The sequence below is a fragment of the Mixophyes fleayi genome, assembly GCF_038048845.1.
Source record: "Mixophyes fleayi isolate aMixFle1 chromosome 4 unlocalized genomic scaffold, aMixFle1.hap1 SUPER_4_unloc_3, whole genome shotgun sequence".
Taxonomy (NCBI): Eukaryota; Metazoa; Chordata; class Amphibia; order Anura; family Limnodynastidae; genus Mixophyes; species Mixophyes fleayi.
The window spans coordinates 406,324-516,432 of NW_027445889.1; the positions used below are offsets into that span (position 1 = coordinate 406,324).

Sequence of the window (110,109 nt, forward strand, 5' to 3'; positions counted from 1 at the left end):
GGGTCCATCTTGGATGGTTGGTCACTTAGTAAAATCAGAATCCAGAGATAGTCCTTTCCCACCTTGTGTCTCATTATACCACATAGGTGTAGTATGATTGAATTCTGGTAAAATTTCCTAAATTATGGGGTGCCGTTCATTCTGTGTGACATTCAGACATTTTTGTATGTGTCTCACAGTGATTAAAGTGGTTTCCTCACGCTGGGAAGAAGGACAGGGAATATTGTCGTATTTCTTTTTCATAATTTTTTGATCTTTTCATTTGTTTTTTGTTTCATTTAAGTTTTACTCTTTTATTATTCTGTTGTAGACCTAGTATAGTTACAAGATCAAATTTACTATTGATGTATTGGTGTTAAGGAAGATCTGATCTCAACCTGAACACCCATAGTTGACACTACAGTCAACTAGCTATCTCCCATCACTATATGCGGAAGTGCACAGACACTTACACATTTTTAACATAGCACTCCCATTGAGTGACTAGGAGGGAAATAGCCATATGAATCAGTTCTTGCCCACTCATTGGAGCCTTTGGCTGTCAGTGCAACCTCTAAGTGGTCTCATAGCAATATGGCTGGCTTGACAACATAGAAAGACAGTGGTGAGGAAGTGTTGATTATGAGACTGACGTGCTACCTACTGTGCTAACGAGGCCGCTTCACTGTATGCACATAATGTTGAACAATGTTCTTCAATTCTATCTTCACTATTAACTAATTTATAAGAAGATGTTTTGTAATTCATAGTTATGTTTTGCTGCTGCTCTATGGTTAACTAATAAATTTAACCCCTTCCCACTACAGGATGTAACGGTAATGTCTTGTTGAATTTTAGGCAGGGAGTTACGGCAAGTCACAGATCCCTGTGTCATGACCAAGAACAATGATGAGTGGTTCCTGGCAGATAAATGGCTTCCGCACACCATTCAATAAAGAAGCTGGGATGCAATGGTCGCATCCCCTTTCTATGTCTCCCTGAAACCTCATTGACATCATCCCTTTGACTTGTTCCTGAAAGACATAGAGAGGTTAGGTGCCCGACAGGAGCTATTGCTAAGATATACAGGAGGCGTATGGAAATGATTGTTAAATCATATATGAAGGTGGATAGGTAGATGGTGTTGCAATGACATTAAAAGTTCCTGTTGATACAACTATTTACAAGATGTTATATCAATTTTACATCTCACATGTCCTATATAAGATGAGATCTAATGCTTGTTACTGCCTGGTTTCGAACTGGGGACCTTTTGCGTGTTAGGCGAATGTGATAACCACTACACTACAGAAACACCAGCTGTGAGCTTTGTTGACCTCTGCCACTGTAATAGAGAGGGATCCTTACTGACATTTAATGATCTGTATCTGGACTCAAATTGATAAAAGGATTTGATTATTTACACTGACTGTCTGAGGCTGTTATCCTACACACATCGAGGTATCCAGGGTCCCCATTTCCTAGTACTTCATTAGGGGTCCATCTTGGATGGTTGGTCACTTAGTAAAATCAGAATCCAGAGATAGTCCTTTCCCACCTTGTGTTTCATTATACCACATAGGTGTAGTATGATTGAATTCTGGTATAATTTCCTAAATTATGGGGTGCTGTTCATTCTGTGTGACATTCAGCCATTTTTGTATGTGTCTCACAGTGATTAAAGTGGTTTCCTCACGCTTAGGAGAAGGACAGGGAATATTGTTGTATTTCGTTTTCATAATTTTTTGATCTTTTCATTTAAGTTTTACTCTTTTATTATTCCATTGTAGACCTAGTATAGTTACAAGATCAAATTTACTATTGATGTATTGGTGTTAAGGAAGATCTGATCTCAACCTGAACACCCATAGTTGACACTACAGTCAACTAGCTATCTCCCATCACTTTATGCGGAAGTGCACAGACACTTACACATTTTGAACACAGCACTCCCATTGAGTGATTAGGAGGGAAATAGCCATATGAATCAGTTCTTGCCCACTCATTGGAGCCTTTGGCTGTCAGCGCAACCTCTAAGTTGTCTCATAGCAATATGGCTGGTTTGACAACATAGAAAGACAGTGGTGAGGAAGTGTTGATTATGAGACTGACGCACTACCTACTGTGCTATTGAGGCCGCTTCACTGTATGCACATAACGTTGAACAATGTTCTTCAATTCTATCTTCACTATTAACTAATTTATAAGAAGATGCTTTGTAATTCATAGTTATGTTTTGCTGCTGCTCTATGGTTAACTAATAAAATTAACCCCTTCCTACTACAGGATGTAACGGTAATGTCTTGTTCAATTTTAGGCAGGGAGTTACGGCAAGTCACAGATCCCTGTGTCATGACCAGTGGTTCCTGGCAGATAAATGGCTTCCGCACACCATTCAATAAAGAAGCTGGGATGCAATGGTCGCATCCCCTTTCTATGTCTCCCTGAAACCTCATTGACATCATCCCTGTGACTTGTTATATCAATTTTACAGTTCACATGTCCTATATAAAAGGAAATCTAACACGTGCTTCTGCCCGGTTTTGAACCGGGGACCTTTCGCGTGTTAGGCGAATGTGATAATCACTACACTACAGAAACACCAGCTGTGAACTTTGATGACCTCTGCCACTGTAATAGAGAGGGATCCTTACTGACATTTAATGATCTGTATCTGGACTCAAATTGATAAAAGGATTTGATTATTTACACTGGCTGTCTGAGGGTGTTATCCTACACACATTGAGGTATCCAGGGTCCCCATTTCCTAGTACTTTATTAGGGGTCCATCTTGGATGGTTGGTCACTTAGTAAAATCAGAATCCAGAGATAGTCCTTTCCCACCTTGTGTCTCATTATACCACATAGGTGTAGTATGATTGAATTCTGGTATAATTTCCTAAATTATGGGGTGCCGTTCATTCTGTGTGACATTCAGACATTTTTGTATGTGTCTCACAGTGATTAAAGTGGTTTCCTCACGCTGGGGAGAAGGACAGGGAATATTGTCGTATTTCGTTTTAATAATTTTTTGATCTTTTCATTTGTTTTTTGTTTCATTTAAGTTTTACTCTTTTATTATTCCGTTGTAGACCTAGTATAGTTACAAGATCAAATTTACTATTGATGTATTGGTGTTAAGGAAGATCTGATCTCAACCTGAACACCCATAGTTGACACTACAGTCAACTAGCTATCTCCCATCACTATATGCGGAAGTGCACAGACACTTACACATTTTGAACACAGCACTCCCATTGAGTGACTAGGAGGGAAATAGCCATATGAATCAGTTCTTGCCCACTCATTGGAGCCTTTGGCTGTCAGTGCAACCTCTAAGTCGTCTCATAGCAATATGGCTGGTTTGACAACATAGAAAGACAGTGGTGAGGAAGTGTTGATTATGAGAGTGACGCGCTACCTACTGTGCTAACGAGGCCGCTTCACTGTATGCACATAACGTTGAACAATGTTCTTCAATTCTATCTTCACTATTAACTAATTTATAAGAAGATGTTTTATAATTCATAGTTATGTTTTGCTGCTGCTCTATGGTTAACTAATAAAATTAACCCCTTCCCGCTACAGGATGTAACGGTAATGTCTTGTTCAATTTTAGGCAGGGAGTTACGGCAAGTCACAGATCCCTGTGTTATGACCAAGAACAATGATGAGTGGTTCCTGGCAGATAAATGGCTTCCGCACACCATTCAATAAAGAAGCTGGGATGCAATGGTCGCATCCCCTTTCTATGTCTCCCTGAAACCTCATTGACATAATCCCTGTGACTTGTTCCTGAAAGACATAGAGAGGTTAGGTGCCCGACAGGAGCTATTGCTAAGATATACAGGAGGCGTATGTAAATGATTGTTAAATCATATATGAAGGTGGATAGGTAGATGGTGTTGCAATGACATTAAAAGTTCCTGTTGATACAACTATTTACAAGATGTTATATCAATTTTACATCTCACATGTCCTATATAAAAGGAGATCTAACGCTTGTTTCTGCCTGGTTTCGAACTGGGGACCTTTCGCGTGTTATGTGAATGTGAGAACCACTACACTACAGAAACACCAGCTATGAGCTTTGTTGACCTTTGCACTGTATTAGAGAAGGATCCTTACTGACATTTAATGATCTGTATCTGGACTCAAATTGATAAAAGGATTTGATTATTTACACTGACTGTCTGAGGGTGTTATCCTACACACATCGAGGTATCCAGGGTCCCCATTTCCTAGTACTTCATTAGGGGTCCATCTTGGATGGTTGGTCACTTAGTAAAATCAGAATCCAGAGATAGTCCTTTCCCACCTTGTGTCTCATTATACTACATAGGTGTAGTATGATTTAATTCTGGTATAATTTTGTAAATTATGGGGTACCGTTCATTCTGTGTGACATTTACACATTTTTGTATGTGTCTCACAGTGATTAAAGTGGTTTCCTCACGCTAGGGAGAAGGACAGGAAATATTGTCGTATTTCGTTTTCATAATTTTTTGATCTTTTCATTTGTTTTTTGTTTCATTTAAGTTTTACTCTTTTATTATTCCGTTGTAGACCTAGTATAGTTACAAGATCAAATTTACTATTGATGTATTGGTGTTAAGGAAGATCTGATCTCAACCTGAACACCCATAGTTGACACTACAGTCAACTAGCTATTTCCCATCACTATATGCGGAAGTGCACAGACACTTACACATTTTGAACACAGCACTCCCATTGAGTGACTAGGAGGGAAATAGCCATATGAATGAGTTCTTGCCCACTCATTGGAGCCTTTGGCTGTCAGTGCAACCTCTAAGTCGTCTCATAGCAATATGGCTGGTTTGACAACATAGAAAGACAGTGGTGAGGAAGTGTTGATTATGAGATTGACGCGCTACCTACTGTGCTAACGAGGCCGCTTCACTGTGTGCACATAATGTTGAACAATGTTTTTCAATTCTATCTTCACTATTAACTAATTTATAAGAAGTTGTTTTGTAATTCATAGTTATGTTTTGCTGCTGCTCTATGGTTAACTAATAAAATTAACCGCTTCCCGCTACAGGATGTAACGGTAATGTCTTGTTCAATTTTAGGCAGGGAGTAACGGCAAGTCACAGATCCCTGTGTCATGACCAGTGGTTCCTGGCAGATAAATGGCTTCCGCACACCATTCAATAAAGAAGCTGGGATGCAATGGTCGCATCCCCTTTCTATGTCTCCCTGAAACCTCATTGACATCATCCCTGTGACTTGTTCCTGAAAGACATAGAGAGGTTAGGTGCCCGACAGGAGCTATTGCTAAGATATACAGGAGGCGTATGGAAATGATTGTTAAATCATATATGAAGGTGTATAGGTAGATGGTGTTGCAATGACATTAAAAGTTCCTGTTGATACAACTATTTACAAGATGTTATATCAATTTTACATCTCACATGTCCTATATAAAATGAGATCTAATGCTTGTTTCTGCCTGGTTTTGAACTGGGGACCTTTCATGTGTTAGGTGAATGTGAGAACCACTACACTACAGAAACACCAGCTATGAGCTTTATTGACCTTTGCCACTGTAATAGAGAGGGATCCTTACTGACATTTAATGATCTGTATCTGGACTCAAATTGATAAAAGGATTTGATTATTTACACTGACTGTCTGAGGGTGTTATCCTACACACATCGAGGTATCCAGGGTCCCCATTTACTAGTACTTCATTAGGGGTCCATCTTGGATGGTTGGTCACTTAGTAAAATCAGAATCCAGAGATAGTCCTTTCCCACCTTGTGTCTCATTATACTACATAGGTGTAGTATGATTTAATTCTGGTATAAATTTCTAAATTATGGGGTGCCGTTCATTCTATGGGACATTTAGACATTTTTGTATGTGTCTCACAGTGATTAAAGTGATTTCCTCACGCTGGGGAGAAGGACAGGAAATATTGTCGTATTTCGTTTTCATAATTTTTTGATCTTTTCATTTGTTTTTTGTTTCATTTAAGTTTTACTCTTTTATTATTACGTTGTAGACCTAGTATAGTTACAAGATCAAATTTACTATTGATGTATTGGTGTTAAGGAAGATCTGATCTCAACCTGAACACCCATAGTTGACACTACAGTCAACTAGCTATCTCCCATCACTATATGCGGAAGTGCACAGACACTTACACATTTAGAACACAGCACTCCCATTGAGTGACTAGGAGGGAAATAGCCATATGAATCAGTTCTTGCCCACTCATTGGAGCCTTTGGCTGTCAGTGCAACCTCTAAGTCGTCTCATAGCAATATGGCTGGTTTGACAACATAGAAAGACAGTGGTGAGGAAGTGTTGATTATGAGACTGACGCGCTACCTACTGTGCTAACGAGGCCGCTTCACTGTATGCACATAACGTTGAACAATGTTTTTCAATTCTATCTTCACTTTTAACTTATTTATAAGAAGATGTTTTGTTATTCATAGTTATGTTTTGCTGCTGCTCTATGGTTAACTAATAAAATTAACCCCTTCCCGCTACAGGATGTAACGGTAATGTCTTGTTCAATTTTAGGCAGGGAGTTACGGCAAGTCACAGATCCCTGTGTCATGACCAAGAACAATGATGAGTGGTTCCTGGCAGATAAATGGCTTCCGCACACCATTCAATAAAGAAGCTGGGATGCAATGGTCGCATCCCCTTTCTATGTCTCCCTGAAACCTCATTGACATCATCCCTGTGACTTGTTCCTGAAAGACATAGAGAGGTTAGGTGCCCGACAGGAGCTATTGCTAAGATATACAGGAGGCGTATGGAAATGATTGTTAAATCATATATGAAGGTGGATAGGTAGATGGTGTTGCAATGACATTAAAAGTTCCTGTTGATACAACTATTTACAAGATGTTATATCAATTTTACATCTCACATGTCCTATATAAAAGGAGATCTAACGGTTGTTTCTGCCTGGTTTTGAACCAGGGACCTTTTGCATGTTAGGCGAATGTGATAACCACTACACTACAGAAACACCAGCTGTGAGTTTTGGTGACCTCTGCCACTGTAATAGAGAGGGATCCTTACTGACATTTAATGATCTGTATCTGGACTCAAATTGATAAAAGGATTTGATTATTTACACTGACTGTCTGAGGGTGTTATCCTACACACATCGAAGTATCCAGGGTCCCCATTTCCTAGTACTTCATTAGGGGTCCATCTTGGATGGTTGGTCACTTAGTAAAATCAGAATCCAGAGATAGTCCTTTCCCACCTTGTGTCTCATTATACCACATAGGTGTAGTATGATTGAATTCTGGTATAATTTCCTAAATTATGGGGTGCCGTTCATTCTGTGTGTCATTCAGAAATTTTTGTATGTGTCTCACAGTGATTAAAGTGGTTTCCTCACGCTGGGGAGAAGGACAGGGAATATTGTCGTATTTCGTTTTCATAATTTTTTGATCTTTTCATTTGTTTTTTGTTTCATTTAAGTTTTACTCTTTTATTATTCCGTTGTAGACCTAGTATAGTTACAAGATCAAATTTACTATTGGTGTATTGGTGTTAAGGAAGATCTGATCTCAACCTGAACACCCATAGTTGACACTACAGTCAACTAGCTATCTCCCATCACTATATGCGGAAGTGCACAGACACTTACACATTTTGAACACAGCACTCCCATTGAGTGACTAGGAGGGAAATAGCCATATGAATCAGTTCTTGCCCACTCATTGGAGCCTTTGGCTGTCAGTGCAACCTCTAAGTCGTCTCATAGCAATATTGCTGGTTTGACAACATAGAAAGACAGTGGTGAGGAAGTGTTGATTATGAGACTGACGCGCTACCTACTGTGCTAACGAGGCCGCTTCACTGTATGCACATAACGTTGAACAATGTTCTTCAATTCTATCTTCACTATTAACTAATTTATAAGAAGATGTTTTGTAATTCATAGTTATGTTTTGCTGCTGCTCTATGGTTAACTAATAAAATTAACCCCTTCCCGCTACAGGATGTAACGGTAATGTCTTGTTCAATTTTAGGCAGGGAGTTACGGCAAGTCACAGATGCCTGTGTCATGACCAAGAACAATGATGAGTGGTTCCTGGCAGATAAATGGCTTCCGCACACCATTCAATAAAGAAGCTGGGATGCAATGGTCGCATCCCCTTTCTATGTCTCCCTGAAACCTCATTGACATCATCCCTGTGACTTGTTCCTGAAAAACATAGAGAGGTTAGGTGCCCGACAGGAGCTATTGCTAAGATATACAGGAGGCGTATGGAAATAATTGTTAAATCATATATGAAGGTGGATAGGTAGATGGTGTTGTAATGACATTAAAAGTTCCTGTTGATACAACTATTTACAAGATGTTATATCAATTTTACATCTCACATGTCCTATATAAAAGGAGATCTAATGCTTGTTTCTGCCCGGTTTTGAACCGGGCACCTTTCGCGTGTTAGGCGAATGTGATAACCACTACATTATAGAAACACCAGCTGTGAGCTTTGTTGACCTCTGCCACTGTAATAGAGAGGGATCCTTACTGACATTTAATGATCTGTATCTGGACTCAAATTGATAAAAGGATTTGATTATTTACACTGAATGTCTGAGGGTGTTATCCTACACACATCGAGGTATCCAGGGTCCCCATTTCCTAGTACTTCATTAGGGGTCCATCTTGGATGGTTGGTCACTTAGTAAAATCAGAATCCAGAGATAGTCCTTTCCCACCTTGTGTCTCATTATACCACATAGGTGTAGTACGATTGAATTCTGGTATAATTTCCTAAATTATGGGGTGCCGTTCATTCTGTGTGACATTCAAACATTTTTGTATGTGTCTCACAGTGATTAAAGTGGTTTCCTCACGCTGGGGAGAAGGACAGGGAATATTGTCGTATTTCGTTTTCATAATTTTTTGATCTTTTCATTTGTTTTTTGTTTCATTTAAGTTTTACTCTTTTATTATTCCGTTGTAGACCTAGTATAGTTACAAGATCAAATTTATTATTGATGTAATGGTGTTAAGGAAGATCTGATCTCAACCTGAACACCCATAGTTGACACTACAGTCAACTAGCTATCTCCCATCACTATATGCGGAAGTGCACAGACACTTACACATTTTGAACACAGCACTCCCATTGAGTGACTAGGAGGGAAATAGCCATATGAATCAGTTCTTGCCCACTCATTGGAGCCTTTGGCTGTCAGTGCAACCTCTAAGTCGTCTCATAGCAATATGGCTGGTTTGACAACATAGAAAGACAGTGTTGAGGAAGTGTTGATTATGAGACTGACGCGCTACCTACTGTGCTAACGAGGCCGCTTCACTGTATGCACATAACGTTGAACAATGTTCTTCAATTCTATCTTCACTATTAACTAATTTATAAGAAGATGTTTTCTAATTCATAGTTATGTTTTGCTGCTGCTCTATGGTTAACTAATAAAATTAACCCCTTCCCGCTACAGGATGTAACGGTAATGTCTTGTTCAATTTTAGGCAGGGAGTTACGGCAAGTCACAGATGCCTGTGTCATGACCAAGAACAATGATGAATGGTTCCTGGCAGAAAAATGGCTTCCGCACACCATTCAATAAAGAAGCTGGGATGCAATGGTCGCATCCCCTTTCTATGTCTCCCTGAAACCTCATTGACATCATCCCTGTGACTTGTTCCTGAAAGACATAGAGAGGTTAGGTGCCCGACAGGAGCTATTGCTAAGATATACAGGAGGCGTATGGAAATGATTGTTAAATCATATATGAAGGTGGATAGGTAGATGGTGTTGCAATGACATTAAAAGTTCCCATTGATACAACTATTTACAAGATGTTATATCAATTTTACATCTCACATGTCCTATATAAAAGGAGATCTAATGCTTGTTTCTGCCCGGTTTTGAACCGGGCACCTTTCGCGTGTTAGGCGAATGTGATAACCACTACATTACAGAAACACCAGCTGTGAGCTTTGTTGACCTCTGCCACTGTAATAGTGAGGGATCCTTACTGACATTTAATGATCTGTATCTGGACTCAAATTGATAAAAGGATTTGATTATTTACACTGACTGTCTGAGGGTGTTATCCTAGACACATCGAGGTATCCAGGGTCCCCATTTCCTGGTACTTCATTAGGGGTCCATCTTGGATGGTTGGTCACTTAGTAAAATCAGAATCCAGAGATAGTCCTTTCCCACCTTGTGTCTCATTATACCACATAGGTGTAGTATGATTGAATTCTGGTATAATTTCCTAAATTATGGTGTGCCGTTCATTCTGTGTGACATTCAGACATTTTTGTATGTGTCTCACAGTGATTAAAGTGGTTTCCTCACGCTGGGGAGAAGGACAGGGAATATTGTCGTATTTCGTTTTCATAATTTTTTGATCTTTTCATTTGTTTTTTGTTTCATTTAAGTTTTACTCTTTTATTATTCTGTTGTAGACCTAGTATAGTTACAAGATCAAATTTACTATTGATGTATTGGTGTTAAGGAAGATCTGATCTCAACCTGAACACCCATAGTTGACACTACAGTCAACTAGCTTTCTCCCATCACTATATGCGGAAGTGCACAGACACTTACACATTTTGAACACAGCACTCCCATTGAGTGACTAGGAGGGAAATAGCCATATGAATCAGTTCTTGCCCACTCATTGGAGCCTTTGGCTGTCAGTGCAACCTCTAAGTCGTCTCAAAGCAATATGGCTGGTTTGACAACATAGAAAGACAGTGTTGAGAAAGTGTTGATTATGAGACTGACGCGCTACCTACTGTGCTAACGAGGCCGCTTCACTGTATGCACATAATATTGAACAATGTTCTTCAATTCTATCTTCACTATTAACTAATTTATAAGAAGATGTTTTGTAATTCATAGTTATGTTTTGCTGCTGCTCTATGGTTAACTAATAAAATTAACCCCTTCCCGCTACAGGATGTAACGGTAATGTCTTGTTCAATTTTAGGCAGGGAGTTACGGCAAGTCACAGATGCCTGTGTCATGACCAAGAACAATGATGAATGGTTCCTGGCAGAAAAATGGCTTCCGCACACCATTCAATAAAGAAGCTGGGATGCAATGGTCGCATCCCCTTTCTATGTCTCCCTGAAACCTCATTGACATCATCCCTGTGACTTGTTCCTGAAAGACATAGAGAGGTTAGGTGCCCGACAGGAGCTATTGCTAAGATATACAGGAGGCGTATGGAAATGATTGTTAAATCATATATGAAGGTGGATAGGTAGATGGTGTTGCAATGACATTAAAAGTTCCCATTGATACAACTATTTACAAGATGTTATATCAATTTTACATCTCACATGTCCTATATAAAAGAAGATCTAATGCTTGTTTCTGCCCGGTTTTGAACCGGGCACCTTTCGCGTGTTAGGCGAATGTGATAACCACTACATTACAGAAACACCAGCTGTGAGCTTTGTTGACCTCTGCCACTGTAATAGTGAGGGATCCTTACTGACATTTAATGATCTGTATCTGGACTCAAATTGATAAAAGGATTTGATTATTTACACTGACTGTCTGAGGGTGTTATCCTACACACATCGAGGTATCCAGGGTCCCCATTTCCTGGTACTTCATTAGGGGTCCATCTTGGATGGTTGGTCACTTAGTAAAATCAGAATCCAGAGATAGTCCTTTCCCACCTTGTGTCTCATTATACCACATAGGTGTAGTATGATTGAATTCTGGTATAATTTCCTAAATTATGGTGTGCCGTTCATTCTGTGTGACATTCAGACATTTTTGTATGTGTCTCACAGTGATTAAAGTGGTTTCCTCACGCTGGGGAGAAGGACAGGGAATATTGTCGTATTTCGTTTTCATAATTTTTTGATCTTTTCATTTGTTTTTTGTTTCATTTAAGTTTTACTCTTTTATTATTCTGTTGTAGACCTAGTATAGTTACAAGATCAAATTTACTATTGATGTATTGGTGTTAAGGAAGATCTGATCTCAACCTGAACACCCATAGTTGACACTACAGTCAACTAGCTTTCTCCCATCACTATATGCGGAAGTGCACAGACACTTACACATTTTGAACACAGCACTCCCATTGAGTGACTAGGAGGGAAATAGCCATATGAATCAGTTCTTGCCCACTCATTGGAGCCTTTGGCTGTCAGTGCAACCTCTAAGTCGTCTCAAAGCAATATGGCTGGTTTGACAACATAGAAAGACAGTGTTGAGAAAGTGTTGATTATGAGACTGACGCGCTACCTACTGTGCTAACGAGGCCGCTTCACTGTATGCACATAATATTGAACAATGTTCTTCAATTCTATCTTCACTATTAACTAATTTATAAGAAGATGTTTTGTAATTCATAGTTATGTTTTGCTGCTGCTCTATGGTTAACTAATAAAATTAACCCCTTCCCGCTACAGGATGTAACGGTAATGTCTTGTTCAATTTTAGGCAGGGAGTTACGGCAAGTCACAGATACCTGTGTCATGACCAAGAACAATGATGAATGGTTCCTGGCAGAAAAATGGCTTCCGCACACCATTCAATAAAGAAGCTGGGATGCAATGGTCGCATCCCCTTTCTATGTCTCCCTGAAACGTCATTGACATCATCCCTGTGACTTGTTCCTGAAAGACATAGAGAGGTTAGGTGCCCGACAGGAGCTATTGCTAAGATATACAGGAGGCGTATGGAAATGATTGTTAAATCATATATGAAGGTGGATAGGTAGATGGTGTTGCAATGACATTAAAAGTTCCCATTGATACAACTATTTACAAGATGTTATATCAATTTTATATCTCACATGTCCTACATAAAATGAAATCTAATGCTTGTTTCTGCCCGGTTTTGAACCAGGGACCTTTCGCGTGTTAGGCGAATGTGATAACCACTACACTACAGAAACAACAGCTGTGAGCTTTGTTGACCTCTGCCACTGTAATAGAGAGGGATCCTTACTGACATTTAATTATCTGTATCTGGACTCAAATTGATAAAAGGATTTGATTATTTACACTGACTGTCTGAGGGTGTTATCCTACACACATCGAAGTATCCAGGGTCCCCATTTCCTAGTACCTCATTAGGGGTCGATCTTGGATGGTTGGTCACTTAGTAAAATCAGAATCCAGAGATAGTCCTTTCCCAACTTGTGTCTCATTATACCACATAGGTGTAGTATGATTGAATTCTGGTATAATTTCCTAAATTATGGGGTGCCGTTCATTCTGTGTGTCATTCAGAAATTTTTGTATGTGTCTCACAGTGATTAAAGTGGTTTCCTCACGCTGGGGAGAAGGACAGGGAATATTGTCGTATTTCGTTTTCATAATTTTTTGATCTTTTCATTTGTTTTTTGTTTCATTTAAGTTTTACTCTTTTATTATTCCGTTGTAGACCTAGTATAGTTACAAGATCAAATTTACTATTGGTGTATTGGTGTTAAGGAAGATCTGATCTCAACCTGAACACCCATAGTTGACACTACAGTCAACTAGCTATCTCCCATCACTATATGCGGAAGTGCACAGACACTTACACATTTTGAACTCAGCACTCCCACTAAATGACTAGGAGGGAAATAGCCATATGAATCAGTTCTTGCCCACTCATTGGAGCCTTTGGCTGTCAGTGCAACCTCTACGTCGTCACATAGCAATATGGCTGGTTTGACAACATAGAAAGACAGTGGTGAGGAAGTGTTGATTATGAGACTGACGCGCTACCTACTGTGCTAACGAGGCCGCTTCACTGTATGCACATAACGTTGAACAATGTTCTTCAATTCTATCTTCACTATTAACTAATTTATAAGAAGATGTTTTCTAATTCATAGTTATGTTTTGCTGCTGCTCTATGGTTAACTAATAAAATTAACCCCTTCCCGCTACAGGATGTAACGGTAATGTCTTGTTCAATTTTAGGCAGGGAGTTACGGCAAGTCACAGATGCCTGTGTCATGACCAAGAACAATGATGAATGGTTCCTGGCAGAAAAATGGCTTCCGCACACCATTCAATAAAGAAGCTGGGATGCAATGGTCGCATCCCCTTTCTATGTCTCCCTGAAACCTCATTGACATCATCCCTGTGACTTGTTCCTGAAAGACATAGAGAGGTTAGGTGCCCGACAGGAGCTATTGCTAAGATATACAGGAGGCGTATGGAAATGATTGTTAAATCATATATGAAGGTGGATAGGTAGATGGTGTTGCAATGACATTAAAAGTTCCCATTGATACAACTATTTACAAGATGTTATATCAATTTTACATCTCACATGTCCTATATAAAAGGAGATCTAATGCTTGTTTCTGCCCGGTTTTGAACCGGGCACCTTTCGCGTGTTAGGCGAATGTGATAACCACTACATTACAGAAACACCAGCTGTGAGCTTTGTTGACCTCTGCCACTGTAATAGTGAGGGATCCTTACTGACATTTAATGATCTGTATCTGGACTCAAATTGATAAAAGGATTTGATTATTTACACTGACTGTCTGAGGGTGTTATCCTACACACATCGAGGTATCCAGGGTCCCCATTTCCTGGTACTTCATTAGGGGTCCATCTTGGATGGTTGGTCACTTAGTAAAATCAGAATCCAGAGATAGTCCTTTCCCACCTTGTGTCTCATTATACCACATAGGTGTAGTATGATTGAATTCTGGTATAATTTCCTAAATTATGGTGTGCCGTTCATTCTGTGTGACATTCAGACATTTTTGTATGTGTCTCACAGTGATTAAAGTGGTTTCCTCACGCTGGGGAGAAGGGCAGGGAATATTGTCGTATTTCGTTTTCATAATTTTTTGATCTTTTCATTTGTTTTTTGTTTCATTTAAGTTTTACTCTTTTATTATTCTGTTGTAGACCTAGTATAGTTACAAGATCAAATTTACTATTGATGTATTGGTGTTAAGGAAGATCTGATCTCAACCTGAACACCCATAGTTGACACTACAGTCAACTAGCTTTCTCCCATCACTATATGCGGAAGTGCACAGACACTTACACATTTTGAACACAGCACTCCCATTGAGTGACTAGGAGGGAAATAGCCATATGAATCAGTTCTTGCCCACTCATTGGAGCCTTTGGCTGTCAGTGCAACCTCTAAGTCGTCTCAAAGCAATATGGCTGGTTTGACAACATAGAAAGACAGTGTTGAGAAAGTGTTGATTATGAGACTGACGCGCTACCTACTGTGCTAACGAGGCCGCTTCACTGTATGCACATAATATTGAACAATGTTCTTCAATTCTATCTTCACTATTAACTAATTTATAAGAAGATGTTTTGTAATTCATAGTTATGTTTTGCTGCTGCTCTATGGTTAACTAATAAAATTAACCCCTTCCCGCTACAGGATGTAACGGTAATGTCTTGTTCAATTTTAGGCAGGGAGTTACGGCAAGTCACAGATACCTGTGTCATGACCAAGAACAATGATGAATGGTTCCTGGCAGAAAAATGGCTTCCGCACACCATTCAATAAAGAAGCTGGGATGCAATGGTCGCATCCCCTTTCTATGTCTCCCTGAAACGTCATTGACATCATCCCTGTGACTTGTTCCTGAAAGACATAGAGAGGTTAGGTGCCCGACAGGAGCTATTGCTAAGATATACAGGAGGCGTATGGAAATGATTGTTAAATCATATATGAAGGTGGATAGGTAGATGGTGTTGCAATGACATTAAAAGTTCCCATTGATACAACTATTTACAAGATGTTATATCAATTTTATATCTCACATGTCCTATATAAAATGAAATCTAATGCTTGTTTCTGCCCGGTTTTGAACCAGGGACCTTTCGCGTGTTAGGCGAATGTGATAACCACTACACTACAGAAACAACAGCTGTGAGCTTTGTTGACCTCTGCCACTGTAATAGAGAGGGATCCTTACTGACATTTAATTATCTGTATCTGGACTCAAATTGATAAAAGGATTTGATTATTTACACTGACTGTCTGAGGGTGTTATCCTACACACATCGAAGTATCCAGGGTCCCCATTTCCTAGTACCTCATTAGGGGTCGATCTTGGATGGTTGGTCACTTAGTAAAATCAGAATCCAGAGATAGTCCTTTCCCAACTTGTGTCTCATTATACCACATAGGTGTAGTATGATTGAATTCTGGTATAATTTCCTAAATTATGGGGTGCCGTTCATTCTGTGTGACATTCAGACATTTTTCTATGTGTCTCACAGTGATTAAAGTGGTTTCCTCACGCTGGGGAGAAGGACAGGGAATACTGTCGTATTTCGTTTTCATAATTTTTTGATCTTTTCATTTGTTTTTTGTTTCATTTAAGTTTTACTCTTTTATTATTCCGTTGTAGACCTAGTATAGTTACAAGATCAAATTTACTATTGATGTATTGGTGTTAAGGAAGATCTGATCTCAACCTGAACACCCATAGTTGACACTACAGTCAACTAGCTATCTCCCATCACTATATGCGGAAGTGCACAGACACTTACACATTTTGAACACAGCACTCCCATTGAGTGACTATGAGGGAAATAGCCATATGAATCAGTTCTTGCCCACTCATTGGAGCCTTTGGCTGTCAGTGCAACCTCTAAGTCGTCTCATAGCAATATGGCTGGTTTGACAACATAGAAAGACAGTGGTGAGGAAGTGTTTATTATGAGACTGACGCGCTACCTACTGTGCTAACGAGGCCGCTTCACTGTATGCACATAACGTTGAACAATGTTCTTCAATTCTATCTTCACTATTAACTAATTTTTAAGAAGATGTTTTCTAATTCATATTTATGTTTTGCTGCTGCTCTATAGTTAACTAATAAAATTAACCCCTTCCCGCTACAGGATGTAACGGTAATGTCTTGTTCAATTTTAGGCAGGGAGTTACGGCAAGTCACAGATCCCTGTGTCATGTCCAAGAACAATGATAAGTGGTTCCTGGCAGATAAATGGCTTCCGCACACCATTCAATAAAGAAGCTGGGATGCAATGGTCGCATCCCCTTTCTATGTCTCCCTGAAACCTCATTGACATCATCCCTGTGACTTGTTCCTGAAAGACATAGAGAGGTTAGGTGCCCGACAGGAGCTATTGCTAAGATATACAGGAGGCGTATGGAAATGATTGTTAAATCATATATGAAGGTGGATAGGTAGATGGTGTTGTAATGACATTAAAAGTTCCTGTTGATACAACTATTTACAAGATGTTATATCAATTTTACATCTCACATGTCCTATATAAAAGGAGATCTAACACTTGTTTCTGCCTGGTTTTGAACCAGGGACCTTTCGCGTGTTACGCGAATGTGATAACCACTACACTACAGAAACACCAGCTGTGAGCTTTTGGTGACCTTTGCCACTGTAATAGAGAGGGATCCTTACTGACATTTAATGATCTGTATCTGGACTCAAATTGATAAAAGGATTTGATTATTTACACTGACTGTCTGAGGGTGTTATCCTACACACATCGAGGTATCCAGGGTCCCCATTTCCTGGTACTTCATTAGGGGTCCATCTTGGATGGTTGGTCACTTAGTAAAATCAGAATCCAGAGATAGTCCTTTCCCGCCTTGTGTCTCATTATACCACATAGGTGTAGTATGATTGAATTCTGGTATAATTTCCTAAATTATGGTGTGCCGTTCATTCTGTGTGACATTCAGACATTTTTGTATGTGTCTCACAGTGATTAAAGTGGTTTCCTCACGCTGGGGAGAAGGACAGGGAATATTGTCGTATTTCGTTTTCATAATTTTTTGATCTTTTCATTTGTTTTTTGTTTCATTTAAGTTTTACTCTTTTATTATTCCGTTGTAGACCTAGTATAGTTACAAGATCAAATTTACTATTGATGTATTGGTGTTAAGGAAGATCTGATCTCAACCTGAACACCCATAGTTGACACTACAGTCAACTAGCTTTCTCCCATCACTATATGCGGAAGTGCACAGACACTTACACATTTTGAACACAGCACTCCCATTGAGTGACTAGGAGGGAAATAGCCATATGAATCAGTTCTTGCCCACTCATTGGAGCCTTTGGCTGTCAGTGCAACCTCTACGTCGTCTCATAGCAATATGGCTAGTTTGACAACATAGAAAGAGAGTGGTGAGGAAGTGTTGATTATGAGACTGACGCGCTACCTACTGTGCTAACGAGGCCGCTTCACTGTATGCACATAACGTTGAACAATGTTCTTCAATTCTATCTTTACTATTAACTTATTTATAAGAAGATGTTTTGTAATTCATAGTTATGTTTTGCTGCTGCTCTATGGTTAACTAATAAAATTAACCCCTTCCCGCTACAGGATGTAACGGTAATGTCTTGTTCAATTTTAGGCAGGGAGTTACGGCAAGTCACCGATCCCTGTGTCATGACCAAGAACAATGATGAGTGGTTCCTGGCAGATAAATGGCTTCCGCACACCATTCAATAAAGAAGCTGGGATGCAATGGTCGCATCCCCTTTCTATGTCTCCCTGAAACCTTATTGAAATCATCCCTGTGACTTGTTCCTGAAAGACATAGAGAGGTTAGGTGCCCGACAGGAGCTATTGCTAAGATATACTGGAGGCGTATGGAAATGATTGTTAAATCATATATGAAGGTGGATAGGTAGATGGTGTTGTAATGACATTAAAAGTTCCTGTTGATACAACTATTTACAAGATGTTATATCAATTTTACATCTCACATGTCCTATATAAAAGGAGATCTAATGCTTGTTTCTGCCCGGTTTTGAACCGGGCACCTTTCGCGTGTTAGGTGAATGTGATAACCACTACATTACAGAAACACCAGCTGTGAGCTTTGTTGACCTCTGCCACTGTAATAGAGAGGGATCCTTACTGACATTTAATGATCTGTATCTGGACTCAAATTGATAAAAGGATTTGATTATTTACACTGACTGACTGTCTGAGGGTGTTATCCTACACACATTGAGGTATCCAGGGTCCCCTTTCCTAGTACTTCATTAGGGGTCCATCTTGGATGGTTGGTCACTTAGTAAAATCAGAATCCAGAGATAGTCCTTTCCCACCTTGTGTCTCATTATACTACATAGGTGTAGTATGATTGAATTCTGGTATAATTTCCTAAATTATGGGGTGCCGTTCATTCTGTGTGACATTCAGACATTTTTGTATGTGTCTCACAGTGATTGAAAGTGGTTTCCTCACGCTGGGGAGAAGGACAGGGAATATTGTCGTATTTCGTTTTCATAATTTTTTTATCTTTTCATTTGTTTTTTGTTTCATTTAAGTTTTACTCTTTTATTATTCCGTTGTAGACCTAGTATAGTTACAAGATCAAATTTACTATTGATGTATTGGTGTTAAGGAAGATCTGATCTCAACCTGAACATCCATAGTTGACACTACAGTCAACTAGCTATCTCCCATCACTATATGCGGAAGTGCACAGACACTTACACATTTTGAACACAGCACTCCCATTGAGTGACTAGGAGGGAAATAGCCATATGAATCAGTTCTTGCCCACCCATTGGAGCCTTTGGCTGTCACTGCAACCTCTAAGTCGTCTCATAGCAATATGGCTGGTTTGACAACATAGAAAGACAGTGGTGAGGAAGTGTTGATTATGATACTGACGCGTTACCTACTGTGCTAACGAGGCCGCTTCACTGTATGCACATAATGTTAAACAATGTTATTCAATTCTATCTTCACTATTAACTAATTTTTAAGAAGATGTTTTGTAATTCATATTTATGTTTTGCTGCTGCTCTATGGTTAACTAATAAAATTAACCCCTTCCCGCTAAAGGATGTAACAGTAATGTCTTGTTCAATTTTAGGCAGGGAGTTACGGCAAGTCACAGATCCCTGTGTCATGACCAAGAACAATGATGAGTGGTTCCTGGCAGATAAATGGCTTCCGCACACCATTCAATAAAGAAGCTGGGATACAATGGTCGCATCCCCTTAATATGTCTCCCTGAAACCTCATTGACATCATCCCTGTGACTTGTTCCTGAAAGACATAGAGAGGTTAGGTGCCCGACAGGAGCTATTGCTAAGATATACAGGAGGCGTATGGAAATGATTGTTAAATCATATATGAAGGTGGAAAGGTAGATGATGTTGCAATGACATTAAAAGTTCCTGTTGATACAACTATTTACAAGATGTTATATCAATTTTACATCTCACATGTCCTATATAAAAGGAGATCTAATGCTTGTTTCTGCCCGGTTTCGAAACGGGGACCTTTCGCGTGTTAGGCGAATGTGATAACCACTACACTAAAGAAACACCAGCTGTGAGCTTTGTTGACCTCTGCCACTGTAATAGAGAGGGATCCTTACTGACATTTAATGATCTGTATCTGGACTCAAATTGATAAAAGGATTTGATTATTTACACTGACTGTCTGAGGGTGTTATCCTACACACATCGAGGTATCCAGGGTCCCCATTTCCTAGTACTTCATTAGGGGTCCATCTTGGATGGTTGGTAACTTAGTAAAATCAAAATCCAGAGATAGTCCTTACCCATCTTGTGTCTCATTATACCACATAGGTATAGTATGATTGAATTCTGGTATAATTTCCTAAATTATGGGGTGCCGTTCATTCTGTGTGACATTCAGACATTTTTGTATTTGTCTCACAGTGATTAAAGTGGTTTCCTCACGCTGGGGAGAAGGACAGGGAATATTGTTGTATTTCGTTTCCATAATTTTTTGATCTTTTCATTTGTTTTTTGTTTCATTTAAGTTTTACTCTTTTATTATTCCGTTGTAGACCTAGTATAGTTACAAGATCAAATTTACTATTGATGTATTGGTGTTAAGGAAGATCTGATCTCAACCTGATCACCCATAGTTGAAACTACAGTCAACTAGCTATCTCCCATCACTATATGCGGAAGTGCACAGACACTTACACATTTTGAACACAGCACTCCCATTGAGTGACTAGGAGGGAAATAGCCATATAAATCAGTTCTTGCCCACTCATTGGAGCCTTTGGCTGTCAGTGCAACCTCTAAGTCGTCTCATAGCAATATGGCTGGTTTGACAACATAGAAAGACAGTGGTGAGGAAGTGTTGATTATGAGACTGACGCGCTACCTACTGTGCTAACGAGGCCGCTTCACTGTATGCACATAACGTTGAACAATGTTCTTCAATTCTATCTTCACTATTAACTCATTTATAAGAAGATGTTTTGTAATTCATAGTTATGTTTTGCTGCTGCTCTATGGTTAACTAATAAAATTAACCCCTTCCTGCTACAGAATGTAACGGTAATGTCTTGTTCAATTTTAGGCAGGGAGTTACGGCAAGTCACAGATCCCTGTGTCATGACCAAGAACAATGATGAGTGGTTCCTGGCAGATAAATTGCTTCCGCACACCATTCAATAAAGAAGCTGGGATGCAATGGTCGCATCCCCTTTCTATGTCTCCCTGAAACCTCATTGACATCATCCCTGTGACTTGTTCCTGAAAGACATAGAGAGGTTAGGTGCCTGACAGGAGCTATTGCTAAGATATACAGGAGGCGTATGGAAATGATTGTTAAATCATATATGAAGGTGGATAGGTAGATGGTGTTGCAATGACATTAAAAGTTCCTGTTGATACAACTATTTACAAGATGTTATATCAATTTTACATCTCACATGTCCTATATAAAAGGAGATCAAACACTTGTTTCTGCCCGGTTTCGAACCGGGGACCTTTCGCGTGTTAGGCGAATGTGATAACCAATACACTACAGAAACACCAGCTGTGAGCTTAGTTGACCTCTGCCACTGTAATAGAGAGGGATCCTTACTGACATTTAATGATCTGTATCTGGACTCAAATTGATAAAAGGATTTGATTATTTACACTGACTGTCTGAGGGTGTTATCCTACACACATCGAGGTATCCAGGGTCCCCATTTCCTAGTACTTCATTAGGGGTCCATCTTGGATGGTTGGTAACTTAGTAAAATCAAAATCCAGAGATAGTTCTTACCCATCTTGTGTCTCATTATACCACATAGGTATAGTATGATTGAATTCTGGTATAATTTCCTAAATTATGGGGTGCCGTTCATTCCGTGTGACATTCAGACATTTTTGTATTTGTCTCACAGTGATTAAAGTGGTTTCCTCACGCTGGGGAGAAGGACAGGGAATATTGTTGTATTTCGTTTCCATAATTTTTTGATCTTTTCATTTGTTTTTTGTTTCATTTAAGTTTTACTCTTTTATTATTCCGTTGTAGACCTAGTATAGTTACAAGATCAAATTTACTATTGATGTATTGGTGTTAAGGAAGATCTGATCTCAACCTCATCACCCATAGTTGAAACTACAGTCAACTAGCTATCTCCCATCACTATATGCGGAAGTGCACAGACACTTACACATTTTGAACACAGCACTCCCATTGAGTGACTAGGAGGGAAATAGCCATATAAATCAGTTCTTGCCCACTCATTGGAGCCTTTGGCTGTCAGTGCAACCTCTAAGTCGTCTCATAGCAATATGGCTGGTTTGACAACATAGAAAGACAGTGGTGAGGAAGTGTTGATTATGAGACTGACGCGCTACCTACTGTGCTAACGAGGCCGCTTCACTGTATGCACATAACGTTGAACAATGTTCTTCAATTCTATCTTCACTATTAACTCATTTATAAGAAGATGTTTTGTAATTCATAGTTATGTTTTGCTGCTGCTCTATGGTTAACTAATAAAATTAACCCCTTCCTGCTACAGAATGTAACGGTAATGTCTTGTTCAATTTTAGGCAGGGAGTTACGGCAAGACACAGATCCCTGTGTCATGACCAAGAACAATGATGAGTGGTTCCTGGCAGATAAATGGCTTCCGCACACCATTCAATAAAGAAGCTGGGATGCAATGGTCGCATCCCCTTTCTATGTCTCCCTGAAACCTCATTGACATCATCCCTGTGACTTGTTCCTGAAAGACATAGAGAGGTTAGGTGCCTGACAGGAGCTATTGCTAAGATATACAGGAGGCGTATGGAAATGATTGTTAAATCATATATGAAGGTGGATAGGTAGATGGTGTTGCAATGACATTAAAAGTTCCTGTTGATACAACTATTTACAAGATGTTATATCAATTTTACATCTCACATGTCCTATATAAAAGGAGATCAAACACTTGTTTCTGCCCGGTTTCGAACCGGGGACCTTTCGTGTGTTAGGCGAATGTGATAACCAATACACTACAGAAACACCAGCTGTGAGCTTAGTTGACCTCTGCCACTGTAATAGAGAGGGATCCTTACTGACATTTAATGATCTGTATCTGGACTCAAATTGATAAAAGGATTTGATTATTTACACTGACTGTCTGAGGGTGTTATCCTACACACATCGAGGTATCCAGGGTCCCCATTTCCTAGTACTTCATTAGGGGTCCATCTTGGATGGTTGGTAACTTAGTAAAATCAAAATCCAGAGATAGTTCTTACCCATCTTGTGTCTCATTATACCACATAGGTATAGTATGATTGAATTCTGGTATAATTTCCTAAATTATGGGGTGCCGTTCATTCCGTGTGACATTCAGACATTTTTGTATTTGTCTCACAGTGATTAAAGTGGTTTCCTCACGCTGGGGAGAAGGACAGGGAATATTGTTGTATTTCGTTTCCATAATTTTTTGATCTTTTCATTTGTTTTTTGTTTCATTTAAGTTTTACTCTTTTATTATTCCGTTGTAGACCTAGTATAGTTACAAGATCAAATTTACTATTGATGTATTGGTGTTAAGGAAGATCTGATCTCAACCTCATCACTCATAGTTGAAACTACAGTCAACTAGCTATCTCCCATCACTATATGCGGAAGTGCACAGACACTTACACATTTTGAACACAGCACTCCCATTGAGTGACTAGGAGGGAAATAGCCATATAAATCAGTTCTTGCCCACTCATTGGAGCCTTTGGCTGTCAGTGCAACCTCTAAGTCGTCTCATAGCAATATGGCTGGTTTGACAACATAGAAAGACAGTGGTGAGGAAGTGTTGATTATGAGACTGACGCGCTACCTACTGTGCTAACGAGGCCGCTTCACTGTATGCACATAACGTTGAACAATGTTCTTCAATTCTATCTTCACTATTAACTCATTTATAAGAAGATGTTTTGTAATTCATAGTTATGTTTTGCTGCTGCTCTATGGTTAACTAATAAAATTAACCCCTTCCTGCTACAGAATGTAACGGTAATGTCTTGTTCAATTTTAGGCAGGGAGTTACGGCAAGTCACAGATCCCTGTGTCATGACCAAGAACAATGATGAGTGGTTCCTGGCAGATAAATGGCTTCCGCACACCATTCAATAAAGAAGCTGGGATGCAATGGTCGCATCCCCTTTCTATGTCTCCCTGAAACCTCATTGACATCATCCCTGTGACTTGTTCCTGAAAGACATAGAGAGGTTAGGTGCCTGACAGGAGCTATTGCTAAGATATACAGGAGGCGTATGGAAATGATTGTTAAATCATATATGAAGGTGGATAGGTAGATGGTGTTGCAATGACATTAAAAGTTCCTGTTGATACAACTATTTACAAGATGTTATATCAATTTTACATCTCACATGTCCTATATAAAAGGAGTTTAAACACTTGTTTCTGCCCGGTTTCGAACCGGGGACCTTTCGCGTGTTAGGTGAATGTGATAACCAATACACTACAGAAACACCAGCTGTGAGCTTAGTTGACCTCTGCCACTGTAATAGAGAGGGATCCTTACTGACATTTAATGATCTGTATCTGGACTCAAATTGATAAAAGGATTTGATTATTTACACTGACTGACTGTCTGAGGGTGTTATCCTACACACATCGAGGTATCCAGGGTCTCCATTTCCTAGTACTTCATTAGGGGTCCATCTTGGATGGTTGGTCACTTAGTAAAATCAGAATCCAGAGATAGTCCTTTCCCACCTTGTGTCTCATTATACCACATAGGTGTAGTATGATTGAATTCTGGTATAATTTCCTTAATTATGGGGTGCCGTTCATTCTGTGTGACATTCAGACATTTTTGTATGTGTCTCACAGTGATTAAAGTGGTTTCCTCACGCTGGGGAGAAGGACAGGGAATATTGTCGTATTTCAGTTTCATAATTTTTTGATCTTTTCATTTGTTTTTTGTTTCCTTTAAGTTTTACTCTTTTATTATTCCGCTGTAGACCTAGTATAGTTACAAGATCAAATTTACTATTGATGTATAGGTGTTAAGGAAGATCTGATCTCAACCTGAACACCCATAGTTGACACTACAGTCAACTAGCTATCTCCCATCACTATATGCGGAAGTGCACAGACACTTACACATTTTGAACACAGCACTCCCATTGAGTGACTAGGAGGGAAATAGCCATATGAATCAGTTCTTGCCCACTCATTGGAGCCTTTGGCTGTCACTGCAACCTCTAAGTCGTCTCATAGCAATATGGCTGGTTTGACAACATAGAAAGACAGTGGTGAGGAAGTGTTGATTATGAGACTGACGCGCTACCTACTGTGCTAACGAGGCCGCTTCACTGTATGCTCATACCGTTGAACAATGTTCTTCAATTCTATCTTCACTATTAACTTATTTATAAGAAGATGTTTTGTAATTCATAGTTATGTTTTGCTGCTGCTCTATGGTTAACTAATAAAATTAACCCCTTCCCACTACAGGATGTAACGGTAATGTCTTGTTCAATTTTAGGCAGGGAGTTACGGCAAGTCACAGATCCCTGTGTCATGACCAAGAACAATGATGAGTGGTTCCTGGCAGAAAAAATGGCTTCCGCACACCATTCAATAAAGAAGTTTGGAAGCTTGGATGCAATGGTCGCATCCCCTTTCTATGTCTCCCTGAAACCTCATTGACATCATCCCTGTGACTTGTTCCTGAAAGACATAGAGAGGTTAGGTGCCCGACAGGAGCTATTGCTAAGATATACAGGAGGCGTATGGAAATGATTGTTAAATCATATATGAAGGTGGATAGGTAGATGGTGTTGTAATGACATTAAAAGTTCCTGTTGATACAGCTATTTACAAGATGTTATATCAATTTTACATCTCACATGTCCTATATAAAAGGAGATCTAACGCTTGTTTATGCCCGATTTCGAAACGGGGACCTTTTGCATGTTAGGCGATTGTGATAACCACTACACTACAGAAACACCAACTGTGAGCTTTGGTGACCTCTGCCACTGTAATAGAGAGGGATCCTAACTGACATTTAATGATCTGTATCTGGACTCAAATTGATAAAAGGATTTGATTGTTTACACTGACTCTGACTGTCTGAGGGTGTTATCCTACACACATCGAGGTATCCAGGGTCCCCATTTCCTAGTACTTCATTAGGGGTCCATCTTGGATGGTTGGTCACTTAGTAAAATCAGAATCCAGAGATAGTCCTTTCCCACCTTGTCTCTCATTATACCACATAGGTGTAGTATGATTGAATTCTGGTATAATTTCCTAAATTATGGGGTGTCGTATTTCTTTTTTATAATTTTTTCATCTTTTCATTTGTTTTTTGTTTCATTTAAGTTTTACTCTTTTATTATTCCGTTGTAGACATAGTATAGTTACAAGATCAAATTTACTATTGATGTATTGGTGTTAAGGAAGATCTGATCTCAACCTGAGCACCCATAGTTGACACTACAGTCAACTAGCAAGCTCTCATCACTATATGCGGAAGTGCACAGACACTTACAAATTTTGAACACAGCACTCCCATTGAGTGACTAGGAGGGAAATAGCTATGTGAATCAGTTCTTGCCCACTCATTGGAGCCTTTAGCTGTCAGTGCAACCTCTAAGTCGTCTCATAGCAATATGGCTGGTTTGACAAAATAGAAAGACAGTGGTGAGGAAGTGTTGATTATGAGACTGACGCGCTACCTACTGTGCTAACGAGGCCGCTTCACTGTATGCACATAACGTTGAACAATGTTCTTCAATTCTATCTTCACTATTAACTAATTTATAAGAAGATGTTTTGTAATTCATAGTTATGTTTTGCTGCTGCTCTATGGTTAACTAATAAAATTAACTCCTTCCTGCTACAGGATGTAACGGTAATGTCTTGTTCAATTTTAGGCAGGGAGTTACGGCAAGTCACAGATCCCTGTGTCATGACCAAGAACAATGATGAGTGGTTCCTGGCAGATAAATGGCTTCCGCACACCATTCAATAAAGAAGCTGGGATGCAATGGTCGCATCCCCTTTCTATGTCTCCCTGAAACCTCATTGACATCATCCCTGTGACTTGTTCCTGAAAGACATAGAGAGGTTAGGTGCCCGACAGGAGCTATTGCTAAGATATACAGGAGGCGTATGGAAATGATTGTTAAATCATATATGAAGGTGGATAGGTAGATGGTGTTGCAATGACATTAAAAGTTCCTGTTGATACAACTATTTACAAGATGTTATATCAATTTTACATCTCACATGTCCTATATAAAAGGAGATCTAATGTTTGTTTCTGCCCGGTTTTGAACCGGGGACCTTTCGCGTGTTAGGCGATTGTGATAACCACTACACTACAGAAACACCAGCTGTGAGCTTTGTTGACCTCTGCCACTGTAATAGAGAGGGATCCTTACTTACATTTAATGATCTGTATCTGGACTCAAGTTGATAAAAGGATTTGATTATTTACAGTGACTGTCTGAGGGTGTTATCCTACACACATCGAGGTATCCAGGGTCCCCATTTCCTAGTACTTCATTAGGGGTCCATCTTGGATGGTTGGTCACTTGGTAAAATCAGAATCCAGAGATAGTCCTTTCCCACCTTGTGTCTCATTATACCACATAGGTGTAGTATGATTGAATTCTGGTATAATTTCCTAAATTATGGGGTGCCGTTCATTCTGTGTGACATTCAGACATTTTTGTATGTGTCTCTTAGTGATTAAAGTGGTTTCCTCATGCTGTGCAGAAACACAGGGAATTTTGTCGTATTTCGTTTTCATATTTTTTTGATCTTTTCATTTGTTTTTTGTTTCATTTAAGTTTTACTCTTTTATTATTCCGTTGTAGACCTAGTATAGTTACAAGATCAAATTTACTATTGATGTATTGGTGTTAAGGAAGATCTGATCTCAACCTGAACACCCATAGTTGACACTACAGTCAACTAGCAAGCTCCCATCACTATATGCGGAAGTGCACAGACACTTACACATTTTGAACACAGCACTCCCATTGAGTGACTAGGAGGGAAATAGCCATGTGAATCAGTTCTTGCCCACTCATTGGAGCCTTTAGCTGTCAGTGCAACCTCTAAGTCGTCTCATAGCAATATGGCTGGTTTGACAAAATAGAAAGACAGTGGTGAGGAAGTGTTGATTATGAGACTGACGCGCTACCTACTGTGCTAACGAGGCCGCTTCACTGTATGCACATAACGTTGAACAATATTCTTCAATTCTATCTTCACTATTAACTAATTTATAAGAAGATATTTTGTTATTCATAGTTATGTTTTGCTGCTGCTCTATGGTTAACTAATAAAATTAACTCCTTCCCGCTACAGGATGTAACGGTAATGTCTTGTTCAATTTTAGGCAGGGAGTTACGGCAAGTCACAGATCCCTGTGTCATGACCAAGAACAATGATGAGTGGTTCCTGGCAGATAAATGGCTTCCGCACACCATTCAATAAAGAAGCTGGGATGCAATGGTCGCATCCCCTTTCTATGTCTCCCTGAAACCTCATTGACATCATCCCTGTGACTTGTTCCTGAAAGACATAGAGAGGTTAGGTGCCCGACAGGAGCTATTGCTAAGATATACAGGAGGCGTATGGAAATGATTGTTAAATCATATATGAAGGTGGATAGGTAGATGGTGTTGCAATGACATTAAAAGTTCCTGTTGATACAACTATTTACAAGATGTTAAATCAATTTTACATCTCACATATCCTATATAAAAGGAGATCTAATGTTTTTTTCTGCCCGGTTTTGAACCGGGGACCTTTCGCGTGTTAGGCGATTGTGATAACCACTACACTACAGAAACACCAGCTGTGAGCTTTGTTGACCTCTGCCACTGTAATAGAGAGGGATCCTTACTTACATTTAATGATCTGTATCTGGACTCAAGTTGATAAAAGGATTTGATTATTTACAGTGACTGTCTGAGGGTGTTATCCTACACACATCGAGGTATCCAGGGTCCCCATTTCCTAGTACTTCATTAGGGGTCCATCTTGGATGGTTGGTCACTTGGTAAAATCAGAATCCAGAGATAGTCCTTTCCCACCTTGTGTCTCATTATACCACATAGGTGTAGTATGATTGAATTCTGGTATAATTTCCTAAATTATGGGGTGCCGTTCATTCTGTGTGACATTCAGACATTTTTGTATGTGTCTCTTAGTGATTAAAGTGGTTTCCTCATGCTGTGCAGAAACACAGGGAATTTTGTCGTATTTCGTTTTCATATTTTTTTGATCTTTTCATTTGTTTTTTGTTTCATTTAAGTTTTACTCTTTTATTATTCCGTTGTAGACCTAGTATAGTTACAAGATCAAATTTACTATTGATGTATTGGTGTTAAGGAAGATCTGATCTCAACCTGAACACCCATAGTTGACACTACAGTCAACTAGCAAGCTCCCATCACTCTATGCGGAAGTGCACAGACACTTACACATTTTGAACACAGCACTCCCATTGAGTGACTAGGAGGGAAATAGCCATGTGAATCAGTTCTTGCCCACTCATTGGAGCCTTTAGCTGTCAGTGCAACCTCTAAGTCGTCTCATAGCAATATGGCTGGTTTGACAAAATAGAAAGACAGTGGTGAGGAAGTGTTGATTATGAGACTGACGCGCTACCTACTGTGCTAACGAGGCCGCTTCACTGTATGCACATAACGTTGAACAATATTCTTCAATTCTATCTTCACTATTAACTAATTTATAAGAAGATATTTTGTTATTCATAGTTATGTTTTGCTGCTGCTCTATGGTTAACTAATAAAATTAACTCCTTCCCGCTACAGGATGTAACGGTAATGTCTTGTTCAATTTTAGGCAGGGAGTTACGCAAGTCACAGATCCCTGTGTCATGACCAAGAACAATGATGAGTGGTTCCTGGCAGATAAATGGCTTCCGCACACCATTCAATAAAGAAGCTGGGATGCAATGGTCGCATCCCCTTTCTATGTCTCCCTGAAACCTCATTGACATCATCCCTGTGACTTGTTCCTGAAAGACATAGAGAGGTTAGGTGCCTGACAGGAGCTATTGCTAAGATATACAGGAGGCGTATGGAAATGATTGTTAAATCATATATGAAGTTGGATAGGTAGATGGTGTTGCAATGACATTAAAAGTTCCTGTTGATACAACTATTTACAAGATGTTATATCAATTTTACATCTCACATGTCCTATATAAAAGGAGATCTAATGTTTGTTTCTGCCCGGTTTTGAACCGGGGACCTTTCGCGTGTTAGGCGATTGTGATAACCACTACACTACAGAAACACCAGCTGTGAGCTTTGTTGACCTCTGCCACTGTAATAGAGAGGGATCCTTACTGACATTTAATGATCTGTATCTGGACTCAAGTTGATAAAAGGATTTGATTATTTACAGTGACTGTCTGAGGGTGTTATCCTACACACATCGAGGTATCCAGGGTCCCCATTTCCTAGTACTTCATAAGGGGTCCATCTTGGATGGTTGGTCACTTGGTAAAATCAGAATCCAGAGATAGTCCTTTCCCACCTTGTGTCTCATTATACCACATAGGTGTAGTATGATTGAATTCTGGTATAATTTCCTAAATTATGGGGTGCCGTTCATTCTGTGTGACATTCAGACATTTTTGTATGTGTCTCTTAGTGATTAAAGTGGTTTCCTCATGCTGTGCAGAAACACAGGGAATATTGTCGTATTTCGTTTTCATATTTTTTTGATCTTTTCATTTGTTTTTTGTTTCATTTAAGTTTTACTCTTTTATTATTCCAATGTAGACCTAGTATAGTTACAAGATCAAATTTACTATTGATGTATTGGTGTTAAGGAAGATCTGATCTCAACCTGAACATCCATAGTTGACACTACAGTCAACTAGCTATCTCCCATCACTATATGCGGAAGTGCACAGACACTTACACATTTTGAACACAGCACTCCCATTGAGTGACTAGGAGGGAAATAGCCATATGAATCAGTTCTTGCCCACTCATTGGAGCCTTTGGCTGTCGTGCAACCTCTACGTCGTCTCATAGCAATATGGCTGGTTTGACAACATAGAAAGACAGTGGAGAGGAAGTGTTGATTATGAGACTGACGCGCTACCTACTGTGCTAACGAGGCCGCTTCACTGTATGCACAAAACGTTGAACAATGTTCTTAAATTCTATCTTCACTATTAACTAATTTATAAGAAGATGTTTTGTTATTCATAGTTATGTTTTGCTGCTGCTCTATGGTTAACTAATAAAATTAACCCCTTCCCGCTACAGGATGTAACGGTAATGTCTTGTTCAATTTTAGGCAGGGAGTTACGGCAAGTCACAGATCCCTGTGTCATGACCAAGAACAATGATGAGTGGTTCCTGGCAGATAAATGGCTTCCGCACACCATTCAATAAAAAAGCTGGGATGCAATGGTCGCATCCCCTTTCTATGTCTCCCTGAAACCTCATTGACATCATCCCTGTGACTTGTTCCTGAAAGACATAGAGAGGTTAGGTGCCCGACAGGAGCTATTGCTAAGATATACAGGAGGCGTATGGAAATGATTGTTAAATCATATATGAAGGTGGATAGGTCGATGGTGTAGCAATGACATTTAAAGTTCCTGTTGATACAACTATTTACAAGATGTTATATCAATTTTACATCTCACATGTCCTATATAAAAGGAGATCTAACGCTTGTTTCTGCCCGGTTTCGACCCCGGGACCTTTCGCGTGTTAGGCGAATGTGATAACCACTACACTAAAGAACCACCAGCTGGAAGCTTTCTTGACCTCTGCCACTGTAATAGAGAGGGATCCTTACTGACATTTTATGATCTGTATCTGGACTCAAATTGATAAAAGGATTTGATTATTTACACTGACTGTCTGAGGGTGTTATCCTACACACATCGAGGTATCCAGGGTCCCTATTTCCTAGTACTTCATTAGTGGTCCATCTTGGATGGTTGGTCACTTAGTAAAATCAGAATCCAGAGATAGTCCTTTCCCACCTTGTGTCTCATTATACCAGATAGGTGTAGTATGATTGAATTCTGGTATAATTTCCTAAATTATGGGGTGCCGTTCATTCTGTGTGACATTCAGACATTTTTGTATGTGTCTCTTAGTGATTAAAGTGGTTTCCTCACGCTGTGCAGAAACACAGGGAATATTGTCGTATTTCGTTTTCATAATTTTTTGATCTTTTCATTTGTTTTTTCTTACATTTAAGTTTTACTCTTTTATTATTCCGTTGTAGACCTAGTATAGTTACAAGATCAAATTTACTATTGATGTATTGGTGTTAAGGAAGATCTGATCTCAACCTGAACACCCATAGTTGACACTACAGTCAACTAGCTATCTCCCATCACTATATGCGGAAGTGCACAGACACTTACACATTTTGAACACAGCACTCCCATTGAGTGACTAGGAGGGAAATAGCCATATGAATCAGTTCTTGCCCACTCATTGGAGCCTTTGGCTGTCAGTGCAACCTTTAAGTCATCTCATAGCAATATGGCTGGATTGACAACATAGAAAGACAGTGGTGAGGAAGTGTTGATTATGAGACTGACGCGCTACCTACTGTGCTAACGAGGCCGCTTCACTGTATGCACAAAACGTTGAACAATGTTCTTCAATTCTATCTTCACTATTAACTAATTTATAAGAAGATGTTTTGTTATTCATAGTTATGTTTTGCTGCTGCTCTATGGTTAACTAATAAAATTAACCCCTTCCCGCTACAGGATGTAACGGTAATGTCTTGTTCAATTTTAGGCAGGGAGTTACGGCAAGTCACAGATCCCTGTGTCATGACCAAGAACAATGATGAGTGGTTCCTGGCAGATAAATGGCTTCCGCACACCATTCAATAAAAAAGCTGGGATGCAATGGTCGCATCCCCTTTCTATGTCTCCCTGAAACCTCATTGACATCATCCCTGTGACTTGTTCCTGAAAGACATAGAGAGGTTGTCACGACTAGTATAGTGTACCTGCTATCGTTGGCACTACTCGGAGGAAGGTGCGGAGTCTAACGTGTTCACCAGGGACCCCCGCGAGGAGGTATGGACTTAGCTGCAGGAAACACGCAGGTCGCGGTCCTTCCACGAGTCAGATAGCGAATCACGAGAGGAATGTCAGACAGGCAGGTTCGGCAACGGTGCGGGCAATGCAGGTACACAAGGAGAATCCGAACGGGTAGTGAATCAAGCCGGGTCGATAACGTTCTGACAGCGAAGTACAAAAGGGAGATCCAAAAGGGGTAGTCAAGGCAATCCGGGTCACAATGGTCACAGGCAAACGGCATTAAACTGGAGGAAGGCAAGGGTCAGGAAACAGATAATCACAGGAACACTGGAACGCTGGAGGACAGGAAAGGACCTTAAACTCTGGCACAGGAGGTGGGGTCAGAGGGACTTAAATAGTGCTGCTAGCCAATGCCCTCAGGACTAGTAGTGCTGTCATAGCTCCAGCGCCGTAGCGCTAGTCATCCTTTAGCGCCGTAGCGCTATCTTCATGCAGCGTCCCGTTGCCTAGCAACGGGAACGCTTCCAGGTCTGTAGCTGGCCGGCCGGGCGGAAGGGGAAGTGACGCGTCTGGTTGCTAGGCAACCAGACGCTCTGTGCGGACGGGCGGGCGGCCGCCGAGCGGTGCCTGACAGTATGCCCTCCTCCTTCTCCCCTTGTTTGGAGGAATCTCTTGAGTAACTGAGGAGCGTGAAGGTCCGGTTTATCCACCCAAGATCTTTATTTCGTACCAAATCCCTTCCAGTGCACAAGGAACTGTTGTTGCCCGTAGCGAATGCGGACATCCAAAATCCGGCTGATCTCAAACTCTGTTCCAGAGGAGGTTTGAACAGGAGGAGGTCGAGATGGAGGTACAAAGAACCTGTTAAGCACCAATGGCCGGAGTAGGGACACATGAAAAGTATTATGACATCGTAAAGAAGCCGGTAGCTTTAGTTTAACACACACAGGATTAATAACTTGTGAGATGATGTAAGAACCAATAAAATGTGGAGCCATTTTCATAGATGGTACTTTGAGTTTTAAATCTTTAGTGGAAAGCCATACTTGATCCCCTACCTTCAATAGGGGAGTAGCTCTTCGGTGGCGATCTGCAAAGGTCTTATGGTGCTGTGATGCTTTTTGCAGAGCTGCTTTGGTTGTGGCCCAAATGAGAGAGAATTCTCGATAGAGTGACTCCACCGCTGAAATAGAGGAGGAAGAATTTGGAAATGGATCTGGGATAATAGGATGCATCCCGGTCACAATAAAGAATGGAGAAAACCCGGTAGATTCATGGACATGGTGATTGTGTGAGAATTCTGCCCAGGGAAGGAATTGTGACCATCTGCTTTGATTATCAGCGGTAAAGCAATGGAGAAAAGTCTCTAAATCCTGGTTGATCCGCTCGGTCTGACCATTGGTCTGGGGGTGATATCCCGATGAGAATTTTAACTCCGTACCCAGTTTTTTACAGAAAGCCAGAGATAATTTCCTTAGGGCAACCATGAAGTCTGAAGATCTCCTTGATAAATGTGTCGGCTAAGTGACTGGCCGAAGGTAGACCTGAAAGAGGAATGAAATGCACCATTTTAGAAAATTGGTCAATGACAACCCGGATGGTATTAAATCCAGAACTGCAGGGAAGGTCAGTAATAAAATCCATGGCTATACTCTCCCAGGGAGCATCAGGCGTAGGCAGGGGTTGGAGCAACCCAGCAGGAACCTTCCTGGAAGTTTTGTGTTGGGCACAAATGGTACATGCTGCAATAAAGTCCCGTATATCAGCACGTATGGTAGGCCACCAGAAACGACGACAGAGAAGGAATGTGGTCTTCTTTATGCCAGCGTGACCCGCGATACAGGACGAATGGGCCCAACGCAATACCTTGAGTCGTAATTGTGGTTCCACAAATGATCGTCCTGTGGGCGGAGCATCCTTCACAGTATTGGTAATAGCAATGATGTTCGAAGGGTCAATAATGCAATGAGGAATCGATGGATTCAGGCGGTCTGTATCATCAAAAGAACGAGATAGAGCGTCTGCCCGCCCATTCTTAGCACCTGGACAGAAGGTAAGAATCATGTTGAAGCTAGCAAAGAATGATGCCCAGCGGGCCTGCCGAGGATTCAGACAGCGAGCTTCCCGAATGAATATCAAATTTCGGTGATCTGTAAAGATGGTAACCGGAAATAGGGCTCCCTCTAATAAGTGTCGCCATTCCTCCAAAGCTGCTTTAATAGCGAGAAGCTCCTTGTCTCCGATTCCATAATTAATCTCGTTGGGAAGAAATCGTCTGGAGAAGAACCCGCATGGAGAATGGGTACCTGAAGGTGTCTTTTGGAATAACACGGCTCCAATGCCTATTGAAGAGGCATCTACCTCCACAAAGAAAGGTCGCTGTTGATCCGGCTGAGAGAGAACAGAGGCCGAGGAAAAGGCTTTCTTCAGAGTAGTAAAGGCAGAAACAGCTTCTGGAGACCATATCTTTGGATTGGCAGATCTCCTAGTTAAAGCTGTAATTGGAGCAATAATGGAAGAGAAATCTTGGATGAACTGTCGATAATAATTGGCGAATCCAATGAATCTTTGGATACTTTTAAGACCCTGCGGTTGAGGCCAATTCAAGATGGATGACACCTTGGTGGGATCCATCTGTAACCCAGAGCCGGACACAATAAACCCAAGGAAGGACACTTGGAGAACTTCAAAAACACATTTTTCCAATTTGCAATAGAGATGATATTTGCGCAGTCTTCGTAAGACCTCCCTCACTTGTTCTTGATGAGAACTCAAGTCTTTAGAAAACACTAGAATGTCGTCTAGATAAACGACTACGGAGGTGTACAACAGATCTTGAAAGATGTCATTAACGAAATTCTGGAAGATGGCAGGGGCATTGCAAAGACCGAATTGCATTACCAGGTATTCAAAATGACCATCCCTCGTATTGAAGGCGGTCTTCCACTCGTCACCCTTCTTTATACGAATGAGGTTGTAGGACCCTCGTAGGTCTAATTTAGTAAACACTTGAGCCCCGCTGATTCTGTCAAATAGATCGGAGATAAGAGGTAACGGGTACCGATTCTTGATGGTAATACGATTCAGGGGTCTATAGTCAATGCATGGGCGCAGAGACCCATCTTTTTTCTTGACAAAGAAGAATCCAGCCCCAGCAGGAGAGGTAGACTTGCGAATAAAACCACGTTCCAGATTCTCCTTGATATATTGGGACATTGCCAAGGTCTCTGGGCGAGAAAGGGGATAAGTTCGCCCCTTGGGTATAGGTTGATCGGGAAGCAAGGTGATGGAACAATCCCAGGGCCAATGGGGAGGTAATAACTCGGCCTCAGTTTTACTGAATACATCTTGGAAGTCAGTGTATGCAGCTGGAAGGCTAACTTCCGTAACCGTGGACTGAGCAACAACTTGGGAACCAGGAGGCAGAACACTAGGTAGACATCTATGATGACATTCTGTACCCCAACGAGTAACCTGAGCTCGATCCCAATCCATCTGCGGAGAGTGTCTTCATAGCCATGGAAGCCCCAAGATAATGGGATTGATGGATTTTGGCAACACCAACAACTGAATCATCTCGCTATGGAGGGCTCCTACTGTCGAAGTCAGTAAATTGGATAAAGTCATTTCAATTAAAGTCTAGCAAACTTGGTTGTCTTTGTTTGAAAAGATGCGTACGGTACGCATCGACGTACAAGGGCACGCTACGGCGTGAAAGGGCGTACGCATCCACTACACGTGGCAGCAACAGTAATTGGTCTTTTACCATACATTCGCACAAACACGCATACTTATAAAATAGTACACATTATTGGTAGTTGCAACACATAGTCAGTTATGTCGAAATATAGTAGTATTTATATGTTATATCAGAGTTACATGCATATTAGTGAAATACACAGAACGGGTTAAAGGAATAACATCATGAGTGGTATCATAATGAACCTTGTTACATATCCTACTGTTTGGTGCGCTCTGCGAGGGAATCGCAGAGTGCATACGCAAGTTATGAATGATAGGGAATTATGAACTACTTAAGGCTAAGGAATTCTGGCGGGAAGAGCAGAGCATACCCCCTGCAGAGATGACCCCCTCCTTTGGATTCCTTAGGATGAACCAGCCAATGATTGACGACCCCTTGGACATTCCTGAGACCCGGACCAATAGATGCAAGCCATACCATCTTCATTGTATTACTGTATTTGATTGTGTATATAAGCAGCAGCTTGTGATCCAGAGTGCAGACATCTTGTCCCCAGACTTCAGGATTGAATGACTGCACTGGATCCAGAGCGCCTGCGATAAGTAACGGCTGTATTTACTATTACTTCGCTTGAGCATATTATTATACTTATTTGCGAATAAATATTTGTGCTTTGGAAACACAAATCGAGGTTCGACAATCGTTATTGGTTAGCGACAATACGCACATAACACTACCATTAACCGAATAGGTGAGGTGATGAAGGAGATGGAGCCACTGCTGACACGGTTCCCATCCACTGCCGTTAATGATAATGATTGAGGCAAGGGGAGAGTTGGAATTTGAAGCCCAGCAATGAGAGTGGCAGAAATGAAGTTCCCGGAGGAGCCGGAATCCACAAAGGCCGTGGTGGAGAAGGGACCTCTAGGGGTGCTCAGGGTGACTGCCATAAGAAGCTCAGGGGTGTTTTTTGAGTAGGGAGCAACTGTGGATACTCCTAAACCGGCCTCCCTGCTAACGTTTAGGAGGACGGGTTTCCCGGTCTCTTAGGACAGACCTTGAGAACATGCCCGGAATCGCCAAAGTAAAGGCAGAGACGCTGCCTGAAGCGCCTCTCTCTTTCTTCTGGGGATAAACGGGAACGTCCTACTTGCATGGGTTCATCCATAGGCAAAACTGGGTTTTCAAATTGAGGAGCCAGACGAGGAACCACCCGCTTAGAGACAGGACGTTCCTGGGTGCGTTCTTGATAACGTAGGTCTACTTTAATACATAGCGCAATTAGGGTATCAAGATCAGAGGGAAGATCCCGAGAAATTAGTTCGTCCTTAATACGGTCGATTAGACCTTGCCAAAAAGTTGCGACCAGCGCCTCGTTGTTCCATTTCAGCTCAAGCCGGGTCGATAACATTCTGACAGCGAAGTACAAAAGGGAGATCCAAAAGGGGTAGTCAAGGCAATCCGGGTCACAATGGTCACAGGCAAACGGCAATAAACTGGAGGAAGGCGAGGGTCAGGAAACAGATAATCACAGGAACACTGGAACGCTGGAGGACAGGAAAGGACCTGAAACTCTGGCACAGGAGGTGGGGTCAGAGGGACTTAAATAGTGCTGCTAGCCAATGCCCTCAGCACTAGTAGTGCTGTCATAGCTCCAGCCCCGTAGCGCTAGTCATCCTTTAGCGCCGTAGCGCTATCTTCATGCAGCGTCCCGTTGCCTAGACGCTCTGTGCAAACGGGCGGGCGGCCGCCGAGCGGTGCCTGACAGAGGTTAGGTGCCCGACAGGAGCTATTGCTAAGATATACAGGAGGCGTATTGGAAATGATTGTTAAATCATATATGAAGGTGGATAGGTAGATGGTGTAGCAATGACATTAAAAGTTCCTGTTGATACAACTATTTACAAGATGTTATATCAATTTTACATCTCACATGTCCTATATAAAAGGAGATCTAATGCTTGTTTCTGCCCGGTTTCGACCCGGGGACCTTTCGCGTGTTAGGCAAATGTGATAACCACTACACTACAGAAACACCAGCTGCAAGCTTTGCTGACCTCTGCCACTGTAATAGAGAGGGATCCTTACTGACATTTAATGATCTGTATCTGGACTCAAATTGATAAAAGGATTTGATTATTTACACTGACTGTCTGAGGGTGTTATCCTACACACATCGAGGTATCCAGGGTCCCTATTTCCTAGTACTTCATTAGGGGTCCATCTTGGATGGTTGGTAACTTAGTAAAATCAGAATCCAGAGATAGTCCTTTCCGACCTTGTGTCTCATTATACCACATAGGTGTAGTATGATTGAATTCTGGTATAATTTCCTAAATTATGGGGTGCCGTTCATTCTGTGTGACATTCAGACATTTGTGTATGTGTCTCACAGTGATTAAAGTGGTTTCCTCACGCTGGGGAGAAAGACAGGGAATATTGTTGTTTTTCGTTTTCATAATTTTTTGATCTTTTCATTTGTTTTTTATTTCATTTAAGTTTTACTCTTTTATTATTCCGTTGTAGACCTAGTATAGTTACAAGATCAAACTTACTATTGATGTATTGGTGTTAAGGAAGATCTGATCTCAACCTGATCACCCATAGTTGAAACTACAGTCAATTAGCTATCTCCCATCACTATATGCGGAAGTGCACAGACACTTACACATTTTGAACACAGCACTCCCATTGAGTGACTAGGAGGGAAATAGCCATATGAATCAGTTCTTGCTCACTCATTGGAGCCTTTGGCTGTCAGTGCAAATTCTAAGTCGTCTCATAGCAATATGGCTGGTTTGACAACATAGAAAGACAGTGGTGAGGAAGTGTTGATTATGAGACTGACGTGCTACCTACTGTGCTAACGAGGCCGCTTCACTGTATGCACATAACGTTGAACAATGTTCTTCAATTCTATCTTCACTATTAACTAATTTATAAGAAGATGTTTTGTAATTCATAGTTATGTTTTGCTGCTGCTCTATGGTTATCTAATAAAATTAACCCCTTCCCGCTACAGGATGTAACGGTAATGTCTTGTTCAATTTTAGGCAGGGAGTTACGGCAAGTCACAGATCCCTGTGTCATGACCAATAACAATGATGAGTGGTTCCTGGCAGATAAATGGCTTCTGCACACCATTCAATAAAGAAGCTGGGATGCAATGGTCGCATCCCCTTTCTATGTCTCCCTGAAACCTCATTGACATCATCCCTGTGACTTGTTCCTGAAAGACATAGAGAGGTTAGGTGCCCTACAGGAGCTATTGCTAAGATATACAGGAGGCGTATGGAAATGATTGTTAAATCATATATGAAGGTGGATAGGTAGATGGTGTTGCAATAACATTAAAAGTTCCTGTTGATACAACTATTTACAAGATGTTATATCAATTTTACATCTCACATGTCCTATATAAAAGGAGATCTAACGCTTGTTTCTGCCCGGTTTCAAACCTGGGACCTTTCGCATGTTAGGTAAATGTGATAACCACTACACTACAGAAACACCAGCTGTGAGCTTTTGGTGACCTCTGCCACTGTAATAGAGAGGGATCCTTACTGACATTTAATGATCTGTATCTGGACTCAAATTGATAAAAGGATTTGATTATTTACACTGACTGTCTGAGGGTGTTATCCTACACACATCGAGCAATCCGGGGTCCCCATTTCCTAGTACTTCATTAGGTGTCCATCTTGGATGGTTGGTCACTTAGTAAAATCAGAATCCAGAGATAGTCCTTTCCCACCTTGTGTCTCATTATACCACATAGGTGTAGTATGATTGAATTCTGGTATAATTTCCTAAATTATGGGGTGCCGTTCATTCTGTGTGACATTCAGACATTTTTGTATGTGTCTCACAGTGATTAAAAGTGGCTTTCTCACGCTGGGGAGAAGGACAGGGAATATTGTCGTATTTCGTTTTTATAATTTTTTGATCTTTATATTTATTTTTTGTTTCATTTAAGTTTTACTCTTTTATTATTCCGTTGTAGACCTAGTATAGTTACAAGATCAAATTTACTATTGATGTATTGGTGTTAAGGAAGATCTGATCTCAACCTGAACACCCATAGTTGACACTACAGTCAACTAGCTATCTCCCATCACTATATGCGAAAGTGCACAGACACTTACACATTTTGAACACAGCACTCCCATTGAGTGACTAGGAGGGAAATAGCCATATGAATCAGTTCTTGCCCACTCATTGGAGCCTTTGGCTGTCAGTGCAACCTCTACGTCGTTTCATAGCAATATGGCTGGTTTGACAACATAGAAAGACAGTGGTGAGGAAGTGTTGATTATGAGACTGACGCGCTACCTACTGTGCTAACGAGGCCGCTTCACTGTATGCACATAACAATGAACTATGTTCTTCATTTCTATCTTCACTATTAACTAATTTATAAAAAGATGTTTTATAATTCATAGTTATGTTTTGCTGCTGCTCTATGGTTAACTAATAAAATTAACCCCTTCCCGCTACAGGAAGTAACGGTAATGTCTTGTTCAATTTTAGGCATGGAGTTACGGCAAGTCACAGATCCCTGTGTCATGACCAAGAACAATGATGAGTGGTTCCTGGCAGATAAATGGCTTCCGCACACCATTCAATAAAGAAGCTTGGATGCACTGGTCGCATCCCCTTTCTATGTCTCCCTGAAACCTCATTGACATCATCCCTGTGACTTGTTCCTGAAAGACATAGAGAGGTTAGGTGCCCGACAGGAGCTATTGCTAAGATATACAGGAGGCGTATGGAAATGATTGTTAAATCATATATGAAGGTGGATAGGTAGATGGTGTTGTAATGACATTAAAAGTTCCTGTTGATACAACTATTTACAAGATGTTATATCAATTTTACATCTCACATGTCCTATATAAAAGGAGATCTAACGCTTGTTTCTGCCCGGTTTTGAAACGGGGACCTTTCGCGTGTTAGGTAAATGTGATAACCACTACACTACAGAAACACCAGCTGTGAGCTTTGGTGACCTCTGCCACTGTAATAGAGAGGGATCCTTACTGACATTTAATGATCTGTATCTGGACTCAAATTGATAAAAGGATTTGATTATTTACACTGACTGTCTGAGGGTGTTATCCTACACACATCGAGGTATCCAGGGTCCCCATTTCCTAGTACTTCATTAGGGGTCCATCTTGGATGGTTGGTCACTTAGTAAAATCAGAATCCAGAGATAGTCCTTTCCCACCTTGTGTCTCATTATACCACATAGGTGTAGTATGATTGAATTCTAGTATAATTTCCTAAATTATGGGGTGCCGTTCATTCTGTGTGACATTCAGACATTTTTGTATGTGTCTCACAGTGATTAAAGTGGTTTCCTCACGCTGGGGAGAAGGACAGGGAATATTGTCGTATTTCGTTTTCATAATTTTTTGATCTTTTCATTTGTTTTTTGTTTCATTTAAGTTTTTCTCTTTTATTATTCCGTTGTAGACCTAGTATAGTTACAAGATCAAATTTACTATTGATGTATTGGTGTTAAGGAAGATCTGATCTCAACCTGAACACCCATAGTTGACACTACAGTCAACTAGCTATCTCCCATCACTATATGCGGAAGTGCACAGACACTTACACATTTTGAACACAGCACTCCCATTGAGTGACTAGGAGGGAAATAGCCATATGAATCAGTTCTTGCCCACTCATTGGAGCCTTTGGCTGTCAGTGCAACCTCTAAGTCGTCTCATAGCAATATGGCTGGTTTGACAACATAGAAAGACAGTGGTGAGGAAGTGTTGATTATGAGACTGACGCGCTACCTACTATGCTAACGAGGCCGCTTCACTGTATGCACATAACGTTGAACAATGTTCTTCAATTCTATCTTCACTATTAACTAATTTATAAGAAGATGTTTTGTAATTCATAGTTATGTTTTGCTGCTGCTCTATGGTTAACTAATAAAATTAACCCCTTCCCGCTACAGGATGTAACGGTAATGTCTTGTTCAATTTTAGGCAGGGAGTTACGGCAAGTCACAGATCCCTGTGTCATGACCAAGAACAATGATGAGTGGTTCCTAGCAGAAAAATGGCTTCCGCACACCATTCAATAAAGAAGCTGGGATGCAATGGTCGCATCCCCTTTCTATGTGTCCCTGAAACCTCATTGACATCATCCCTTTGACTTGTTCCTGAAAGACATAGAGAGGTAAGGTGCCCGACAGGAGCTATTGCTAAGATATACAGGAGGCGTATGGAAATGATTGTTAAATCATATATGAAGGTGGATAGGTAGATGGTGTTGCAATGACATTAAAAGTTCCTGTTGATACAACTATTTACAAGATGTTATATCAATTTTACATCTCACATGTCCTATATAAAACGAGATCTAACGCTTGTTTCTGCCCGGTTTCGAACTGGGGACATTTTGCGTGTTAGGCGAATGTGATAACCACTACACTACAGAAACACCAGCTGTGAGCTTTGTTGACCTCTGCCACTGTAATAGAGAGGGATCCTTACTGACATTTAATGATCTGTATCTGGACTCAAATTGATAAAAGGATTTGATTATTTACACTGACTGTCTGAGGGTGTTATCCTACACGCATTGAGGTATCCAGGGTCCCCATTTCCTAGTACTTCATTAGAGGTCCATCTTGGATGGTTGGTCACTTAGTAAAATCAGAATCCAGAGATAGTCCTTTCCCACCTTGTGTCTCATTATACCACATAGGTGTAGTATGATTAAATTCTGGTATAATTTCCTAAATTATGGGGTGCCGTTCATTCTGTGTGACATTCAGACATTTTTGTATGTGTCTCACAGTGATTAAAAGTGGCTTTCTCACGCTGGGGAGAAGGACAGGGAATATTGTCGTATTTCGTTTTTATAATTTTTTGATCTTTATATTTATTTTTTGTTTCATTTAAGTTTTACTCTTTTATTATTCCGTTGTAGACCTAGTATAGTTACAAGATCAAATTTACTATTGATGTATTGGTGTTAAGGAAGATCTGATCTCAACCTGAACACCCATAGTTGACACTACAGTCAACTAGCTATCTCCCATCACTATATGCGGAAGTGCACAGACACTTACACATTTTGAACACAGCACTCCCATTGAGTGACTAGGAGGGAAATAGCCATATGAATCAGTTCTTGCCCACTCATTGGAGCCTTTGGCTGTCAGTGCAACCTCTACGTCGTCTCATAGCAATATGGCTGGTTTGACAACATAGAAAGACAGTGGTGAGGAAGTGTTGATTATGAGACTGACGCGCTACCTACTGTGCTAACGAGGCCGCTTCACTGTATGCACATAACGTTGAACAATGTTCTTCAATTCTATCTTCACTATTAACTAATTTAAAAGAAGATGTTTTGTAATTCATAGTTATGTTTTGCTGCTGCTCTATGGTTAACTAATAAAATTAACCCCTTCCCGCTACAGGATGTAACAGTAATGTCTTGTTCAATTTTAGGCAGGGAGTTACGGCAAGTCACAGATCTCTGTGTCATGACCAAGAACAATGATGAGTGGTTCCTGGCAGATAAATGGCTTCCGCACACCATTCAATAAAGAAGCTGGGATGCAATGGTCGCATCCCCTTTCTATGTCTCCCTGAAACCTCATTGACATCATCCCTGTGACTTGTTCCTGAAAGACATAGAGAGGTTAGGTGCCCTACAGGAGCTATTGCTAAGATATACAGGAGGCGTATGGAAATGATTATTAAATCATATAAGAAGGTGGATAGGTAGATGATGTTGCAATGACATTAAAAGTTCCTGTTGATACAACTATTTACAAGATGTTATATCAATTTTACATCTCACATGTCCTATATAAAAGGAGATCTAACGCTTGTTTCTGCCCGGTTTTGAACCGGGGACGTTTCGCGTGTTAGGCAAATGTGATAACCACTACACTACAGAAACACCAGCTGTGAGCTTTGTTGACCTCTGCAACTGTAATAAAGAGGGATCCTTACTGACATTTAATGATCTGTATCTGGAATCAAATTGATAAAAGGATTTGATTATTTACACTGACTGTCTGAGGGTGTTATCCTACACACATGGAGGTTTCCAGGGTCCCCATTTCCTAGTACTTCATTAGGGGTCCATCTTGGATGGTTGGTCACTTAGTAAAAGCAGAATCAAGAGATAGTCCTTTCCCACCTTGTGTCTCATTATACCACATAGGTGTAGTATGATTGAATTCTGGTATAATTTCCTAAATTATGGGGTGTCGTTCATTCTGTGTGATATTCAGACATTTTTGTATGTGTCTCACAGTGATTAAAGTGGTTTCCTCATGCTGGGGAGAAGGACAGGGAATATTGTCGTATTTCGTTTTCATAATTTTTTGATCTTTTCATTTGTTTTTTGTTTCATTTAAGTTTTACTCTTTTATTATTCTGTTGTAGACCTAGTATAGTTACAAGATCAAATTTACTATTGATGAATTGGTGTTAAGGAAGATCTGATCTCAACCTGAACACCCATAGTTGACACTACAGACAACTAGCTATTTCCCATCACTATATGCGGAAGTGCACAGACACTTACACATTTTGAACACAGCACTCCCATTGAGTGACTAGGAGGGAAATAGAAATATGAATCAGTTCTTGCCCACTCATTGGAGCCTTTGGCTGTCAGTGCAACCTCTAAGTTGTCTCATAGCAATATGGCTGGTTTGACAACATAGAAAGACAGTGGTGAGGAAGTGTTGATTATGAGACTGACGCGCTAACTACTGTGCTAACGAGGCCGCTTCACTGTATGCACATAACGTTGAACAATGTTCTTCAATTCTATCTTCACTATTAACTTATTTATAAGAAGATGTTTTGTAATTCATAGTTATGTTTTGCTGCTGCTCTATGGTTAACTAATAAAATGAACCCCTTCCCGCTACAGGATGTAACGGTAATGTCTTGTTCAATTTTAGGAAGGGAGTTACGGCAAGTCACAGATCCCTGTGTCATGACCAAGAACAATGATGAGTGGTTCCTGGCAGATAAATGGCTTCCGCACACCATTCAATAAAGAAGCTGGGATACAATGGTCGCATCCCCTTTCTATGTCTCCCTGAAACCTCATTGACATCATCCCTGTGACTTGTTCCTGAAAGACATAGAGAGGTTAGGTGCCCGACAGGAGCTATTGCTAAGATATACAGGTGGCGTATGAAAATGATTGTTAAATCATATATGAAGGTGGATAGGTAGATGGTGTTGTAATGACATTAAAAGTTCCCGTTGATACAACTATTTACAAGATGTTATATCAATATACATCTCACATGTCCTATATAAAAGGAGATCTAATGCTTGTTTCTGCCCGGTTTTAAACCGGGGACCTTTCGCGTGTTAGGCGAATGTGATAACCACTACACTACAGAAACACCAGCTGTGAGCTTTGTTGACCTCTGCCACTGTAATAGAGAGGGATCCTTACTGACATTTAATGATCTGTATCTGGACTCAAATTGATAAAAGGTTTTGATTATTTACACTGACTGTCTGAGGGTGTTATCCTACACACATCGAGGTATCCAAGGTCCCCATTTCCTAGTACTTCATTAGTGGTCCATCTAGGAGGGTTGGTCACTTAGTAAAATCAGAATCCAGAGATAGTCCTTTCCCACCTTGTGTCTCATTATACCACATAGGTGTAGTATGATTGAATTCTGGTATAATTTCCTAAATTATGGGGTGCCGTTCATTCTGTGTGACATTCAGACATTTTTGTATGTGTCTCACAGTGATTAAAGTAGTTTCCTCATGCTGGGGAGATGGACAGGGAATATTGTCATATTTCGTTTTCATAATTTTTTGATCTTTTCATTTGTTTTTTGTTTCATTTAAGTTTTACTCTTTTATTATTCCGTTGTAGACCTAGTATAGTTACAAGATCGAATTTACTATTGATGTATTGGTGTTAAGGAAGATCTGATCTCAACCTGAACACCCATAATTGACACTACAGTCAACTAGCTATCTCCCATCACTATATGCGGAAGTGCACAGACACTTACACATTTTGAACACAGCACTCCCATTGAGTGACTAGGAGGGAAATAGCCATATGAATCAGTTCTTGCCCACTCATTGGAGCCTTTGGCTGTCAGTGCAACCTCTAAGTCATCTCATAGCAATATGGCTGGTTTGACAACATAGAAAGACAGTGGTGAGGAGGTGTTGATTATGAGACTGACGCGCTACCTACTGTGCTAACGAGGCCGCTTCACTGTATGCACATAACGTTGAACAATGTTCTTCAATTCTATCTTCACTATTAACTAATTTATAAGAAGATGTTTTATAATTCATAGTTATGTTTTGCTGCTGCTCTATGGTTAACTAATAAAATTAACCCCTTCCCGCTACAGGATGTAACGGTAATGTCTTGTTCAATTTTAGGCAGGGAGTTACAGCAAGTCACAGATCCCTGTGTCATGACCAAGAACAATGATGAGTGGTTCCTGGCAGATAAATGGCTTCCGCACACCATTCAATAAAGAAGCTGGGATGCAATGGTCGCATCCCCTTTCTATGTCTCCCTGAAACCTCATTGACATCATCCCTGTGACTTGTTCCTGAAAGACATAGAGAGGTTAGGTGCCCGACAGGAGCTATTGCTAAGATATACAGGAGGCATATGGAAATGATTGTTAAATCATATATGAAGGTGGATAGGTAGATGGTGTTGCAATGACATTAAAAGTTCCTGTTGATACAGCTATTTACAAGATGTTATATCAATTTTACATCTCACATGTCCTATATAAAAGGAGATCTAACGCTTGTTTCTGCCTGGTTTCGAACTGGGGACCTTTCGCGTGTTAGGAGAATGTGACAACCACTGCACTACAGAAACACCAGCTGTGAGCTTTGTTGACCTCTGCCACTGTAATAGAGAGGGATCCTTACTGACATTTAATGATCTGTATCTGGACTCAAATTGATAAAAGGTTTTGATTATTTACACTGACTGTCTGAGGGTGTTATCCTACACACATCGAGGTATCCAGGGTCCCCATTTCCTAGTACTTCATTAGGGGTCCATCTTGGATGGTTGGTCACTTAGTAAAATCAGAATCCAGAGATAGTCCTTTCCCACCTTGTGTCTCATTATACCACATAGGTGTAGTATGATTAAATTCTGGTATAATTTCCTAAATTATGGGGTGCCGTTCATTCTGTGTGACATTCAGACATTTTTGTATGTGTCTCACAGTGATTAAAGTGGTTTTCTCACGCTGGGGAGAAGGACAGGGAATATTGTCGTATTTCATTTTCATAATTTTTTGATCTTTTTATTTATTTTTTGTTTCATTTAAGTTTTACTCTTTTATTATTCCGTTGTAGACCTAGTATAGTTACAAGATCAAATTTACTATTGATGTATTGGTGTTTAGGAAAATCTGATCTCAACCTGAACACCCATATTTGACACTACAGTCAACTAGCTATCTCCCATCACTATATGCGGAAGTGCACAGACACTTACACATTTTGAACACAGCACTCCCATTGAGTGACTAGGAGGGAAATAGCCATATGAATCAGTTCTTGCCCACTCATTGGAGCCTTTGGCTGTCAGTGCAACCTCTACGTCGTCTCATAGCAATATGGCTGGTTTGACAACATAGAAAGACAGTGGTGAGGAAGTGTTGATTATGAGACTGACGCGCTACCTACTGTGCTAACGAGGCCGCTTCACTGTATGCACATAACGTTGAACAATGTTCTTCAATTCTATCTTCACTATTAACTAATTTATAAGAAGATGTTTTGTAATTCATAGTTATGTTTTGCTGCTGCTCTATGGTTAACTAATAAAATTAACCCCTTCCCGCTACAGGATGTAACGGTAATGTCTTGTTCAATTTTAGGCAGGGAGTTACGGCAAGTCACAGATCTCTGTGTCATGACCAAGAACAATGATGAGTGGTTCCTGGCAGATAAATGGCTTCCGCACACCATTCAATAAAGAAGCTGGGATGCAAAGGTCGCATCCCCTTTCTATGTCTCCCTGAAACCTCATTGACATCATCCCTGTGACTTGTTCTTGAAAGACATAGAGAGGTTAGGTGCCCTACAGGAGCTATTGCTAAGATATACAGGAGGCGTATGGAAATGATTGTTAAATCATATATGAAGGTGGATAGGTAGATGATGTTGCAATGACATTAAAAGTTCCTGTTGATACAACTATTTACAAGATGTTATATCAATTTTACATTTCACATGTCCTATATAAAAGGAGATCTAACGCTTGTTTCTGCCCGGTTTCGAAACAGGGACCTTTCGCGTGTTAGGCGAATGTGATAACCACTACACTACAGAAACACCAGCTGTGAGCTTTGTTGACCTCTGCCACTGTAATAGAGAGGGATCCTTACTGACATTTAATGATCTGTATCTGGACTCAAATTGATAAAAGGATTTGATTATTTACTAGAGATGGTCACTGACCCCCGTGTTTTGGTTTTGGATTCGGTTTTGGATCTGGATTACCGTCGTGTTTTGGTTTTGGTTTTGGTTTTGCAAAACCGCCATTGCGTGTTTTGGTTTTTGGTTTTGGTTTTGTTTGGTTTTGTTTTGCTATTTTTTGGGAAAATCCATGTTTTTGGGCCTAAATTAACCCAATTTAGTGCTCCAACTGTTTTAGAGACAAGTAATCTAATTGTTGAGGTAATAAATCATCCAAAAAAACAGTTTAATTCTTCGTTGGTAGGCCTATTCTACACACAAAACAGATTGTCTTCCTCTACCATCTATGCATATTGGCAATGCAGCCATCGTATTTGAATGTATATTACACCCTACACTTATAGTTAAATATGTAAAGAAATGGAAAAAGCCAGTTTGGTTTCTGTCTCTCAAGGCCCCCCTCCACTTGTATAAAATACCAAAAAATTCAGCCATTATAGACTGTACAATATTAATTGACATGGAGAAAGCCAGTTTGGTTTCTGTCTCTCAAGGCCCCCCTCCACTTGTATAAAATACCAAAAAATTCAGCCATTATAGACTGTACAATATTAATTGACATGGAGAAAGCCAGTTTGGTTTCTGTCTCTCTAGGCCCCCCTCCACTTGTATAAAATACTAAAAAATTCAGCCATTATAGACTGTACAATATTAATTGACATGGAGAAAGACAGTTTGGGGTCACTCTGTCTCTCTAGGCCCCCCTCCACTTGTATAAAATACCAAAAAATTCAGCCATTATAGACTGTACAATATTAATTGACATGGAAAAAGCCAGTTTGGTTTCTGTCTCTCTAGGCCCCCCTCCACTTGTATAAAATACCCAAAAATTCAGCCATTATAGACTGTACAATATTATGAAAAATGGACAAAGCCAGTTTAGGGTCACTCTGTCTATGACACCCTACCCTTAAGGATAAATTGCCCTAACAGCAGCCTTTCAAGATGGTATGTGATATGGAAATGCCACAAGTCCCTTTCCTCTTTGGGGGTAGATTGCACCCTACACTTACATAGAAAGTTTTAAAAAGATGTTATCAGCATCATCTTCAGCTTAATCCTCACCCTCATCAGTGTGTACGTCATCATCACAGACTATCAATTCATCGCCGCTTGAATCCGCCATTAGAGAACAGTCAGTGCTTGGATGTCTTGGATGGTGAAGGCCTTCCTCGTGGAAGATGTAGTTCATTTTTATAAACATCATTTTCTCCACATTTTTGGGAAGTAACCTTCTACGGCGATCACTGACTAAGTTCCCTGCTGTGCTGAACACTCGTTCAGAGTACACACTGGAGGGTGGGCAGCTTAGGTATTGCAATGCAAGTTTGTACATGGGTTTCCAAATGGCCTGCTTTTCTTCCCAGTAAGGAAAGGGACTGTCTGACATTTCCATATCAACTACCTCTTGAAAGTAATCCTCCACCATCCTTTGCATGTTTATACTCATATTGGATGGAGTTATGGGCAAAGTGACACATTTTTTTGAAAAATCCTTCAAACCAGCCCAGATGTTAAATTGTTCTGGTCTGCCCCCTGTGTCTTCCCTGCTTCTTTTTTGGAAATTTAATTTTTTACGAGCAACAGCTTGAGAAAGTGAAGGAGGACACGTCGTCAAGCCGAGGCCCAGTTCAGCGGCCAACTTGCTGAGCAATAGCTCCTTGCAAAAGTTCACATCTCGCTCATTTACAAGTAAAGACTCAATGTAGGTTTTAAACCTTGGATCAAGCACAGTGGCCAAAACGTACTGATCCGAGTTCAAGATCTTAATAACTCGAGGATCATTGTGAAGCGAATTAAGTACTTGATCGACAAGGCCAACATACTTTGCTGAATTGCTTGCTTTCAGCTCCTCCTTCATTTTCTCAAGCTGCTTTTCCAATAGTCTAATTAAAGGAATGACTTGGCTCAAACTAGCAGAGTCAGCACTGACCTCACATGTCACAACTTCAAATGGTTTCAGCACCTTGCACAACACTGAAAGGATTCCCCACTGTGCAAGAGTGAAATACATCCCCCCTCCTTTCCCAATGTCATGACTTGTGCAATATGCTTGGATGGCTTTGCTCTGTTCCTCCATCCTCTGAAGCATGTACAGGGTGGAATTCCACCGAGTTACCACCTCTTGCTTAAGTTGGTGGCAGGGCAAGTTAAACTGCTCTTGGAGCTGCTGTAATCTCCTACATGCTGTGGCTGAATGCCTGAAATGGCCTGAAATTTTACGGGCCACCGAAAGCATCTCCTGCACCTCACGGTTATTTCGTAGGAAGCTCTGCACCACCAAGTTGATGGTGTGAGCAAAACAGGGAATATGTTGGAAATCACCCAGCTGTAATGCTCGCACTATATTGTTGGCGTTATCTGAAATGACATACCCTGGGGAGAGTCCGAGTGGTATAAGCCATGCATCAATCACATCTCTCAGTTTGCGTAACAAATTGTCAGCCGTATGCCTGTTAGTGAAGCCGGTGATACAAAAAATGGCCTGCCTGTGACAAATGTTACGTAGTGGTGTACATGCTGCTGCTGTTCCTGCTGGTGAAGGTGAATGACCAACCCAGTGGGCTGTCACAGTCATATAGTCTTTGGTTTGGCCACTTCCACTTGTCCACATATCTGTGGTTAAGTGAACAGTGGGCAGAATGGCATTTTTCAGCGCAATCTCTACATTTTTACACACTTTTTGGTATAGTTGTGGAATAGCTTTACGGGAGAAATGGTGTCGCGATGGAATTCTGTAACGCGGACACAAAACCTCAATTAACTGTGAAAAACCAGCTGCGTTTATTGTGGAGATTGGACGCAGATCTAACACTAACATTGCAGCCATGGCGTCTGTGATTCGCTTGGCGACTGGGTGACTGCTGTCATATTTGCTTTCCCTCGCAAATGATTGTTTCACAGTTAATTGCTTAAATGTAGGACTGCTCATTTTATTCACCTGCCTCTGGGATGACGATTCACCCCCAGCAGCAGCAACAGCAGGACTAACGCTTTCTTGAGAGGAATCAATAATAGTGCCGGAGTCATCCAGCCTTAAGTGGGATGCCGGGCTAATTCCGAGCACTACTGAGGATATTGATGAGGATGGTGTGGTGGGTGTATTTTGTAGCCGTCGGTATGTCGGTGAGCGGAGGGTCTTAGCTGATGAGGGAGTGCTTGTATTCTTTTGGGAAGAACTTTCAGCTTTTCCCAACACTTTGCCATGAACTCTCGTTAAATGGCGTAACGTAGACGAGGTTCCAAGATGGTTAAGGTCCCTCCCTCGACTGACTGTGGCTTCACATACACTACAAATGGCTATACAATTGTTGTCTGGATTTGGGTAGAAATAATTCCACACATAAGAAGTGGATTTTTTTGTTTTATGCCCAGGCATGACAATGGCCTTTTTCTTGTCACGTGCCAGAACTGCTGCCACTGGTGCAGGACTTACACAAACAACCTCATCCTCACTCGGGCTATTAAGGCACACATCAGCAGAATGCTCACGATTAGACATCCCACTGTTGGATGGACTCTCCACAGGGATTGTTGTCATTTGTGAATCAGAGCAAATATTCTCCTGTAATGCCTCACTGTTATCTTGCAGCTCGGCTTTGACGCGTAACAGTAGTTGTGCACCAATTGTAGGCTGGGTAACTTTTTGGGATCTGCCACTAATAGCCAAAGGTGAAGGCCTCATTCTCTCTTTGCCACTGCGTGTGTAGAATGGCATGCTTGCAATTTTTTTTTTATCGTCACTTAACTTTTGCTCAGTTACACTTCTTTTTCGCTTCAATACAGTAAAAATTTTTTTGGTTTTTGTTTTTTGCACTAATTTGAAAACACTCTGTTGTTTGACATCGCCTTGACCAGATGACGTACTGGGAACACTAACATCAGGACTGGTGACAGAACCTGGTTGCTCATTTAGATCATATGTGGACTGCTTTGAATCCATTCTAAACGCAAACCACTGGGGAGTGCTAAAAATTATTTAGTAGATTCTGCTGACAGTTATGACTTTTGACAGCCAGAAATATTAATGCACAATTAGGGAGGACACCCCAAAAGCACTGAGGAGTGCTAAAAATTATTTAGTAGATTCTGCTAACAGTTATGACTTTTGACAGCCAGAAATATTAATGCACAATTAGGGAGGACACCCCAAAAGCACTGAGGAGTGCTAAAAATTATTTAGTAGATACTGCTGACAGATATGACTTTTGACAGCCAGAAATATTAATGCACAATTAGGGAGGACACCCCAAAAACACTGAGGAGTGCTAAAAATTATTTAGTAGATACTGCTGACAGATATGACTTTTGACAGCCAGAAATATTAATGCACAATTAGGGAGGACACCCCAAAAACACTGAGGAGTGCTAAAAATTATTTGGTAGATACTGCTGACAGAAATGACTTTTGACAGCCAGAAATATTAATGCACAATTAGGGAGGACACCCCAAAAGCACTGAGGAGTGCTAAAAATTATTTAGTAGATACTGCTGACAGATATGACTTTTGACAGCCAGAAATATTAATGCACAATTAGGGAGGACACCCCAAAAACACTGAGGAGTGCTAAAAATTATTTAGTAGATACTGCTGACAGATATGACTTTTGACAGCCAGAAATATTAATGCACAATTAGGGAGGACACCCCAAAAACACTGAGGAGTGCTAAAAATTATTTAGTAGATACTGCTGACAGAAATGACTTTTGACAGCCAGAAATATTAATGCACAATTAGGGAGGACACCCCAAAAGCACTGAGGAGTGCTAAAAATTATTTAGTAGATTCTGCTGACAGTTATGACTTTTGACAGCCAGAAATATTAATGCACAATTAGGGAGGACACCCCAAAAGCACTGAGGAGTGCTAAAAATTATTTAGTAGATACTGCTGACAGATATGACTTTTGACAGCCAGAAATATTAATGCACAATTAGGGAGGACACCCCAAAAACACTGAGGAGTGCTAAAAATTATTTAGTAGATACTGCTGACAGATATGACTTTTGACAGCCAGAAATATTAATGCACAATTAGGGAGGACACCCCAAAAACACTGAGGAGTGCTAAAAATTATTTAGTAGATACTGCTGACAGATATGACTTTTGACAGCCAGAAATATTAATGCACAATTAGGGAGGACACCCCAAAAACACTGAGGAGTGCTAAAAATTATTTGGTAGATACTGCTGACAGAAATGACTTTTGACAGCCAGAAATATTAATGCACAATTAGGGAGGACACCCCAAAAGCACTGAGGAGTGCTAAAAATTATTTAGTAGATACTGCTGACAGATATGACTTTTGACAGCCAGAAATATTAATGCACAATTAGGGAGGGCACCCCAAAAACACTGAGGAGTGCTAAAAATTATTTAGTAGATACTGCTGACAGATATGACTTTTGACAGCCAGAAATATTAATGCACAATTAGGGAGGACACCCCAAAAACACTGAGGAGTGCTAAAAATTATTTAGTAGATACTGCTGACAGATATGACTTTTGACAGCCAGAAATATTAATGCACAATTAGGGAGGACACCCCAAAAACACTGAGGAGTGCTAAAAATTATTTAGTAGATACTGCTGACAGATATGACTTTTGACAGCCAGAAATATTAATGCACAATTAGGGAGGACACCCCAAAAACACTGAGGAGTGCTAAAAATTATTTAGTAGATACTGCTGACAGATATGACTTTTGACAGCCAGAAATATTAATGCACAATTAGGGAGGACACCCAAAAAACACTGAGGAGTGCTAAAAATTATTTAGTAGATACTGCTGACAGATATGACTTTTGACAGCCAGAAATATTAATGCACAATTAGGGAGGACACCCCAAAAACACTGAGGAGTGCTAAAAATTATTTAGTAGATACTGCTGACTGATATGACTTTTGACAGCCAGAAATATTAATGCACAATTAGGGAGGACACCCCAAAAACACTGAGGAGTGCTAAAAATTATTTGGTAGATACTGCTGACAGAAATGACTTTTGACAGCCAGAAATATTAATGCACAATTAGGGAGGACACCCCAAAAGCACTGAGGAGTGCTAAAAATTATTTAGTAGATACTGCTGACAGATATGACTTTTGACAGCCAGAAATTTTAATGCACAATTAGGGAGGACACCCCAAAAACACTGAGGAGTGCTAAAAATTATTTAGTAGATACTGCTGACAGATATGACTTTTGACAGCCAGAAATATTAATGCACAATTAGGGAGGACACCCCAAAAACACTGAGGAGTGCTAAAATGTATTTAGTAGATACTGCTGACAGATATGACTTTTGACAGCCAGAAATATTAATGCACAATTAGGGAGGACACCCCAAAAGCACTGAGGAGTGCTAAAAATTATTTAGTAGATTCTGCTGACAGTTATGACTTTTGACAGCCAGAAATATTAATGCAGAATTAGGGAGGACACCCCAAAAGCACTGAGGAGTGCTACAAATTATTTAGTAGATACTGCTGACAGATATGACTTTTGACAGCCAGAAATATTAATGCACAATTAGGGAGGACACCCCAAAAACACTGAGGAGTGCTACAAATTATTTAGTAGATACTGCTGACAAATATGACTTTTGACAGCCAGAAATATTAATGCACAATTAGGGAGGACACCCCAAAAGCACTGAGGTGTGCTACAAATTATTTAGTAGATACTGCTGACAGATATGACTTTTGACAGCCAGAAATATTAATGCACAATTATGGGGGACACCCCAAAAGCGCTGGGGAGTGCCAAATATGAAGAAAAAATAATAAACCTCTATCCTCCTCTCTGCACTAGCGATTTTGGTTAGAGCAATTGCAAGAACAATATTGTATTCTCTGTCCCTGCTCTAATTAGCCTATGACTACACCCTGCTCTCTCCCTCTGTCAAATGGCGATGGATTGCTGTGGAGGCGTGTATTTATAAAGTTGAAGTATTGCGAGAACCGAGTCCCGAGATCCGACAACGTCACAATGACGTTCGGCCTCGATTTGGATTCGGAATGGGCGGGAGAGTACCGAGCTGCTCAGCTCGGTATTTGGATACCCAAAGTTCGGGTGGGTTCGGTTCTCGGAGAACCGGACCCGCCCATCTCTATTATTTACACTGACTGTCTGAGGGTGTTATCCTCCACACATCGAGGTATCCAGGGTCCCCATTTCCTAGTACTTCATTAGGAGTCCATCTTGGATGGTTGGTCACTTAGTAAAATCAGAATCTAGAGATAGTCCTTTCCCACCTTGTGTCTCATTATACCACATAGGTGTAGTATGATTGAATTCTGGTATAATTTCCTAAATTATGGGGTGCCGTTCATTCTGTGTGACATTCAGACATTTTTGTATTTGTCTCACAGTGATTGAAGTGGTTTCCTCACGCTGGGGAGAAAGACAGGGAATATTGTCGGATTTCGTTTTCATAATTTTTTGATCTTTTTATTTGTTTTTTGTTTCATTTAAGTTTTACTCTTTTATTATTCCGTTGTAGACCTAGTATAGTTACAAGATCAAATTTACTATTGATGTATTGGTGTTAAGGAAGATCTGATCTCAACCTGAACACCCATAGTTAACACTACAGTCAACTAGCTATCTCCCATCACTTTATGCGGAAGTGCACAGACACTTACACATTTTGAACACAGCACTCCCATTGAGTGACTAGGAGGGAAATAGCCATATGAATCAGTTCTTGCCCACTCATTGGAGCCTTTAGCTGTCAGTGCAACCTCTAAGTCGTCTCATAGCAATATGGCTGGTTTGACAAAATAGAAAGACAGTGGTGAGGAAGTGGTGATTATGAGACTGACGCGCTACCTACTGTGCTAACGAGGCCGCTTCACTGTATGCACATAACGTTGAACAATGTTCTTCAATTCTATCTTCACTATTAACTAATTTATAAGAAGATGTTTTGTAATTCATAGTTATGTTTTGCTGCTGCTCTATGGTTAACTAATAAAATTAACTCCTTCCCGCTACAGGATGTAACGGTAATGTCTTGTTAAATTTTAGGCAGGGAGTTACGGCAAGTCACAGATCCCTGTGTCATGACCAAGAACAATGATGAGTGGTTTCTGGCAGATAAATGGCTTCCGCACACCATTCAATAAAGAAGCTGGGATGCAATTGTCGCATCCCCTTTCTATGTCTCCCTGAAACCTCATTGACATAATCCCTGTGATTTGTTCCTGAGAGACATAGAGAGGTTAGGTGCCCGACAGGAGCTATTGCTAAGATATACAGGAGGCGTATGGAAATGATTGTTAAATCATATATGAAGGTGGATAGGTAGATGATGTTGCAATGACATTAAAAGTTCCTGTTGATACAACTATTTACAAGATGTTATATCAATTTTACATCTCATATGTCCTATATAAAAGGAGATCTAATGCTTGTTTCTGTCCGGTTTCAAACCAGGGACCTTTCGCGTGTTAGGCGAATGTGATAACCACTACACTACAGAAACAGCAGCTGTGAGCTTTGTTGACCTCTGCCACTGTAATAGAGAGGGATCCTTACTGACATTTAATGATCTGTATCTGGACTCAAATTGATAAAAGGATTTGATTATTTACACTGACTGTCTGAGGGTGTTATCCTACACACATCGAGGTATCCAGGGTCCCCATTTCCTAGTACTTCATTAGGGGTCCATCTTGGATGGTTGGTCACTTAATAAAATCAGAATCCAGAGATAGTCCTTTCCCACCTTGTGTCTCATTATACCACATAGGTGTAGTATGATTGAATTCTGGTATAATTTCCTAAATTATGGGGTGCTGTTCATTCTGTGTGACATTCAGACATTTTTGTATGTGTCTCACAGTGATTAAAGTGGTTTCCTCACGCTGGGGAGAAGGACAGGGAATATTGTCGTATTTCGTTTTCATAATTTTTTGATCTTTTCATTTGTTTTTTGTTTCATTTAAGTTTTACTCTTTTATTATTCCGTTGTAGACCTAGTATAGTTACAAGATCAAATTTACTATTGATGTATTGGTGTTAAGGAAGATCTGATCTCAACCTGAACATCCATAGTTGACACTACAGTCAACTAGCTATCTCCCATCACTATATGCGGAAGTGCACAGACACTTACACATTTTGAACACAGCACTCCCATTGAGTGACTAGGAGGGAAATAGCCATATGAATCAGTTCTTGCCCACTCATTGGAGCCTTTGGCTGTCAGTGCAACCTCTACGTCGTCTCATAGCAATATGGCTGGTTTGACAACATAGAAAGACAGTGGAGAGGAAGTGTTGATTATGAGACTGACGCGCTACCTACTGTGCTAACGAGGCCGCTTCACTGTATGCACAAAACGTTGAACAATGTTCTTCAATTCTATCTTCACTATTAACTAATTTATAAGAAGATGTTTTGTTATTCATAGTTATGTTTTGCTGCTGCTCTATGGTTAACTAATAAAATTAACCCCTTCCCGCTACAGGATGTAACGGTAATGTCTTGTTCAATTTTAGGCAGGGAGTTACGGCAAGTCACAGATCCCTGTGTCATGACCAAGAACAATGATGAGTGGTTCCTGGCAGATAAATGGCTTCCGCACACCATTCAATAAAAAAGCTGGGATGCAATGGTCGCATCCCCTTTCTATGTCTCCCTGAAACCTCATTGACATCATCCCTGTGACTTGTTCCTGAAAGACATAGAGAGGTTAGGTGCCCGACAGGAGCTATTGCTAAGATATACAGGAGGCGTATGGAAATGATTGTTAAATCATATATGAAGGTGGATAGGTCGATGGTGTAGCAATGACATTTAAAGTTCCTGTTGATACAACTATTTACAAGATGTTATATCAATTTTACATCTCACATGTCCTATATAAAAGGAGATCTAACGCTTGTTTCTGCCCGGTTTCGACCCCGGGACCTTTCGCGTGTTAGGCGAATGTGATAACCACTACACTAAAGAACCACCAGCTGGAAGCTTTCTTGACCTCTGCCACTGTAATAGAGAGGGATCCTTACTGACATTTTATGATCTGTATCTGGACTCAAATTGATAAAAGGATTTGATTATTTACATTGACTGTCTGAGGGTGTTATCCTACACACATCGAGGTATCCAGGGTCCCTATTTCCTAGTACTTCATTAGTGGTCCATCTTGGATGGTTGGTCACTTAGTAAAATCAGAATCCAGAGATAGTCCTTTCCCACCTTGTGTCTCATTATACCAGATAGGTGTAGTATGATTGAATTCTGGTATAATTTCCTAAATTATGGGGTGCCGTTCATTCTGTGTGACATTCAGACATTTTTGTATGTGTCTCACAGTGATTAAAGTGGTTTCCTCACACTGGGGAGAAACACAGGGAATATTGTCGGATTTCGTTTTCATAATTTTTTGATCTTTTTATTTGTTTTTTGTTTCATTTAAGTTTTACTCTTTTATTATTCCGTTGTAGACCTAGTATAGTTACAAGATCAAATTTACTATTGATGTATTGGTGTTAAGGAAGATCTGATCTCAACCTGAACACCCATAGTTAACACTACAGTCAACTAGCTATCTCCCATCACTTTATGCGGAAGTGCACAGACACTTACACATTTTGAACACAGCACTCCCATTGAGTGACTAGGAGGGAAATAGCCATATGAATCAGTTCTTGCCCACTCATTGGAGCCTTTAGCTGTCAGTGCAACCTCTAAGTCGTCTCATAGCAATATGGCTGGTTTGACAAAATAGAAAGACAGTGGTGAGGAAGTGTTGATTATGAGACTGACGCGCTACCTACTGTGCTAACGAGGCCGCTTCACTGTATGCACATAACGTTGAACAATGTTCTTCAATTCTATCTTCACTATTAACTAATTTATAAGAAGATGTTTTGTAATTCATAGTTATGTTTTGCTGCTGCTCTATGGTTAACTAATAAAATTAACTCCTTCCCGCTACAGGATGTAACGGTAATGTCTTGTTAAATTTTAGGCAGGGAGTTACGGCAAGTCACAGATCCCTGTGTCATGACCAAGAACAATGATGAGTGGTTTCTGGCAGATAAATGGCTTCCGCACACCATTCAATAAAGAAGCTGGGATGCAATTGTCGCATCCCCTTTCTATGTCTCCCTGAAACCTCATTGACATCATCCCTGTGACTTGTTCCTGAAAGACATAGAGAGGTTAGGTGCCTGACAGGAGCTATTGCTAAGATATACAGGAGGCGTATGGAAATGATTGTTAAATCATATATGAAGGTGGATAGGTAGATGGTGTTGCAATGACATTAAAAGTTCCTGTTGATACAACTATTTACAAGATGTTATATCAATTTTACATCTCACATGTCCTATATAAAAGGAGATCTAATGTTTGTTTCTGCCCGGTTTTGAACCGGGGACCTTTCGCGTGTTAGGCGATTGTGATAACCACTACACTACAGAAACACCAGCTGTGAGCTTTGTTGACCTCTGCCACTGTAATAGAGAGGGATCCTTACTGACATTTAATGATCTGTATCTGGACTCAAGTTGATAAAAGGATTTGATTATTTACAGTGACTGTCTGAGGGTGTTATCCTACACACATCGAGGTATCCAGGGTCCCCATTTCCTAGTACTTCATTAGGGGTCCATCTTGGATGGTTAGTCACTTAGTAAAATCAGAATCCAGAGATAGTCCTTTCCCACCTTGTGTCTCATTATACCACATAGGTGTAGTATGATTGAATTCTGGTATAATTTCCTAAATTATGGGGTGCCGTTCATTCTGTGTGACATTCAGACATTTTTGTATGTGTCTCTTAGTGATTAAAGTGGTTTCCTCACGCTGTGCAGAAACACAGGGAATATTGTCGTATTTCGTTTTCATAATTTTTTGATCTTTTCATTTGTTTTTTCTTACATTTAAGTTTTACTCTTTTATTATTCCGTTGTAGACCTAGTATAGTTACAAGATCAAATTTACTATTGATGTATTGGTGTTAAGGAAGATCTGATCTCAACCTGAACACCCATAGTTGACACTACAGTCAACTAGCTATCTCCCATCACTATATGCGGAAGTGCACAGACACTTACACATTTTGAACACAGCACTCCCATTGAGTGACTAGGAGGGAAATAGCCATATGAATCAGTTCTTGCCCACTCATTGGAGCCTTTGGCTGTCAGTGCAACCTTTAAGTCGTCTCATAGCAATATGGCTGGATTGACAACATAGAAAGACAGTGGTGAGGAAGTGTTGATTATGAGACTGACGCGCTACCTACTGTGCTAACGAGGCCGCTTCACTGTATGCACAAAACGTTGAACAATGTTCTTCAATTCTATCTTCACTATTAACTAATTTATAAGAAGATGTTTTGTTATTCATAGTTATGTTTTGCTGCTGCTCTATGGTTAACTAATAAAATTAACCCCTTCCCGCTACAGGATGTAACGGTAATGTCTTGTTCAATTTTAGGCAGGGAGTTACGGCAAGTCACAGATCCCTGTGTCATGACCAAGAACAATGATGAGTGGTTCCTGGCAGATAAATGGCTTCCGCACACCATTCAATAAAAAAGCTGGGATGCAATGGTCGCATCCCCTTTCTATGTCTCCCTGAAACCTCATTGACATCATCCCTGTGACTTGTTCCTGAAAGACATAGAGAGGTTGTCACGACTAGTATAGCGTACCTGCTATCGTTGGCACTACTCGGAGGAAGGTGCGGAGTCTAACGTGTTCACCAGGGACCCCCGCGAGGAGGTATGGACTTAGCTGCAGGAAACACGCAGGTCGCGGTCCTTCCACGAGTCAGATAGCGAATCACGAGAGGAATGTCAGACAGGCAGGTTCGGCAACGGTGCGGGCAATGCAGGTACACAAGGAGAATCCGAACGGGTAGTGAATCAAGCCGGGTCGATAACGTTCTGACAGCGAGGTACAAAAGGGAGATCCAAAAGGGGTAGTCAAGGCAATCCGGGTCACAATGGTCACAGGCAAACGGCATTAAACTGGAGGAAGGCAAGGGTCAGGAAACAGATAATCACAGGAACACTGGAACGCTGGAGGACAGGAAAGGACCTTAAACTCTGGCACAGGAGGTGGGGTCAGAGGGACTTAAATAGTGCTGCTAGCCAATGCCCTCAGGACTAGTAGTGCTGTCATAGCTCCAGCGCCGTAGCGCTAGTCATCCTTTAGCGCCGTAGCGCTATCTTCATGCAGCGTCCCGTTGCCTAGCAACGGGAACGCTTCCAGGTCTGTAGCTGGCCGGCCGGGCGGAAGGGGAAGTGACGCGTCTGGTTGCTAGGCAACCAGACGCTCTGTGCGGACGGGCGGGCGGCCGCCGAGCGGTGCCTGACAGTATGCCCTCCTCCTTCTCCCCTTGTTTGGAGGAATCTCTTGAGTAACTGAGGAGCGTGAAGGTCCGGTTTATCCACCCAAGATCTTTATTTCGTACCAAATCCCTTCCAGTGCACAAGGAACTGTTGTTGCCCGTAGCGAATGCGGACATCCAAAATCCGGCTGATCTCAAACTCTGTTCCAGAGGAGGTTTGAACAGGAGGAGGTCGAGATGGAGGTACAAAGAACCTGTTAAGCACCAATGGCCGGAGTAGGGACACATGAAAAGTATTATGACATCGTAAAGAAGCCGGTAGCTTTAGTTTAACACACACAGGATTAATAACTTGTGAGATGATGTAAGAACCAATAAAATGTGGAGCCATTTTCATAGATGGTACTTTGAGTTTTAAATCTTTAGTGGAAAGCCATACTTGATCCCCTACCTTCAATAGGGGAGTAGCTCTTCGGTGGCGATCTGCAAAGGTCTTATGGTGCTGTGATGCTTTTTGCAGAGCTGCTTTGGTTGTGGCCCAAATGAGAGAGAATTCTCGATAGAGTGACTCCACCGCTGGAATAGAGGAGGAAGAATTTGGAAATGGATCTGGGATAATAGGATGCATCCCGGTCACAATAAAGAATGGAGAAAACCCGGTAGATTCATGGACATGGTGATTGTGTGAGAATTCTGCCCAGGGAAGGAATTGTGACCATCTGCTTTGATTATCAGCGGTAAAGCAACGGAGAAAAGTCTCTAAATCCTGGTTGATCCGCTCGGTCTGACCATTGGTCTGGGGGTGATATCCCGATGAGAATTTTAACTCCGTACCCAGTTTTTTACAGAAAGCCAGAGATAATTTCCTTAGGGCAACCATGAAGTCTGAAGATCTCCTTGATAAATGTGTCGGCTAAGTGACTGGCCGAAGGTAGACCTGAAAGAGGAATGAAATGCACCATTTTAGAAAATTGGTCAATGACAACCCGGATGGTATTAAATCCAGAACTGCAGGGAAGGTCAGTAATAAAATCCATGGCTATACTCTCCCAGGGAGCATCAGGCGTAGGCAGGGGTTGGAGCAACCCAGCAGGAACCTTCCTGGAAGTTTTGTGTTGGGCACAAATGGTACATGCTGCAATAAAGTCCCGTATATCAGCACGTATGGTAGGCCACCAGAAACGACGACAGAGAAGGAATGTGGTCTTCTTTATGCCAGCGTGACCCGCGATACAGGACGAATGGGCCCAACGCAATACCTTGAGTCGTAATTGTGGTTCCACAAATGATCGTCCTGTGGGCGGAGCATCCTTCACAGTATTGGTAATAGCAATGATGTTCGAAGGGTCAATAATGCAATGAGGAATCGATGGATTCAGGCGGTCTGTATCATCAAAAGAACGAGATAGAGCGTCTGCCCGCCCATTCTTAGCACCTGGACAGAAGGTAAGAATCATGTTGAAGCTAGCAAAGAATGATGCCCAGCGGGCCTGCCGAGGATTCAGACAGCGAGCTTCCCGAATGAATATCAAATTTCGGTGATCTGTAAAGATGGTAACCGGAAATAGGGCTCCCTCTAATAAGTGTCGCCATTCCTCCAAAGCTGCTTTAATAGCGAGAAGCTCCTTGTCTCCGATTCCATAATTAATCTCGTTGGGAAGAAATCGTCTGGAGAAGAACCCGCATGGAGAATGGGTACCTGAAGGTGTCTTTTGGAATAACACGGCTCCAATGCCTATTGAAGAGGCATCTACCTCCACAAAGAAAGGTCGCTGTTGATCCGGCTGAGAGAGAACAGAGGCCGAGGAAAAGGCTTTCTTCAGAGTAGTAAAGGCAGAAACAGCTTCTGGAGACCATATCTTTGGATTGGCAGATCTCCTAGTTAAAGCTGTAATTGGAGCAATAATGGAAGAGAAATCTTGGATGAACTGTCGATAATAATTGGCGAATCCAATGAATCTTTGGATACTTTTAAGACCCTGCGGTTGAGGCCAATTCAAGATGGATGACACCTTGGTGGGATCCATCTGTAACCCAGAGCCGGACACAATAAACCCAAGGAAGGACACTTGGAGAACTTCAAAAACACATTTTTCCAATTTGCAATAGAGATGATATTTGCGCAGTCTTCGTAAGACCTCCCTCACTTGTTCTTGATGAGAACTCAAGTCTTTAGAAAACACTAGAATGTCGTCTAGATAAACGACTACGGAGGTGTACAACAGATCTTGAAAGATGTCATTAACGAAATTCTGGAAGATGGCAGGGGCATTGCAAAGACCGAAGGGCATTACCAGGTATTCAAAATGACCATCCCTCGTATTGAAGGCGGTCTTCCACTCGTCACCCTTCTTTATACGAATGAGGTTGTAGGACCCTCGTAGGTCTAATTTAGTAAACACTTGAGCCCCGCTGATTCTGTCAAATAGATCGGAGATAAGAGGTAACGGGTACCGATTCTTGATGGTAATACGATTCAGGGGTCTATAGTCAATGCATGGGCGCAGAGACCCATCTTTTTTCTTGACAAAGAAGAATCCAGCCCCAGCAGGAGAGGTAGACTTGCGAATAAAACCACGTTCCAGATTCTCCTTGATATATTGGGACATTGCCAAGGTCTCTGGGCGAGAAAGGGGATAAGTTCGCCCCTTGGGTATAGGTTGATCGGGAAGCAAGGTGATGGAACAATCCCAGGGCCAATGGGGAGGTAATAACTCGTCCTCAGTTTTACTGAATACATCTTGGAAGTCAGTGTATGCAGCTGGAAGGCTAACTTCCGTAACCGTGGACTGAGCAACAACTTGGGAACCAGGAGGCAGAACACTAGGTAGACATCTATGATGACATTCTGTACCCCAACGAGTAACCTGAGCTCGATCCCAATCCATCTGCGGAGAGTGTCTTCATAGACATGGAAGCCCCAAGATAATGGGATTGATGGATTTTGGCAACACCAACAACTGAATCATCTCGCTATGGAGGGCTCCTACTGTCGAAGTCAGTAAATTGGATAAAGTCATTTCAATTAAAGTCTAGCAAACTTGGTTGTCTTTGTTTGAAAAGATGCGTACGGTACGCATCGACGTACAAGGGCACGCTACGGTGTGAAAGGGCGTACGCATCCACTACACGTGGCAGCAACAGTAATTGGTCTTTTACCATACATTCGCACAAACACGCATACTTATAAAATAGTACACATTATTGGTAGTTGCAACACATAGTCAGTTATGTCGAAATATAGTAGTATTTATATGTTATATCAGAGTTACATGCATATTAGTGAAATACACAGAACGGGTTAAAGGAATAACATCATGAGTGGTATCATAATGAACCTTGTTACATATCCTACTGTTTGGTGCGCTCTGCGAGGGAATCGCAGAGTGCATACGCAAGTTATGAATGATAGGGAATTATGAACTACTTAAGGCTAAGGAATTCTGGCGGGAAGAGCAGAGCATACCCCCTGCAGAGATGACCCCCTCCTTTGGATTCCTTAGGATGAACCAGCCAATGATTGACGACCCCTTGGACATTCCTGAGACCCGGACCAATAGATGCAAGCCATACCATCTTCATTGTATTACTGTATTTGATTGTGTATATAAGCAGCAGCTTGTGATCCAGAGTGCAGACATCTTGTCCCCAGACTTCAGGATTGAATGACTGCACTGGATCCAGAGCGCCTGCGATAAGTAACGGCTGTATTTACTATTACTTCGCTTGAGCATATTATTATACTTATTTGCGAATAAATATTTGTGCTTTGGAAACACAAATCGAGGTTCGACAATCGTTATTGGTTAGCGACAATACGCACATAACACTACCATTAACCGAATAGGTGAGGTGATGAAGGAGATGGAGCCACTGCTGACACGGTTCCCATCCACTGCCGTTAATGATAATGATTGAGGCAAGGGGAGAGTTGGAATTTGAAGCCCAGCAATGAGAGTGGCAGAAATGAAGTTCCCGGAGGAGCCGGAAGCCACAAAGGCCGTGGTGGAGAAGGGACCTCTAGGGGTGCTCAGGGTGACTGCCATAAGAAGCTCAGGGGTGTTTTTTGAGTAGGGAGCAACTGTGGATACTCCTAAACCGGCCTCCCTGCTAACGTTTAGGAGGACGGGTTTCCCGGTCTCTTAGGACAGACCTTGAGAACATGCCCGGAATCGCCAAAGTAAAGGCAGAGACGCTGCCTGAAGCGCCTCTCTCTTTCTTCTGGGGATAAACGGGAACGTCCTACTTGCATGGGTTCATCCATAGGCAAAACTGGGTTTTCAAATTGAGGAGCCAGACGAGGAACCACCCGCTTAGAGACAGGACGTTCCTGGGTGCGTTCTTGATAACGTAGGTCTACTTTAATACATAGCGCAATTAGGGTATCAAGATCAGAGGGAAGATCCCGAGAAATTAGTTCGTCCTTAATACGGTCGATTAGACCTTGCCAAAAAGTTGCGACCAGCGCCTCGTTGTTCCATTTCAGCTCAAGCCGGGTCGATAACATTCTGACAGCGAAGTACAAAAGGGAGATCCAAAAGGGGTAGTCAAGGCAATCCGGGTCACAATGGTCACAGGCAAACGGCAATAAACTGGAGGAAGGCGAGGGTCAGGAAACAGATAATCACAGGAACACTGGAACGCTGGAGGACAGGAAAGGACCTGAAACTCTGGCACAGGAGGTGGGGTCAGAGGGACTTAAATAGTGCTGCTAGCCAATGCCCTCAGCACTAGTAGTGCTGTCATAGCTCCAGCCCCGTAGCGCTAGTCATCCTTTAGCGCCGTAGCGCTATCTTCATGCAGCGTCCCGTTGCCTAGACGCTCTGTGCAAACGGGCGGGCGGCCGCCCAGCGGTGCCTGACAGAGGTTAGGTGCCCGACAGGAGCTATTGCTAAGATATACAGGAGGCGTATTGGAAATGATTGTTAAATCATATATGAAGGTGGATAGGTAGATGGTGTAGCAATGACATTAAAAGTTCCTGTTGATACAACTATTTACAAGATGTTATATCAATTTTACATCTCACATGTCCTATATAAAAGGAGATCTAACGCTTGTTTCTGCCTGGTTTTGACCCGGGGACCTTTCGCGTGTTAGGCAAATGTGATAACCACTACACTACAGAAACACCAGCTGCAAGCTTTGCTGACCTCTGCCACTGTAATAGAGAGGGATCCTTACTGACATTTAATGATCTGTATCTGGACTCAAATTGATAAAAGGATTTGATTATTTACACTGACTGTCTGAGGGTGTTATCCTACACACATCGAGGTATCCAGGGTCCCTATTTCCTAGTACTTCATTAGGGGTCCATCTTGGATGGTTGGTAACTTAGTAAAATCAGAATCCAGAGATAGTCCTTTCCGACCTTGTGTCTCATTATACCACATAGGTGTAGTATGATTGAATTCTGGTATAATTTCCTAAATTATGGGGTGCCGTTCATTCTGTGTGACATTCAGACATTTGTGTATGTGTCTCACAGTGATTAAAGTGGTTTCCTCACGCTGGGGAGAAAGACAGGGAATATTGTCGTATTTCGTTTTCATAATTTTTTGATCTTTTCATTTGTTTTTTATTTCATTTAAGTTTTACTCTTTTATTATTCTGTTGTAGACCTAGTATAGTTACAAGATCAAACTTACTATTGATGTATTGGTGTTAAGGAAGATCTGATCTCAACCTGATCACCCATAGTTGAAACTACAGTCAATTAGCTATCTCCCATCACTATATGCGGAAGTGCACAGACACTTACACATTTTGAACACAGCACTCCCATTGAGTGACTAGGAGGGAAATAGCCATATGAATCAGTTCTTGCTCACTCATTGGAGCCTTTGGCTGTCAGTGCAACCTCTAAGTCGTCTCATAGCAATATGGCTGGTTTGACAACATAGAAAGACAGTGGTGAGGAAGTGTTGATTATGAGACTGACGTGCTACCTACTGTGCTAACGAGGCCGCTTCACTGTATGCACATAACGTTGAACAATGTTCTTCAATTCTATCTTCACTATTAACTAATTTATAAGAAGATGTTTTGTAATTCATAGTTATGTTTTGCTGCTGCTCTATGGTTATCTAATAAAATTAACCCCTTCCCGCTACAGGATGTAACGGTAATGTCTTGTTCAATTTTAGGCAGGGAGTTACGGCAAGTCACAGATCCCTGTGTCATGACCAATAACAATGATGAGTGGTTCCTGGCAGATAAATGGCTTCTGCACACCATTCAATAAAGAAGCTGGGATGCAATGGTCGCATCCCCTTTCTATGTCTCCCTGAAACCTCATTGACATCATCCCTGTGACTTGTTCCTGAAAGACATAGAGAGGTTAGGTGCCCTACAGGAGCTATTGCTAAGATATACAGGAGGCGTATGGAAATGATTGTTAAATCATATATGAAGGTGGATAGGTAGATGGTGTTGCAATGACATTAAAAGTCCTGTTGATACAACTATTTACAAGATGTTATATCAATTTTACATCTCACATGTCCTATATAAAAGGAGATCTAACGCTTGTTTCTGCCCGGTTTCAAACCTGGGACCTTTCGCATGTTAGGTAAATGTGATAACCACTACACTACAGAAACACCAGCTGTGAGCTTTTGGTGACCTCTGCCACTGTAATAGAGAGGGATCCTTACTGACATTTAATGATCTGTATCTGGACTCAAATTGATAAAAGGATTTGATTATTTACACTGACTGTCTGAGGGTGTTATCCTACACACATCGAGCAATCCGGGGTCCCCATTTCCTAGTACTTCATTAGGGGTCCATCTTGGATGGTTGGTCACTTAGTAAAATCAGAATCCAGAGATAGTCCTTTCCCACCTTGTGTCTCATTATACCACATAGGTGTAGTATGATTGAATTCTGGTATAATTTCCAAAATTATGGGGTGCCGTTCATTCTGTGTGACATTCAGACATTTTTGTATGTGTCTCACAGTGATTAAAAGTGGCTTTCTCACGCTGGGGAGAAGGACAGGGAATATTGTCGTATTTCGTTTTTATAATTTTTTGATCTTTATATTTATTTTTTGTTTCATTTAAGTTTTACTCTTTTATTATTCCGTTGTAGACCTAGTATAGTTACAAGATCAAATTTACTATTGATGTATTGGTGTTAAGGAAGATCTGATCTCAACCTGAACACCCATAGTTGACACTACAGTCAACTAGCTATCTCCCATCACTATATGCGAAAGTGCACAGACACTTACACATTTTGAACACAGCACTCCCATTGAGTGACTAGGAGGGAAATAGCCATATGAATCAGTTCTTGCCCACTCATTGGAGCCTTTGGCTGTCAGTGCAACCTCTACGTCGTCTCATAGCAATATGGCTGGTTTGACAACATAGAAAGACAGTGGTGAGGAAGTGTTGATTATGAGACTGACGCGCTACCTACTGTGCTAACGAGGCCGCTTCACTGTATGCACATAACAATGAACAATGTTCTTCATTTCTATCTTCACTATTAACTAATTTATAAAAAGATGTTTTATAATTCATAGTTATGTTTTGCTGCTGCTCTATGGTTAACTAATAAAATTAACCCCTTCCCGCTACAGGAAGTAACGGTAATGTCTTGTTCAATTTTAGGCATGGAGTTACGGCAAGTCACAGATCCCTGTGTCATGACCAAGAACAATGATGAGTGGTTCCTGGCAGATAAATGGCTTCCGCACACCATTCAATAAAGAAGCTTGGATGCACTGGTCGCATCCCCTTTCTATGTCTCCCTGAAACCTCATTGACATCATCCCTGTGACTTGTTCCTGAAAGACATAGAGAGGTTAGGTGCCCGACAGGAGCTATTGCTAAGATATACAGGAGGCGTATGGAAATGATTGTTAAATCATATATGAAGGTGGATAGGTAGATGGTGTTGTAATGACATTAAAAGTTCCTGTTGATACAACTATTTACAAGATGTTATATCAATTTTACATCTCACATGTCCTATATAAAAGGAGATCTAACGCTTGTTTCTGCCCGGTTTTGAAACGGGGACCTTTCGCGTGTTAGGTAAATGTGATAACCACTACACTACAGAAACACCAGCTGTGAGCTTTGGTGACCTCTGCCACTGTAATAGAGAGGGATCCTTACTGACATTTAATGATCTGTATCTGGACTCAAATTGATAAAAGGATTTGATTATTTACACTGACTGTCTGAGGGTGTTATCCTACACACATCGAGGTATCCAGGGTCCCCATTTCCTAGTACTTCATTAGGGGTCCATCTTGGATGGTTGGTCACTTAGTAAAATCAGAATCCAGAGATAGTCCTTTCCCACCTTGTGTCTCATTATACCACATAGGTGTAGTATGATTGAATTCTAGTATAATTTCCTAAATTATGGGGTGCCGTTCATTCTGTGTGACATTCAGACATTTTTGTATGTGTCTCACAGTGATTAAAGTGGTTTCCTCACGCTGGGGAGAAGGACAGGGAATATTGTCGTATTTCGTTTTCATAATTTTTTGATCTTTTCATTTGTTTTTTGTTTCATTTAAGTTTTTCTCTTTTATTATTCCGTTGTAGACCTAGTATAGTTACAAGATCAAATTTACTATTGATGTATTGGTGTTAAGGAAGATCTGATCTCAACCTGAACACCCATAGTTGACACTACAGTCAACTAGCTATCTCCCATCACTATATGCGGAAGTGCACAGACACTTACACATTTTGAACACAGCACTCCCATTGAGTGACTAGGAGGGAAATAGCCATATGAATCAGTTCTTGCCCACTCATTGGAGCCTTTGGCTGTCAGTGCAACCTCTAAGTCGTCTCATAGCAATATGGCTGGTTTGACAACATAGAAAGACAGTGGTGAGGAAGTGTTGATTATGAGACTGACGCGCTACCTACTGTGCTAACGAGGCCGCTTCACTGTAATGCACATAACGTTGAACAATGTTCTTCAATTCTATCTTCACTATTAACTAATTTAAAAGAAGATGTTTTGTAATTCATAGTTATGTTTTGCTGCTGCTCTATGGTTAACTAATAAAATTAACCCCTTCCCGCTACAGGATGTAACAGTAATGTCTTGTTCAATTTTAGGCAGGGAGTTACGGCAAGTCACAGATCTCTGTGTCATGACCAAGAACAATGATGAGTGGTTCCTGGCAGATAAATGGCTTCCGCACACCATTCAATAAAGAAGCTGGGATGCAATGGTCGCATCCCCTTTCTATGTCTCCCTGAAACCTCATTGACATCATCCCTGTGACTTGTTCCTGAAAGACATAGAGAGGTTAGGTGCCCTACAGGAGCTATTGCTAAGATATACAGGAGGCGTATGGAAATGATTATTAAATCATATAAGAAGGTGGATAGGTAGATGATGTTGCAATGACATTAAAAGTTCCTGTTGATACAACTATTTACAAGATGTTATATCAATTTTACATCTCACATGTCCTATATAAAAGGAGATCTAACGCTTGTTTCTGCCCGGTTTCGAACCGGGGACGTTTCGCGTGTTAGGCAAATGTGATAACCACTACACTACAGAAACACCAGCTGTGAGCTTTGTTGACCTCTGCCACTGTAATAGAGAGGGATCCTTACTGACATTTAATGATCTGTATCTGGAATCAAATTGATAAAAGGATTTGATTATTTACACTGACTGTCTGAGGGTGTTATCCTACACGCATTGAGGTATCCAGGGTCCCCATTTCCTAGTACTTCATTAGAGGTCCATCTTGGATGGTTGGTCACTTAGTAAAATCAGAATCCAGAGATAGTCCTTTCCCACCTTGTGTCTCATTATACCACATAGGTGTAGTATGATTAAATTCTGGTATAATTTCCTAAATTATGGGGTGCCGTTCATTCTGTGTGACATTCAGACATTTTTGTATGTGTCTCACAGTGATTAAAAGTGGCTTTCTCACGCTGGGGAGAAGGACAGGGAATATTGTTGTTATTCGTTTTTATAATTTTTTGATCTTTATATTTATTTTTTGTTTCATTTAAGTTTTACTCTTTTATTATTCCGTTGTAGACCTAGTATAATTACAAGATCAAATTTACTATTGATGTATTGGTGTTAAGGAAGATCTGATCTCAACCTGAACACCCATAGTTGACACTACAGTCAACTAGCTATCTCCCATCACTATATGCGGAAGTGCACAGACACTTACACATTTTGAACACAGCACTCCCATTGAGTGACTAGGAGGGAAATAGCCATATGAATCAGTTCTTGCCCACTCATTGGAGCCTTTGGCTGTCAGTGCAACCTCTACGTCGTCTCATAGCAATATGGCTGGTTTGACAACATAGAAAGACAGTGGTGAGGAAGTGTTGATTATGAGACTGACGCGCTACCTACTGTGCTAACGAGGCCGCTTCACTGTAATGCACATAACGTTGAACAATGTTCTTCAATTCTATCTTCACTATTAACTAATTTAAAAGAAGATGTTTTGTAATTCATAGTTATGTTTTGCTGCTGCTCTATGGTTAACTAATAAAATTAACCCCTTCCCGCTACAGGATGTAACAGTAATGTCTTGTTCAATTTTAGGCAGGGAGTTACGGCAAGTCACAGATCTCTGTGTCATGACCAAGAACAATGATGAGTGGTTCCTGGCAGATAAATGGCTTCCGCACACCATTCAATAAAGAAGCTGGGATGCAATGGTCGCATCCCCTTTCTATGTCTCCCTGAAACCTCATTGACATCATCCCTGTGACTTGTTCCTGAAAGACATAGAGAGGTTAGGTGCCCTACAGGAGCTATTGCTAAGATATACAGGAGGCGTATGGAAATGATTATTAAATCATATAAGAAGGTGGATAGGTAGATGATGTTGCAATGACATTAAAAGTTCCTGTTAATACAACTATTTACAAGATGTTATATCAATTTTACATCTCACATGTCCTATATAAAAGGAGATCTAACGCTTGTTTCTGCCCGGTTTCGAACCGGGGACGTTTCGCGTGTTAGGCAAATGTGATAACCACTACACTACAGAAACACCAGCTGTGAGCTTTGTTGACCTCTGCCACTGTAATAGAGAGGGATCCTTACTGACATTTAATGATCTGTATCTGGAATCAAATTGATAAAAGGATTTGATTATTTACACTGACTGTCTGAGGGTGTTATCCTACACACATGGAGGTTTCCAGGGTCCCCATTTCCTAGTACTTCATTAGGGGTCCATCGTGGATGGTTGGTCACTTAGTAAAATCAGAATCAAGAGATAGTCCTTTCCCACCTTGTGTCTCATTATACCACATAGGTGTAGTATGATTGAATTCTGGTATAATTTCCTAAATTATGGGGTGTCGTTCATTCTGTGTGATATTCAGACATTTTTGTATGTGTCTCACAGTGATTAAAGTGGTTTCCTCATGCTGGGGAGAAGGACAGGGAATATTGTCGTATTTCGTTTTCATAATTTTTTGATCTTTTCATTTGTTTTTTGTTTCATTTAAGTTTTACTCTTTTATTATTCTGTTGTAGACCTAGTATAGTTACAAGATCAAATTTACTATTGATGAATTGGTGTTAAGGAAGATCTGATCTCAACCTGAACACCCATAGTTGACACTACAGACAACTAGCTATTTCCCATCACTATATGCGGAAGTGCACAGACACTTACACATTTTGAACACAGCACTCCCATTGAGTGACTAGGAGGGAAATAGCCATATGAATCAGTTCTTGCCCACTCATTGGAGCCTTTGGCTGTCAGTGCAACCTCTAAGTCGTCTCATAGCAATATGGCTGGTTTGACAACATAGAAAGACAGTGGTGAGGAAGTGTTGATTATGAGACTGACGCGCTAACTACTGTGCTAACGAGGCCGCTTCACTGTATGCACATAACGTTGAACAATGTTCTTCAATTCTATCTTCACTATTAACTTATTTATAAGAAGATGTTTTGTAATTCATAGTTATGTTTTGCTGCTGCTCTATGGTTAACTAATAAAATGAACCCCTTCCCGCTACAGGATGTAACGGTAATGTCTTGTTCAATTTTAGGAAGGGAGTTACGGCAAGTCACAGATCCCTGTGTCATGACCAAGAACAATGATGAGTGGTTCCTGGCAGATAAATGGCTTCCGCACACCATTCAATAAAGAAGCTGGGATACAATGGTCGCATCCCCTTTCTATGTCTCCCTGAAACCTCATTGACATCATCCCTGTGACTTGTTCCTGAAAGACATAGAGAGGTTAGGTGCCCGACAGGAGCTATTGCTAAGATATACAGGTGGCGTATGGAAATGATTGTTAAATCATATATAAAGGTGGATAGCTAGATGGTGTTGTAATGACATTAAAAGTTCCCGTTGATACAACTATTTACAAGATGTTATATCAATATACATCTCACATGTCCTATATAAAAGGAGATCTAATGCTTGTTTCTGCCCGGTTTTGAACCGGGGACCTTTCGCGTGTTAGGCGAATGTGATAACCACTACACTACAGAAACACCAGCTGTGAGCTTTGTTGACCTCTGCCACTGTAATAGAGAGGGATCCTTACTGACATTTAATGATCTGTATCTGGACTCAAATTGATAAAAGGTTTTGATTATTTACACTGACTGTCTGAGGGTGTTATCCTACACACATCGAGGTATCCAGGGTCCCCATTTCCTAGTACTTCATTAGTGGTCCATCTAGGAGGGTTGGTCACTTAGTAAAATCAGAATCCAGAGATAGTCCTTTCCCACCTTGTGTCTCATTATACCACATAGGTGTAGTATGATTGAATTCTGGTATAATTTCCTAAATTATGGGGTGCCGTTCATTCTGTGTGACACTCAGACATTTTTTTATGTGTCTCACAGTGATTAAAGTAGTTTCCTCATGCTGGGGAGATGGACAGGGAATATTGTCGTATTTCGTTTTCATAATTTTTTGATCTTTTCATTTGTTTTTTGTTTCATTTAAGTTTTACTCTTTTATTATTCCGTTGTAGACCTAGTATAGTTACAAGATCGAATTTACTATTGATGTATTGGTGTTAAGGAAGATCTGATCTCAACCTGAACACCCATAATTGACACTACAGTCAACTAGCTATCTCCCATCACTATATGCGGAAGTGCACAGACACTTACACATTTTGAACACAGCACTCCCATTGAGTGACTAGGAGGGAAATAGCCATATGAATCAGTTCTTGCCCACTCATTGGAGCCTTTGGCTGTCAGTGCAACCTCTAAGTCATCTCATAGCAATATGGCTGGTTTGACAACATAGAAAGACAGTGGTTAGGAGGTGTTGATTATGAGACTGACGCGCTACCTACTGTGCTAACGAGGCCGCTTCACTGTATGCACATAACGTTGAACAATGTTCTTCAATTCTATCTTCACTATTAACTAATTTATAAGAAGATGTTTTATAATTCATAGTTATGTTTTGCTGCTGCTCTATGGTTAACTAATAAAATTAACCCCTTCCCGCTACAGGATGTAACGGTAATGTCTTGTTCAATTTTAGGCAGGGAGTTACAGCAAGTCACAGATCCCTGTGTCATGACCAAGAACAATGATGAGTGGTTCCTGGCAGATAAATGGCTTCCGCACACCATTCAATAAAGAAGCTGGGATGCAATGGTCGCATCCCCTTTCTATGTCTCCCTGAAACCTCATTGACATCATCCCTGTGACTTGTTCCTGAAAGACATAGAGAGGTTAGGTGCCCGACAGGAGCTATTGCTAAGATATACAGGAGGCATATGGAAATGATTGTTAAATCATATATGAAGGTGGATAGGTAGATGGTGTTGCAATGACATTAAAAGTTCCTGTTGATACAGCTATTTACAAGATGTTATATCAATTTTACATCTCACATGTCCTATATAAAAGGAGATCTAACGCTTGTTTCTGCCCGGTTTCGAACTGGGGACCTTTCGCGTGTTAGGAGAATGTGACAACCACTGCACTACAGAAACACCAGCTGTGAGCTTTGTTGACCTCTGCCACTGTAATAGAGAGGGATCCTTACTGACATTTAATGATCTGTATCTGGACTCAAATTGATAAAAGGTTTTGATTATTTACACTGACTGTCTGAGGGTGTTATCCTACACACATCGAGGTATCCAGGGTCCCCATTTCCTAGTACTTCATTAGGGGTCCATCTTGGATGGTTGGTCACTTAGTAAAATCAGAATCCAGAGATAGTCCTTTCCCACCTTGTGTCTCATTATACCACATAGGTGTAGTATGATTAAATTCTGGTATAATTTCCTAAATTATGGGGTGCCGTTCATTCTGTGTGACATTCAGACATTTTTGTATGTGTCTCACAGTGATTAAAGTGGTTTTCTCACGCTGGGGAGAAGGACAGGGAATATTGTCGTATTTCATTTTCATAATTTTTTGATCTTTTTATTTATTTTTTGTTTCATTTAAGTTTTACTCTTTTATTATTCCGTTGTAGACCTAGTATAGTTACAAGATCAAATTTACTATTGATGTATTGGTGTTAAGGAAAATCTGATCTCAACCTGAACACCCATATTTGACACTACAGTCAACTAGCTATCTCCCATCACTATATGCGGAAGTGCACAGACACTTACACATTTTGAACACAGCACTCCCATTGAGTGACTAGGAGGGAAATAGCCATATGAATCAGTTCTTGCCCACTCATTGGAGCCTTTGGCTGTCAGTGCAACCTCTACGTCGTCTCATAGCAATATGGCTGGTTTGACAACATAGAAAGACAGTGGTGAGGAAGTGTTGATTATGAGACTGACGCGCTACCTACTGTGCTAACGAGGCCGCTTCACTGTATGCACATAACGTTGAACAATGTTCTTCAATTCTATCTTCACTATTAACTAATTTATAAGAAGATGTTTTGTAATTCATAGTTATGTTTTGCTGCTGCTCTATGGTTAACTAATAAAATTAACCCCTTCCCGCTACAGGATGTAACGGTAATGTCTTGTTCAATTTTAGGCAGGGAGTTACGGCAAGTCACAGATCTCTGTGTCATGACCATGAACAATGATGAGTGGTTCCTGGCAGATAAATGGCTTCCGCACACCATTCAATAAAGAAGCTGGGATGCAATGGTCGCATCCCCTTTCTATGTCTCCCTGAAACCTCATTGACATCATCCCTGTGACTTGTTCTTGAAAGACATAGAGAGGTTAGGTGCCCTACAGGAGCTATTGCTAAGATATACAGGAGGCGTATGGAAATGATTGTTAAATCATATATGAAGGTGGATAGGTAGATGATGTTGCAATGACATTAAAAGTTCCTGTTGATACAACTATTTACAAGATGTTATATCAATTTTACATTTCACATGTCCTATATAAAAGGAGATCTAACGCTTGTTTCTGCCCGGTTTCGAAACAGGGACCTTTCGCGTGTTAGGCGAATGTGATAACCACTACACTACAGAAACACCAGCTGTGAGCTTTGTTGACCTCTGCCACTGTAATAGAGAGGGATCCTTACTGACATTTAATGATCTGTATCTGGACTCAAATTGATAAAAGGATTTGATTATTTACTAGAGATGGTCACTGACCCCCGTGTTTTGGTTTTGGATTCGGTTTTGGATCTGGATTACCGTCGTGTTTTGGTTTTGGTTTTGGTTTTGCAAAACCGCCATTGCGTGTTTTGGTTTTTGGTTTTGGTTTTGTTTGGTTTTGTTTTGCTATTTTTTGGGAAAATCCATGTTTTTGGGCCTAAATTAACCCAATTTAGTGCTCCAACTGTTTTAGAGACAAGTAATCTAATTGTTGAGGTAATAAATCATCCAAAAAAACAGTTTAATTCTTCGTTGGTAGGCCTATTCTACACACAAAACAGATTGTCTTCCTCTCCATCTATGCATATTGGCAATGCAGCCATCGTATTTGAATGTATATTACACCCTACACTTATAGTTAAATATGTAAAGAAATGGAAAAAGCCAGTTTGGTTTCTGTCTCTCAAGGCCCCCCTCCACTTGTATAAAATACCAAAAAATTCAGCCATTATAGACTGTACAATATTAATTGACATGGAGAAAGCCAGTTTGGTTTCTGTCTCTCAAGGCCCCCCTCCACTTGTATAAAATACCAAAAAATTCAGCCATTATAGACTGTACAATATTAATTGACATGGAGAAAGCCAGTTTGGTTTCTGTCTCTCTAGGCCCCCCTCCACTTGTATAAAATACCAAAAAATTCAGCCATTATAGACTGTACAATATTAATTGACATGGAGAAAGCCAGTTTGGTTTCTGTCTCTCAAGGCCCCCCTCCACTTGTATAAAATACCAAAAAATTCAGCCATTATAGACTGTACAATATTAATTGACATGGAGAAAGCCAGTTTGGTTTCTGTCTCTCTAGGCCCCCCTCCACTTGTATAAAATACTAAAAAATTCAGCCATTATAGACTGTACAATATTAATTGACATGGAGAAAGACAGTTTGGGGTCACTCTGTCTCTCTAGGCCCCCCTCCACTTGTATAAAATACCAAAAAATTCAGCCATTATAGACTGTACAATATTAATTGACATGGAAAAAGCCAGTTTGGTTTCTGTCTCTCTAGGCCCCCCTCCACTTGTATAAAATACCCAAAAATTCAGCCATTATAGACTGTACAATATTATGAAAAATGGACAAAGCCAGTTTAGGGTCACTCTGTCTATGACACCCTACCCTTAAGGATAAATTGCCCTAACAGCAGCCTTTCAAGATGGTATGTGATATGGAAATGCCACAAGTCCCTTTCCTCTTTGGGGTAGATTGCACCCTACACTTACATAGAAAGTTTTAAAAAGATGTTATCGGCATCATCTTCAGCTTAATCCTCACCCTCATCAGTGTGTACGTCATCATCACAGACTATCAATTCATCGCCGCTTGAATCCGCCATTAGAGAACAGTCAGTGCTTGGATGTCTTGGATGGTGAAGGCCTTCCTCGTGGAAGATGTAGTTCATTTTTATAAACATCATTTTCTCCACATTTTTGGGAAGTAACCTTCTACGGCGATCACTGACTAAGTTCCCTGCTGTGCTGAACACTCGTTCAGAGTACACACTGGAGGGTGGGCAGCTTAGGTATTGCAAAGCAAGTTTGTACATGGGTTTCCAAATGGCCTGCTTTTCTTCCCAGTAAGGAAAGGGACTGTCTGACATTTCCATATCAACTACCTCTTGAAAGTAATCCTCCACCATCCTTTGCATGTTTATACTCATATTGGATGGAGTTATGGGCAAAGTGACACATTTTTTTGAAAAATCCTTCAAACCAGCCCAGATGTTAAATTGTTCTGGTCTGCCCCCTGTGTCTTCCCTGCTTCTTTTTTGGAAATTTAATTTTTTACGAGCAACAGCTTGAGAAAGTGAAGGAGGACACGTCGTCAAGCCGAGGCCCAGTTCAGCGGCCAACTTGCTGAGCAATAGCTCCTTGCAAAAGTTCACATCTCGCTCATTTACAAGTAAAGACTCAATGTAGGTTTTAAACCTTGGATCAAGCACAGTGGCCAAAACGTACTGATCCGAGTTCAAGATCTTAATAACTCGAGGATCATTGTGAAGCGAATTAAGTACTTGATCGACAAGGCCAACATACTTTGCTGAATTGCTTGCTTTCAGCTCCTCCTTCATTTTCTCAAGCTGCTTTTCCAATAGTCTAATTAAAGGAATGACTTGGCTCAAACTAGCAGAGTCAGCACTGACCTCACATGTCACAACTTCAAATGGTTTCAGCACCTTGCACAGCACTGAAAGGATTCCCCACTGTGCAAGAGTGAAATACATCCCCCCTCCTTTCCCAATGTCATGACTTGTGCAATATGCTTGGATGGCTTTGCACTGTTCCTCCATCCTCTGAAGCATGTACAGGGTGGAATTCCACCGAGTTACCACCTCTTGCTTAAGTTGGTGGCAGGGCAAGTTAAACTGCTCTTGGAGCTGCTGTAATCTCCTACATGCTGTGGCTGAATGCCTGAAATGGCCTGAAATTTTACGGGCCACCGAAAGCATCTCCTGCACCTCACGGTTATTTCGTAGGAAGCTCTGCACCACCAAGTTGATGGTGTGAGCAAAACAGGGAATATGTTGGAAATCACCCAGCTGTAATGCTCGCACTATATTGTTGGCGTTATCTGAAATGACATACCCTGGGGAGAGTCCGAGTGGTATAAGCCATGCATCAATCACATCTCTCAGTTTGCGTAACAAATTGTCAGCCGTATGCCTGTTAGTGAAGCCGGTGATACAAAGAGTGGCCTGCCTGTGACAAATGTTACGTAGTGGTGTACATGCTGCTGCTGTTCCTGCTGGTGAAGGTGAATGACCAACCCAGTGGGCTGTCACAGTCATATAGTCTTTGGTTTGGCCACTTCCACTTGTCCACATATCTGTGGTTAAGTGAACAGTGGGCAGAATGGCATTTTTCAGCGCAATCTCTACATTTTTACACACTTTTTGGTATAGTTGTGGAATAGCTTTACGGGAGAAATGGTGTCGCGATGGAATTCTGTAACGCGGACACAAAACCTCAATTAACTGTGAAAAACCAGCTGCGTTTATTGTGGAGATTGGACGCAGATCTAACACTAACATTGCAGCCATGGCGTCTGTGATTCGCTTGGCGACTGGGTGACTGCTGTCATATTTGCTTTCCCTCGCAAATGATTGTTTCACAGTTAATTGCTTAAATGTAGGACTGCTCATTTTATTCACCTGCCTCTGGGATGACGATTCACCCCCAGCAGCAGCAACAGCAGGACTAACGCTTTCTTGAGAGGAATCAATAATAGTGCCGGAGTCATCCAGCCTTAAGTGGGATGCCGGGCTAATTCCGAGCACTACTGAGGATATTGATGAGGATGGTGTGGTGGGTGTATTTTGTAGCCGTCGGTATGTCGGTGAGCGGAGGGTCTTAGCTGATGAGGGAGTGCTTGTATTCTTTTGGGAAGAACTTTCAGCTTTTCCCAACACTTTGCCATGAACTCTCGTTAAATGGCGTAACGTAGACGAGGTTCCAAGATGGTTAAGGTCCCTCCCTCGACTGACTGTGGCTTCACATACACTACAAATGGCTATACAATTGTTGTCTGGATTTGGGTAGAAATAATTCCACACATAAGAAGTGGATTTTTTTGTTTTATGCCCAGGCATGACAATGGCCTTTTTCTTGTCACGTGCCAGAACTGCTGCCACTGGTGCAGGACTTACACAAACAACCTCATCCTCATCAACATCCTCATTAGCGCCCTCGTCGCCTACACAAATCTCCCCCTCATCCTCTTCTAATTCCAAAGTGGCATCCTCAATTTGGGTATCACCGGCTACACTCGGGCTATTAAGGCACACATCAGCAGAATGCTCACGATTAGACATCCCACTGTTGGATGGACTCTCCACAGGGATTGTTGTCATTTGTGAATCAGAGCAAATATTCTCCTGTAATGCCTCACTGTTATCTTGCAGCTCGGCTTTGACGCGTAACAGTAGTTGTGCACCAATTGTAGGCTGGGTAACTTTTTGGGATCTGCCACTAATAGCCAAAGGTGAAGGCCTCATTCTCTCTTTGCCACTGCGTGTGTAGAATGGCATGCTTGCAATTTTTTTTTTATCGTCACTTAACTTTTGCTCAGTTACACTTCTTTTTCGCTTCAATACAGTAAATTTTTTTTTGGTTTTTGTTTTTTGCACTAATTTGAAAACACTCTGTGGTTTGACATCGCCTTGACCAAATGACGTACTGGGAACACTAACATCAGGACTGGTGACAGAACCTGGTTGCTCATTTAGATCATATGTGGACTGCTTTGAATCCATTCTGAGCGCAAACCACTGGGGAGTGCTAAAAATTATTTAGTAGATTCTGCTGACAGTTATGACTTTTGACAGCCAGAAATATTAATGCACAATTAGGGAGGACACCCCAAAAGCACTGAGGAGTGCTAAAAATTATTTAGTAGATTCTGCTAACAGTTATGACTTTTGACAGCCAGAAATATTAATGCACAATTAGGGAGGACACCCCAAAAGCACTGAGGAGTGCTAAAAATTATTTAGTAGATACTGCTGACAGATATGACTTTTGACAGCCAGAAATATTAATGCACAATTAGGGAGGACACCCCAAAAACACTGAGGAGTGCTAAAAATTATTTAGTAGATACTGCTGACAGATATGACTTTTGACAGCCAGAAATATTAATGCACAATTAGGGAGGACACCCCAAAAACACTGAGGAGTGCTAAAAATTATTTGGTAGATACTGCTGACAGAAATGACTTTTGACAGCCAGAAATATTAATGCACAATTAGGGAGGACACCCCAAAAGCACTGAGGAGTGCTAAAAATTATTTAGTAGATACTGCTGACAGATATGACTTTTGACAGCCAGAAATATTAATGCACAATTAGGGAGGACACCCCAAAAACACTGAGGAGTGCTAAAAATTATTTAGTAGATACTGCTGACAGATATGACTTTTGACAGCCAGAAATATTAATGCACAATTAGGGAGGACACCCCAAAAACACTGAGGAGTGCTAAAAATTATTTAGTAGATACTGCTGACAGAAATGACTTTTGACAGCCAGAAATATTAATGCACAATTAGGGAGGACACCCCAAAAGCACTGGGGAGTGCTAAAAATTATTTAGTAGATTCTGCTGACAGTTATGACTTTTGACAGCCAGAAATATTAATGCACAATTAGGGAGGACACCCCAAAAGCACTGAGGAGTGCTAAAAATTATTTAGTAGATACTGCTGACAGAAATGACTTTTGACAGCCAGAAATATTAATGCACAATTAGGGAGGACACCCCAAAAACACTGAGGAGTGCTAAAAATTATTTAGTAGATACTGCTGACAGATATGACTTTTGACAGCCAGAAATATTAATGCACAATTAGGGAGGACACCCCAAAAACACTGAGGAGTGCTAAAAATTATTTAGTAGATACTGCTGACAGATATGACTTTTGACAGCCAGAAATATTAATGCACAATTAGGGAGGACACCCCAAAAACACTGAGGAGTGCTAAAAATTATTTGGTAGATACTGCTGACAGAAATGACTTTTGACAGCCAGAAATATTAATGCACAATTAGGGAGGACACCCCAAAAGCACTGAGGAGTGCTAAAAATTATTTAGTAGATACTGCTGACAGATATGACTTTTGACAGCCAGAAATATTAATGCACAATTAGGGAGGACACCCCAAAAACACTGAGGAGTGCTAAAAATTATTTAGTAGATACTGCTGACAGATATGACTTTTGACAGCCAGAAATATTAATGCACAATTAGGGAGGACACCCCAAAAACACTGAGGAGTGCTAAAAATTATTTAGTAGATACTGCTGACAGATATGACTTTTGACAGCCAGAAATATTAATGCACAATTAGGGAGGACACCCCAAAAACACTGAGGAGTGCTAAAAATTATTTAGTAGATACTGCTGACAGATATGACTTTTGACAGCCAGAAATATTAATGCACAATTAGGGAGGACACCCCAAAAACACTGAGGAGTGCTAAAAATTATTTAGTAGATACTGCTGACAGATATGACTTTTGACAGCCAGAAATATTAATGCACAATTAGGGAGGACACCCAAAAAACACTGAGGAGTGCTAAAAATTATTTAGTAGATACTGCTGACAGATATGACTTTTGACAGCCAGAAATATTAATGCACAATTAGGGAGGACACCCCAAAAACACTGAGGAGTGCTAAAAATTATTTAGTAGATACTGCTGACAGATATGACTTTTGACAGCCAGAAATATTAATGCACAATTAGGGAGGACACCCCAAAAACACTGAGGAGTGCTAAAAATTATTTGGTAGATACTGCTGACAGAAATGACTTTTGACAGCCAGAAATATTAATGCACAATTAGGGAGGACACCCCAAAAGCACTGAGGAGTGCTAAAAATTATTTAGTAGATACTGCTGACAGATATGACTTTTGACAGCCAGAAATATTAATGCACAATTAGGGAGGACACCCCAAAAGCACTGAGGAGTGCTAAAAATTATTTAGTAGATTCTGCTGACAGTTATGACTTTTGACAGCCAGAAATATTAATGCACAATTAGGGAGGACACCCCAAAAGCACTGAGGAGTGCTAAAATGTATTTAGTAGATACTGCTGACAGATATGACTTTTGACAGCCAGAAATATTAATGCACAATTAGGGAGGACACCCCAAAAACACTGAGGAGTGCTAAAAATTATTTAGTAGATACTGCTGACAGATATGACTTTTGACAGCCAGAAATATTAATGCACAATTAGGGAGGACACCCCAAAAACACTGAGGAGTGCTAAAAATTATTTAGTAGATACTGCTGACAGATATGACTTTTGACAGCCAGAAATATTAATGCACAATTAGGGAGGACACCCCAAAAACACTGAGGAGTGCTAAAAATTATTTAGTAGATACTGCTGACAGATATGACTTTTGACAGCCAGAAATATTAATGCACAATTAGGGAGGACACCCAAAAAACACTGAGGAGTGCTAAAAATTATTTAGTAGATACTGCTGACAGATATGACTTTTGACAGCCAGAAATATTAATGCACAATTAGGGAGGACACCCCAAAAGCACTGAGGTGTGCTACAAATTATTTAGTAGATACTGCTGACAGATATGACTTTTGACAGCCAGAAATATTAATGCACAATTAGGGAGGACACCCCAAAAACACTGAGGAGTGCTACAAATTATTTAGTAGATACTGCTGACAGATATGACTTTTGACAGCCAGAAATATTAATGCACAATTAGGGAGGACACCCCAAAAGCACTGAGGTGTGCTACAAATTATTTAGTAGATACTGCTGACAGATATGACTTTTGACAGCCAGAAATATTAATGCACAATTATGGGGGACACCCCAAAAGCGCTGGGGAGTGCCAAATATGAAGAAAAAATAATAAACCTCTATCCTCCTCTCTGCACTAGCGATTTTGGTTAGAGCAATTGCAAGAACAATATTGTATTCTCTGTCCCTGCTCTAATTAGCCTATGACTACACCCTGCTCTCTCCCTCTGTCAAATGGCGATGGATTGCTGTGGAGGCGTGTATTTATAAAGTTGAAGTATCGCGAGAACCGAGTCCCGAGATCCGACAACGTCACAATGACGTTCGGCCTCGATTTGGATTCGGAATGGGCGGGAGAGTACCGAGCTGCTCAGCTCGGTATTTGGATACCCAAAGTTCGGGTGGGTTCGGTTCTCGGAGAACCGGACCCGCCCATCTCTATTATTTACACTGACTGTCTGAGGGTGTTATCCTCCACACATCGAGGTATCCAGGGTCCCCATTTCCTAGTACTTCATTAGGAGTCCATCTTGGATGGTTGGTCACTTAGTAAAATCAGAATCTAGAGATAGTCCTTTCCCACCTTGTGTCTCATTATACCACATAGGTGTAGTATGATTGAATTCTGGTATAATTTCCTAAATTATGGGGTGCCGTTCATTCTGTGTGACATTCAGACATTTTTGTATTTGTCTCACAGTGATTGAAGTGGTTTCCTCACGCTGGGGAGAAAGACAGGGAATATTGTCGTATTTCGTTTTCATAATCTTTTGATCTTTTCATTTGTTTTTTGTTTCATTTAAGTTTTACTCTTTTATTATTCCGTTGTAGACCTAGTATAGTTACAAGATCAAATTTACTATTGATGTATTGGTGTTAAGGAAGATCTGATCTCAACCTGATCACCCATAGTTGAAACTACAGTCAATTAGCTATCTCCCATCACTATATGCGGAAGTGCACAGACACTTACACATTTTGAACACAGCACTCCCATTGAGTGACTAGGAGGGAAATAGCCATATGAATCAGTTCTTGCCCACTCATTGGAGCCTTTGGCTGTCAGTGCAAACTCTAAGTCGTCTCATAGCAATATGGTTGGTTTGACAACATAGAAAGACAGTGGTGAGGAAGTGTTGATTATGAGACTGACGCGCTACCTACTGTGCTAACGAGGCCGCTTCACTGTATGCACATAACGTTGAACAATGTTCTTCAATTCTATCTTCACTATTAACTAATTTATAAGAAGATGTTTTGTAATTCATAGTTATGTTTTGCTGCTGCTCTATGGTTAACTAATAAAATTAACCCCTTCCCGCTACAGGATGTAACGGTAATGTCTTGTTCAATTTTAGGCAGGGAGTTACGGCAAGTCACAGATCCCTGTGTCATGACCAAGAACAATGATGAGTGGTTCCTGGCAGATAAATGGCTTCCGCACACCATTCAATAAAGAAGCTGGGATGCAATGGTTGCATCCCCTTTCTATGTCTCTCTGAAACCTCATTGACATCATCCCTGTGACTTGTTCCTGAAAGACATAGAGAGGTTAGGTGCCCGACAGGAGCTATTGCTAAGATATACAGGAGGCGTATGGAAATGATTGTTAAATCATATATGAAGGTGGATAGGTAGATGGTGTTGTAATGACATTAAAAGTTCCTGTTGATACAACTATTTACAAGATGTTATATCAATTTTACATCTCACATGTCCTATATAAAAGGAGATCTAATGCTTGTTTCTGCCCGGTTTCGAAACGGTGACCTTTCGCGTGTTAGGCGAATGTGATAACCACTACACTACAGAAACACCAGCTGTGAGCTTTGGTGACCTCTGCCACTGTAATAGAGAGGGATCCTTACTGACATTTAATGAACTGTATCTGGACTCAAATTGATAAAAGGATTTGATTATTTACACTGACTGTCTGAGGGTGTTATCCTACACACATCGAGGTATCCAGGGTCGTCATTTCCTAGTACTTCATTAGGGGTCCATCTTGGATGGTTGGTCACTTAGTAAAATCAGAATCCAGAGATAGTCCTTTCCCATCTTGTGTCTCATTATACCACATAGGTGTAGTATGATTGAATTCTGGTATAATTTCCTAAATTATGGGGTGCCGTTCATTCTGTGTGACATTCAGACATTTTTGTATGTGTCTCACAGTGATTAAAGTGGTTTCCTCACGCTGGGGAGAAGGACAGGGAATATTGTCGTATTTCGTTTTCATAATTTTTTGATCTTTTCATTTGTTTTTTGTTTCATTTAAGTTTTACTCTTTTATTATTCTGTTGTAGACCTAGTATAGTTACAAGATCAAATTTACTATTGATGTATTGGTGTTAAGGAAGATCTATTCTCAACCTGAACACCCATAGTTGACACTACTGTCAACTAGCTATCTCCCATCACTATATGCGGAAGTGCACAGACACTTACACATTTTGAACACAGCACTCCCATTGAGTGACTAGGAGGGAAATAGCCATATGAATCAGTTCTTGCCCACTCATTGGAGCCTTTGGCTGTGAGTGCAACCTCTACGTCGTCTCATAGCAATATGGCTGGTTTGACAACATAGAAAGACAGTGGTGAGGAAGTGTTGATTATGAGACTGACGCGCTACCTACTGTGCTAACGAGGCCGCTTCACTGTATGCACATAACGTTGAAAAATGTTCTTCAATTCTATCTTCACTATTAACTTATTTATAAGAAGATGTTTTGTAATTCATAGTTATGTTTTGCTGCTGCTCTATGGTTAACTAATAAAATTAACCCCTTCCCGCTACAGGATGTAATGGTAATGTCTTGTTCAATTTTAGGAAGGGAGTTACGGCAAGTCACAGATCCCTGTGTCATGACCAAGAACAATGATGAGTGGTTCCTGGCAGATAAATGGCTTCCGCACACCATTCAATAAAGAAGCTGGGATGCAATTGTCGCATCCCCTTTCTACGTCTCCCTGAAACCTCATTGACATCATCCCTGTGATTTGTTCCTGAGAGACATAGAGAGGTTAGGTGCCCGACAGGAGCTATTGCTAAGATATACAGGAGGCGTATGGAAATGATTGTTAAATCATATATGAAGGTGGATAGGTAGATGGTGTTGCAATGACATTAAAAGTTCCTGTTGATACAACTATTTACAAGATGTTATATCAATTTTACATCTCACATGTCCTATATAAAAGGAGATCTAACGCTTGTTTCTGCCCGGTTTCGAAACGGGGACCTTTCGCGTGTTAGGCGAATGTGATAACCACTACACTACAGAAAAACCAGCTGTGAGCTTTGGAGACCTCTGCCACTGTAATAGAGAGGGATCCTTACTGACATTTAATGATCTGTATCTGGACTCAAATTGATAAAAGGATTTGATTATTTACACTGACTGTCTGAGGGTGTTATCCTACACACATCGAGGTATCCAGGGTCCCCATTTCCTAGTGCTTCATTAGGGGTCCATCTTGGATGGTTGGTCACTTAGTAAAATCAGAATCCAGAGACAGTCCTTTCCCACCTTGTGTCTCATTATACCACATAGGTGTAGTATGATTGAATTCTGGTATAATTTCCTAAATTATGGGGTGCCGTTCATTCTGTGTGACATTCAGACATTTTTGTATGTGTCTCACAGTGATTAAAGTGGTTTCCTCACGCTGGGGAGAAGGACAGGGAATATTGTCATATTTCGTTTTCATAATTTTTTGATCTTTTCATTTGTTTTTTGTTTCATTTAAGTTTTACTCTTTTATTATTCCGTTGTAGACCTAGTATAGTTACAAGATCAAATTTACTATTGATGTATTGGTGTTAAGGAAGATCTGATCTCAACCTGAACACCCATAGTTGACACTACAGTCAACTAGCCATTTCCCATCACTATATGCGGAAGTGCACAGACACTTACACATTTTGAACACAGCACTCCCATTGAGTGACTAGGAGGGAAATAGCCATATGAATCAGTTCTTGCCCACTCATTGGAGCCTTTGGCTGTCAGTGCAAACTCTAAGTTGTCTCATAGCAATATGGCTGGTTTGACAACATAGAAAGACAGTGGTGAGGAAGTGTTGATTATGAGACTGACGCGCTACCTACTGTGCTAACGAGGCCGCTTCACTGTATGCACATAACGTTGAACAATGTTCTTCAATTCTATCTTCACTATTAACTAATTTATAAGAAGATGTTTTGTAATTCATAGTTATGTTTTGCTGCTGCTCTATGGTTAACTAATAAAATTAACCCCTTCCCGCTACAGGATGTAACGGTAATGTCTTGTTCAATTTTAGGCAGGGAGTTACGGCAAGTCACAGATGCCTGTGTCATGACCAAGAACAATGATGAGTGGTTCCTGGCAGATAAATGGCTTCCGCACACCATTCAATAAAGAAGCTGGGATGCAATGGTCGCATCCCCTTTCTATGTCTCTCTGAAACCTCATTGACATCATCCCTGTGACTTGTTCCTGAAAGACATAGAGAGGTTAGGTGCCCGACAGGAGCTATTGCTAAGATATACAGGAGGCGTATGGAAATGATTGTTAAATCATATATGAAGGTGGATAGGTAGATGGTGTTGTAATGACATCAAAAGTTCCTGTTGATACAACTATTTACAAGATGTTATATCAATTTTACATCTCACATGTCCTATATAAAAGGAGATCTAATGCTTGTTTCTGCCCGGTTTCGAAACGGTGACCTTTCGCGTGTTAGGCGAATGTGATAACCACTACACTACAGAAACACCAGCTGTGAGCTTTGGTGACCTCTGCCACTGTAATAGAGAGGGATCCTTACTGACATTTACTGATCTGTTTCTGGACTCAAATTGATAAAAGGATTTGATTATTTACACTGACTGTCTGAGGGTGTTATCCTACACACATCGAGGTATCCAGGGTCCCCATTTCCTGGTACTTCATTAGGGGTCCATCTTGGATGGTTGGTCACTTAGTAAAATCAGAATCCAGAGATAGTCCTTTCCCATCTTGTGTCTCATTATACCACATAGGTGTAGTATGATTGAATTCTGGTATAATTTCCTAAATTATGGGGTGCCGTTCATTCTGTGTGACATTCAGACATTTTTGTATGTGTCTCACAGTGATTAAAGTGGTTTCCTCACGCTGGGGAGAAGGACAGGGAATATTTTCGTATTTCGTTTTCGTAATTTTTTGATCTTTTCATTTGTTTTTTGTTTCATTTAAGTTTTACTCTTTTATTATTCTGTTGTAGACCTAGTATAGTTACAAGATCAAATTTACTATTGATGTATTGGTGTTAAGGAAGATCTATTCTCAACCTGAACACCCATAGTTGACACTACTGTCAACTAGCTATCTCCCATCACTATATGCGGAAGTGCACAGACACTTACACATTTTGAACACAGCACTCCCATTGAGTGACTAGGAGGGAAATAGCCATATGAATCAGTTCTTGCCCACTCATTGGAGCCTTTGGCTGTCAGTGCAACCTCTACGTCGTCTCATAGCAATATGGCTGGTTTGACAACATAGAAAGACAGTGGTGAGGAAGTGTTGATTATGAGACTGACGCGCTACCTACTGTGCTAACGAGGCCGCTTCACTGTATGCACATAACGTTGAAAAATGTTCTTCAATTCTATCTTCACTATTAACTTATTTATAAGAAGATGTTTTGTAATTCATAGTTATGTTTTGCTGCTGCTCTATGGTTAACTAATAAAATTAACCCCTTCCCGCTACAGGATGTAATGGTAATGTCTTGTTCAATTTTAGGAAGGGAGTTACGGCAAGTCACAGATCCCTGTGTCATGACCAAGAACAATGATGAGTGGTTCCTGGCAGATAAATGGCTTCCGCACACCATTCAATAAAGAAGCTGGGATGCAATTGTCGCATCCCCTTTCTATGTCTCCCTGAAACCTCATTGACATCATCCCTGTGATTTGTTCCTGAGAGACATAGAGAGGTTAGGTGCCCGACAGGAGCTATTGCTAAGATATACAGGAGGCGTATGGAAATGATTGTTAAATCATATATGAAGGTGGATAGGTAGATGGTGTTGCAATGACATTAAAAGTTCCTGTTGATACAACTATTTACAAGATGTTATATCAATTTTACATCTCACATGTCCTATATAAAAGGAGATCTAACGCTTGTTTCTGCCCGGTTTCGAAACGGGGACCTTTCGCGTGTTAGGCGAATGTGATAACCACTACACTACAGAAAAACCAGCTGTGAGCTTTGGAGACCTCTGCCACTGTAATAGAGAGGGATCCTTACTGACATTTAATGATCTGTATCTGGACTCAAATTGATAAAAGGATTTGATTATTTACACTGACTGTCTGAGGGTGTTATCCTACACACATCGAGGTATCCAGGGTCCCCATTTCCTAGTGCTTCATTAGGGGTCCATCTTGGATGGTTGGTCACTTAGTAAAATCAGAATCCAGAGACAGTCCTTTCCCACCTTGTGTCTCATTATACCACATAGGTGTAGTATGATTGAATTCTGGTATAATTTCCTAAATTATGGGGTGCCGTTCATTCTGTGTGACATTCAGACATTTTTGTATGTGTCTCACAGTGATTAAAGTGGTTTCCTCACACTGGGGAGAAGGACAGGGAATATTGTCATATTTCGTTTTCATAATTTTTTGATCTTTTCATTTGTTTTTTGTTTCATTTAAGTCTTACTCTTTTATTATTCCATTGTAGACCTAGTATAGTTACAAGATCAAATTTACTATTGATGTATTGGTGTTAAGGAACATCTGATCTCAACCTGAACACCCATAGTTGACACTACAGTCAACTAGCCATTTCCCATCACTATATGCGGAAGTGCACAGACACTTACACATTTTGAACACAGCACTCCCATTGAGTGACTAGGAAGGAAAGAGCCATATGAATCAGTTCTTGCCCACTAATTGGAGCCTTTGGCTGTCAGTGCAACCTCTACGTTGTCTCATAGCAATATGGCTGGTTTAACAACATAGAAAGACAGTGGTGAGGAAGTGTTGATTATGAGACTGACGCGCTACCTACTGTGCTAACGAGGCCGCTTCACTGTATGCACATAACGTTGAACAATGTTCTTCAATTCTATCTTCACTATTAACTAATTTATAAGAAGATGTTTTGTAATTCATAGTTATGTTTTGCTGCTGCTCTATGGTTAACTAATAAAATTAACCCCTTCCCGCTACAGGATGTAACGGTAATGTCTTGTTCAATTTTAGGCAGGGAGTTACGGCAAGTCACAGATCCCTGTGTCATGACCAAGAACAATGATGAGTGGTTCCTGGCAGATAAATGGCTTCCGCACACCATTCAATAAAGAAGCTGGGATGCAATTGTCGCATCCCCTTTCTATGTCTCCCTGAAACCTCATTGACATCATCCCTGTGATTTGTTCCTGAGAGACATAGAGAGGTTAGGTGCCCGACAGGAGCTATTGTTAAGATATACAGGAGGCGTATGGAAATGATTGTTAAATCATATATGAAGGTGGATAGGTAGATGGTGTTGCAATGACATTAAAAGTTCCTGTTGATACAACTATTTACAAGATGTTATATCAATTTTACATCTCACATGTCCTATATAAAAGGAGATCCAACGCTTGTTTCTGCCCGGTTTCGAAACGGGGACCTTTCGTGTGTTTGGCGAATGTAATAACCACTACACTACAGAAACACCAGCGGTGAGCTTTGGTGACCTCTGCCACTGTAATAAAGAGGGATCCTTACTGACAATTAATGATCTGTATCTGGACTCAAATTGATAAAAGGATTTGATTATTTACACTGACTGTCTGAGGGTGTTATCCTACACACATCGAGGTATCCAGGGTCCCCATTTCCTAGTACTTCATTAGGGGTCCATCTTTGATGGTTGGTCACTTAGTAAAATCAGAATCCAGAGATAGTCATTTCCCACCTTATGTCTCATTATACCACATAGGTGTAGTATGATTGAATTCTGGTATAATTTCCTAAATTATGGGGTGCCGTTCATTCTGTGTGACATTCAGACATTTTTGTATGTGTCTCACAGTGATTAAAGTGGTTTCCTCACGCTGGGGAGAAGGACAGGGAATATTGTCGTATTTCGATTTTATAATTTTTTGATCTTTTCATTTGTTTTTTGTTTCATTTAAGTTTTACTCTTTTATTATTCCGTTGTAGACCTAGTATAGTTACAAGATCAAATTTGCTATTGATGTATTGGTGTTAAGGAAGATCTGATCTCAACCTGAACACCCATAGTTGACACTACAGTCAACTAGCTATCTCCCATCACTATATGTGGAAGTGCACAGACAATTACACATTTTGAACACAGCACTCCCATTGAGTGACTAGGAGGGAAATAGCCATATGAATCAGTTCTTGCCCACTCATTGGAGCCTTTGGCTGTCAGTGCAAACTCTACGTCATCTCATAGCAATATGGCTGGTTTGACAACATAGAAAGACAGTGGTGAGGAAGTGTTGATTATGAGACTGATGCTCTACCTACTGTGCTAACGAGGCCGCTTCACTGTATGCACATAACGTTGAACAATGTTCTTCAATTCTATCTTCACTATTAACTAATTTATAAGAAGATGTTTTCTAATTCATAGTTATGTTTTTCTGCTGCTCTATAGTTAACTAATAAAATTAACCCCTTCCCGCTACAGGATGTAACGGTAATGTCTTGTTCAATTTTAGGCAGGGAGTTACGGCAAGTCACAGATCCCTGTGTCATGACCAAGAACAATGATGAGTGGTTCCTGGCAGATAAATGGCTTCCGCACACCATTCAATAAAGAAGCTGGGATGCAATGGTCGCATCCCCTTTCTATGTCTCCCTGAAACCTCATTGACATCATCCCTGTGACTTGTTCCTGAAAGACATAGAGAGGTTAGGTGCCCGACAGGAGCTATTGCTAAGATATACAGGAGGCGTATGGAAATGATTGTTAAATCATATATGAAGGTGGATAGGTAGACGGTGTTGCAATGACATTAAAAGTTCCTGTTGATACAACTATTTACAAGATGTTATATCAATTTTACATATCACATGTCCTATATAAAAGGAGTTCTAACGCTTGTTTCTGCTCGGTTTCGAACCGGGGACCTTTTGCGTGTTAGGCGAATGTGATAACCACTACACTACAGAAACACCAGCTGTGAGCTTTGTTGACCTCTGCCACTGTAATAGAGAGGGATCCTTACTGACATTTAATGATCTGTATCTGGACTCAAATTGATAAAAGGATTTGATTATTTACACTGACTGGCTGAGGGTGTTATCCTACACACATCGAGGTATCCAGGGTCCCCATTTCCTAGTACTTTATTAGGGGTCCATCTTGGATGGTTGGTCACTTAGTAAAATCAGAATCCAGAGATAGTCCTTTCCCACCTTGTGTCTCAATATACTACATAGGTGTAGTATGATTTAATTCTGGTATAATTTTCTAAATTATGGGGTGCTGTTCATTCTGTGTGACATTCAGACATTTTTGTATGTGTCTCACAGTGATTAAAGTGGTTTCCTCACGCTGGGGAGAAGGACAGGAAATATTGTCGTATTTCGTTTTCATAATTTTTTGATCTTTTCATTTGTTTTTTGTTTCATTTAAGTTTTACTCTTTTATTATTCCGTTGTAGACCTAGTATAGTTACAAGATCAAATTTACTATTGATGTATTGGTGTTAAGGAAGATCTGATCTCAAACTGAACACCCATAGTTGAAACTACAGTCAACTAGCTATCTCCCATCACTATATGCGGAAGTGCACAGACACTTATACATTTTGAACACAGCACTCCCATTGAGTGACTAGGAGGGAAATAGCCATATAAATCAGTTCTTGCCCACTCATTGGAGCCTTTGGCTGTCAGTGCAACCTCTAAGTCGTCTCATAGCAATATGGCTGGTTTGACAACATAGAAAGACAGTGGTGAGGAAGTGTTGATTATGAGACTGACGCGCTACCTACTGTGCTAACAAAGCCGCTTCACTGTATGCACATAACGTTGAACAATGTTCTTCAATTCTATCTTCACTATTAACTAATTTATAAGAAGATGTTTTGTAATTCATAGTTATGTTTTGCTGCTGCTCTATGGTTAACTAATAAAATTAACCCCTTATCGCTACAGGATGTAACGGTAATGTCTTGTTCAATTTTAGGCAGGGAGTTACGGCAAGTCACAGATCCCTGTGTTATGACCAAGAACAATGATGAGTGGTTCCTGGCAGATAAATGGCTTCCGCACACCATTCAATAAAGAAGCTGGGATGCAATGGTCGCATCCCCTTTCTATGTCTCCCTGAAACCTCATTGACATCATCCCTGTGACTTGTTCCTGAAAGACATAGAGAGCTTAGCTGCCCTACAGGAGCTATTGCTAAGATATACAGGAGGCGTATGGAAATGATTGTTAAATCATATAAGAAGGTGGATAGGTAGATGATGTTGCAATGACATTAAAAGTTCCTGTTGATACAACTATTTACAAGATGTTATATCAATTTTACATCTCACATGTCCTATATAAAAGGAGATCTAACACTTGTTTCTGCCCGGTTTCGAACTGGGGACATTTAGCGTGTTAGGAGAATGTGACAACCACTGCACTACAGAAACACCAGCTGTGAGCTTTGTTGACCTCTGCCACTGTAATAGAGAGGGATCCTTACTGACATTTAATGATCTGTATCTGGACTCAAATTGATAAAAGGATTTGATTATTTACACTGACTGTCTGAGGGTGTTATCCTACACACATCGAGGTTTCCAGGGTCCCCATTTCCTAGTACTTCATTAGGGGTCCATCTTGGATGGTTGGTCACTTAGTAAAATCAGAATCCAGAGATAGTCCTTTCCCACCTTGTGTCTCATTATACCACATAGGTGTAGTATGATTGAATTCTGGTATAATTTCCTAAATTATGGGGTGCTGTTCATTCTGTGGGACATTCAGACATTTTTGTATGTGTCTCACAGTGATTAAAGTGGTTTCCTCACGCTGGGGAGAAGGACAGGGAATATTGTCGTATTTCGTTTTCATAATTTTTTGATCTTTTCATTTGTTTTTGTTTCATTTAAGTTTTACTCTTTTATGATTCCGTTGTAGACCTAGTATAGTTACAAGATCAAATTTACTATTGATGTATTGGTGTTAAGGTAGATCTGATCTCAACCTGAACACCCATAGTTGACACTACAGTCAACTAGCTATCTCCCATCACTATATGCGGAAGTGCACAGACACTTATACATTTTGAACACAGCACTCCCATTGAGTGACTAGGAGGGAAATAGCCATATGAATCAGTTCTTGCCCACTCATTGAAGCCTTTGGCTGTCAGTGCAACCTCTAAGTCGTCTCATAGCAATATGGCTGGTTTGACAACATAGAAAGACAGTGGTGAGGAAGTGTTGATTATGAGACTGACACGCTACCTACTGTGCTAACGAGGCCGCTTCACTGTATGCACATAACGTTGAACAATGTTCTTCAATTCTATCTTCACTATTAACTAATTTTTAAGAAGATGTTTTGTAATTCATAGTTATGTTTTGCTGCTGCTCTATAGTTAACTAATAAAATTAACCCCTTCCCGCTACAGGATGTAACGGTAATGTCTTGTTCAATTTTAGGCAGGGAGTTACGGCAAGTCACAGATCCCTGTGTCATGACCAAGAACAATGATGAGTGGTTCCTGGCAGATAAATGGCTTCCGCACACCATTCAATAAAGAAGCTGGGATGCAATGGTCGCATCCCCTTTCTATGTCTCCCTGAAACCTCATTGACATCATCCCTGTGACTTGTTCCTGAAAGACATAGAGAGGTTAGGTGCCCGACATGAGCTATTGCTAAGATATACAGGAGGCGTATGGAAATGATTGTTAAATCATATATGAAGGTGGATAGGTAGATGGTGTTGTAATGACATTAAAAGTTCCCGTTGATACAACTATTTACAAGATGTTATATCAATTTTACATCTCACATATAAAAGGAGATCTAACGCTTGTTTCTGCCCGGTTTCGAACCGGGGGCCTTTCGCGTGTGAGGCGAATGTGATAACCACTACACTACAGAAACACCAACTGTGAGCTTTATTGACCTCTGCCACTGTAATAGAGAGGGATCCTTACTGACATTTAATGATCTGTATCTGGACTCAAATTGATAAAAGGATTTGATTATTTACACTGACTGTCTGAGGGTGTTATCCTACACACATCGAGGTATCCAGGGTACCCATTTCCTAGTACTTCATTAGGGGTCCATCTTGGATGGTTGGTCACTTAGTAAAATCAGAATCCAGAGATAGTCCTTTCCCACCTTGTGTCTCATTATACCACATATGTGTAGTATGATTGAATTCTGGTATAATTTCCTAAATTATGGGGTGCCGTTCATTCTGTGTGACATTCAGACATTTTTGTATGTGTCTCATAGTGATTAAAATGGTTTCCTCACGCTGGGGAGAAGGACAGGGAATATTGTCGTATTTCGTTTTCAGAATTTTTTGATCTTTTCATTTGTTTTTTGTTTCATTTAAGTTTTACTCTTTTATTATTCCGTTGTAGACCTAGTATAGTTACAAGATCAAATTTACTATTGATGTATTGGTGTTAAGGAAGATCTGATCTCAACCTGAACACCCATAGTTGACACTACAGTCAACTAGCTATCTCCCATCACTATATGCGGAAGTGCACAGACACTTACACATTTTGAACACAGCACTCCCATTGAGTGACTAGGAGGGAAATAGCCATATGAATCAGTTCTTGCCCACTCATTGAAGCCTTTGGCTGTCAGTGCAACCTCTAAGTCGTCTCATAGCAATATGGCTGGTTTGACAACATAGAAAGACAGTGGTGAGGAAGTGTTGATTATGAGACTGACGCGCTACCTACTGTGCTAACGAGGCCGCTTCACTGTATGCACATAACGTTGAACAATGTTCTTCAATTCTATCTTCACTATTAACTAATTTTTAAGAAGATGTTTTGTAATTCATAGTTATGTTTTGCTGCTGCTCTATAGTTAACTAATAAAATTAACCCCTTCCCGCTACAGGATGTAACGGTAATGTCTTGTTCAATTTTAGGCAGGGAGTTACGGCAAGTCACAGATCCCTGTGTCATGACCAAGAACAATGATGAGTGGTTCCTGGCAGATAAATGGCTTCCGCACACCATTCAATAAAGAAGCTGGGATGCAATGGTCGCATCCCCTTTCTATGTCTCCCTGAAACCTCATTGACATCATCCCTGTGACTTGTTCCTGAAAGACATAGAGAGGTTAGGTGCCCGACAGGAGCTATTGCTAAGATATACAGGAGGCGTATGGAAATGATTGTTAAATCATATATGAAGGTGGATAGGTAGATGGTGTTGTAATGACATTAAAAGTTCCCGTTGATACAACTATTTACAAGATGTTATATCAATTTTACATCTCACATATAAAAGGATATCTAATGCTTGTTTCTGCCCAGTTTCGAACCGGGGGCCTTTCGCGTGTGAGGCGAATGTGATAACCACTACACTACAGAAACACCAACTGTGAGCTTTATTGACCTCTGCCACTGTAATAGAGAGGGATCCTTACTGACATTTAATGATCTGTATCTGGAATCAAATTGATAAAAGGATTTGATTATTTACACTGACTGTCTGCGGGTGTTATCCTACACACATCGAGGTATCCAGGGTCCCCATTTCCTAGTACTTCATTAGGGGTCCATCTTGGATGGTTGGTAACTTAGTAAAATCAGAATCCAGAGATAGTCCTTTCCCACCTTGTGTCTCATTATACCACATAGGTGTAGTAAGATTAAATTCTGGTATAATTTCCTAAATTATGGGGTGCCGTTCATTCTGTGTGACATTCAGACATTTTTGTATGTGTCTCACAGTGATTAAAGTGGTTTTCTCACGCTGGGGAGAAGGACAGGGAATATTGTCGTATTTCGTTTTCATCATTTTTTGATCTTTTTATTTATTTTTTGTTTCATTTAAGTTTTACTCTTTTATTATTCCGTTGTAGACCTAGTATAGTTACAAGATCAAATTTACTATTGATGTATTGGTGTTAAGGAAGATCTGATCTCAACCTGAACACCCATAGTTGACACTACAGTCAACTAGCTATCTCCCATCACTATATGCGGAAGTGCACAGACACTTACACATTTTGAACACAGCACTCCCATTAAGTGACTAGGAGGGAAATAGCCATATGAATCAGTTCTTGCCCACTCATTGGAGCCTTTGGCTGTCAGTGCAACCTCTACGTCGTCTCATAGCAATATGGCTGGTTTGACAACATAGAAAGACAGTGGTGAGGAAGTGTTGATTATGAGACTGATGCGCTACCTACTGTGCTAACGAGGCCGCTTCACTGTATGCACATAACGTTGAACAATGTTCTTCAATTCTATCTTCACTATTAACTAATTTATAAGAAGATGTTTTGTTATTCATAGTTATGTTTTGCTGCTGCTCTATGGTTAACTAATAAAATTAACCCCTTCCCGCTAAAGGATGTAACGGTAATGTCTTGTTCAATTTTAGGCAGGGAGTTACGGCAAGTCACAGATCCCTGTGTCATGACCAAGAACAATGATGAGTGGTTCCTGGCAGATAAATGGCTTCCGCACACCATTCAATAAAGAAGCTGGGATGCAATGGTCGCATCCCCTTTCTATGTCTCCCTGAAACCTCATTGACATCATCCCTGTGACTTGTTCCTGAAAGACATAGAGAGGTTAGGTGCCCGACAGGAGCTATTGCTAAGATATACAGGAGGCGTATGGAAATGATTGTTAAATCATATATGAAGGTGGATAGGTAGATGGTGTTGCAATGACATTTAAAGTTCCTGTTGATACAACTATTTACAAGATGTTATATCAATTTTACATCTCACATGTCCTATATAAAAGGAGATCTAATGCTTGTTTCTGCCCGGTTTCGAACTAGGGACCTTTCGCGTGTTAGGCGAATGTGATAACCACTACACTACAGAAACACCAGCTGTGAGAATTGTTGACCTCTGCCACTGTAATAGAGAGGGATCCTTACTGACATTTAATGATCTGTATCTGGAATCAAATTGATAAAAGGATTTGATTATTTACACTGACTGTCTGCGGGTGTTATCCTACACACATCGAGGTATCCAGGGTCCCCATTTCCTAGTACTTCATTATGGGTCCATCTTGGATGGTTGGTAACTTAGTAAAATCAGAATCCAGAGATAGTCCTTTCCCACCTTGTGTCTCATTATACCACATAGGTGTAGTATGATTAAATTCTGGTATAATTTCCTAAATTATGGGGTGCCGTTCATTCTGTGTGACATTCAGACATTTTTGTATGTGTCTCACAGTGATTAAAGTGGTTTTCTCACGCTGGGGAGAAGGACAGGGAATATTGTCGTATTTCGTTTTCATAATTTTTTGATCTTTTTATTTATTTTTTGTTTCATTTAAGTTTTACTCTTTTATTATTCCGTTGTAGACCTAGTATAGTTACAAGATCAAATTTACTATTGATGTATTGGTGTTAAGGAAGATCTGATCTCAACCTGAACACCCATAGTTGACACTACAGTCAACTAGCTATCTCCCATCACTATATGCGGAAGTGCACAGACACTTACACATTTTGAACACAGCACTCCCATTGAGTGACTAGGAGGGAAATAGCCATATGAATCAGTTCTTGCCCACTCATTGGAGCCTTTGGCTGTCAGTGCAACCTCTACGTCGTCTCATAGCAATATGGCTGGTTTGACAACATAGAAAGACAGTGGTGAGGAAGTGTTGATTATGAGACTGACGCGCTACCTACTGTGCTAACGAGGCCGCTTCACTGTATGCACATAACGTTGAACAATGTTCTTCAATTCTATCTTCACTATTAACTAATTTATAAGAAGATGTTTTGTTATTCATAGTTATGTTTTGCTGCTCCTCTATGGTTAACTAATAAAATTAACCCCTTCCCGCTACAGGATGTAACGGTAATGTCTTGTTCAATTTTAGGCAGGGAGTTACGGCAAGTCACAGATCCCTGTGTCATGACCAAGAACAATGATGAGTGGTTCCTGGCAGATAAATGGCTTCCGCACACCATTCAATAAAGAAGCTGGGATGCAATGGTCGCATCCCCTTTCTATGTCTCCCTGAATCCTCATTGACATCATCCCTGTGACTTGTTCCTGAAAGACATAGAGAGGTTAGGTGCCTGACAGGAACTATTGCTAAGATATACAGGAGGCGTATGGAAATAATTGTTAAATCATATTGTTATGTGCATATTGTCGCTAACCAATAACGATTGTCGAACCTCGATTTGTGTTTCCAAAGCACAAAGATTTATTCGCAATAAGTGGAAAAATATGCTCAAGCGAAGTAATAGTAAATACAGCCGTTACTTATCGCAGGCGCTCTGGATCCAGTGCAGTCATTCAATCCTGAAGTCTGGGGACAAGATGTCTGCACTCTGGATCACAAGCTGCTGCTTATATACACAATCAAATACAGTAATACAATGAAGATGGTATGGCTTGCATCTATTGGTCCGGGTCTCAGGAATGTCCAAGGGGTCGTCAATCATTGGTTGGTTCATCTTAAGGAATCCAAAGGATGGGGTCATCTCTGCAGGGGGTACGCTCTGCTCTTCCCGCCAGGATTCCTTAGTCTTAAGTAGTTCATAATTCCCTATCATTCATAACTTGCAGAGTGAACCAAACAGTAGGATATGTAACAAGGTTCATTATGATACACTGATGATGTTATTCCTTTAACCCGTTCCGTGTATTTCACTAATATGCATGTAACTCTGATATAACATATAAATACTACTATATTTCGATATAACTGACTATGTGTTGCAACTACCATTAATGTGTACTATTTTATAAGTATGCGTGTTTGTGCGAATGTATGGTAAAAGACCAATTACTGTTGCTGCCACGTGTAGTGGATGCGTACGCCCTTTCACGCCGTAGCGTGCCCTTGTACGTCGATGCGTACCGTACGCATCTTTTCAAACGAAGACAACCAAGTTTGCTAGACTTTAATTGAAATGACTTTATCCAATTTACTGACTTCGACAGTTCCACCCTTTGATAGTGTAATAAACTATCACCCAATCACCGTTTCAAGTTCAGGATTGTACAATACTTCTCCACAGATCATGATCTCGGTATCTGGTACCACCCTTTCAGTCTCTTTCTCAGTGTTACTCCCATGAGACCGTTTTCCACACTTCAACACAGTAGGAACACATTTGACAACTAAACCAATTGCTAAGATGACACCCAGTATAAGGAGAAGGAGCTTACCTACACTCGCAATCATTTCCTGTACCCACTCCCCCAGACCGGAGAACCATTTTGCTGGGTTCAACCATGAGAACCAACCCGCCACCTTTTCCCCGACCTCATATAACGAAGAATTATGGCTCTTTCGAAATTCCCATTTCAGCTGCAAAATTTTATCCATCTTCCGGTCTATAACCTCTTTAGGGTCATCAGTATTATTAGTAATGTACGTGCAACATTTGACACCGAACTGGGTGGCCAGTGTCACACAGTACCCACCAGTAATAGAGGTGAGATAATTTAGTACCAGTCTATGTTGCACCAACTCCTTTTTGTACGCTTGTAGCTCCCTTCCAGTTTACCTGAAAGTGTCATCATACATCTCGGTGATATTATCTATTAATTTAGCCAGGTCTTGGATATATTTAAAGTTTAATGTTCCCCGAGCGGTCTTGGTGAGATCTAGAGCAACCATAACTTGGAAACCAGCAGTTTCACTAATCAATTTTGTAGCTATGGGTTCCTCACCAGGAATCATATTTCTCTTGCCACGGTGTTCATACTGTGTGTGTATGTATGGTGGTGATGTTGTCTTGTGAATATCTACCATTTCTTCATGAGTAATAGTCATGATTTCAGGAACCAGTTTAGCTAGGAAACACAAGCCCTTGGAACTCGGAGTCACCCAGGAATAAGCTTTCCTTCCACAAACAAAATACACATCATCAGGGAGAACATAAGGAACAGTATGCCCATGAATTATATCACACAGAGTTTTGATAAAACTACCCATGCCTAGTGTCTCCATCTGCTCTAGACACGTGTCGGCATTAATGATATTTTCACATTTATCTGTAGAGACTTTTCCAATAGATACCTTCTTATGTTTGGTTATACGCCCTAACTTGTGACTTCCATCAACATTCCTGCCTAGTAGTGACCTTGTGAGTCTCTCTCTAAAATGAGTGTGGCGAGCCATTGTCTGATCTGATAGGTCAGCCTCCCAATTCTCCAGGCGCTTTGCATGAGATATGTTTAGGCACAGCAAAGATCTGCCTATGGAGTATTGTCGAAGCGTCAGACTAGGGGACCTAGTGTTATTGTACCTCCCTTCTATGGGCCTCCCACCCCTTAATTCGAGTACTTCGGATATGTTTAGAGGGAATGGCACTAATCCTATGTTATGCTGCCCTTGAGGCACGTGAGAGCACACCCAACACTCGGTTTGGTTTAGCACCTTACCCACCAGGGAGTGATAATCCTCCAAAGGATGCCCACCTATATTCAGAGTACTGGGGGACTGGCATCGTTGGATGCATCTCTCTTCAACTAGGGAGTTGCAGAACTTGCAGATACAATACTCATCAGACAATAGCCCCTCACACTGCCTCCGAGTTCCTGAGCTAGCAGACCTTTTCATAATCCCTGGACCAAGTTTGATAATGGGCTGCTCAGGATATCCTATTAACTTTTCTTCGGCCTCCATTTCATCCGTATCACTCCCAGAACTCTCCTCCGTCCTCCATCCTCCTTCACAAAAATAGAATGTCCTAGAAAAAGTAAAAACAAGGAAAATCCTGGAACAAAAGAAAAACAAAAACCGCCACTCCATCGCTGGAAAGATAGTTCTGAGGCAACGTCTCCGGTTCAGGTGTCTCAACTGCAGGCTTTAGGTCTCCCGGAACAGGCTCACAAGTGACAGCTCTACGTCGTCGGTCTGAGTTTTGTCTTGCACTTTCTCTGGATTATGGACTCTCCTGCAGTGGGTGGATTGGACCCAAGTGTCTCTCTCTGCAACCTTCAGTGATGTAGTACTGGTCAGCAGCACTTGGTACGGGCCTTCCTAACGGTCTGTTAAACAACCTGAACGTAAGAAATTGCGGATCATAACATAGTCTCCAGGTTCAACATCATGACAGTTCATCTCTGGCATACCAGGTGACAGCATTTTTAGTTTTTGTTGTTGTTGTTTCAGCTGTCTACTCATTCTTATAAGATATTGTACAGTCACTTCATTATTACACTTTAAGTCGTCTTGTGGACTCACGATCAAATGAGGTTGTCGTCCGAACAGTATCTCAAAGGGGGACAGATTAAGAGGAGGTCTAGGAGTGGTTCGAATGCTGTGGAGGACCAACGGCAAAGCCTCAGGCCATGCCAACCCAGTTTCAGCCATTATCTTACCTAGTTTGTTCTTGATAGTACCGTTTACTCTCTCCACCTTACCACTGGCTTGTGGTCGGTAAGGGGTGTGAAGTCTGCTACTGATTCCCATGAGTTTACACATATTTTGGAAGACATCATCAGTAAAATGGGTACCCCTATCACTTTCAATGATTCTAGGGATACCGAACCTATACACAAAGTCTTGTACAATTTTCTTTGCAGTGAACACAGCAGTATTAGTGGCTGCCGGATTTGCTTCTACCCAACCGGAAAACACATCAATACACACTAACACATACTTTAGATTCCTGCACGGTGGTAATTGGATATAGTCAATTTGTATTACCTGGAAAGGTCCGTCTGTAGGAGGGATGTGGGATGGCTCAGTTGGAATAGTTTTCCCAACATTTTTCCTCAAACAAGTAAGACATGACATTGCTTTCTTACCAGCTTGAGAGGAATATCCGGGAGCACACCAGTATGCTCTCACCAGTTTGCACATACCTTCTTTACCCAGGTGAGTCAGGCCATGTGCTGCTTCAGCCAGGCTTGGATAGTATGTTCGGGGAGCTACAGGCTTACCTTGTCCATCCCTCCAGAGTCCTGAGGACTCTTGACCACATCCCTTCGCCTTCCAGACCGCCTTCTCCTGCAGGGAACACAAATCTTGCATTTCAATTAATTTCTGCGTGTCTAATGTCTGAAAAACCATCATAGTCTCGGTCGATACAGTCATAGGTTGCCCTGCTGCCCATTTAGCAGCTTCGTCTGCCCTGTTGTTGCCCAATGACACTGGGTCTTCTTCAAAGGTATGGGCTTTGCACTTTATGACGGCTACTGTTCTGGGTAACTGTATCGCTGTCAGAAGTCCTTTTATGTGTTGTGAGTGTGCCACTGGTGTACCTGCTGCTGTCGTAAAGTTTCTAAGACGCCAAAGGGCCCCAAAATCGTGCACTACCCCGAAGGCGTACCTAGAGTCAGTATATATATTGGCTGATTTACCCTCTGCCAGTTCACACGCTCTCTTTAGTGCTACTAGTTCCGCCACCTGGGCTGAGTGAGGTGGACCATGGGGTTCAGCTTCTACCACATCCTGATCGTCTACAACAGCGTAACCAGTACATAGCTCTCCTGTCTCTGTCTGTCTATGGCAACTTCCGTCTGTATAAAACGTAAAATCTACATTTTCTAAGGGGGTGTCACGTATGTCGGGCCTTGCAGTAAAGGTCTGATTCAGGTGTTCCATACAGTCATGCGTGTCAGTATTCTTGCCTAACTCATCATCAACCAGGGTCTCCTCACCTCCCACCCTTTGTGTCTCTTGAGACACATACGGAAGGTATGTAGCTGGATTTAGGGTGCTACATCGTTTGATGGTGATGTTTGAGGGTGCCATCAGGGCTAGTTCCCACTTTGTGAATCTAGCTGAAGAAACATGTCTGGTTTGGGCTGAATTTAACAGAGCTGATACAGCATGGGGTGTATAGATGGTTGAATTATGTCCTAATACTACATCCTCGCTCTTACTTACTAGAAGGGCCGTTGCTGCTACACTTCTGAGACATGTTGGGAGTGACCTTGCCACATTGTCTAATTGTGCACTGTAGTATGCTACCGGTCTACTAGCGTCACCATGTTTCTGTGCGAGGACACCTGCTGCACAGCCATCAGCTTCTGTACAAAATAGCTTAAAAGGCTTTTCATAATCAGGTATTCCCAATGCAGGTGCTCTTCTCAGACTATCTTTAAGATTAAAGAACGCTTGCTCTGACTCTTCTGTGTGTACGACACGTTCTGGTTTTGAGGAGGAGACTAGCTCCTGCAATGGTAATGCCAGAATAGAAAAACCTGGGATCCAGGACCTACAGTATCCACACATCCCCAAGAAAGTACGAATCTGCCTCTGGCTCTGCGGCAGGGTCATGTGTTGTATGGCCTCAATTCTGTCGGTTGTCAGGTGTCTTAGCCCATTAGTGAGGCAGTGTCCTAAGTATTTGACCTTAGTCTGACATGGCTGTAATTTATCCTTTGCCACCTTGTGCCCTGTTTGTGAAAGATGAAGCAACAACAATTTAGTATCATGTAAACATGACATAAAAGAATCAGAGCACAACAACAAATCGTCCACATATTGAATTAGAACAGACCCATTGTGGGGTTGAAAGGATTGCAAACAGTCATGTAAGGCTTGGGAGAAAATACTGGGGCTGTCAATGAACCCCTGGGGTAGTCTGGTCCATGTGTATTGCACTCCCCTGTAGGAGAATGCAAAAAGGTATTGGCAGTCAGGGTGAAGAGGGACTGAGAAAAAAGCAGAACATAGATCAATGACAGTAAAATGACTGGCAGACGGTGGAATCTGCATGAGGATGACAGCTGGATTCGGCACTACGGGGAATTGGCTCTCAACAACTTTGTTAATTCCCCTTAAGTCCTGGACTAATCTATAGCCCCTCCCCCCACTCTTCTTCACAGGGAAAATGGGACTATTTGCTGTACTGGCTGTACGAATTAAAATCCCTTGTTGTAACAGCCTCTCAATAACAGGATATACCCCTAGTTCCACCTCCGGTTTTAATGGATACTGTGGGATTTTTGGAGCTATCCTACCACTTTTTAGATTGACCATGACAGGGGCTATGTTTGCCATCAGTCCAGTGTCCTGTCCATCTCTGGTCCATAGGGAACCTGGTATTTCCAGCAACATCCCCTTTACTTGAGATGGACTTTGTTCTATAACAGGAGAGTGTAACATTAACCTTTGAGGGGTGTCCAATATGTCCTGTACCTCATGTGCAACCTTCTCGGGTATATCTAGGAACACACCATCTGAAGTACAGTATATGACACATCCCATTTTACATAACAAGTCTCTCCCTAGCAAGTTAGTAGGAGCCGCTGCAGCCAAGAGAAACGAATGCTTAGTATGCAGAAGCCCGATAGTAACTTCGGCGGGTTTAGTTAGAGGATAATGTAACACTTTTCCCGTCACCCCCATAGCTGGAATAGTTTTGCTGGTCACCTGTAGATTGAAAGGAGAGGTTATCACAGATCGGGCCGCCCCTGTATCTACAAGAAAAGTTTGTTTCCTGCCAGCTATGTCAACTATCATTGTTGGTTCTTCACTCTGACTCTCAGTTAACCTCACTGGCTGTAGACTACAGGTATGACCTGACCCCTAGCGCTGACTATTGATTTCCCGCGCAGCATTTGCTGCCGTAATATGCGCGGGTAGATGTGAGTCTTCTAGTCTATGTGAATCCTTTCTTGGAGGATATCTATGTGACCCACCCCTATGTGTATTGAGTCTTTCTTTATTACAATCTCTCCTGTAATGTCCTTCCTCGTTACAGTTGAAACACCTGATCACTTTAGGTTTCCTGTTATATGGGTTGTATGCTGGTGGTCGTGTGTGCACCCCTTCTAGAGCCTGTATACTTACCGTCATTAACTTATCACTTTTCTCTTCCCTTTTTCTAAAAAGGTTCTTGTCATGCTCCACAGCAGACTCCCTAAGGGAGTCTACCGTGACGCCTCTCCAATTAGGTAATGTGGTTTGTACTCTCGTCTTTAAATTTTCCCTAAGGCCATCCATCAGTACCCCTACAGCTACCTCTCTGTGATGTGGGTCCTCACTTATGTTGGATATCCCAGTAAATCGTGCGATCGCTGTTATAGCTCTAGCAAAGTAATCTGAGGCAGTTTCACTATCCTTTTGTTTAATGGTGAAAATCTTACTCCAATTTACCACTACTGGAAAACAGATGGCTAAGTGTTTGATAATTTGTTCTATATTCCGTTGGTTAATCTCATCAGTCAAGGTGTCATCTTCCTCCAACAAACAATCTCCAATAAATTTTTGTATGTTAGTATTGGGAGGAAGACACGCCCTCAACACTACCCGCCAATCCTTACTGGTTGGTTCGTGAGCATTCCCTAAGTCTTTAACAAATTTCTGACATTTAGCTAACTCCTTTCTAGGGTCCGGGAATTCAGTCATAATGGAACGTAATTCTGATCTAGTCCAGGGACAATGCATTGTAACATTTCTTAAAGGAACTACACCATCCTTATCTGGTTTCCCATTGGGAACCGATATTGTGCGAACCGGGAACACACCCTCTGGTACACTAACTTCAGGGGACGCTACAGGATTTACAGGCCCTAGATTTAGAACACTTTCACTCCTAGTGATCACGCTACTCTCACCTATCTCAGCCATTTTCTCATACTTGCGCTGAGCCTCTAGTACATTAACAGCATGGGCAATGGCCGAAATCACAGTGGGTTCATCTTCATTTTCAGATACACTTGATTGAAACTGATTTAAAACAGGATACAACTTAGTAATTTTTCTATTTTCAGTTTTAACAACGGCTGTACTTACCCCTCCCGCCACATAAGGTTCGCCACGCTTCTCAATGGTTACATCCGCCTCGCGTGCGCTTTTCGCCACGCCTATTTCCGGTTTGCATTCGCTGCTCTGCCACGTGTTACCTTCCATTTGCCACAATTTTAAACAATCATTATGTCTATTTCTCTTTTTCGTTGACTTGATCAACCATATTTTATCTTTTACAGTATTTAGTACCTCTGCATTAAAACTCCCTATTGTTGGGAAAGGCCTATCACAAGCTTTGGTCATCCCGACCCACGTGTCACAATACACAGTTGCATATGCACCATATTTCTTACACATGAGAAACCTCGCTGAACCAATAGGGCCTTCCTTAGGCAGTACACTGACCATCTCTAGCGTATGCTTAGCACCCATGTTGAACAATATACCTTCTACCCGGAACACAGACACACCGCAATGCTCTGTTCCTTCCGGCCAAATGTGAAATACAGACACACCGCAATGCTCTGTTCTTTCCACCTAATAATTTCAACTCTGTTA

The 110,109-nt window shown here is 40.9% G+C and overlaps 22 non-coding genes across 22 annotated transcripts; all 22 read right to left on the reverse strand.

Annotated features, from left to right (window-relative positions):
- Nucleotides 1–2,507: 2,507 nt before the first annotated feature.
- TRNAV-AAC (transfer RNA valine (anticodon AAC)) lies at nt 2,508–2,580 on the reverse strand. Its single transcript has one exon. It is a non-coding gene; the product is annotated as a tRNA-Val (tRNA).
- Nucleotides 2,581–6,918: 4,338 nt separating this feature from the next.
- TRNAV-AAC (transfer RNA valine (anticodon AAC)) lies at nt 6,919–6,991 on the reverse strand. Its single transcript has one exon. It is a non-coding gene; the product is annotated as a tRNA-Val (tRNA).
- Nucleotides 6,992–12,818: 5,827 nt separating this feature from the next.
- On the reverse strand, nt 12,819–12,891 carry TRNAV-AAC (transfer RNA valine (anticodon AAC)). Its single transcript has one exon. It is a non-coding gene; the product is annotated as a tRNA-Val (tRNA).
- A 2,877-nt stretch (nt 12,892–15,768) lies between these two features.
- Nucleotides 15,769–15,841, reverse strand: TRNAV-AAC (transfer RNA valine (anticodon AAC)). Its single transcript has one exon. It is a non-coding gene; the product is annotated as a tRNA-Val (tRNA).
- A 1,402-nt stretch (nt 15,842–17,243) lies between these two features.
- On the reverse strand, nt 17,244–17,316 carry TRNAV-AAC (transfer RNA valine (anticodon AAC)). Its single transcript has one exon. It is a non-coding gene; the product is annotated as a tRNA-Val (tRNA).
- A 4,357-nt stretch (nt 17,317–21,673) lies between these two features.
- TRNAV-AAC (transfer RNA valine (anticodon AAC)) lies at nt 21,674–21,746 on the reverse strand. Its single transcript has one exon. It is a non-coding gene; the product is annotated as a tRNA-Val (tRNA).
- Nucleotides 21,747–27,498: 5,752 nt separating this feature from the next.
- TRNAV-AAC (transfer RNA valine (anticodon AAC)) lies at nt 27,499–27,571 on the reverse strand. The gene has a single exon. It is a non-coding gene; the product is annotated as a tRNA-Val (tRNA).
- Nucleotides 27,572–30,447: 2,876 nt separating this feature from the next.
- Nucleotides 30,448–30,520, reverse strand: TRNAV-AAC (transfer RNA valine (anticodon AAC)). Its single transcript has one exon. It is a non-coding gene; the product is annotated as a tRNA-Val (tRNA).
- An 8,408-nt stretch (nt 30,521–38,928) lies between these two features.
- On the reverse strand, nt 38,929–39,001 carry TRNAV-AAC (transfer RNA valine (anticodon AAC)). Its single transcript has one exon. It is a non-coding gene; the product is annotated as a tRNA-Val (tRNA).
- A 5,830-nt stretch (nt 39,002–44,831) lies between these two features.
- Nucleotides 44,832–44,904, reverse strand: TRNAV-AAC (transfer RNA valine (anticodon AAC)). The gene has a single exon. It is a non-coding gene; the product is annotated as a tRNA-Val (tRNA).
- Nucleotides 44,905–46,305: 1,401 nt separating this feature from the next.
- Nucleotides 46,306–46,378, reverse strand: TRNAV-AAC (transfer RNA valine (anticodon AAC)). The gene has a single exon. It is a non-coding gene; the product is annotated as a tRNA-Val (tRNA).
- A 2,877-nt stretch (nt 46,379–49,255) lies between these two features.
- On the reverse strand, nt 49,256–49,328 carry TRNAV-AAC (transfer RNA valine (anticodon AAC)). Its single transcript has one exon. It is a non-coding gene; the product is annotated as a tRNA-Val (tRNA).
- Nucleotides 49,329–57,891: 8,563 nt separating this feature from the next.
- On the reverse strand, nt 57,892–57,964 carry TRNAV-AAC (transfer RNA valine (anticodon AAC)). The gene has a single exon. It is a non-coding gene; the product is annotated as a tRNA-Val (tRNA).
- A 2,877-nt stretch (nt 57,965–60,841) lies between these two features.
- Nucleotides 60,842–60,914, reverse strand: TRNAV-AAC (transfer RNA valine (anticodon AAC)). Its single transcript has one exon. It is a non-coding gene; the product is annotated as a tRNA-Val (tRNA).
- Nucleotides 60,915–72,275: 11,361 nt separating this feature from the next.
- Nucleotides 72,276–72,348, reverse strand: TRNAV-AAC (transfer RNA valine (anticodon AAC)). The gene has a single exon. It is a non-coding gene; the product is annotated as a tRNA-Val (tRNA).
- A 1,404-nt stretch (nt 72,349–73,752) lies between these two features.
- TRNAV-AAC (transfer RNA valine (anticodon AAC)) lies at nt 73,753–73,825 on the reverse strand. The gene has a single exon. It is a non-coding gene; the product is annotated as a tRNA-Val (tRNA).
- A 1,401-nt stretch (nt 73,826–75,226) lies between these two features.
- Nucleotides 75,227–75,299, reverse strand: TRNAV-AAC (transfer RNA valine (anticodon AAC)). The gene has a single exon. It is a non-coding gene; the product is annotated as a tRNA-Val (tRNA).
- A 2,877-nt stretch (nt 75,300–78,176) lies between these two features.
- On the reverse strand, nt 78,177–78,249 carry TRNAV-AAC (transfer RNA valine (anticodon AAC)). The gene has a single exon. It is a non-coding gene; the product is annotated as a tRNA-Val (tRNA).
- Nucleotides 78,250–94,784: 16,535 nt separating this feature from the next.
- Nucleotides 94,785–94,857, reverse strand: TRNAV-AAC (transfer RNA valine (anticodon AAC)). Its single transcript has one exon. It is a non-coding gene; the product is annotated as a tRNA-Val (tRNA).
- A 2,869-nt stretch (nt 94,858–97,726) lies between these two features.
- On the reverse strand, nt 97,727–97,799 carry TRNAV-CAC (transfer RNA valine (anticodon CAC)). The gene has a single exon. It is a non-coding gene; the product is annotated as a tRNA-Val (tRNA).
- A 1,395-nt stretch (nt 97,800–99,194) lies between these two features.
- Nucleotides 99,195–99,267, reverse strand: TRNAV-CAC (transfer RNA valine (anticodon CAC)). The gene has a single exon. It is a non-coding gene; the product is annotated as a tRNA-Val (tRNA).
- A 1,402-nt stretch (nt 99,268–100,669) lies between these two features.
- On the reverse strand, nt 100,670–100,742 carry TRNAV-AAC (transfer RNA valine (anticodon AAC)). The gene has a single exon. It is a non-coding gene; the product is annotated as a tRNA-Val (tRNA).
- Nucleotides 100,743–110,109: the final 9,367 nt, after the last annotated feature.